The following is a 144179-nucleotide window of genomic DNA, read 5'->3' as shown; positions in this document are numbered from 1 at the left end:
GACCCAGCTTCAGGGATAGACCTGGCCTGGAGCATCTGACAGCCCATACCTCCGGCTGCCTGGATGTAATGGTGGTGGATGCTCCACTTCAGGGACTCTTTTTCCATCTTCTCCTTCTGTGTGAGCTGATTTTCTAGCACTGGATCAGCGAAAAGAAGGAAACAGTATGCCTCCCAATCTCCTGTATCTCCTTCCCGGGTCAAGAGGAGTCCTTGCAAAGCCTTCTGCTCTGGATGCCACCCAGTGCCCCACCCAAGTCTGACTCTAACCAGCAGGGTTTCCAGGTTTGCCCCGGTTCCAAAGTCTGAAAAGGGGGTCCATCGCCAGCCATTCAATAAACCCTGGAGGGCCTGCGGTTCCCAAGGGCTTGGTGGCTTGAGAGAGACGGCAGGAGAGAATGAAGAAAGCAGTGACCTAGGACTAGAAAACCTGGGTTCCAGAATTATCATCATGATACTGTACAACTTCAAGCAAATCACTTAACCTCTCTGTTTCCTCATCTGACAACTGGTGGGCTTATAGATGATTGCTACGATGCTTTGTAGCAATACACTTCTGAGACAACTCCTCAAAAAACAGTTGTGACACCAGCCCAAGCAGACTCTTGGCCTACAGCAGGGCAGAGAGACCAAGTGCCTGGAGATATCAGTAGATGTTGCCAATGACAACTACAACAATAACAGGAGACAGCCCTGCATGGGGACATCTGTTGTTTCTGCCTGACGCTCCCCCTTCTTCTAATAACAACACCACAGTTCTCCCTGGAGAAGAGGGCTCTCTTTGTGGAATTTTAATTTTGAGGGAAATTAAACTAGATGAAAAACGTTTGGAGTAGGTTTTCTTCAAAAGGATTCTGTACATGTTCCTGCTACTTTAGAACCCAAAGTTGCTGAGGCCTGGTTCTTCAACTTTTCCTTTCATTCCATGATCTACACCCTTTTCTGCCAATAAATTCTTTTTCTGCCCAAATTGGTTTCTGATCTTTGCAGCTGAAGACTCTATTGGTGACAGAAACCTACAATGTGCCAGGCACTGTCCTGAGACCTTCCCTATACCTGTCCTCTTCTAACCTCCACTATGACCTGTAATGTAAGCATTATTACCTCTACTTTTGCCAGTGAGGGTTCAGAGAGTTTAACTTGCTTGGCTAAGGTCACACAGCTTTGTGAGCAGCGGAGCTGGAATTCAAATCCAGAACTTGTTTTATTTTAAAAATGAAAGAGGGCTCCCCTGGTGGCGCAGTGGTTGAGAGTCCGCCTGCTAATGCAGGGGACACGGGTTCATGCCCTGGTCCGGGAAGATCCCACATGCCGCGGGGCGGCTGGGCCCGTGAGCCATGGCCACTGAGCCTGCGCGTCCGGAGCCTGTGCTCCACAACGGGAGAGGCCACAACAGTGAGAGGCCCGCGTACAGCAAAAAAAAAAAAGAAAGACTTTCTCTTCTGCTACCTTGTCTCAGAAAAGAGCAAGGCCATGAGCTTCTGGATGTCTAGGACTGAGCCCAAATCATTTCTAACTTTCAATACCTTTGCTCTCAAAAAAAAAGTGTAATGAATTAATGGCCCGGATGCCTTGCAAAGTTTTAAGTTTGAGCCACTCGAGGTCAAAGCTACCCCCATCCTGCCTCTGCCTCTGCACACGCTCAGCTGTTTCCCCACCAACACTCACTTCCTGGACGCTTCAGGCCTCCTGACCAGCACAGTTCACTCCCCACAACTCTCAGATACTTGGATCTGTAGCCTGTATGTGCGATGTCTGGGACCCCATTCAATGAGTGACATGGCCTGGTCTCTCATCCAGGAGGAAATGCCAGGGCCTCTGGAAGATGCAGGCAGGCAGAGGTTCTCACTCTGTTCCCCAGCACTTTTACCAGCATTTTCATTGAGACGCTCTTCTGGACAAGTGGTCTGGGCCCGACCTTCCACCTGTAGCTCTTCTGCTGCCTTTGCTATGCCCTGAAACACTCCCTGGGGAGAAAACACAAGCTGTGGATGCAGGGGGTGGTCCTCCCTATTGGGTCAGGAGTGAGAATGGGGTGGGTTGGAAATCACCTGTATGGCTTCCCCATGCATCTTCTGGATAAGCTGGGCATATCGCCCCTTCTTCTGTATTAACTCACTGTGAATTCCTTTTTCACAGATTTTCCCATCTTCTAACAAAATGGTCTGGTCACAAAACTCTAAATACTGAAGAGTCAGAAGAAATAAGGTCTTCAGTAAGCATACAAAAAAGCTATTCAACTTCACTATTCAACAGGAAAATATAAATTTAAATCATGACAAGGTATTTTATGCCACCAGTTTGGCAAAAACTTAAACACTGGACAACCCCGGGTGTTGGTAATGGCTGGGGTAAGTGGAACTCTTATAAAGTTTGGCGTGGGGGAAGGGCTGTAGACTGGTACATCTACTTTGAAAAACAATTTGACAATATCTAGTAAAGTTAAAGATTTTTGAAGAATTATGAACCAATAATTCTACTCCTAAAACACAACCCTAAAAAAAGCCCTCTCAAACACGTGCATAAAAGCACATGTAGAAGCACGTATGTTGAAGCATTTCTTGTAAACGTGAAAAATGGGAAACAACCTAAATGTCCATCCTGGAGAAATAAATTCTGGAATATTCAGATATTGGAATACAATGCAAGTGAGAATGAAATAAAATTCCATGTTTTCACATGGAAGTTCTTAAAAATATAAAGTTGAGTAGAAAAGCAAATTACCGAAGGACACAGAAAGGAAAATGTCAATTATGTAAAGTTTTTAAATATGCAAAAGGACACTTGCTCACATCTGGAGATTCATACGTATGTTGTAAAAGTGTGAAGACATACATGGGAACAATGAATAGCCGAGTGAGTGGGGCAGGAAGGAGGGAAGAGAGTGTAATTGAGGGCCATCAACGTCGGACTGTGTCATCTGGGTGGTAGATACATGGGCTTTCATTAGATTATTTTCTAACCTGTTTTTATGTCTTAAATATTTTATACCAAAAAAATAGTAAAGCCAGGGCTTCCCTGGTGGTGCAGTGGTTGAGAGTCTGCCTGCCGATGCAGGGGACACGGGTTCGAGCCCTGGTCTCGGAGGATCCCACATGCCGCGGAGCAACTAGGCCTGTGAGCCACAACTACTGAGCCTGAGCTCTAGAGGCTGTGCTCCGCAACAAGAGAGGCCGCAATAGTGAGAGGCCTGTGCACCGCGATGAAAAGTGGCCCCCCGCTCGCCGCAACTGGAGAAAGCGCTTGCACAGAAATGAAGACCCAACACAGCCAAAAATTAATTAATTAATTAATTAAAAAATAGTAAAGCCAAAATAGAAGACAAGGGAGAAATAATAATAGGGTCTTAAGGCCAAAACCAGGTATGAACATATCTAGGGAAAAGGACCCGTGAGAGGCAGCACCCAGCACAGCCACTGCGCTTGATGGAAGAATGTGAGACTTGGGGAATTCTTCTCTCAGGGAGTTTTTTCTTTTTTTCTGTAACTTCAAAAGCAGTGGCCACCCACACAATTTTGAAAATGAAGGAGACTTTAAAATTTGGTTTCAATTCCTACCAGCCTATCTTCTCCACGTGGAAAGCAGAGGAAATCAAGTTCTCCCTGACTTCGGGGTCTGTCTGAGATGAGGGGGTCGTTTCTGGGAGGCTGTTATTGATCACACTGAGACGGTAGGGGCTTGAGGAGCTACATTATCTGCCAATCACGGCCAGAGCCCTGGGAGGGTGGTCACCTGCTGCTGTTGGGTCACCAGGATGACGGTCTTCCCCCAGAGTGCCTTGTTAATGCACTCCTCAAAGATGTGCTTCCCCACTTGGGTGTCCACGGCCGACAGGGGATCGTCCAGCAGGTAAAGCTCATGGTCAGAGTAGACAGCTGGGGCCAGCCTGATCCTCTGCTTCTGCCCCCCCGAGAGGTTGAGGCCCCACTCCCTGATCTGTAGACAGGCAGCCAAAGGCACTGTGTCTAGAGTGTGACCCAGCCAGGTGTGCTCCCACCAGCCAGGTGGGCAGGTGGACAGACTGAGCCCCCTCGATGCACACTCCTGGACACCTAATGATTTGGCACCCCTGGCATTTAAAAAATATATTTCAAAATCTGCTTAGTAGGAGATGAAAAAACTGATTTTCAGTTAACTAAAATTTGTAATTCATAATTAGATACAATTTTTCTAAATCAGTCAGCTTCTCAGAAGGCGTATTAAACTTTTGACAATTTAGTTTGTAAAGTAAATCATTTATTCCCAAGAAACAGCACCTTCTTACATCTTATCCATGTTTTAAACCTCCGTTGACTGCAACCACCAGCTGGGAGGACCACTGGCCTGGGTTTGGGATATTGCCCAAGACTGTTTGCACCATAGCTGCGGTGGTGGGCAGGCTCTGCTGTGGCTGCCCTGGGAAGGGCCACCTTCCATGACACCCATCATGTCAGGAGTCGAGGGTGCAAACCAGAATCACTGGGCAGAATGCCTGGGGTCCCCTAGCAGACTGGCACCCCAGGCAGCTACCGGCTGGCGCATCCCTCAGCCAGGCTCTGAGGACGAGGCAGCCAAGGTCTAAGTCCTATCCCTGCTCTACCATGAACTCTGGAGACTCTGTAGAGAAGAAGCAGAGTTTAAAGAACAGCAGGGTGACCTGTTGTCACTGCTCCGCCTCCAGTTCACCATGTGACCATAGATAAGCTGCTTGACCTGGGCAAAGCTCAGTTTCCCTACTCACTCAGCAAAGACTGAATAAATGCCTACTGTGTTCCTCTAATGAGGGCATAACACCTACACTATGCCAGGCACAATTCAAAGCATGTGTGTATCAACTTACTTAAACCTCACATCATCCTAATGAGCTCAGTACTATTACTGATGCATTTTACAGACCAGACCTGGTTCTTCCTACTGAAAAGACGACCCTGAACAAGACAGTTGAGCTCTCTGCCCTCCACACGCCCATCCTTAAAGGAAGGATAATAAAAGAACTGACCTCCTAGGGTTATCTGAGGCTTAACTAAGACAATACATCAGAGTTGCTAGAATAGTACCTTGAATGCAGTAAGATAATCTATCTATTATTAGATAACAAAATCAAGACAACAATGTTGCTTTTATCTTACGTAAGTCTTATATGGAGTAAAGGTGGCTACAGATGTGCAAGATGGAGAGTTATCAGGACAACGCAGCAGTCAGAACTGACACTGCCGTGGTGGGGCCATGGTTGTCATTCCCGCTGTCAAAGGAAGTGCTGCCAGAGAGGAGCAGGGCAGTGGGTGGGGCAAAGGTGGACATCGGGAAGCTTCTTATCTTCACAGGGTCTCCTCTCTTGCTTCAGAAGGAGAAGTCGGAGGTCAGCTCCCACCCTTGTGGGGCAAGATAGCCTCTTTGTCAGCTCCCAAGGTCAGATGAGCCCCAACTTCCCTCCCTTGGTGTGGGAGGCTCTGAGGCTGCAGAGCCAGCTCGGGCTGCTTTGGGAAGGAAGAGCCGGGGTCCTTCCTCTACCTACCCAGAGAGGCAGGCTGGGGACCCCAGAACACCATGACAGGGGCTCTGTCACAACAGGGCTGGGGGACGCTCGCCTCCAGCTCACCTCCGTCATGTCTCCGAAGAGCAGAATTTCCAGGTTGTGGTTCAGGGAGCGGCAGTGCAGCACCTGGAGGTACCTGCGAAGGACAGGGAGCTAAAGAGACAAGTGGCCAGGCGCACACCCTCCAGCCTTCCCAAGTTTGGAAGGGAAGGGCTTGCATTCCATGCTGAGAAATTTGGCCTCGATCCTCCATTTAATGGTAAACCACAGGAGACTTTTTTCATTTCCTTCCTCCCTTCATTTCTTTTATTTTTTAACATCTTTATTGGAGTATAATTGCTTTACAATGGTGTGTTATTTTCTGCTTTATAACAGAGTGAATCAGTTATACATACACATATGTCCCCATATCTCTTCCCTCTTGCATCTCCCTCCCTCCCACCCTCCATATCCCACCCCTCTAGGTGGTCACAAAGCGCCGAGCTGATCTCCCTGTGCTATGCAGCTACTTCCCACTAGCTATCTATTTTACGTTTGGTAGTGTATATATGTCCATGCCACTCTCTCACTTTGTCACAGCTTACCCTTCCCCCTCCCCGTATCCTCAAGTCCATTCTCTAGTAGGTCTGTGTCTTTATTCCCATCTTACCCCTATGTTCTTCATGATCTTTTTTTTTCTTAGATTCCATATATATGTGTTAGCATACAGTATTTGTTTTTCTCTTTCTGACTTACTTCACTCTGTATGACAGACTCTAGGTCCATCCACCTCACTACAAATTACTCAATTTCGTTTCTTTTTATGGCTGAGTAATATTCCATTGTATATATGTGCCACATCTTCTTTATCCATTCATCCGATGATGGACACTTAGGTTGCTTCCATCTTCTGGCTATTGTAAATAGCGCTGCAATGAATATTTTGGTACATGACTCTTTTTGAATTATGGTTTTCTCAGGGTATATGCCCAGTAGTGGGATTGCTTGGTCGTATGGTAGCTCTATTTGTAGTTTTTTAAGGTCAAAGCAATCTTGAGAACCTTCACTTCTTTTAATCCAGCACGTGCGCTTGGTAAATATTTGAACAGAACAAAAGGAAGAAAAGGGGAAAAGCAAGTCTCCCTCACATCTTTGACCCTTAGTTGCTTTCCTCAGAATCAGTCACTAATAGAGTTTCCTATGCACATATTCAGAAATAATATACTGATATATGTACACGTGCAGCAGATGTATGTTTATACTGTTTTAATGACACTACAGTGTTCCATTATATGGATGCGCCATAAGTTGTTTAACCAGTGCCCTAATGCTGGACATTTGGGTTGTTTCTAATCTTTTGCTACCCTGAATAATTCGATGTGAACATTCTTGTACATGGGTCTTGGTGTTCATGGGGGACATCATCTATGCATTAAATATGTAGCTGTGGATTTTCTGAGTCAAAAGTTGGTGCATTTTTATTTTTATTTATTTATTTATTTTTTTGCGGTAAGCAGGCCTCTCACTGTTGTGGCCTCTCCCTTTGCGGAGCACAGGCTCCGGACGCGCAGGCTCAGCGGCCATGGCTCACGGGCCCAGCCGCTCCGCGGCATGTGGGATCTTCCCGGACCGGGGCACGAACCCATGTCCCCTGCATCGGCAGGCGGACTCTCAACCAATGTGCCACCAGGGAAGCCCCATTTTTATTTTTGACAGATATTTCAAAACTGCTCTATGAGTCATGTCAGTCTGAAAGCCGAGCAGCGACAAGATGAGAGCTGTCTTTTAGGACAACTGACCTGGTGGCGGTGCACAGAGAGGAACAGAGAGGGCGAAACTTAGAGACAGGGACCCAAAGGCAGGGGCAGTGGGCACAGTTTAAGCAGGAGGTCACAGCCCAGAACTGGCAGTGGAGATGGAGAAGAGAAGGGAAATACAAGAGCTTTTGAGGAGGTTGAGTCATCCAGGGTTGCTGACCAATTAGATGTGGAAGGTATCAGAGGTGGAGACGTCAGGCTCCTCGGGATGCACAGTTCAGTGATGCCATTAAGCCTATCTGGGAATTTGAGAAGAGAAGCAGGCGGGGTGGGGGCTGGGTTAGCAGGGTGCTCACAAGTCGGCATTGGACCTGATGTTGAGGCACCCACAGAACAACTGGCTGGAGATGACCGATTTATACGCCCACATATCTATGCCCCTCAGCACTGTTACAAGGGGCAGATTGCAAAATCAAGCAAACAGTCGAAGGAGGCCAGAGTCCAGCAGAGTTGGAAGCACGACTGCAGCAATCAGGGCACTTTTCCTGGATCCTCCACTGGCTAGACTTCACTCACGATTTCCAAGTGCATGTCTCAAGCAGGTCCACCCCAGGACCCTGGGAGGGAGAGGCCGCAAAGGGCAAGGAGGGGAGTGGGTGGGAGGCAGGCAGCCCACTGGGCTGTGAATCCAAACTCCTTCCCTCTATCACACATCACCCCATGTGTTTTCCCTTTTGACTTAGGGGTTAGGAATTAATTAACGCAGTTTTAAAGTAACATTTTTGGAAGGGGAGGGTTATTTTGAGCCAAAATAGCATAATAGTTAAGCCTGAAGTTTCTGAAAGCAACTGGGTTCAAATTCTGGCTCTGTCATATCCTAGCAGCTGAATGATTTTGGACAAATTATTTCACCTCTTGGGGCCTCACCTGACTTGCCTAGAAAATGGATATGGTAAGAATATTTCTTTCCCAACGAGAAGGGAACACAGGGATGCATATAAGTGAGCGCACAGCAAGAGTTAGCAGTTGCCAGGGGTCCCTCCGCAAACCAGCCACACACCCCGACGTCCCGCCCTACCCCTCGAGAAGCTTACCGGGCCTTGTCGTACTGCCTTCCTATGAGAATGCTTTCCCGAATGCTCCCCCGATGATCCAGGCCTGAGGGGGGACATAGGCCAGGCTTCCGTGTACCCTCACCGAGCCTTCCAGCAAGTGTGCCTGCGGTGGAGTGAGTCTAGCCTCAGGACCAGGGCAACCAGGGCACAGATCCCGCCTGGCTCAGCAGCCACAGTGCCCAGGGCCCCACTGTGCTCCGGGAGCCTGGGGGCTCTCCCACGTAAACGGGATCTTAACACGGTCCTGCCAGGCCCACTGGTGAGGCTGAGGGAAGGCCTGAGGACATGGGGCAGTATTTGGAGTGAAGCCAGACCTATTCCTGCTGTGGCTGAATCCAAGGTTTGCATTGAAGTCACCCCATACTTTCTTTCTCTTATTTCCCCAGCCCCAATCCCTAGCAAGGAGTGCCTCCCTGATGTTCACCGTGAGATGGAAAGTTCCAGGCCATCTCTGTCTATCCTTGGATATCACAGAATTATTACTAGTTTGTTAGGTGTGATAATGTCATCTTGGTTAGATGGGAAAATGCCCTTACTTTTTGGACATCATGATGAAGTATTTAGTGGGAAAAGTGTCATAATCTCTGTAATTTAAAATACTTCTACAAAGTATGTTTCTACATAGATGTGGCAAATATGCAAACGCTGTATCAACTCTTGAATCTCGGTGGTGGGCGTATGGGTCTTTACTGCAGTGTTCTTCCTGCTTTTCTGTATAATAAATTTAAAAGCACACATTAAAATAAATCAAGGCCATAACCCTCATGCCCAGGACCCCAGCAGAGGACCTCATCATCGTGTACTTCTTTCTCTTTATTATCCTGTGCTCGCTACTTCTGATTTGAAGACAGGCTTTAATTTAATAAGAACAAAACTTTAAAATGACATCTTTTTGTTTTCCTTTATTGGAAGGAAAGCGGTTGGTTCATTTGAAGAGGAAACTGATATGCCCCTGGCCATGTAGAAAGGCGGCCCTGAACAGAAGCTGCCAGGAAACATAGCTATGATGAGAAGCAGAACTCTGACATCAGCTAGACGGTGTCAGCCCCGGCTCCCCCTCTCACCTGCTGGCGATCTTGGGCAAGTCACCTCTCTCAACCTCATTTACACATATATAAACTGACCTTAATGTCCATGCCTTCCTCATGGGGTTGCTTTCGGTCAAAGGAAAACAATGGGAAGCTCTGAGCACAGAGCCTGGCATGCAAGTACTATTCAAACTATTTTTACTGTTAAAAAAAAAGTGGGGCTTCCCTGGTGGCGCAGTGGTTGAGAGTCCGCCTGCCGATGCAGGGGACACGGGTTCATGCCCCGGTCTGGGAAGATCCTACATGCCGCGGAGCGGCTGGGCCCGTGAGCCATGGCCGCTGAGCCTGCGCGTCCGGAGCCTGAGCTCCGCGACGGAAGAGGCCACAACAGTGAGAGGCCCGTGTACCGCCAAAAAAAAAAAAAAAAAAGTGGAGTCTTTCTTCTCCCCAGCTGCAAAGAAGTTGGGGAAAGGCCATCACATGTGGAGCCAAACAAATGACCCATCAGAATGATGTATAAGGAGAGAACTGCTGTTGACAACATGGCCACTTTCCTAGGAGGTGATGAGTTTGGCTATGGACATGCAGAAGGAGGAGGTGAGGGAGAAGCACAGTAAACGAAGGACACCAGCTAGTTTTCCCAACCACTGGGCGGGAGGGACGATGGGCAAAGTAGGGAGGGGGAGCGAGAGAAGCCCCAGGACGGGGTGAGACTGAGGCTGAATATGGAAGTGCTGGTGAGACCCCGGTGGGGTGGGAGCCATACACATATACCAGGGGTCGTGGCCGTTTTACGGTGCTGTTCACTAGGAGGTGTGCAATGCGACCTCAAGTGTTTTGGGGAAATGGGTTGGTTTTCTTGGAAACTGGGGTGGGCTGAGCCACATGCCTGCACAGCTGCAGACGAAGCAGCCCTCCAGAATGTCCAGGGGCAATGCAGTTAGACGGTTCAGATCTCAATGGCAGGGCACCCGGCAGGCATGTGAATTCTGCTGCTGGAGTGGGACTGAGCCGGTCCTATCCCATCCGCGGGCCTCCTCTCCTCATCCCCTCCCTCCCTCCTTCCCCTTCTCTCTCCCTCCACAGTTCACTCCCCATGCTGTCTCCCAAGGGACACGTGTCCCACTCCGAATCTGGCTTCGTGAGATGATTTTTGTTATCATATTAAATGTTGAGATGCCCTGTATCATCACCTTGGTAGCTGGTTGATTACAACACAGGGTGGGGAAAGCATGGAGAACAGATGAGGGTGGATCTCTAGGTGTCCTAAGAGGCAGTACCCCCAGCTGGAGGGTGAAAGGGAAGCACCGTTCATAACTCACCTCCCCCTCGGTGCATGCTCAACTGTTTTCAATTTATAAAAACTCTATTGGCTTAGACCCCCTTCGTGGAAGAAAGTGGTGGTGCGACTTACTGGGGGAACTGGAGCCTGGGAGCCCCTGGCCCTGCTGGGGGTGGACACGCATGGGCCGCAAGACACTTACCTCCCCCAGGATGGCTGACAACAGGCTGCTCTTGCCACTGCCTGTGTTGCCACAGACCCCTAGCATGGTCCCTTGCGAAGCCAAGGAGGACAGACCAGCATTGGGACAGGTGACCCACCCAGGGCGGGTCTATTGTCTGAACACAAAATGACAGACAGAAAACAAAATACCCACATGCACCCCCAAGGCCCCTCAGACAAACAAGGCTCAAGAGGAGCTCAGAGGCTGGTCTGTACAGGTGGGATGGGGTGACCTCAGAGGAAGGAAATTGCATGGGAATGGTGGAGAGGAATCATGGATAGATGGTCCTGTCAGGCAAGAAACCCAAATTCCAGATGTGCATCTGTTCTATTCTATGTTCCTGGGCAAGTCACTTAGACTTTCTGTGCCTCGGTTTCTTCATCTGTAAAATAGGGATAACGAAGCCAAACTCACCAAATTGAGCATACATTCATTCATTCATTCATCCATCCATCAAATAGTCATGTGCATTTCTTCTGTGTACCAAGTAATGAAGAAAAAACTCTCATTAAGCTTACAATGAGTGGGGAGAGACAACCCATGAAATAAATAAGAAAACAAATAAATAATTTCAGGTGGTGGTAAGTGATATAAGTAAAATGAAATTGGCTACCATGACAGACAGTTGGAGGTTAAAGCAATGTTAGATGAGCTGGCCAGGGAAGGCTTCTTAAAAGCACGTGTCATTGCAGCTGAGACCTGAATGACAAGAAGGAGAGAGATATAGGAAGATCTGGAGGTTTCACACCATGGGAACAGCAGGAACAAAGGTCCTGAGACAGGAACAAGGTTGGCTGCCAAAGAGTGGTGAGAGGGCTGGTGTGGAGGGAACGAATGGGAGATGAGCTTGGAGATGTGGGCAGATGCTCAGGGAGATCTGGACTCTATCCTAAGTGCAGTGGAAAGTCACTGAAGGGCTTAAGCAGGAGAGTGACTTGAATTGGTTTAAGCAGGAGATGTGGTGAGCTCCAAGGACAAAGAACAGATAAACTCAAAGGGCCAATATTGCCAGAGCAAAGAGTAATGGGACTCCTATCACTCTGTCACAATGGGACCATTGCAATGTCCCAGAGCCCTCCCAAGCAGCATGCCCTGTCCCTTTCCCATCCCATATAAGGAAAGACATTTGGCCAGTTTTTCTCCTGCTCAGCACACTGAAAGTATACATACTCTGACCAGTCAGCGGATGACTTGCAGGTTCCCTGGCTATAGAAAGAGACAAGCAACCCTTGCTCATTGTCGACTTTCCCTGGCTACCGGGAAGTCAGCCAGCTGTTCTTGCAGCAACCCTTCTCTTTAATAAACTCTATCTTCCTTACATTCTGCCTTGTGCCTGGAAGTTCTTTTCCAACCTGCGCTCGGACCACCACAGGAGAGTGACTTGAATTGGTTTGTTTTAGAAAGCTCTCTCTGTCCACTGTGTGTAATGGACTGTAAGAGGGCAAAAGTGAAAGCAGAGAGGCTGGGAAGGGGGCCCTTAGAGGGGCTGGGCATGGCATGCTGGTGGCTGGGGCTAGGGCAGTGGAGGGGGCTGTGGTGAGAGGAGGCTGGTCCGGGAGAGATGCTGAAGCAGAGCTGCCAGGCCTTGCTGACGGACTGGATTGGTGGGAGGAAAAGACAGGAATCAAGTTTGACTTCCAGGACCTCGACCACTGGAAAGATGTGATGCCACCTCCTGAGATGGGGAAGACATGGGGAATGGGTCGGAGAGGGTGAAAACCAAGAGTCCTTTTTCGGTCTTGTTTTGTTTGAAATGTTTGGTAGGCATTGAAGAGGAGATGGTAAATAGACAGTTGAGTCTGGAGCTCAGAGGAGACTTCAAGGCTAGAGATAATACCATAGAGATGGAACTTAGAGCCATGGGACTGCAGGAGATCACCAAGGGGGAAAGTATAGATATCTAATTGACATTAGATATTAATTGATAGTACTATTAATATTTATTACTCTTAGATGTCTATATTGATTACTATTAGATATTTATACCTGTTTTAGATATATCTATCTTAGATATATGTCTACATTCTGTATCTATATTATTATTAGACATCAATATCTATAATATTTTACCAGATATTAATAGATAATAGAGAAGATAAGAGATTTGGACAGAGCAGGGAAGCCAGTCCTTGCAAATATTAGTCAGAGAAGAAGCCAAGTAATGTCAGTTCACAGAATAACCAAATTGAAACACGTAGCACCGTGCTTGGCACACACTAGGAACTTAATAAATGTTAGTTTAGTTTCGTTCCCCTTATCCTTGTTCCCTCCAAAGACCAGCGCACACACAGCTTGCTGTTCTGTTTTTTGTTTCTTTGTTTGTTTTTGTTTTTTTAGATGACTTTGAAACATCCACTTACATCCAATTTAATGAAGAATTAAAGGATACGCTGTGTTAAAGACATATTTAAAAGACTAGCAGTGGAATAAGACAGATGAATCAAATTTTGTTATAGACTAAATAATTACAAGAGACTTTGAAACGTAGTGTAATTCATGTTTTCTTTCCAGTTTAAAAACTTCTATCCACTGCCTCTATCTTTGGTGTCACTGCCACCAATAAACACAGTATACAACTTAGAAACCTAATTACTATCTTCAACTAGGAAAATGTAAATTAACATTATTTCTTTAAAAGTAAGATATAAAGAATGTGGTCCAACTTAATTTTGTCTCATGGTCCCACGGTATTCTGAAATGTCATGCCAAAATGTAAAAGTTTAAAAGGGACCATCATCATTTGTCATGCTGTTACAAAACAAGTTTAGATGATCAACTGATTTACACTTAAGTTTGAAAGACTTCCTATTTGCCCTCCATGGAAATTTTCTTTTTTTCTCTCTCTCTCTCTCTCTTTTTTTCTCTCCATGGAAATTTTCTATTTTAAAGGGAGATCTCGGAGAGGGCAGTCTTTAGCCAAGGAAATGGTAGGGTGCCAGGTCAGTCTCCCAGCCTCAGGCCCCAAAAGTCTGGCAGCCAGCCCGCCTGCATGGCCCAGATGAGGCTACCTTTGACACCACCAGGTTTATCTTGTGCAACTCTGGGGCCCGGGTGTCCCCTTTGTCCTCTGGCCTGAGGGCACCCAGAGGTGGCTGAGCCCTGGTCATCCCCTCAGGAGTGTGTCCATTCTTCTCCAGCTCCAAGGCTCCATTGACGATCCCGGGGCAGGTCTTTCTCCACGACAAGGTGGCCTACCCCCAAACCACTGTTTTGCTGGGGTCTTTCGATGCCTTGACATATATGACAGGGCTCTCCTGGAGGAAAAATTTCTGTACAGAAGAAAGGAAAAGAAGGGAGGAGGAATTCAGTTCTCTAATCCAGTAGGAATATGTACCCATTTTACTGGCCTGCCCATTGGCCTGGTTTATGAACTTCTAATAAATCGTAAAAGTCTGAAGAACCACCATCAATTAGAAGAGGCTAGATTTGCTGGCGAAAATTCTACATCGAGGTTTTTCAGATCTCAGACTACCAGGCCACTCTTACATGTTTGTAATCTTCCCGCACTATGCGTATTTTCCATCAGCTAGTGGCATAAATTACATTAGTCTCATCTTAAGTGATAACGGCTGTTGAATCGCAATATTGATGGGCAGTTTTTCTCATTAAATTTCTTTTATAAGTATTAAAAGTAAAAAGGTCTGTCCATGCACCATTCTGTGAGAGATGCTATTTGGGGTCCTATATTTCAAAATGTGGCCGTTGGCAGATCACTTCTCTCTGCATCTCATCTCCCTGTCTGTAAAACACAAAAGTTGAACTGCATGAATTCTAGCACCAAAAAAAGGTGGGTGGGAAGTATGATCTCACTGATCAAATTATATTCACATGTCTCCACCTGGAGATATGCTCAGAAAGAGATCTAGAAAGACACAGACATTTTGGACAATTGGTTTTATCTGTAGGTAGTAAATGCTGAACAATTTTTATTCTCTGTATCTTTTTGCCTTGTCTGAATTTTTACAATGTATTACAATGTATTTTACAATGTATTTTACAATACAGCATCTTACAAAAACACAACCAAAAGGTATTTTCAAAAGAAAAATGATACTCAGCCATAAAAAAAGAATGAAATAATGCCATTTGCAGCAACATGGATGGACCTAGAGATTATCATACTAAGTGAAGTTAGTCAGACAGAGAAAGACAAATATCATATGATATCACTCATATGTGGAATCAAATTTAAAAAATGATGTAAATGAACTTATCTAGGAAGGAGAAACAGACTCACAGACGTTGAAAACAAACTTATGGTCACCAAAGGGGAAAGGTGGGCGGGGGAGGATAAATTAGGAGTTTGGGATTGGCAAATACATACTACTATATATAAAATAGATAACCATTAAGGACCTACTGTATAGCACAGGGAATTCTAATCAATATTCTGTAATAACCTATATAGGAAAATAATTTGAAAAAGAATGGATATATATATATAAATCACTTTGCTGTACACCTGAAACTAACACAACATTGTAAATCAACTATACTCTAACATAAAATACAATTTTAAAAAAGAAAAAAGAGGTGGTCTGTTTATTTTTTTAATTGGACCTCAGGTATATTGAACTGAATTAACAATAACATTTGAGTCAAGGCATAGAGTTATCAGTGGGAATTGCATGTCCCACTTTATTTCGTTTAGCTAGTTGGGCACTTACTTCTTTAGCTATTTTTACTAACATAATGAATATCTGTGAGCCCACCACTGAACCCAAGAGCCATGACTCTTACCGATCGTTGGGGTCCTTCCCCATCTTATCTGCCCACTTGGTGTGGACAAAGCCCTCCTCGCTTTCCAAGCCCTCCCCTTGTGTAACCACTGTCCCAGAATTTGTGGTTTTCATTCCCTTGTTTTAAAAAAACACAAAGATCATGCTGACTTAACGTGTCAGTGTGACAAGCAAACGTCTGGACATGAATCAACACTGATAATCTGGGTTATGGGGAACAAAAACAGGGTGTCCTTGACCCCCAAATAGTCTAAGCAAATTCTCAATCTATAACTTTATTGATGCCATTCAGTGATTTTTCACTTATTTTTTTTTTAATAACCAGTGCAAAGGAAAAGGTGATCTGGAGTGCCGGCCCAGGGGCCTTGTCTGGAGCCCCAGGGTGCAGCCTCAGCAGCAGCCAGCAGCCAGCTCACCTCCTACCTGCGGCCACCTGCAAGGAGGCGGCCGCCCTGAGGGCTCACAGCTTCCTTCTCCCTGCACCCTGCCCTCCAAGCTGGCTCCTCGGTACAGCCCAGGGGGGCACAGAGGAGAAAAAAGGCATCTGGGGCTTCCCTGGTGGTGCAGTGGTTAAGAATCCGCCTGCCAATGCTAGGGACACGGGTTCGAGCCCTGCTCCAGGAAGATTCCACATGCCGCGGAGCAACTAAGCTCGTGCACCACAACTACTGAGCCTGAGCTCTAGAGCCCGTGAGCCACAAATACTGAGCCCACGTGCCACAACTACCGAAACCTGCGCACCTATAGCCCGTGCTCCGCAACAAGGGAAACCACCGCAATGAGAGGCCCGCACACCGCAATGAAGAGTAGCCCCCGTTCGCCGCAACTAGAGAAAGCCTGCGCACAGCACAAAGACCCAACGCAGCCAAAAATAAATAAATAAATTTATTTTTAAAAAAAAAAAAGCCATCTGGCCTTAGAGATCACTCCTCCCCCTTCCAGCCTGGGGACCTCAGAGACAAATGCCTATGGGTCAGACAGAAAACTTAGGTGACTAAAACAGGAAGAGTTAAAGATGTCCTGAAGTGAGGGGACTTGTAGGGTCAGTACCCGTCCAGAGTGACAGTCCTACACAGCCCCGGCCCCCTGAGGCTTTGAGGAAGTGCAGCTCAGGGTCCAAGATCATTGCCCTGACCCCTCCCCTTCCTCTCTACTGTAAGTACACCTATCCCACCCTTCCCCACGCTCCAGCTGTCTCCCTGGTCATTCCTGCGGCCAACATGCCTACCTGCCCTTCTGAGCCCAGGCTGTAGCCTCCTCATCTGTGCCCACCCCTGCAGGTGGACACGGGCACAGAAGGAGAGGGTGGGAGAACTAGGGCACCAGTAGGGAGGCGGAGGCAGCAGGGGCCTGAGTGGCCACGGCGGAGAGGTTAGGGGAGCTCCTGAGGCTGTTGGCAAGTATAGGACTCTCCAGTGTTACTCAGACAAGCCAAGTTCATGCCAGCCTCAGGGCTTTTGCACATGCTGTTCCCTCTGCCTTGTCATCATCACTCAGCTCAAAAGTCGCCTTGGCAGACAGGTCTTCCCTGACCAGCCTATCCACTGTGGCCCCAGCCCTCCCCCCACACTCTGCTTTATCGGCATCACAGCCCTTCATGTGAGCTGATGTTATCTTCTTTGACTGTTAATTCACTTGTGCATTGCCTGTTTCTGATACCAGATTGTAACCCTCTGAGAGCAGGAACCCTACTGATTAGTCTCACTGTGGTGTTCTCAGTGCCTGGCAGGTGGTAGGTGTACACTAAATTTTTTTTTTTTTTTTGGCCACTTTGTGCAGCTTGTGGGATCTCAGTTCCCCGACCAGGGATTGAACCCAGGCCACTGCAGTGAAAGCCTGGAATCCTAACCAGTAGACCATCAGGGAACTCTCCCCTAATTTTTTTTTTTTTAAATAAATGAATGAGTGATGAATGATATAGATTAGGGACTGCACACATTTAAGTGAGATGACTACAAAATGCTTTTAGAAATCAGTTTAGATTAGAGTTTTTCAACTCCGATGCCTGTAGGAGCAAGACCAGAAGCGTAAAGAAGTGAAGGAAGCAATTGCTAAGAGGATGAATGAACTAAAAAAAAAATTTAAAAAACTTTAAAAAAATTTTTTTAAAAAATCATTAAAAAAAAGAGGATGAATGGTAAGACAGACCCAGGCCTGGCAGTGAGATAGGGGGTGGTGGAGGCTGTAGCAACCCCACCTGAGTGCCCTGACTAAACGCGGGGCAGCTATCTCCAGCTGCCGTGGCCACAGGAGAACACGGGTCCACTGTTGCCGAATCGCCTGATTATTCAAGAGAATCCAGAAATCCGAGTTTTTAACAGACAATTTCCAACTTTAAATGCCAGCAACAGATAAAATTTTTTAAAAGCAAAACCATCAGCATAACTCTACACACATCTAGACAGGGTCTGCAGGTCACGGGTCTGAGATGTGGTTTGGATCCACTGTCCTAAGATGTCCTTGGGGCCTGGGAGCCAGCCTGACTCCTCTGTCTTCCCAAGCCCACCCAGCCTGGGCACAGTAGGTCACTGAGTTAGAGGGTCCCTCTCCAGCCAGGCTGAATTCTGCCTTGGCCTGGGGTCACATTCAGGAGGTCTATCGTAGGGATTAAGGCAAATGAGCATGCGGAACAAAGGGCTGTGTGGCCAGGCCTCTGACAGCTCACCTTGAACCTCTCCGAGGCCGACCTGGACATTGCGAGGCCTTTGACTGTGAAGGGTAGTAAGACCACTGACAGCCGCAGCGGATTCAGGGTGGCCACGGTGGTGAAGGCCTGGAAGAGGTGGAGAGGAAGCAGTGAGTGTCGCAGCCCCGTCCTGCTCCCCCCACCCCCTGAGACCCCATCCCTGAGCCTCAAGCCACAGAGCCAGACCCTGCAGCTTCCAACAAGCAGGTCCTTCATGCAGCAGATGCCAAGCTGGTATTTCGGAGAGACTGGGAAAAGTGGGGGAAAGAGCAGTCATCTTAAAGTCGCTGAGTGAAGGCCTGGTCGCTCTTGTAGCTTAGCTACTGGGTAATTCTGTAACTCGGACAGGTCACCCTCACCACAAGCTCAGTGTCCCCATTGGCATAGTGCCCCAAATCCTAAAGGTGGTACAGGAATAGTTGGGAAGCCCTGAAAAATTACATGCGAGAGAGCTTTGTCTACTGGAGATGTAGCTTTGTACTCTTATTGTTGTTAAAATCATATCTATTCTTATTTGCCTTAGATGCTCTTTTCTAATATTTAAAATCTCCCCACGCAAAAAACAGAAACGTAGATCAATGGAACAGGATAGAAAGTCCAAAGATAAACCCACACACCTACGGTCAACTAATCTATAAAAAAGGAGGCAAGAATATACAATGGAGAAAAGACAGTCTTCAATAAGTGGTGCTGGGAAAATTGGACAGCTATACGTAATTAGAACACTCTAACACCATACACAAAAATAAACTCAAAATGGATTAAAGACCTAAATGTAAGGCCAGACACTATCGAACTCTTAGAGGAAAACTTAGGCAGAACACTCTTTGACATAAATCCCAGCATTATCTTTTTTGATCCACCTCCTACAGTAATGAAAATAAAAACAATAATAAACAAATGGGACCTAATTAAACTTAACAGCTTTTGCACATCAAAGGAGACCATAAACAAAATGAAAAGACAACCCACAGAATGGGAGAAAATATTTGCAAACGAATCAACTGACAAGGGATTAATCTCCAAAATATACAAACAGCTCATGCAGCTCAATATCAAAAAACCAGATAACCCAAACAAAAAATGGGCAGAAGATCTAAATAGACATTTCTCCAAAGAAGACATACAGATGGCCAAAAAGCACATGAAAAGATGCTCAGCATCACTAACTATTAGAGAAATGCAAATCAAAACTACAGTGAGGTATCACCAGTCAGAATGGCCGTCATCAAAAAATCTACAAACAATAAATGCTGGAGAGGGTGTGGAGAAAAGGTAACCCTCCTACACTGTTGGTAGGAATGTAAATTGGTACAACCATGATGGAGAACAGTATGGAGGCTCCTTAGAAAACTAAATATAGAATGATGATATGATCCAGCAATCCCACTCCTGGGCATATATCCAGAGAAAATCATAATTCGAAAAGATACATGCACCCCAGTGTTCATGGAAGCAACCTAAATGTCCATCGACAGATGAATGGATAAAGAGATATGGCACATATATACAATGGAATATTACTCAGCCATAAAAAAGAATGAAGTAATGCCATTTGCAGGAACATGGATATTATCATACTAAGTGAAGTAAGTCAGACAGAGAAAGACAAATATATGATATCACTTATATGTGGAATCTAATAAAAAAATGATACAAATGAACTTATTTACAAAGCAGAAAGAGACTCACCAATCTTGAAATCAAACTTATGGTCCCCAAAGGGGAAACAAGGGGGGAAATGACAAATTAGGAGATTGGGATTAACATATACACCCTGCTATGTATAAAACAGATAACTAACAAGGACCAACTGTATAGCACAGGGAACTCTACTCAATATTCTGTAATAATCTATATGGGAAAAGAACCTGAAAAAAATGGATATCTATATCTATACCTGAGTCACTTTGCTGTACACCAGAAACTAACACAACATTGTAAATCAACTACATTCCAGTAAAAATTTTAAAAGAAAAAGAAAAAAAAAATCTTCCTAAGCATCAAGCCTAATCCATGCCTCACCCTCTCAGGAGACCTCCTCTGACTACGGCAAACCACCTTCGGCTCTCAGGATCCCAGAATGTGACCTCCTGGAGGTACCCTAGGGACCTTCCAATTCATGCCGTTCATGGCCCATTTCCACCCACTTCTGGGTCCAGCTTAATCTCAGTTCCAATGGAGCAGGAACGCTTTGGTCTAGCCTGGCATGGTGTGAGTGCAGTGTGACCCTAAAGTTCCACTGAGTTCCCTTACACAGCCTGCCGTCCACCCACCAACTCGCCGGGGTGTTTCCCTGGTGTGTGCCGGGGCCTAGCAGAGGTGACTGCCGTCTGGAGTGCAGAGGAGCCCTTGGTGGCAGACTCTCAAATGCTCCCCCCCTTATTTCAGTTGTGGTCTCCTGGCCTCCCTGGCTGGCTTCCAACCTCTCTAAGAGCAGCACTCTGTCCTATTCTCAAAGAATTGGATTCCTAACCTTGAAAGGCAGCTGCTGCTTCCCAAGGCCAGGGTCAGACCACAAAAGAAAAGACAGAAGAAGCTAGACTTTTGTATTTAAAATGCATTTTCATTTCCCTATTTTGGGATCAGAGGAACTCCCCACTTTAGGATTTTCAATCTCAGCGTCGTCCGCATGTTAACCACAAATTTCACCTCCCCTGCACCCCCAGATGACTGTTTCCCCTGCCCCACAGCTGCTATGCAAGGGATATCAGTTCCTCAGATGGACTGAGAAGGAAGAAAGCTCGAGACCCTAAAAGTCTGGAAGATCAAGATCAATTTGTATTATCCATTTGCAAAATCTTCAGACCTTTCAGCGGCCTAGACTAGAAAAGGACACATGAGAAACCTCCCTGTCAATATGGGGGAGGAAACAAAGTACCCCAAACACTCACTACTGAAGCTGTGAGTTTCAGCCGTAAGCCTGTGTGGACGAGGAACGTCACTACTGAGGCCAGGGAGGAGGCTGTGAACAAGGTGATAGTGGTCAGGCTCAGGATAAACCCACACTTCTCCAAGAGCTCCATTTCCTTTCTTCTGAGATCTGGAATTCATCACAAGAACATTCTCCCAAGAGCATAGAGCAAGCCCTGGAACATGAAAGAAATCCCCAGAAGGTGAGAGGCTTGGCCTGCCATGACATTCCCAGGCTCTGAGCAGAAAGCCAGAGTTTCTGTACCTTTAATGATTTTTTAAAATTGTTTCTCCCAGGTGTACATTTATTTTTTTAAGATTTTTTTTTTAAGACTGTTTTTTGTTGTTTTTTTTTTTTGTGGTACGCGGGCCTCTCACTGTTGTGGCCTCTCCCGTTGCGGAGCACAGGCTCCTGACGCGCAGGCTCAGCGGCCATGGCTCACGGGCCCAGCCACTCCGCGGCATGTGGGATCCTCCCGGACTGGGGCACGAACCCGTGTCCCCTGCATCGGCAGGCAGACTCTCAACCACTGCACCACCAGGGAAGCCCAACACTAACAGTTTTTAAAGGCTCAGCCTGGGGTACATCCTGGGAACTGGGAGGACATCAGGTTAAGGTTAAAAGGACATCACTTCTTAGGGATTCAGGTTGGTAATTCCAAAAGACATTAATGAATCGATTCCTCAAAACTTTTGTGACTTGGAATGTCAGCTTTTATACACCGAACTAGGCAGTATATGTTGGGGAGGTAGCGAGTGGGCCAAAGAGTCTATAGCAAAAAAGAGAAAGGAGGAGGAGAAAAAGCCTCAGCTCCTGCCAAGAAATGCAGTTAGTAGTATTAGAAGTAGTAGAATGAATGGAATAGACTAGACTAGAATAGAAGACTATAAGCTGCTCTCTGGAATGTGGCTGTTAGTAGTAGTAGCAGTAGTATAGAAAAATATAACTTTTATTGGGCACAGTCTATGTGTGCAGATATTTATTGACATTGTCACACCAACCATATAAAGCAGGTATAATCATTCCAGCTTTACAGGTGGAGAAGCTGAGGCTCAGAGTGGCAAAGTAACTTGTCCAGGGTCACACAGCTAGTAACAGGAGAGCTGTGAACCTGGTGTGTCTGTCTCCACTCTCCCACCCTGCCTCAAGCCTTCCTGCCTGGAGAAGGCATGGCGAGCCCACCTGCCACATGCACATGTAGCCTCTTCTGGGTGCCTGGAGAGGTGACACCTGTGTCCATGGGCTTATTGTCTTATAGGCCATCAGCTTCTTCACCAGCGACATACACTGCCTGTTTGAAGGGGTGTACTATGGGCCCCTGGCCTTGCTCACCTGCTTACAGCTGATAGCCTGCAGCATCACCTCCTGCCTCACTCTTGGACCCACAGCGCTCATTGTCGTGCTTTGCTCTGTCCTGAGTTTACCACTGGAGGTAATGTCTTCCTTTGCCACCCATTTGATGTTGGACATTCCCTGGAACTCCTAGGGCTCTGGAATCCAGGGTACTTCTCAGTGGGAATGTTGACTCTTGTTGACTGCTCATTCCACTGCAGGTGAAATTCAGCTTCAATTCCTACCTCAAATGGTTCTCTGGCCACAGTGCTGGCCTCATAAATGGAGGTGAATCACTACGAGGTGAGGTCTACCTCGTAGGTTTCTGTGATGGTTATCTGCTTCACAGACTTTCCTCAGTAGCCATCCTCTGTGTAAGATTTTGGTTCCTTCTTTTCTACCCAGAATGTGCTGATATAATAAAACAGATAACATTTAACATTGCCACAGTATAATGGGGGAAAGGAAGCAAATTTGCTGCCCACGATTCAGCTGAAATAAAGTTGGGCAAAACAGGAAGTGACTCTTGGATTTGTGTGCTCTGAATTATTGAAATGGAGTGTTTTCCTCCCTCAGCTCAGGTATTCTGATCAAAAGGTGATTGTAGTCCTCCTGTACAGCACAGAGAACTATATATTCAATATCCTATGACAAACCATAATGGAAAAGAATATGAAAAAGAATATACATATATATCTATAACTGAGTCACTTTGCTGTGCAGAGAAATTAACACAGCATTGTAAGTCAACTGTACTTCAATAAAATTTTTTTGAAAAAAGGTGATTGTAATTGGTAGAGAGTTTAGGGCTCCCAGAGGCAGAGGAGTCGTATTTCTGTTTAGTTAGTCATGGCTTAGCTTGGGACCCAGAAGAGAACGCCTCCCACCCCCACCCCCACCCCAGGATGTGTGAGGCAGGTGCCCAAGGCATGATGGCGTGGAGAGGCTTCCATTGGAACCCTTCAGTAGAGACCCGGAACTGAGAGTCACAATGGGTTCAAACAGTGCAGGATTAGACCCAGGTATTCAGTCCACAACTGGAGTTTACCTTTGGAAGTACTCTTAGTTGCCACACTAATGCCAGGCCACACTTTCCTGCCCTTATAAAAGATGCTCTTGCTGCATCCCGACTGCAGATATTCCTGGCCAGAAAGGTTGTGAAGATACAGAATCGTGCATCTGAGGTCAGCGACCAGCACACCCGCGTGACCAGTGAAGTTCTCACATGCTTTAAGTTAATTAAAATGTACAGCTGGGGCTTCCCTAGTGGCGCAGTGGTTGAGAGTCCGCCTGCTGATGCAGGGGACACGGGTTTGTGCCCAGGTCCGGGAAGATCCCACATGCCGCGGAGCGGCTGGGCCCGTGAGCCATGGCCGCTGAGCCTGCGCGTCCGGAGCTTGTGCTCCGCAACGGGAGAGGCCACAACAGTGAGAGGACCGCGTACCGCAAAAAAAAAAACAAAACCTGTTAGTGTTGAGGGACATAACTTGGTAGACACTCTGGAGGGCAATTTAACAGTATCTTTTAAAATTAATGATTGCACAAACCCCATGACCTGCCAGTTTCATTTCTCTGTTGAGAAACATTCTCCTGTGCTGGAGGAAGCACATATACAAGGATGTTCATTGCAGCACTGCTTATCGCAGCAAACCCAGAAACACCCTAAATGTCCATTGTTGGGGAAAGGTTAAAGCGTCCAAGAAGTATTGGATAATATTGATGTAAAAATCTCACCCCAAAATCTATATTCTACATTTTCTATTGGTAAAACCAGGTTGCAGAACACTATGTAAAATGCAGTACCATTTATGGAAAAACACGCACACAAATACAATATGTTTTCTATGGGTAACTTGCATGTGTACCTAAATGTACTTTAAAAAGTTTGGAAGGTGATGGTAGTCACCTCCAGGCATAAGGGGGGTGATGAGGTGTAGGGGGTCATCTATACTATTTTATTTTTTTTCCAAGAAGAATGTATTCAGGTGTTTTCAAAATTAATTTTAATATAAAATTTATGGGAGGGCTTCCCTGGTGGCTTAGTGGTTGAGAGTCCGCCTGCCGATGCAGGGGATGCGGGTTCGTGCCCTAGTCTGGGAAGATCCCACATGCCGCGGAGCAGTTGGGCCTGTGAGCCATGGCCGCTGAGCCTGCGCGTCTGGAGCCTGTGCTCCGCAATGGGAGAGGCCACATTAGTGAGAGGCGCGCGTACCGCCAAAAAAAAAAAAACAAACAAACAAAAAAAAAATTTATGGGGGCAGCTCTCTAGAAATCCTCATATGAGCAACTACTTCCATCTCCAGTTCCAAATGGGTCATGTTGTTTTCTGCTTCTGTGAAGATGTTTGGGGAAATTGGGCCTCACATACAGTAGGGACCTAAACAGAAAAGGAGCCAGGGTTGTCCTCGGTGCAGAAAGTCTCCTCAGCGAGACAAGTGAGGGCACTGGTTCAGAGCCTGGAATTTGCAGCCAGGCTCTGCTGCTTACCAATCATGTGACTTGTACAAGTTTCATACCCTTTCCTGGCCTCAGTTTCCACCTCTGTGACAATGCGAACAATAAAGGAAACTACCGCATAAGAGGGTCGTCAGAGGACCAACTGAGCTAAGTAAAGCCCCTGGGACAATAGCTCAGAGGAAGTTAGCAGTTTCTGTGATGACTCTGCTGAGATGAACAGGGAGAAGGGCTGCTGTGAGTCCTTTAACTCCAGTCAAGTGCAGGAGGACAGGGCAGCCTCCTGCTTAAGCCCTAACAGAAATTAATGATACCATTTAACACATGAATCACCGGCCCCCTTCCACATACTTTACATGTAAATACTAACTCATTTTATCCTATGAGACAACAATTCTATAAGACTGGCCCTATTATTATCCCACAGCTCCAGAGCCGCTGAACAAGTTGCCTAAGATCACAGAACTAATAAAATGGTGAAGAATAACAATAATGATGATAACAATAAATATCTTACATTTGTAAGCATTTGAATTAGAAAAATCATCTACTTGGTGGCAATGGTTAATACAGCAGACATTATTTTGGACATTGTCCTGTGTAATTTGGATTCTGGGCTTTTCCAGGGATAGAGTAGTGAATCTGAAATGGTTCGTGTCTTTGAAGGGGGCTCATTTGAGTGGAACAGCCAGATTTGTGCTTGGTGGGGAGTGGGGGCAGAGGGTGGGATCTAGAGACACTATCATGAAGGAGAGGACGTCTCAGCTGGGCCTTGAAGGATGAACAGAACTTTAAAAGGGCAGGGGCAGTGATGTGAGCAAAGCTGCCAGGGGATGGACATGTCTGGTCTATCTAGGGACTGTAGGTTTAGCCCCACCAGGCTGGGAGGGTGGAAGCCAACCTAGGACTAGAGGAGGGGACACAGAAGGAGATGAGGCTGCAAAGTTGCTGATGCCAGATCACAAAGGAGTTTGGCTTGAGGGTAAAGAGCCAAAGCAGTCCTGAGTTTTCCAAAAATTAAAATGTGTGTTTCAATATAAAAGTAATCCATGCTCCTCAAGGAAATTGGTAAGCAGAAGAAAAATAGGGAAAGTAAAATTAAATATAGAAAATTCCAATATCCCCCCCATGAGTCTGGGCCACAGTTGGTCATATCTTTCTTCAATCTCTGCCATTGTTTGTCTGTGTTATGCTGTAAGGGAGCCCCAGACAATAACAATAACCAGGCCTGTAAGTATTCCTCCTCTGCAGATAAGAAAATTAATACTGAGAGGGTTTATCTCTGCTCGCTTTTCCCTAGATTTCCCTGAGCTACCAAGTCCTCCCATACCTTCTTCCCCAGGTTGTCTTGAGGGGATATGCTTTATGTTGTGCCTCTACTCAGGATTTGTGCCTTTTGGTTCACTGCTGTATCCCCAGGGCCTAGAACAGGGCCTGGCCCAGAGTAGGCCTCAGGAACTATTTGTTGAATGGATGGATAAATCCTCTCTAAGGTTCTGAATACAACTGGCATCCCCCTGGGTTGTTGTTGAACTGCTCTTACGACCCCAGAGGCAATTGTTGATGGTTATCAACATTCACCCTGGGAATGATTTCCTTTCTCTTTCTTCCTTCTCTCCTAACTCCCTCTTCTCCCTCCCTTGGCCTCCAGGAAAGTGATGTCTCCAGGAGAAGGAGGAAATTACCAACTCACCTCCACATGCAGCCTCATCACTTACCTCTCCCATGGTGATGTGTGTTAAAGACTTCAATTGTATCAGCTTCTCAAAGGCAAAGGGGAAGACAGCTGTACGAAACCTGTTGCCAGTGTGCTGGTTGACGACCCAGCATAAGCACATGCTCAGAGACTTCAGACACTCGGTGAGAAAAAGGGGAAAGCAAAGCCCTACTCCATAGGGAATGTTCCCCAACCATTCTTCAGTATATTCCAGGATCTTTGGTATAACCAGCATCTGAAAGGAAAAAGGAGTTTGGATCATTCAGACTTCCCAAGCCTGCTTTCAGGCAACACCAACCCAATATGCACCATGTGTGAGGTCCTCAAGTCAAGGGAGGGGGCTTATTGAACGGTCACAACTAACTCAGTCCTAATCCTGCACTCCAGAAGGTTGCAGTCCAGTCAGAGGAGGCTTAGGAGTTCAACTGACCCAGATCAGAATCCCAGCTCCACCACCTCATAGCTGGTCCTAAAACCAAGCAGGATCCTGTGGGACTCCTGGACACAGAAGCCTTTCTGTGTCCCCCGTTTCTTGTTTGTAGGAAATAGGCTTCAGCCTCCATGACCTTCCCTGAGTTCCAAAGGGCGAGTTCAAACAGTTGCTAATCAGGGAAGGGAGGGGATGTGGAGACAAGGGAGGAACAGCCAAGAAACAATAGTGCAGCCTTGGGGCAGGGTCCTTGTTCTGCCTCAAGGGATACACACAACAATATCTTTGAGCTCTTCTGCAGAACTAAAACCCCCAATAAATGGAAGATGTTAACTACTTGATGAAGCATTCTTCATTCCAGAGAGAAGGTCACAGTTTGACAACCTTGAGAACCACAGGAGCTCATCAGGATACCACCTGAGGCCAGATTAAAGGAATGCAGGCCCTGCACATACCCTGATCCTTGTCAGCAACCTCGCCCTTGAAACATTGCTATAAAACTCCTCACCAAATCCCCCCCAAAAGGGACACCTAGTTTTGAGGGCATTAGCCCACTGTGTCCCCCTTTGCCTGGCAAAGCAATAAAGCTCTTCTTTTCTACTTCTCCCAAAATTCTGTCTCTGAGATTCAATTTGGCACTGGTGCACGGAGGCAGTTTCAGCATCAGTCCCGACAGGAAACAGAGGACAAAAACAAATGGGGTAATTCAGGAGTTAATAACAAGACTATTTACAAAGGTGTGGGCAGAACTGAGGAAATTCAACAGGGATGGAGAAGCACCCTGGCGCTAGCAACAGCAGGGAACTAAGGAGAGGAGACAGGGTGAGGTTACTGAAACCCAAAAGGAGAAGGTCATACAGAAAGGCCCCCTCATTTTCGGATCTGGTCACCAACGTCCAGTGACAGGAAGGGAGGCAGTCAGAGCAATAAATATCTTGCCCTCACTTTCTCCTTCCCTCCAGCCTCCCGTTAGAATCTCCCACTGGTCCAATCCAACCAGAAGCCAGAAGCAGGGGGACCCCATTGATGTGATCCATAAAGGTGCAGAGGGTGGTGCAGAGAAAGGTGGAGAGTGGATCTGGAAGGACAAATGGAGAATATGCAGCACACTAACTGTCACCCAAGTCACTTATCTCTGTGTCAGCTGTTGCTTCCTCCTAACTTACCTCCATCCTTCCCTGAGCTGATAACAGCGCCTCAGTTTTCTTCTGGGGAGACTCTCGCCTGCCCCAATGCACGCAGTCTAGGCTAGATTGTCAATCAAAATGCTCCACTGCTGGCCAACAGGTGAGCACGTGACCCCAGCTGGGACAGCCAGACTGACTGTCTGCAGTGAGAATCTTGGGCTGAGGAGCTGATAGGAAATAGTGAGCCCATTCATCCCAACCATGGTACATGGAGGAGACCTACATGCCCAGAGCTGCGCAGCCATTTCTCAAAGCAGCTCGTGTATACTGAGCTGGGCTGAGTTCTAAGTGTTTTATATGCTTAACTCATTTAATGTCATCCTATGAGGCAGGTAATTTTGGGCTCTCCATTTCACATGTGAGGGTTTCTATGAGGACTACGGCTGAGAGTGTCATGGGGTTCACGAGGAAACCAAGGCACAGAGGAGGTAAACAAATTGCCCAAAGTCACCCAGAAATTAAGTGGCAGAACTAAGGTTAGAACCCAAGCAGTGGCTGCAGAATTCACACTTCTAACTACTACTAGCTCCACTGTCCCCAGAAAGTCTTCATTTTCTGAGCAGCAGCTGAGAGACAAAGGCATCCCCAATTCTTGGCATGGATTTCAACATGCTAACCTCCAAGGCCTGGAGTCCCGAAACCTCCCCAAGCCTGCCACTTACTGGCCCCAGAACACTCGCGGCAGAGAAGCAGCAGTCCTGGAATCGCAGCATCACTCGAAGCATTGAAGCTTTGTCAATTCCATGCCTTGAGACCTCTTCTTCCCAAAGGAGACGAAGCCTTGAAAAGAGGAAAATTGAGGCAAATGAAATCTCTTTGTATGTGTCACCCAATTGTCCTAGTTCTTGCTAGTCTAGGGTCTTGGTCACAGAAATAATCAAACATAACACAAATAGAGAGAACAGTATAGGGTATCTCCCCAGATATGCATTCCCCAGCTTTAAGAATTATCAACATTTGACATTTTTATTTCATTTCTCCTCCCCTCCACTGTTTTCTTTTTTTGCTAGAATATTTTAAGCAAATCCAAGAGATATCATTTTCATCTATAAATGCTTCAGTGTGTATCTCTTCCAGATAAAGCCTTAAAAAACCTCATAGTAACCATAATAACAATAGTTATGAATTAATAACTATTCATTATTAGTAACTATTAATTAATAGTTATATATTAATAACATAGTAAGAATAATTCCTTAATGGCATTTAATCCAACTTTCTCTAATTATTTCAAAAATATGTTCTTACAGTTGGTTTGCCTAAATCAAGATCCAAATAGGGTCCACTCATCGCAGTTAAAAGACAAATCTGATAGGCCTCTTGCATCTCACTTTAATCTGTAACAGTTACCCTTCCTCTGCATTTTCTGCCATTTACTTGTCAAAGAAACTGAGTTATTTATCCTGTAGAGTTTTCCACATTCTGGATTTGACTGATTGCATCCCTGTGGGTCTGTCTAACATAAATTTCTATTCCCTGTATTTCCTATTAAACTGCTAGTTAGATCTAGAGGCTTAATAAAATTCAGAATTCAAGTCAGCTGGCAAAAATACTTAACAGGTGATGTAGTGTATGTCCTTTTGCATCACATCAGAAGACGTACAACGTCTGCTGTCCCACTTTTAGTTATGTTAAGCTTGATCAGTGAGTTAAGGTGTGTCAGCCTGATTCATTCATTGCCCAGTTCCCCATCACTGATGATCGTTGCCTACATCCACTTCCAACAACACTGGCAAAATGGTGATTTGTCTAATTCTGTCATTCCTTTTCTATTTAGTAGCTCAAATTTCTTCTGTAAAAAGTAACTTTCCCTCATCAACTATTTTGTTACCCTGAAATACAGTAGGTTGAGGAAACCGCCTAAGGCTTTGAATAATGTCACTCTTCCATTTTATACGCAAATTAAGATTCATAAAACCCAGAACTCTGACCTCCAAAAAGTGCCCTCATTTATTTCAAAGTCCCCAAAAGGGTGCCCCAGTGTTGGATCATCCAACCAAAAGTGTATCCTTATTTTGACATCCCAAGCTAATGATGCCTGGGAGGTTTTTGCTACACCCGCCAAACAGAAACACCAAAAACATTTCATTTGGGTTTCAAAACATTTCATTTTTTTCCAGAAAAGCATCAAAGAACTTACCGTGAAAAAAATTAAAATTATGTTGACTTTCTTACACTTCTTTTTTATTTTGAATTATATTTGAGGCAGGAACAGGGGACTGGACAATAGTCATTGTGATATTCAAGGCTTCCAGCGTCTTAATCTGGCCCTTGGATGCCTCCCATGCATCTGCACTGCAATCTGTCAGCTGCAGGCACTGTGCTGGCATCGGCCCTTGGACTTCCTGGCTCCTGCGCCCCTATGTCCGGTTCCACTGTCTGGAAAGCGGTCACCACTGCCCATGATGAGAACATCAAGGACTACGCCAAGGGACTCCAGATGCTCCCGGAAGGTGCTACTCCTTAGACTGCGAGAGCACGGTGGACAGAACAGCCTCCCTTTTTCGGCCACCCTTTGCTGCCAGGGCCTGGTAGCAGCACTGTTTTCGCATGTTCTCAAACAGCTCTGTCAGCATCTGGGTCTCATTCTCTGCCCAGAATCTCACCAAGTCTCTCATGGCAAGCAGTTCTAGCCCTTTCTACTCTTTACCCTCCAGCCATGCCTACTCGTGCCTAGCCTAAAACCAGAAGGGAACCAATACCATGAAAATCTTTCTGTCCTACTTTCTCTCACCTGCAATCAAAACTCCAGGCCTCTTCTTTCTTCCTGAGTAATGAAAACTACACCATCCCATGTCCACCTATGTGGACCAGATAACTTGAACAGCCTGGGCCCTAGCTCAACAAAGCAAAAATGTCCCCCCGGACACCTGTCTGTGTTGGAGGCTTCTATTGCTTGTAGATGATATTACTCAGGGCAGACCGTGGAGCCACATCTCCTCATTCCAGCCCTAACCCCACACATAACACAATCCGCAGAGACAACAAGCTCTAGAGTTGTTTCTATTGATACTTTGACTAAACAAATCCAAGTTTTCCGTAGCCTGCCCACAGCTCTCCTAGCAACTCTATCAATTTCTGGCCATGATTATTAGACTTAGATTCAAGAGACTTGGTTTCAAATTTCACCTCCTCCATTCATTAGCTATGTGATTCAGGGAACATCATTTCATTTCTCTTCATCCTGGTTCTTCACTTGCAAGTTGGGGAAAATAACATCTGCCCTGTTTATTTCATAACCCTATTGTGATGGTCAAAGAAGACAATGGATGGGGAAATGCTCTGTAATTGTAGAACAATAAAAATGTGAAGAATTATGAGGGTCCTAAGGATGGAGGTGATGGTGGTGCTAATGGTGATGCTGCCGAGAGCGGTGGCAGTAATGATGGTGACAGTTTGTCAGCATGTCCTTATAGAATCCAAAGCCCTTTTGAAGGATTAGGGAAGACACACCCCAGAACACCACCTGTTAAATGGAGAACATATAGAAAGAAACCCCTCTAAAGGTGTGAATGCATGGATAATTACCTTTCCAAAGAAACATCCAAAAAATGGAGCGATTGCAAAAGTGTTGGCAGTCAGGCCTTGTGAGTTATAGAATTCAAAAGGCAGCATCAGTGAACAGGAAGTGAAGGGAAGTAAATCAGGAGAGCTTGGGCTTCCCTGGTGGCGCAGTGGTTGAGAGTCCGCCTGCCAATGCAGGGGACGTGGGTTCGTGCCCCGGTCTGGGAAGATCCCACATGCCGCGGAGCAGCTGGGCCTGTGAGCCATGGCCACTGAGCCTGCGCGTCGGGAGCCTGTGCTCCGCAACGGGAGAGGCCACAACAGTGAGAGGCCCGCGTACTGCAAAAAAAAAAAAAAAAAAAAAATCAGGAGATCTTGTCCTCACAATGGTTAGGGAAGAACAAGCAAGCTAACAGTTAACTGATTGCCTGTTATGCATCTGGCATTTTCCTACGTGCTTTACACTGAATCTATTACCTTTTGATTCTTACAACAATCCTATGAAGGACCATGAGATTAATTTTTTATAATTTACTATTTTATATATAAAAACACAGGACCCTGAGAGGGTAAGTAACTCATCTGACATCATAGCTGGTAAAAGGTGAGATTCTGACCAGTATCTGACATTATCCAAAAGGTGCTCCCCGGAAACTTTTCTTTTTTTTTTCCCGAGTAAGTCTGAGAAGCAATGGGTCAAAGTTTAACCAGTTTCTGTATTCTCAGTGTCTTCACTACACTGATTTTCTTTATAAATCTCTGAGACCTGGAGACAGCATGCAACAGTTCACAAGCTCCCTGACCACTGAATGCTCTTTTCAGGGAGGCTCTGAGGGGCCCACCATTTCCTGGAACACATTTGGAAAATGCCATCTACACCTGGGGTATCTCATAAGCAGCTAGAGGTAGTAACATGAGTACAGGACGTTTCAAATCACTCATTTTTCCCCCATATGATCTTCCTATCACCTTGTAAGGTGGGTGGTACAGGAAATTTAATCCCACAACTAGTTAGTGGTGGCTAAGAACCTGGGCCACTCACCAAAATTTAATCATCAGTGACACAGATAAATGCTTGATCCACAAAAAAAAGGCAAAAGGGACAAGAAGCAGTAATTTCTAACTTCTCAGAGTCCTGGGCCCCCAGGCAAACCTGATAAAAGATGTGAATTCTTGTTCCAAAAAAAGAGCTCTAGCCCATACATATAAAATATGTAAATTATTTCTTAACTCCAGATTAAGAACCTCCAGACTAGAGTGCGGCCTCATGCTACAAAGGAAGAACTGATATATTTTGGCTGTCTGGGGATGGACCACCCCTAAACACACACATTTAAGCAACTCTGGTCACCATCCACCAAGACATGTCTTTAACCAACCCCACTGGCTTGCCCAACGTGACTTTACCTTTGGGCATTTTGAGCTGAGGCCATGTACTGTCATCATGTACTGACAGCTGGTGTTCTCATCTAAGCGTTTCCGTAAACCTTGGATCATGACTGGGCTGAGCCATGACAGCGTTAGGTAAGAGAACAGGCCAGCATCATCCAGGGGCTTGGGCGCAGGAAACCTAGCAGAGAAGTCACAGGCAATGGTCTGGTCACACTAGGATGTAGGCGCCAGAGGTAGACAATTAAGTCAAGGGCAAGATTTGGAAGGGATGAGTGGTAACTATGTAAAAACCACAGTGTGGTCATTTGGATATACAAAAAAGGATTTTTTTTCATGACTATTACTTGTGATAGTTAAAAACTAGAAACAACAAAACACCCATCGATAGAGGAATGATTTAAAAAGAAAGAAAACCAGTATGGTACATCTTGTACCGTAGCGTAGAAAACAATGCAGAAGGGCCTAAAAATAGAGATGATCTACATGTAGAACATGGAAAGAGCTCTAAGAATATTAAGCAAGAAAAAAAAGCCACTTGCAGATGAAGAAATTTATTTAGTATGTTTTTACTTATATAAAAAAGGAAAAAATAAGGGAAGGCAGACAAAACAATATATATATATCTATTTTACATACAATATATGTCAAATTGTATGACAATTTAAATCAAATCATTAATAGTGTTTGAAGTAGGGATTAGAATTGGCAAAGAAACAGGAAAAGAGATTCTCATTGTTTTAAGTTTTCTGTTTTACTTATATAACTTCCACAAAAACAATAAAAATGAAGAAAAGTAAATAAGAATGATAAGGTCATAATCTCTGGGAATGATTCACAAATACAGAAATAATGATTGGATTAGGGTGTTGAGATCGTGCGCAATTTCTACTTTTTTTTTTTTTTTTTTTGGCTGCACCTTATGGCATGTGGGATCTAGTTCCCTGAGCAGGGATCCAACCCAAACCCCCTGCATTGGAAGTGTGGAGTCTTAACCGCTGGACCACCAGCGAAGTGCCAATTTCTACTTCTTTTTTCAAAATTGCCTTTAATGCTAAATAATTTAATATGAAGAAAATTCAATATTTTAAAAAACATTTGGGGAGAAAGACATGAAGCCAAAAATGCGAAACTCGTGGGATGTTCTTTGTTTTTGGCTATGGCCTCTTTTCTCCATGTTCTGGCCTTTTACACCCTCCCAGCCCGTCAGTAGCCATGGTTGTACATTCTGGGCAATGCTGGCCATGCCTTTGCCAGAGATGCTGGAGAGAGAAGGACTGATGGGAAGATGAGACATTGCAGCAGATGTATGGGGCCATCTGTGATCACAAGAATAGGGCCAGAACTGATGAGCTGGCGCCGATATTCCAAAGGCCCAGCAGAAACACTGTCACTCCAAGATAAGGCTGCCCAGGTAAACTCAAGCACCAAGGTTCTTCGTGCTGGTGGAGATAAGATGCATTCGGTGGGTAACAACCTAGGTCGTATTGATAGAAGCTCAGATTTAAAAAATAGGAATACCAGTGCAGTTTGTTTGACAGCTAAAATGTGGGAGGGAAGAGGGATCTGTAAATATGAAACAGGCTCCTGGTGATGAAATGCTGAGGAATCAGACTAGAAGTGTCATGGTCCTGTCAATATATGATGCATAAATGAACGTGTGCATGAATCTGTGGGGGGCCCTGAAACCATGGGTGTATAAATCAGAAAGTCATTTGGTGATGGTTACTTTAAACTATGGTTTGTTAGAGAAGGCTCCATGAATTTCTTAAACTCAAGTTTAAGGGTAACATCATAGGGCATGTTACCCTTAAACGGCCCTTTCAATGGCTGCCCATTTCTCTCAGAATGAAGACGAATGTACTTAATGTGGCCTGTGGGGTACACATGGTCCCCCAGCGCCTGCCCTCTTCCTGCAGCTCCATCTCGTGCCACACCCACTATCACACAGGACTCTCTAGAGACACTGGCCTCCTTCTCAATTCCTGGACACATACATCACTGTGTTCCTTCCACCGCAAGGCTGGGCCTTTGCACATGCTGTTCCCTCTGCCCAGGTCATCCTTCCCTCACTCTTGCCTAGTAAATTCTTGTTCATCCTCCAGGTCTCAGCTTCAGTATCACTTGGAACCCATCACATTGTCGCTGTTCCCTTGTCCCTCATGCCCCATATTTCTTCACAGCACCTTCCTCAAGCAGCTGTAATCACGTGTTTATCTTCGAGCCTATGAGCTTACTGTCATTCTTCCCAACATGAGGTTGGTGACGGGCAAGGATCCTGTCTGTCTCGCTCACTGTTATCACCCCACCGTCTGGCACAGTGCCTGGCATGTGTAGGTGCTCAAGGAATCCTTGTTGACTGAATGAATGAATGAAGGTGCTGGCTGTGCTTCCCTGATGTGCCTCAGGCTTCACAGGAGGTGTTTGGCTGTGGTGCGTGACAGGACGGTGTTGGGACATGATTATGTAGCCTTTGGGAGGGGTCCAGGTGTGAGGCTCTGAGGATCACTGCCCTGGAGGGTACCAACCCTCAGTCCCCCTTCAGGACTCACTTTGGCTTCGGACGGAAGGGAATCATGGTTCTCCAGGCAGCATCGTACTTCCCCATCTCTGGTGCCTCAGGCTCCCTCACCTGCTGGCTCCAGGGGCTGTCTTCAAGAGAGAAAGTTTTCTTGGGAAAGAAACAACAAAAGGCCATCAGTTTCAGACTTCACAAATACTGTCCTGAGGGAGTGAGGGACCAGCCACCCAAGGAGGGTGGATCTTTCCACATCCAGCCTTCTAGAGAACGGCTGCCAGAGTCAGATAGAGAAAGACAAATACTGTATGATCTCACTTATATGTAAAATAAAAAAACATCTACCCAACCAACAGCGAAACAAAAAGCCTGAATGCTGGGTGCCAGAGCTGGGGGGTGGGGCGGGGAGGATAGGCAAAATGGGTGAAGGTGGTCAAAAGTACAAACATCCAGTTATAAGTCATGGGGATGTGATGCACAGCGTGGTGACTATAGTTAATAACACTGCATTGCACATTCGAAAGCTGCTAAGAGAGTAGATCTTAAAATTCCTCACAAGAAAAAAAATATTTGAACTATGTGTGGTGATGGATACTGTGGTGACCCTTTCATAATATATACAAACAGCAAATCATTACGTTGTACCTCTGAAATTAATATGATGTTTTATGCCAATTATATCTCAATAAAAATAAATAAAAGAAAGGTTGCCAGGCAGGGAATGAGCAATGGGCTGAGAGTCAGAACAACCAGGTCCCAGCTCTGGTTCTGCTCCACGTCAGCTGGGTGACTCTGAGGGGGTGTCACTCCACCTCCTGGGCTTTTATCTGTCGATAAACACTCTAGACAAGAAGAAAGGGTGCTATTTTTAGTCATCCACAGAATGCAAGACCAAGTCACCCTCTGAGGGTAAACTACTAAAAAGTAATCAAGAAGTAAAAAAGTTAATCTGAAGACATTACATGTTACCCTTTTGACAAAGTGGGAAACAACTAAAATGAAAAAGATATATCATTTCTAGGACTTCATATAGAATAAATAACACTCTCTTGAAAGCACAGCAAGGGATCTATGGGAAGAGATTCAGAATAGTGGTTACTTCAGGCAGGGAGAGTTGGGAAATGGGATGGGTGGAAGACCAGTAGCTGGATGTGATTGTTAGGGTAGGAGCTGGTGAGTTGGTGATGAGTTTATTGGTACTTATTATATTATTATAGGTAAATACATAGATAAATAGGTGTGTGATAGAGAGACAGACAGAGATAGAGAGGGATAGTGGCAGACAGATGTATGAGCCATGAATGTGTATCATGACCAAAGATTATGATTCATCTAATTGTGGAAGCCAGCGTTCCATTAAAAAAAAATCAAAGTTGAATAAATATAGGACAAAATTCTTTGACCTAGTTTATGACCATTGAGAATATCCTGTCAACTCAGTTTCCTGGTGTTTTGATGCAAAGGAGATCTACTTACATAGCTTAAGTCCTGAAACCATGTCATCATCTATATCCAAGCCGAGATTCACAAGGTCACCAGAAGACCTGGCGACCCAGTATATCTTCCTTCTGGTCATTTTCAGATGTCCTGCCAATTCTTTGTTTCCCAGAATCAGAGAATCTGAAAAGGCAACAGGTAGGAGCAGATTAGATAGAGCCCTAAGCAGCCAGGAGAGGGGGGCTATCACCCAGCAGCGAGTATACTGGGGGCTGTTGTCACAGCACCTGCTCTTCCTTCAGCTGGGAATGGGCTTGGGTCCCTCTCTTTAAACATCTACTTGGGTCTCAGCCCAAGATCACCTAGGGAAACCTCAAACCACCCATTCCCAACCCACATCCTTGGGCCAGGTCAATCTTCTTAATATATTCAAGGCCTGCTCCTAAAACCATGCTTCTTCTTTTATCCCAGTTTGTAATTGTCCATTTAGGTGAATCACTGATTTTTTAGAGTTCATTTCCTGCACTAAACAGAGATCCTCACGAGGGCAGAGACATGTCCACTTTGCTCACTATTAAATCTCTGGGGCCTAGGGATCTCCTAGGAGGAGAGCATGCGCTCAATAAATAAGTGGTGAATGGATGAATAAATAAATGAAAGAAATGTGATTTTGCCATTCTCTGACTTGGTTTTCACAGACTCAAGGGAGTGGATCTGGGCACAATTTAGGAATTTTAAATAACTAAAAAATATATTAATTTGCTTTTCATTTTGCCTTTGTGAATATCTGATTCACTCCCAGAACATCCATGTGCCTGGGGCAGGAGCGGGGTGGTAATTAGCAATATTTCTGAAGGAATAGAAAGAGAAAGAAAATGTACAACAGGGCTGGCATCATGGGGTATGATGGGTGTCTCACAGGGCCCCGTACTCAGAAGGGCTCCAGGCTTGGTTTAATGCTCTGTCCGTCACCATCATGAAATTCTTCATAATTTGAACAAGGAGTCCCACAATTTCATTTTGTACTGGGTCCTGCAAATTATGTAGTCAGTCCTGGTGTTCAGATACAGCTTTTGACATTCAAGTATTGGATTCTGCTTCAAGTAAACAGACCTAAAGACTAGCCTATTCTCTTGGAAGAAGATTCTCTAAATTCCTTTATTCCATTCCTTCCCATCTCACTTCCTTTTAGCAAATCACACCCAAATCTGGTGAACTCAGTTTCCGGAATTCTCCTATAGAGCCTACAAGATAGACTCCTGGGCTTCCCTGGTGGCGCAGTGGTTGAGAGTCCGCCTCCCGATGCAGGGGACACGGGTTCATGCCCCGGTCTGGGAAGATCCCACATGCCGCGGAGCGGCTGGGCCTGTGAGCCATGGCCGCTGAGCCTGCGCGTCCGGAGCCTGTGCTCCGCAACGGGAGAGGCCACAACAGTGAAAGGCCTGCGTACCGCAAAAAAAAAAAAAAAAAAAAAAGATAGACTCCCCAGCCATGGCACCAGGCCATAAGGTATACAGTTGGCCCTCTGTACCCACACGTTCCGCTATCAGGATTCAACAAACTGACGATAGATAACATTCGGAAAAAACAACCCCCAAAAACCAGAATGTTCCAAAAAGGTAAACTTCAACTGGCACAGGAAACTATTTACATAGCATTACATTTACAGCTATTTACATAGTATTTACATTTTATTAGGTATTATAAGTAATCTAGAGATGACTTAAAGTATATGGAAGGATGTTCTTAGATTATATGCAAATACTACACCATTTTATATAAGGGACTAGAGCATCCTTGGATCTTTGTATACACAGCGGGCCTGGAACCAATTCCCCCTCTGAACTGAGGGGCAACTGTACAACTGTGATGGTAGCAGTGGACCTTTCAGGGGTGATGGAAAATTAAAAAGAAAAGGAGGGATGTCAGGGAAGAGAGGCTGTCACATATTTCTTGTTTAAGACTGTGGGAAGAGTCCAGTTTCTGGCTGCTATGAACCAGCCTAGGACACAGACACATTAAAGCGAAATTGGCATGATTCAATGGAAGGAGGCCCTGGGGTAGGACCATGGTGTACTGGTGTGCAGTTTATTCACTACACAAAAGTTCTCAGTGGAGGTAATGGGGAGGGGGAGGGGAGGCAGCAAATTCTAGATTGCTAGTCATGCACCCTGGCAAGGGGCTGTGTCCTCGGTCTCAGTAGTGTGCTGGTAAACGTGTGTATCGGTAACTAACCTGTGGTTCCAATTGGTGTAGTTCCAACATAATTGTTACTTGACATTTTGGTTTGTGTTAATGAGTCTCTTTGCTGAAGAGTTTTCAAATACTGAAAGAATATTTTCTCGTTTTTTGTGCTCTTCACAATGTAATGGCTACAAGCACCACACACTTGTTAATCTGCATTATTAACACTTCCTGAATTTATTTCTTAAGTCTAGACAATCAATAAAATAATAAAACAAGCGCAGATTTGTAGCCTTTGCTGATTTTTGTGGTGTAAATATTCCCATCCTGGATGATTTCAAGCTACCAACATGTTGGGAAGAGAGGCGCATCACGAAATCACTGTATGGTTATCTCCAGGATACAAGTGCGGTAGATGTAAATAACCTCAAAAGTATGAATAGTAAAATGTAGTGAAATAATTAGGAAATGACAGATTTTTGAGTATTACCTTTGCCTTTGATATTATTAATTGTAAGTCTATATAATTTAATTTTAATGTTTGTGTTTAACAACTGGGTTCTCAAAATTCCTGAAAATTTGACAGTTTGTTCTTATGAACTAGCATCTTAAAATGGTAAGCCTAAACATTTATGTTCTGCTAATTAACCAGCAAGTAGGGGCTCATGAGGAAGACCTGATTCTTAGAGAACAAATACAGAAATTAGATTTTTTCTCACCTTTCAGTTATAGTATGATTTGCCAACTGGTTTATTTATACACACCTGCAAAGAGATACAATGAGAGTTTTAAAGACATGAGTCCTTGTAGAAATACAGAAGTCATCCAGGAAACTAGCAACAGGGAAAAGTAAAGCAAATGAAAATGAAGGGAATGCAAATGTGTGTATTGGATATGCTTGCAGAACACAAATTGCTCATCTCAACATAACTGGAACTCAGCCACATATTGGCTTGAGCTGCCTTCCATGTCTATGAGGCCCACTTCCGCTTCCTTGAATGGCCGGGGGAATTCCCTCCAGAGTTTTCTTTGGCATCCTAGAAAAGTTCCCTGGCCTCCCACCTTCCTCTCAAGAAGATAGAGCTGATGTTTCTTCATTCTAATTAGGGGCAAGCTCATCACTGTGGTCAGGCCGGGGGCCAGGACAGGACTGGGAGTAAATCAGAGAGGAAACAGATGCTTCCAGCCCTGTGCTCCCTGATCCCCAGGGGACCAAAGTCGTGATTAGTTTAGACACGGGCCATTGGCATATGGGGAAACAGCCTGTGTACAGGAGGGGGGCCCTTGGAGAGAGGTAACTTTTTTGGAGGAGCTGATTTATTTCCTCATTGTTCTTACCACTTTCCCAGCAGGGTCTAGTGTCCAAGGCCAGAAGGGGCACCAGAGGGTAGGGGAGGTGCCCATGGCGAGGGGCAGAGGGCCGGAGAGCCAGGCCTGAAGAAGCTGAGATGATTAGACGGATCCCTTGCCTTCCCTGGGTAGCTGGGTAGCTATCCAGGGGCTGGTTCTCAGAGCTCCTGGAGCCCCTCGCTGGCCGTGGCCGTCTTGTTGACTGCTGAATCCCTACAGCCCAGAGCCTGGTCTTCTCTGTTCCAGAAACTGGGAAGCTCCTTCCCATCTTGGTCTTTGTCTGAGTCCTAACCTCTGCTGAGAACACTGTCCTCCGAACTCCCTGCAGAGCCTGGCCTTTCTTGTCATGGAGGTTTCAGCTCAAACACCACTTCTGCAGGGTCACCTTCCCAGACCTCCCTCCCTCATCTTGTCCTCCTGTCTCTAGCACCTTCTACAGATTTTCCTATTAGATTTCCTTTACTTATCACTTCCTGAAATTGTCATTTCTTTGGGGGCTTACTTATTTTCTGCCTACCTCACTAGACTGTAAGCCCTTTGACACCAGGGGCCTTGTCTGTCTGTTTCGCTGATGCATCCGTGAATCTAGATTACTGCCTAGCACATAGCAGATGCAGAATAAGTATTTGGTGGATCAATGAAGGAAGTAGATGTAGGGCTGGTTAAAGTAGGAACCAGGAGAGCCACACGGTTGCTTAAGAGCTCACACTTAGATTCTTGATGCTTTCCCAAGTGGGCTGGCACCCCATCACAGAGATAGACTGATGGGATAGAAAGAAGGTGATCATAAAGCAAGCAACTTAAACGTGGACCCGGTCCCATACCACACCTTCTACGGTGCAGAAGGAATTCGTATTTAAAAATAAATCCAGCTATTATTATGTGACTAGACACTCACATTGCTTGTTGTTGTTGGGGAGAGTGTATGTTAAAAGCATTAAACATGATCAAAAAATATACCACAAGGTTTATAAGATGGTTTTTGAAGTTCTTCAAAAAATGGGGCCTTTCCCCCTTGTCCTTGGGGAGGTCTTGGTGAAAAGGTAAGCTCTTGGGGAGCTGGGCCATGCATTTTTTAATCTTATATTTTTTACCCCTAGAGTCTATCAGGGGGTGAGGTACTCAGCCCCATCCAGAGAGGTGATCCAGAGCTTGCTGATTGGATCTAGGATCTCCTGCTACCAGCCCAACTGCTCTCTAGGCCCTAGCGGCTAGGGCCCTGGTCTAGGGAACATCCTTGATGACTGTTTCTCCTTCACTCGTCATGTCCAATCCATCAGCGTGCTCTGTTGAAGCTACATTCAAACATGGCTTGAATCCACTGCTTCTAGTCTGAGCCTCATCACCTCTTGCCTGGACAATCTCAGCCACCTCCTAACTGGCCTCCCCGTGTCTGACCTTAAAACCTTGCATTCCATTCTCCACACAGCAGCCAATATGACCTTTTGAAAACATAAGCCTGAAAAATTATTCCACAACCTGAAACTGCCTATGGCTTGCATAGGGTTTAGAGTAAGACCCAAACTCCTTAGCAGACTCCCTACCCCAACTCTTCACTCCTTATAAGGTCCTCTATAGCCTCCCCTCCCTCTTCTCTCCTGCTTCCCTCAGCAGGCCCCACCTCAGCAAATTCCAGGAGCAGTCTCCTCAAACATCCTAAATTCATTCCAGCCACAAAGTCTTTGCAATCATTGCTGCTTCTGCCCGAAATAGCACCCGCCTTGGCACCCACCCCACGGCCTCTGCATGGCTGCAGTACGGGGCTCAGCTCTTCAGTGAGGTCTGCTCTGACCATGTAAAGGGCGTATCGCCATCTAAAAGGATTTTCCTTGCTTATTTTCTGCTTCTCCCCCTAGAATGTTAGCTCCATGAAAGCAGGAACCTTGTCTGCTGTGTTCACTGATGTATCCCCAGCACCTAAAGTAATATCCAGTACATAGTAGGCGTACAAAAAATGGTTGTTTAGAGAATGAATAAAAGGTGGGATCACGTCAGAGAAAGAGCTTTAGGCCAGAGACTCCGAGTTCCTGAATTTCTGTCTCCAGCACAGCAGCTAGGACACCTGCCTTCTCCTTTCCCTTACCTGCTGCACTGTATCAGACTCAGCTGTCTATGGGTCTGTCCCTCTGGCCAAGAGGTGCTTGAGGGTAGGACCTTGCCTTCTGTTCCGCTCTCTACCCTCCACAATCACACCAGGGCCTTGCACTCAGCAGGCCCTCAACAAATGCATGTTGTCTTGACTAGACTTTCAATTCCCTCCTGGATTCTGACAGCATTGCTGGACTTCATATTTGGGGAAAAAATTCCATCTGCAAACTACAGCCAAACCCAAGTCAAATTCCAATGTGAAGGAGCTCCCAAGGGCCAAATCTGAAAAAATTCAAGCAATGATATACATGATAATATTGCATGATAGCCCATAAAAAACTGAATACCCACAAGTCCATACTAACATAAAAAGTAAATTATTCAATTATTGGGAAGCGAGATGGGGCAGCTTTTTCTTACAGATTTCAATTAATAAATGTAGACTTAACTCCCTACACATACTTACTACTTATAATGAGAAAAATAGTACCTTAAAGTGGAGAAACCTAGCAGATACTATTATACCTTCACCAAGGAATCACTGTCAAAATCATCATTGGTAAGACATTTCACCATCATGTATCACTAAGGCACATCACTTCTGTGGTCTTCCTGACAAAAAATGTATAATGTTGATCTTGAGAGAACATCAGATAAACCCAAATTGAGGGACATTCTACAAATTAAGGGATCAATACGTTTTAAAAGTTGCAAAGCTTTGAAGAAAGAAAGAAAAGAAAGATTGAGGAGACAGCACAACTAAATGAAAAGTGGGATCGTGGACCAGAAAAAAGGACATTTGTGAGAAAACGCAAAATTTGTGGAAGTCTAAAGATTAGATAACAGGAGTGTTAGTTGCCTGGTTTTTAATAGTTGAAGGATGATTGTGTAAGATGATTACAGGGGAAGCTGGGTGACAGGTACGTGAAAACTCCCTACTATATTTTTGTACATCTAAAATCAATTCGAATAGAAAGGTGCAAACATTTCAAGTGGACACAATTTACATGGGATCATCCTTGGGCATACAGCTCTGCTCTGTGGGAGCCTCTGCAGAAAGCGGAGTAGCGGGGCCGGGAGGCAGGGGTCGCCCCGGCGGGTGGAGTGCGCATCTCTTCGCGTGTGTACGGCGCGGGGCGGCGGCCGAGCCCGGGGGCCGGCGGGAGCGCAGAGCCGGAAGCGGCGGCGCGCAGGGGTGTGAGGGTTGGTAGTTGCCGTGTAGGCCGCGCGAAGCTGGCTGTCGGGCTCCCGGGGGGGCTCCCGGGGACTCTCCCGGCGCGGAGGGCCGTCGCCATGTCATCCCTGAGCCCCATCCAGATCCCCAGCCGCCTCCCGCTTCTGCTCACGCACGAGGGCGTGCTGCTGCCGGGCTCCACCATGCGCACCAGCGTGGACTCGGCCCGCAACCTGCAGCTGGTGCGGAGCCGCCTGCTCAAGGGCACGTCGCTGCAGAGCACCATCCTGGGCGTCATCCCCAACACTCCCGACCCGGCCAGCGACGCGCAGGACCTGCCGCCGCTGCACAGGTAGGCTGGGCGGCTCAGCGGCAGCGGCGGCGGCGCGGCCTCCTCCCGAGACCCGGCCCGGCCTCGGGGCGTGGGGCTCGGGGGGCCCCGTGGCGGTGTTCCGCCTCTTCAGACGACTCACGCGCCAGACGGGGGTGACAGAGGAATGCCTCGTGACCGTTAAATGAGATGACTCACGGAGTCGTGAAAGCTGCACGATTAGCTGCTCAGCATCTGATGGGAATTTCCTTTCCCGCCCCCCGGGTCTTCAGACTCCTAGGCCGGTGCTCTTAACCTTCCAGGCCCCCCTCTTTCTTTTCCTTTCTCTCTTGCCTTCCCCCATTCCTGTCTTCCTTCTTTAATTTCTTTCCCACCTCTTTTGTCCTCTTAACGGAGATACTTTGCTGCTTCACGTTTTCTCTTTTCCCGTCCCATCCTAAATTGCACCATTTCCTTATTAATTTGGGGGTGCCTGTCTAACACACTCCCTGCCTCCCCCGCCCCCTGCCTTCTCTCTTCCCCTCACTGCTTCTGTTTTCCTTCCTAAAGGGCCTTCCCTGTTCACATTGTCCCTTTTCTCCCTTTCTAGAACTTTCCTATCTTCTCATGTCTTCTCATATCGTAACGTTTCTTAGGCCCCAAGCTTACCACTGGATTCCCCTACACCGTGGCCCTAGTTGTGTGACTTTGGGTGACAGATTGAACCTGTGCTTATTTCTCTCTTCACCTGTAATTTGGAAACTAGCAGCATCCGTCTTTTACGTGTGTTATGAAGATGAAGTGAAATCACATGTGTGGTCTGTTTTGCGCCAGGCTGGATAAATGGTTGCACTGACCAGTACTGTAGCCACTAGCTACAGAGCACTTGACATGTGGCTTGTTCAAATTGAGATGGTAGTATTAGAGTGACCAGTTGTCCCGGTTTGCCAGGGACTGTCCTGGTTTCAGCCCTGAAAGTCCTATATCCCAGGAAAACCCTTAGTTCCAGACAAACCAGGGTGGTTGGTCACCCTAAATGTGCTATAAGTGTACACTACACACTAGATTTTGAAAATTTAGTATGAAAAATGTGTTGTTGATAAATTTTATATAGATTAAATGTTGGAATTAAGTAAAATATTAGCATTTCACTTGTCTTATTTTCTAATGTGGCTACTAAAATTACATATGTGGTTCACGTTATATTTCTACCAGACAGCACTGATACGCAGCATGCTCTCAACAAATGCCATTATCTTCAAGCCTCCCAAGCCCCTGCCTCCTTTCCTTAACTCTTCTTGAGGTATTTTCAACTTAGAGCTCCTCCCTCGTTCACCTACAGTTATCCTTTTTTAAAATAAGGTGTAGCCTGACTCTCAATGGTTTTGGGGAGAGTTAGGAATGTCTTATTTTTGTCCAAAATCTTGTGATTATATACTCTCCTTTTAAAGGAGAGTCCATAGCTTTGTTAAAATTCTCAGAGGAGATTTGGTTCTCCTCCCCTCCTCTTACAGAACAAAACAAAACCAAAAAAACCATAGCAGTCCATTGTTGGTCCACATTGCAAAAGCCTCGCTTTTCTCAAGCATGGAAAACATTTTGGTTTCCATCTGATATACTTTGCTTCTTGCTTGAGTGGAATTGGGTACTTTTAGAGTTTCAGTAAACTGTGACAAATTGTGTTGGATTTTGGTTTCCCTACATATGACCCCACTCCTTTAGCCTTTGTTTATTTCTCCCCTAATTTTTTGCTTTCTGTGCCCAGGTACTTAGTTGCCTGTTGAGGCAAGAGTGCTCAAGATAAGCTGTTTTGTTTTAGTTCTGCTGATTACCCATGGGTACACTGTGAATTTCGAAAGTAGATTAGTCATGTTTCAGGTTTGAGTGACTATTTGTTGGTATGATTCTGGCAAGATTTTGGAGGGTTTTTAATTTCTTTTATGTAAATTCCTCCAAAACAACTAAATTCTTCTGCTTGGAAGTAATCACTAATATCAGATGATGGGTAATCTGGTCCTTGCTGTTCATATTGCTGCCTTTGTTTTAAATGAATAGCAGTGTTAAAATTTAATCATTTAAGTTAGAAAACATACATAGAAAATTCTTCATAGAACTTCAGCATTATGAGGACCCAGCAGACCATCTCGTTATCCTAGAAATATTATTTGCTACTTGAAAAGTCTGTAGAAAGTTTGCATTGCATTCCTTAGTATTAGGTTCCAATGTCTTTTTTCTCTAATATCACCTTTAAATGCTCTTACTTTAAAAAGTTAAAAGAGCTTTTTTTAAAGTAACCATTTTATTTTATTTTGGCCCACACCCCCTTGCAGTGGAAGCGGGGAGTCTTAACCACTGGACCACCAGGGAAGTCCCTAAAAGAGCTTTAATAGTACAAGTACTGCGTTGTCTATAATGTTATTTCTGTTGCGATACGCAAATCTGTCCTTTCCCAGTTACCTGCTTTTCCAGGTGGTAGTAGGACATCAGAGGGACGGTGAGGGCTCTCTTTCTGTCCCTAGTTTCCTTTAGACCATCCAGGTGACAATGCCTCAGTCTTCAGGGAGCAGCAGAAGTAATTTGTTCCCCTGGGTTCCTTGTCATACAAAGTGGCAGGGCCAGGTGTTGACTTACCTGAACCAATTCCTTTACCGTTTTGAACAGCACAGTCCCTATCTGCACGTCAGTGTGCAGGCATGTCGCCTAACACAGGAGGAGCTTTGGATAATATCCCCACAGTCTAGAGTTTGGTTCCCATGCCACCTCAGACCACCCTGCTTCACTGAACTGTCTTTTTAGTGGCTCCTCAGTGACCCATTGTTTTCTTAGTGCAAATGGATAATTAGCATTCCTTATGCCTGTCCTTTCATGCATTTCAAGATTGCCCTGCAGTCTTCTCCCAGCCTTCCATTCTTCAGGGCACCTGCCTTCATTTCCTCATAGTGCTGAATGCTCAGTCCCTCTTCATTTTCTGTGTACTTCATCTCTAGGACCCCAAATTAGTTTCATTGGCATTTGTCTGACAAAAAATGAATGATTTATATAGAGCAGATACACAGTTTCATAATTTGCCAAGCCTCTCTCCATGTGTTACTGTTATTTGTATCTATTAGCACTCTTCAGCATTCAAGAAATCTGATAACACTAAGATTTTAAAATTTAGTCTTTTATATTAGCAAGTATGTAATGAATAGCTCTACTTAGATGTTCCTAAGTCTGCATTTACTCTTTTTTTTTTTTTTTTTGGTGGTATGTGGGCCTCTCACTGTTGTGGCCTCTCCCGTTGTGGAGGACGCGCAGGCTCAGCGGCCATGGCTCCGGGGCCCAGCCACTCCGCGGCATGTGGGATCTTCCCGGACTAGGGCACGAATCCGTGTCCCCTGCATCGGGAGGCGGACTCTCAACCACTGCGCCACCAGGGAAGCCCTGCATTTACTCTTTTTAAGGAAGGTCTGTCTGCAAGTTGCGTTTCTTAAATTCAGAAATGAACTTTCAAGAAAGGAGTGAAAATCAAAAACCCTGTAGTCACAGAAGCCTCATCTCTGGTAGAATTTGGGACTATCCTAATAGACTCTTTCCTTGTTTCTAAATCTTTATTAACAGTGATGATACATTTTGCTCAAAATCATCAGATATTCAGGAAGATAAGTTGGGTGACACCAAGTCAAAACCAAAAAGATGTTTCAGTGGTCCTTTCCCAGAAGTGTGTAACTTTTGCTTCCAGAGCTTTGGTGGAAATACTTCTCTTCCTTAAGTGTTGTTAAGATGTAAACATTAGATATTAAATAATAGCTGTGCCTTGCAGTATCTCAGCTATTTAGAAGCTATGTTAATAGTGTTTATTTTTATACTTCTTGTAAGTACAAATTCATATTGTCCATTGTGGTGGGAAAAGAGTATAATTTGTCATAAAACCTAATTCAGCTCCCCTATTGCTATTTAATATCCTTGTAATCATGGATAACTAACCTGTTTACCCTTTTTGAATCTGAATTACTCATTTTTAATAAAGTGCTACCTTCCTCACAGAGGTGAACGGTGGTGTGTGATGAAATAATACCTATGAAAGCCTTCTGTAAACTGCAGTGCAATAACCCTGTATGTTAATGGTTTTACCATTGCCCACATAGGTAGTTTTAAGTGTAGATTTCACAAATGGAGGTTGGGGGAAGGAGTGGGAAGACCCCATATTCTTTCTTTTAATATGGGCAGAACTGAAGTAGCATTATTTGGAAAAAAGATTTGGAAGATTAAGGATTCCAAGAAAAATGGAGGGCTTTAAAGTAAAGAAAAAACGAAAGAAAAGAAAAAAGCAAGTGGTTGGCAAATAGACCACAGCTATCCTCATCTTGGAAAACTGCTTTTTGCAGTAGTGCTGCTTTTAGATTTTCCCACCACTGTAGTTTGATGGTTCTCAAAAACTTATATTATCTAAGTCAGTTTCCAAATTATACAAATCTTATCCATTGTTGTCAGACTTTGGGTTAAAATAATATTTTACAACTCTGAGAGTAGTTCTCAGGAATTTCAGAAATTCTTTGTACTGTAAAATACCACAGTAATTAAGGTGTAGATTTACAGAGCTACAACCTAAATGGAAAAAACACTACACATTTGGGTACGAATAAATGCGGATCTGTTGCAAAATCAAATTGTTGCTTTTGGTCATGCCTAATAAAGTGCATAGTAATAGAAGAACTAGGATATTTTGAAAGATGACTGAGTTGATATAAAGCCTCTGTATCATATGGATCATAGTTAGAAGGAAAGTATTAGATTAATTGAATATTTTGTTTACCTATTTTTATATGTAAAACCTAGAGCCCAACATGCAATGCAACTTGTCTAAAATAACATTAAACGTCGTCTTTCTTTCCAGAGCTTTTACCCCAAATGTCTTTCACTAGGTAGTTTGTTTCTAGCCATCTAATTATTTCACACATCATTGTTTTTTCCTTTAAAAAGGGTACATTCTTTTTATGTACCCTTTTATTTTTTTAGGTATGTTGTCAACTATAAGTGATTTAAAGCAAGAAATAATTAACATATTTAAAACCTTTATATATATATATGTGTGTGTGTGTGTATATATATATATATATATATTTTTTTTTTTTCCGGTACGCGGCCCTCTCACTGTTGTGGCCTCTCCCGTTGCAGAGCACAGGCTCCGGACGTGCAGGCTCAGCAGCCATGGCTCACGGGCCCAGCCGCTCTGCGGCATGTGGGATCTTCCTGGACCGGGGCACAAACCCGTGTCCCCTGCATCGGCAGGCGGACTCTCAACTACTGCGCCACCAGGGAAGCCCTATATATATTTTTTTTATTAGGAGGAAAAGCATAGTATAAATCCAACTTAATCTCTTTCCAGTTTGGAACATCTTCCTTTCACAGTTAGGAAAACTATTTTATTTGCTTTGTTAGAAAACTCACTTTTAGTCTTACCTTTAATCAGTGACATACCCCAAATAATTAAATTTGTTTCCTAATCTGGAAGTTTGGATTTGTCTCATCTCTCTCTGGTTTCTCCTTGGCTTCTGGTTTGTAAACCCCTTAGACCAGGAACCTGGTTTCTTGTCTGTTAATGTTTCTTGTATATAGAACTGTAAACTCTTCCTGCATTGTGTAAGCATTGGTGGTTGTCATCTGCAGTGAATTATAGTCTTCGTTGGTCTCTAATCAGTTTAGGTATGGCTAACTCTTTCAGGCAGTCGGAGTTGGTTTTAAGGGAATGGGAGATAGAACCTACTGTTTGATTAGTGACTGAAGAAAAGCAGCCACGACACAAATAACTCAATAGATGATTGCCAGATCATTTCAGGTTTTTAAAGTACATGATGTTTTTTCTCTCCACCAAATTATCTTCCTAATTTTTTGGTTTAAGTTCTTGTTTAAATCGAGTTTTATCCACGTGATATGCCTGGAAGGGTGTTCAGGAAATTATATGCATGGCTCAGAATAAACTGAGTGGTGGTGGGAAGCTGAAGGTACAGACAATCTACAGAATGAATCATTTACGAGGAACTAATCAAGAATTAACTGCATCTAGAAGTGAGCAAGCTCACTAAAATATGCACATACTGTCTGTATATCATATCAGTATGTTTGAGACGGGTAAGTGTAGTATTCCAATGTCACCATGGTCCCAGGGTGTTGAGAGCTCTGGTCACTTTGATTTTAGTTTCTTTCTGAAATTACAAGCTTTCCTGTGCCTGAGGGGAGAAACTATAATGGTAGTTTGGGATCTGGAAGTGTCCTCTGAACATTGATCTTTCTGTTTCGTATCACTTCAGCTTAGTTTGGATGAAGCTTTCTTTCTGTGAATTAGTTTATATGTGACTTGGTCAGAATTGCGTGATATGGAGCTAAGACTTAAAGTATAACATTTTTCAGCTCGTGTTAGGTGAGGTGATTACCACTTAAACAGAACTAGGTTGACGTCTTCCTGAGATGTAGGTCTGTGACTAACTCTCCTCAGTCCATGAAAGTGTGGCCTCTGATATTTAGCCCCAGATTGAGAAATTCAAAATTCAAGGACATACGTGTTAATTCCCAGATCTGATGGCAGTTTTATAGATTGATTATGTAAAAAACCTGGCTTGGTGTTAGTAGCAAAACTGGTATCGGAAGGAGATTTCTTAGATTGGTTTACATCACGCTGTTTAAATCTGTCTAAAATGCTCATATATATTCTGGTGTAAGATTGCCTCATTCCCAGCGGGCAAAATTAATTCCTGTATAAATCTCAGCTGCATTTACTCATGTTTTTGTGCTTAAATAATCCAGATGTTTAGGAATTTCTACCTAATTTTTGAATGGCTAATTAGAATGAGATGGCCCCATATCAGATGGTAGGGACTTGTACTGGATGCTAAGTTAAATAGAGAAATAATTCATTTGCACTTGGGACGTTCTTTGGTTTTTAATGAATTTCTCAGAAAAGGCAACCCTTTTGAGGTTTCTTTTTTTTTTTTTTAACATCTTTATTGAAGTATAATTGCTTTACAACGTTGTGTTAGTTTCTGCTGTACAACAAAGTGAATCAGCTATATGTATACACATATCCCTATATCCCCTCCCTCTTGTGTCTCCCTCCCACCCTCCCTATCCCACCCCTCTAGGTGGTCACAAAGCACCGAGCTGATCTCCCTGTGCTGTGCCGCTGCTTCCCACTAGCTATCTATTTTACATTTGGTAGTGTATATATGTCGTTTTCACTCTCTCACTTCATCCCAGCTTACCCTTCCCCCTCCCTGTGTCCTCAAGTCTATTCTCTACGTCTGCGTCTTTATTCTTGAGGTAAGTTTCTCTTCTACCATATTGAGCATTTGTAATACTGATGTTCTGTGTTTTTCAGGATTGGGACAGCTGCACTGGCGGTCCAGGTTGTGGGCAGTAACTGGCCCAAGCCCCATTATACTTTGCTGATTACGGGCCTGTGCCGCTTCCAGATCGTACAGGTCATAAAAGAGAAGCCATATCCTGTTGCCAAAGTGGAACAGCTGGACTGGCTGGAGGAGTTTCCCAACACCTGTAAGACTAGGGAGGAGCTAGGAGAACTATCGGAACAGTTTTACAAATATGCAGTACAAGTGAGTTGCTTTTAGTTTTTCCTTAAAACCCTCTTCGGTTTCTTTGTTGCCCTAAGATGTGATGAATTTGTTGAGTGGTGAAGTTTTCGGGCAGTATATGTTTAAATGATTTCTCAGTATATTATAGTACATTGATTTCAAACTGCTTTTGTCTGGGATTGTACCTAAATCATTCTAGGACATACTAGCCAACCCTTCCTAAACTTTTTCCAAAGAGTATTTCTAGAGTTTTCCTTATAATTTCCAGTGTCTCCAAACCAGGTAGTTATTAAACCTAAATAATCTTAAACATTAAAATACTGTACAGAAGCTATTTGTCACTAGACTATCTAGGCATCAAATTATATGTTATGTTGGTTCAGAAGTCAGGATCACACTGTGAGTGGTATGGAAGATTAAGCCCATGGTTTCAAGTATGGCTGAAACCTTGATCCTCTAGAATTCTGGGAGGGAAGCACACATTAGGCGTGCATAGGCAGGTGTTCATAGCCTATGGTATTTGTACCTGATGTGGCATTTGAAGCTACACATTGCTAGTGTGGTGAACAACAATAGAAAAATAGAAAATTTGGCACTACAGCTGCTGTGGGGGCTGAAAGAGACTTCAGTTTGAGAACCAGAGTAAGTGAATGTGCTGTTCAGGAGTGAAGAAAATAGAGGGGAAAATAGAATTTGTCTTCCTTTTCCTGAGTAATCCTCCCTGAGTCTCCGTTCTTATGTTGGACATAGCTTTATAGCTTCTTTCTCTTGTTCTTTACTTCTCTCCACTATCAATCAACAACAAAAATTTAAATATGTAAAGATTCTGTAATGACATTAAAGGGATTTTTAGAGAGAAACATCACCACTATTTACTGCCATCATGCATCCAATTTTATTTTTGCTTGTCTTCGTGTCTTGGTTCCTATTCAGTCTTATGTTTTGTTTTCTTATCTATACCTAACTTTTGTATTAAGTACTTTTATGAATTCCATTGAGTTGGGATATCATAATTTTATCATTTCTCTTCTTAGACATCAGGATTGTTTCCAGCTAATGCTTTTCTTCCATCCCCTCTACATCTTCTACAGCCCTCAGCAGTAGACTTCTTCAGGAGCTTTCGGTTTCCTTCTAGCTGCTTCTCTTTGTCACCCACCTATTCATTAATCCTTTCTAAAGAAGCTTTGGGTATGCCTCTCCCCTGAGTAGAAGACTTTAACGGCTCTAGGGTAAAGTTCACATTTCTTGGTATAACGTTAAGGCCCTTCGCAACTCTAGTTACTTCCATTTATACCCAGAGTTCTAGCCACACTGTATGTCAGAGAGCTTCACATCTTGTTATTTCATGTCTCTGTGATTTTACCTTCTGTTCTGTCTGCTAAGAGTGCTTCTCCTCTGAATTTTCAGACCTGACTTATGCTTTCCCAACTCCTATAGGCTGTTAGTGCTCCTTTGCATGCGTATCCACAATCGCTTAAACATCCCTTTTAATATAATGCTTATCACGCTGTATTGAAATTTGTCTTGTAGGTCTCTTTTCCCTACCAAACTTGAATTCATCCCTGCTTTAACCATGTTACACTGAGCCCTTTATTGTGTCTGACAGATAGTTTGTACTCAATAAGTACTTGGAGAATGAAGTACTGTTTTAACAGTACTTGAAGTACTGTTTTATTTTCTTAGAATGACTTTAGGAGAAAGAGTTTTCCAATTTTATTATCTACTTCTCCCACCTGGACAGCGTCATCATAATTATGCTTTAATTCTTTTGACTCTAGGCAGGTAACAGATAGGTTCCAAAGTTACAGTGCTTTTAGAGAGGTTTGCTTATTTCTGGCATATGAAATCTCATTAGAGTGACTGTATGAGGATTTGGTACATCATCTGTGTTAGTCAGTGTGGTGTTAAGTTAGTTTTGCTGTGTTAAGTACTCCAGAATCTCAGTCACATAGCGTGACAAAGGTGCATTTCTCACTCACACTTCATGCCCCAAACCAGCGAGTGTGGTGATCTAGCAATTAGAGTCACCTCGGGACCCCAGTGGGTTGGAGATTCATTTCAAAACGTGCTTCCGTTATTGCTGAGGAAGGAAAAGGAAATGTGGCAGAGCTCTCAGTGGCTTTTGATGCTTCTGCCCAGAAGGAACTGTCACTTCCCCTCATGTTTCATGGTTCAAGGCAGGACCCATAGCCATGTACATCTGTATTCAAAGGTGAGATAGAGCAGCCCTACCATGAGGTGAAAAGGAAAGGGAAACTTTGTCAGTAGCCCCAGTGACTATCACAGTTACTGAAAGGTTGCCTTGAGCTTAATCTGTCTTAACTCCAGGCTATACCCTGGAAGTTGTTTTTTAAAAAATCATTCAGTCAGTGCTCAGATTCTAGTTAATCCAGTGTTCTTCTGAAAAACAGTATTTCAGCTACCGATTGGTTAATATAATAGCATCAACCATGTTAAATTTCCAGAATTTGACAATTACACTGATTGTGTAAGAGAATGCCTTGGTTCTTAAGAACAAGGGTCATGATGTCTGTGATTTACTGTAAAACATTCAGCAGTAATAGTGTGTGTGTGTGTGTGTGTGTGTGTGTGTATAGAGTTGGGGAGAGAGAAAGCAGATGTAACAAAATGTTAACAATTGGTGAATTTAGGGGAAGGATATTAGGGGAAGGAGTTTCTTGTACTATTGCAATTTTTCTATAAATTTTAATTTTTTTCCAAAGTAAAATAAAATCACAAATTTACAAAGCCTTTTATAAACATTAGTATTATCCACTTTTTTTTTTTTTTTTTTTTTTTTTTTTGCGGTATGCGGGCCTCTCACTGTTGTGGCCTCTCCCGTTGCGGAGCACAGGCTCTGGACGCACAGGTTCAGCGGCCATGGCTCACGGGCCCAGCCGTTCCGCGGCATGTGGGATCTTTCCGGACCGGGGCACGAACCCGTGTCCCCGGCATTGGCAGGCGGACTCTTAACCACTGCGCCATCAGGGAAGCCCTTATCCACTTTCTGAACCATTTTTGCTTTTCATTCTGATTGACATTTTAAAAGTACTTCTCTTTTCCTCTGAGTCCTGTAAAAATGCCTGAACTCTAATAATCAGTGATTTTTCAGAAACAAAGACTTTCCCTGAGGCCAAAACATTAAACCTCTATGACAATTTGATTTTTTAAATTCACAAATAATGCCATATTTCATTAAAAAGACTTTTTTTTCCCTTGTAGTTGGTTGAAATGTTGGATATGTCTGTCCCCGCAGTTGCTAAATTGAGACGTCTTTTAGATAGTCTTCCGAGGGAAGCTTTACCAGACATTCTGACATCAATTATCCGAACAAGCAACAAAGAGAAGCTCCAGGTAACAGTGTTCCACTCTGGAATGCCACGTTGCTTTGTCACTTCCTATTGAGATCTAGATAGTAAGTTTTGACTTTCAGGTAAGATACTGGAGACTCAAGTAGTTAAGATGCTTTTACGAGGCTTAAGTTGACTTTTACAGTGATTGCTTTACATTTTTGTATACTTAGGCAGTTCTTGTATTTGCATTATCAGTACTGGTAGTCTGTCAATTTGTGGAAAAAGTTAAAGCTAGAATAATAAAAAAGCTAAATATTTAATTTAACTTAAATATATAAATATGCTTTGTCTCACTACTTTTTTTTTTTTTTACGGTACGCGGGCCTCTCACTGTTGCGGCCTCTCCCGTTGCGGAGTACAGGCTCCAGACGCGCAGGCTCAGCGGCCATGGCTCACGGGCCTAGCCGCTCCGCGGCATGTGGGATCCTCCCAGACTGGGGCACAAACCCGTGTCCCCTGCATCGGCAGGCGGACTCTCAACCACTATGCCACCAGGGAAGCCCATGTCTCACTACTTTTAAAAGTGTGGAGCTGTGACCTTTCCCTTGTGTATAGGCCTGCTTTTTTAGAATTCTTCAGGTTTCTTACGTTAACCACCCCTATGATGCGATATTTATGATTTTTTATGATTTTCAGGTTTTTTTATTTAAAGTGAAATGAGTTTCTAAGATACTTGAAAAATAATCCAAGTGCGGACTCTTAGATTTGAATGTCTTTCCTGCAAACTATAAAAGTTTTCTTGCACATTTATTTTTGTAGTACTTTTAAGCAGTCTGCTTTATTGAATCTTCGTAGAACATTAAAGTTAGTTTTCATTGAAACAACCCTCCTTATTTATTAAATAAATCCCCAGTTTATTTAATACTTCAGTCTAACAATTATACTAGCAAGTGCAACTAATGCAGACAGGCTGGGTTTAAACACAAGAATTCGGTTCAGCTGGTAGGAGCAGAGAAGGCAGGAGCTCTAGAGAGTGACCTAGCTGTAGGCTTAGCAAGGGTATTTTACTGAAGGACCAGAGAGTATTAGTCACTCAGACAAATTGTTAGTGGAGGTTGGTTAAAAGTGCTCCTAGTCTCTTGTGTATGTAAAAATTTAATATTTTGAACCTAAAGTTTGTATAGACCTAATATGTAGACTGGGCTTTAAGAGAATAATTCCCAGAAAGAGTTGACATAAAATGTGTTTTGTTCTTGCTCTTGGAACAATACATAAGGCTTCATCTTTAAATGGAAACTCAAGGTATTTTTATTCTTGTGTTTTTTTTTTTTTTTTTTTTTTTTGCGGTACGCGGGCCTCTCACTGCTGTGGCCTCTCCCGTTGAGGAGCACAGGCTCCGGACGCGCAGGCTCAGCGGCCATGGCTCATGGGCCCAGCCGCTCCGCAGCATGTGGGGTCTTCCCGGACCAGGGCACGAACCTGTTTCCCCTGCATTGGCAGGTGGACTCTCAACCACTGTGCCACCAGGGAAGCCCTATTCTTGTTTTTTTTAGGATTCTGATATTTGTGTCAGATTACCTTGCTGATAATTTGGTTGTGTTAACCATAGTGTAGCTGTGAATATTGATAGAATTGTCTTTTCTACTCAATTTAAGTCATGAGTCTTGACTGCCTTGTTTTTGGAGCATGTGTTTCTGAGAGAGAGATGCTATACATTTCCTCAGATTTTAGATGCTGTGAGTCTGGAGGAACGGTTCAAGATGACCATACCACTGCTTGTCAGACAAATCGAAGGCCTGAAATTACTTCAGAAAACCAGAAAACACAAGCAAGATGATGATAAGCGGGTAAATGCTTCTTTTAATCCATTTCTTCAGGTTCCTAGTTGTTTTTGTGTGATGTGAGATTCAGGGTTTTTTTTTTTTTTTTTTGAAGAAAAAACATGGGGGAATAAATAAAGGAACAAGAAGAAACAAGTTCATTGTCTCTTACACTCAAGTTACTGATACAATTTTGAATTTTAGTTTGTTTCCCCCTGCTACTTCTCCTTGTCTGGACCTTTTTTTTTTTCCCTTTTAAGCATGTAGACATTTTCTCATTTTTTGTTTTTGTTTTGGTAATCATTGAAAGGGATAGTTTACTAAGCCATTTTTCTTTCTGCCAAACATTGTGTGATGTTTTCAGTATTTTAAAAATTGGCAAATAACCACGATGAGTGTCTTTGAGTATGACTTTTTTTCATTGTATACAGTATTAAGAACATACCACAGAATTGTTTCCTAAAAGGACTGTGTCAGTGTGTTGTGCCATAATTTGGCTTTCTTAAAAATTTAATTGTTTTTACTTTTTAAAGTTTTTTGGCTGACTTTTTTTTTTTAACTTATAAAAGTTTTTTGTTTTAACTTGTAAAAGTTTCAATTTTCATATATAAACTGTTAGTCTTTTCCCTTCTTCTAAGCTTAGAGTCCTCTATCCTCCCGGGATTTGATAATATCCACTTTCCTTTTAGTTTTCCTTTTGTTGATTTTTAAAAAGTATTTAACTTTTTAACCTATATGTATTTTATTTTGCCCTGTTAATAAGGTAACGATAGCAGTTATATTTTTTCCCTTTTTATTTGACCTAACACCATTATCAAATAATCCTTCACTTCTCTATTGATTTGTGTATTTGTATGGAAGATGCGATCTGTCTGAAGACTACTTTGAGCTGTTGGTTTTACTGTTGTTATGTGTGGGCAGAGTTAGGATCAGGAAAACATATTTGATGTGGACAAGAGTGATGATGGTTCTAAGAAAGCTGTTGGAGAACCAGAAGGCTGTTGGAGATTCAGTGGAAGGTTGAGAATAATGTTACAGATTTGATGGTCATCAGCACAGAAGCGTTCCTCCATTGAAGAGAAGACATTGTGGAGACAGAAGAGCAGACGGGAAGGATTCCTCCCTGGTGGGACTAAAGAAGGAGCAGGAAAGTAGGCTGAGAATGAGAGAGATGGGAGTAGCTCATCTGGTGGTTGGTGTTCTAGAATACCATGCCATTGAAAGCAAACACCAGAAATCTGCTTGAGATCAGATCAACTCAGTTATTTATTTTGTGCAAAAGGACAAGCCAGTGTACACTCTGCATTGGGAGACAGAAAACTTACAGCTTGCTAGCAACTAATATTACCATTGCTTAAAAAGAAAGTTGCTCCAGAAAATTATCAAACAAGCAACTGTTACTTGAAAATGTAGGAATCAGAGGACAATTTTTGGAGTTTGCCTAAAACTGTCTCCTTGCCTATTCCCCGAAGAGTTCAAAGTTCTCTTTTAGCGGCTGGGGAAAAATTGCATAAAACAGTACTTTTGTCTCAGCAATGAAATAATTGATGTGCTTTTATAAAATCTCACTTAAATATTTTATTTTTAGCTTTTCATACTTTAAAATATTTTATTAATTTTGTTTGCTAATGACTTAATGCGAGAATAAAAGTATGTATTTAATATTTCTGTTTTTATAAAATAACTTTTTTTTTTACTGTTTTATGTTTTTAACTTTATATATTTGAATGTATTAAATAGGTAATTTCATAGGTTAAAAAATAAATTCCGAGACATTTAAATTCAATACCATTGCTTCTCGGCCTTTTGGCTAAGATCAAGTGTAAATTCAATACCAGTATACCATTTTGCTCCAGTAATGGCTAGAGTTGATTCATGATATTAATGAGTTGAGAATTTCAAAAGAGCAGGTAGTTTTAAAATATGATAGAGAGTCATGGAGAAAGAGAACTTAAATAAGACCATTTGACTTGGCAAAGGAGACTGTTGTTGGATTTCAAAGAACGATTTCAGCACAATGGAGACAAAAACCAAAGTACAAAGTACAAATTACTAAGTAATTGGTAGGAAGGGGGAAGTGGTGGTTAAAGCCTCTTGTTGGAAAAGCAGAATATCACAAGGGAATTAAATAATGTATAACTGGAAGGGACCGGAGGTAAGATAAAATATTTTGAAAGGAGGAGGACTTTTCTGTCTGTTGACGACAAACAGAATAGAAGCAATGGTGGAAAGATTAAAGATGTTAGAGAGAAACTTTGTAGTGTAGGGGGCAAAATGGAATTTATTCAGTTGCCAAATGGTTAAGTGGTCATAAGTTTATCAAGAAAATAGTGGCTGCAGTAGTAGCTCAAGAAAAGACAATTCTTAGATGTTTTAATTATTTCTAGTAGCCAGTTCCTTGCTTTTTTTTTTTTTTTGTCTCATGCTGGTAGTGTTAGCATATATGGAAGAATCATGTCCACCTTATCTTGGTCTGCTTTTTAAATCCTGCTCCCTCCATATGTGCATGTGCGTCCTACTTTTTCTGAACTTTAGTTCCTAAAGATTTAGACTCTAGCCATAAAAATGTATATGTCTAGCTGGATACTTCGTTTCCAATTTATTTTGACATGTGGTTTTACTTCTCTACTTTATGCTTTAGGTTATAGCAATACGCCCTATCAGGAGGATTACACACATCCCAGGTACTTTAGAAGATGAGGATGAGGATGAAGACAATGATGACATTGTCATGCTAGAGAAAAAAATACGAACATCCAGTATGCCAGACCAGGCCCACAAAGTCTGCGTCAAAGAGATAAAAAGGTAAATTGTAGAAGCTGTTCGTTCACTAGTATTTTCATTTTGCTTATTAACGTTAAAAATTGTTGCTCATGGAAATGAATCTGCCAATTTGCATTACAAAGCTGAGTCATTTGTTTCATATTCTTTGATCTTTCTCCTTTTCTTAAGTTTAGTATAGTCATGGACCACTCTATTCATCTTACCTTTCCGTTGTCAACTGTTATATTTCTTATCTTTATGGCTTTCCTAATTCTCAGGTTATAGCTGTGATCTGTGGAGTGCTTTTTCCTCTTCATTCTTCCACCAGAATCTGATTCTCAAAATGTTCTTAATACTCCTGAATCAACACCACTTTCACTAGTCTTTTCCTCAAATGCTGAGTATAAATGATACAACTCTTCCACCTACTGTATGCTATCAAACATGACCACTATTGCAACTGCCTTTTCATAGTCTTTTTTTTAAATAAATCTTTATTGGAGTATAATTGCTTCACGATACTGTGTTAGTTTCTGTTGTACAACAAAGTGAATCAGCCATATGCATACACAAGTCCCCCCATCCCCTCCCTCTTGAGCCCCCCTCCCATCCTCCCTATCCCACCCCTCTAGGTCATCACAAAGCACCGAGCTGATCTCCCTGTGCTGTGATGCTGCTTCCCACCAGCCAACTATTTTACGTTCGGTAGTGTATATATGTCGATGCTACTCTCACTTCACCCCAGGTTCCCTCTCCCACCCTGTGTCCTCAGGTCCATTCTCTATGTCTACCTCTTTATTCCTGCCCTGCAACTAGGCTCATCAGTACCATTTTTTTAGATTTCATATATATGCGTTAGCATAAGGTATTTGTTTTTCTCTTTCTCACTTACTTCACTCCGTATGATAGACACTAGGTCCATCCACCTCAGTACAAATAACTCAATTTTATTGTTTCATTTTATGGCTGAGTAATATTCCATTGTATATATGTGCCACATCTTCTTTATCCATTCATCTGTCGATGGACATTTAGGTTGGTTCCATGTCCTAGCTATTGTAGATAGTGCTGCAGTGAATATTGTGGTACATGTGTCTTTTTGAGTTATGGTTTTCTCAGGGTATATGCCCAGTAGTGGGATTGCTGGGTCATATGGTAGTTCTATTTTTAGTTTTTTAAGGAACCTCCATACTGTTTTCCATAGTGGTTGTATCAGTTTACACTCCCACCAACAGTGCAGAAGGGTTCCCTTTTCACCACACCCTTTCCAGCATTTATTGTTTCTAGATTTTTTGATGATGGCCATTCTGGCTGGTGTGAGGTGACACCTCATTGTAGTTTTGATTTGCATTTCTCTAATAATTAGTGATGTTGAGCATCTTTTCATGTGCCTCTTGGCCATCTGTGTCTTCTTTGGTAAAATGTCTATTTAGGTCTTCTGCCCATTTTTTAACTGGATTGTTTGTTTTTTTGATATTGAGCTCCATGAGCTGTTTGTAGATTTTGGAGATTAATCCTTTGTCTGTTCATTTGGAAATATTTTCTCCCATTCTGAGGGTTGTCTTTTTGTCTTGTTTATGGTTTCCTTTGCTGTGCAAAAGCTTTTAAGTTTATGTCCCATTTGTTTATTTCTGTTTTTATTTCTGTTACTCTAGGAGGTGAGTCAAAAAAGATCTTGCTGTGGTTTATGTCGAAGAGTGTTTTTCCTGTTTTCCTGTAAGAGTTTTATAGTGTCTGGTCTTACATTTAAGTCTTTAATCCATTTGGAGTATATTTTTGTGTATGGTGTTAGGTAGTATTCCTTTTCACAGTCTTAAGACCATATTTTGGGCTTCCCTGGTGGCGCAGTGGTTAAGAATACGCCTGCCAATGCAGGGGACACAGGTCCGAGCCCTGGTCTGGGAAGATCCCACATGCCGCGGAGCAACTAAGCCCGTGCGCCACAACTACTGAGCCTGTGCTCTAGAGCCTGCGAGCCACAACTGCTGAAGCCCGTGCGCCTAGAGCCTGTGCTCCGCAACAAGAGAAGCCACCACAGTGAGAAGCGCACACACCGCACCATAACAAAGAGTAGCCCCGGCTCACCACAACTAGAGAAAGCCCACGCGCAGCAATGAAGGCCCAATGCAGCCAAAAACAAAGACCATATTTTGCTTAGAAATAATGTTTATTCAGTTACTATTTTCTTCCTTAGATTATAAACTCTAGAGGGTAGGGACTGTCACTTTCTCTTTGTACAAGATAAAGTACAGGGGAACCTTGATGACAGGATAGGGTACATGGATTGATTACATTTTCTGGATAATCTCAGGGTTAAATAGAAAACCCATTTTTCCTTTCCATACTTGTAACGTTGTAACTATATTGCATTTTCTTTTATGAGTGAATTGTAATCAACCTAACTGATTGCTCGGTAACTGAAGGTTTGACTTCTGAGGTTCACAGTTAAGAATATAAATGTTGTTGAGGCATATTTTATATCGACTCTGATATTAGTTAATAAATGCGGAACATCTGTTGTGTGCAGAACACCTTATTACGCACTGCATATATTTTGGAAGTTGCATTTTTTTATTAAATATCTGGTGAGCTGACTTCATCTCTGATACAAAACAATATGTAATTATTGTATTATGCATGATTAGGCACTTAAGTAAATCATGGGTAAGTGTGACTTAGACCCTCCCTGTGAGATACTGATAAGGCCATATTTCAAGGATAGAATCACATATAGTGTTCCCCACCAGTTTGCAAGTATCTGTTTAAAACAAAATAATCATTTTATTAACTAGATTTTTAAAACTTTTTTCAGATTTGTTTAGCCAAAAATGCATGATATATCTGGCCATGAAAGGGAGATATACTTGGGTTTTCTGTTTTACAGAATTTTTCTATGTTCTTGAACAGATTTGCTATGTATTCTTTCCACACAGGCTCAAAAAAATGCCTCAGTCGATGCCAGAATATGCTCTGACTAGAAATTATTTAGAACTTATGGTGGAACTTCCCTGGAACAAAAGTACAACTGGTGAGCAAACAAAGTAACACCTTTTTTTGCGGTCTGATTGTCACTCAGGAAGCTCAAGCAAATTCTGTTGAAATACTCCCCATTGACTTCCTGTTATAGTAGTTCATGATGTAAACTATTTAGAGACCAAACTTTTGTCATGTAGGTTTTAGGATGAAAAGGAAAAGAAGGTGCTTCATGGAAGTACCTTTCGCCTAATTTTGGAGAAAGTAAGATTTTCTGTAATTGGTGAAATATGTGTTTCTCAATACCAATAGTCAGACAATAAACTTTTATATTTATGTGCTCTTTGTCAGGAACATAGGAAAACAAAACAGTTTTGAGGTAGTTGGCAGTAAGTGCCAACTCAGTACTAGAGACAGTACATCTTTTATGTTTTCTAAAGGAAATAATTACATATAAAGGCAGGATAACAGTGGAACAGTTTTACCATTTGGAAGTTTGTTTTTCTCCCACTAGAACTTATTTAAAGAGTTTAAATTCTTTTCATCTCTCTATCCTTCAGTAGAATTTTTCTACCTATCAGGAGCATTTTATACCAGTTTTCTTATGTATTTGTTATGTATTTTCTCTTGGGGTAAGAAATATACTCAATCGTCTTTCAGAATCTTCAGAATCATTTTATTTGAATTTATGTCTGTTATTGGACACTCTTTTGTCAAGTTTACATACAAGGTTTGTTGAGTTCAGCAGGGGGTTGATTGCCTGAACTACTTTTGGCATAAGTATAGCTGTATGGTTGACTTTTGAAAATTGAACAGATATATTATCCTGGCTAATAAAACTCTTACATTTAAAACAATGCTAGAAATTTTGAAGCATTAGCCCTAAAACGCACGTTTATGCCCCACATGAGGTATGATATACATACTAGATTTCAGGATGTTGAATTTTTAATATTAAAAAATACTTTTCTAAAAAAAAAATACTTTTCGGTTAATCTACAGAGGACCATGCTGTCTGGTATTGAGCATTCAAAAAAATTATTTTTGTCTCAAAGAGGGCCCAGAATGAAGCATATTTGTGTTAAGTTAACTATGCTGGGGCAGTGTTAAGGTTAAAACAACCCTATATTAATTAGTTTTTTTTTTGATAGGCTCACTTAACACATTAATGTGTGTGGCTAAAATTTTATATATAAATGGAATGATATAGTATGTGCCCCCCCCTTTTATTGGTTCCGTCACTCAGCATAATTATTTTAAAGCTCATCCATGTTACTGCATATATCAGTAGTTGATTTATCCATTTACCTGTTGTTGGACATGTAGGTTTTTGGCAACTGTATATACAGCTGCTGTGGACTATGTCGGTAAATTTATTTCTTAATTTATTTCATGTTTACATTCATGACAGAATATTGCCCTCTAGTTGACGGTGTTTTACCAGAAAAACTGAAGCTGAATTTCTTAGTTTCATTCTTAATTCAAAATTTTCTAGAAATGCCATAGTAAGATAAATGCAGGGGAGCATGCATTCCCATTGAATTAGCCCCTAGTTGTCACTTGGTCAGTTTGAGTTCTGATGTCTGTCTGGATCTAGCTGGGCTGTTAGGAAATACATTTTGGTTCAGATCGTCTTCAGTTAACTCCTCACTCTCCATTGCCTACTTTTAAGTGAAGTGGTCCTATTCTGTGAGATTTGGAGAGGGTCCTGCTCCCTGTTAGTTTAGACCCGGGAAAGAAAGTTACATTTAAACTTTACATGTTTGGGCTTCCCTGGTGGCGCAGTGGTTGAGAGTCCGCCTGCCGATGCAGGGGACACGGGTTTGTGCCCCGGTCCGGGAAGATCCCACGTGCCGCGGAGCGGCTGGGCCCGTGAGCCATGGCCGCTGAGCCTGCGCGTCCGGAGCCTGTGCTCCACAACGGGAGAGGGCCACAACAGTGAGAGGCCTACTACAGCAAAAAAAAAAAAAAAGTAAGCTTTACATGTTTAACTGCTCTGATTTCATTTCATCTGTGTGAAATGAAACATCTTCCATTTTGGTGTGTGTTTGATAGGTATTTTTTTGTGTCATTGATGGAGTGGTGGTAATTTCCAAACCCTGTTATTTTCTCTGTTGACAGTAGGGCTAGCGCACAATGTGAAGCAGCACATCTAGGTAACTTGGTAACACCAGGGGTCTTGTTTTGAAATTTTGGTGTTCTTTTGGTAATGTTTTTCTGTGCTTCAGGATTTATTTTAACTAATGACTTAAGAGAAATGCAGGGTGTATATAGTATAATGGCCTGAGAATATTAAAATTGCAGGTTTTATTATTTGCTATTAGTAGCCTAGTAAATTGCTCTTGGCTTCCTCCCCTTCCCACTTGTCCTATTTGTAAAGTGAAATTAATTAGTAGCTAGGAATTTTTGTCAGGTTCATACAATGTAATTGTGGAGAGTTGAGGGCAAAATGTTTATTTGAATGCAGAGTGCTAGCTCCCATTCTTCACTGAAATAGCCAAGAAAATATGAAAACAAGGCAAAGCTTTTTTTTTTTTTTCCTTTACAGCTCAGAGAGTTTCTGCTGGATGTGGTCAGCATTAGAGACACATAGCACTCATGTACCCATCACGAAAACACTTCTCATTGTTCATCATTTCAGTGGAGAACTGAAGATGGGTAAATTGTGGTACAGAAGTAGTCATGTTGAGCTTCTAAACCAGTACTATATAGACTTAGGTCTAAATAGTTATGAGTAAGATCATAAAACTGTGAAAATGTCTTTCATAATTCTTGTAAAGGGAAGCTTACCTAAGTAGAGATTATCAAAAGCAGAAAGGAAAGCAGAGAGGAACGAGTTGGAGGAAATAAGTTTGTTGATTTTCCATCTTGAATGGAGGGAGCCAGTAGATGCCATTTCAATCTTCTAATTGTAAATAGGAAAATATATGTTCATGTAAGTTTTAAATTTTTTATGTTTAATCACAGGTATTATTCATAATAGGAAACACACATTCTGAATCATTAAAAATAATATTCAGAAAAGATACATCCTGTATAGAAAAGATATACAACAGTACGTAACATGGAAATTATCTTTCCTTAAAAGTTTGAAAGAACTTTTAAAATTGTCTTTACGTGGCATATTAGAAGAAATTCCTTCACTATTTTCATTTTTTCCTAAAGTACATAGAAGTCTATTCTTAGTTTACTAAATGTTAATTAGGAATGGATGTTGCGTACAACAAGTGCCTTTTTAGGTACAAAATGACATTTTGATGGAAGGTGTTTCTCCTTGGACATGATGATATAATAAATATGTTGATAACTGAATATTGAACCATCTTTGCATAACTAAAATAAATCCCACTGGGACTTAGTAGATTACTCTTTGAATAGATTTGATTTACAAGCATTTTAATATTTAGAGCTGTGCAAAATGGAATTGGTCTGAAGTGTTTTTGTTTGTTTGTTTGTTTACTATGGTAGGTTTTAGTGTTAGCATCATGAAACAGGAAACTTTCCACATTTCATTTATTCATATATTCATTGGTTGGCTTCTGAAGCCAGGAAAGGGAAAGAAATTTTATTCTTCCCTTTCCAAATCACTCAGCCAGGACTCTGACTAAAATGAATAGTACTATAATTAAATTACATACATTACAGCTTACCTGGGTTTTTGTAGACTAGCTTGGGAACCAAACTACCATTTAAGGCATTTTTTTTTTTCTTGTAGGAAAAATGTATAACGGGTTCCAAATAACTGATTGAAAGAGTGGACTTGTGTGTGTTTTTCTCTCTTCCATTTTCTTCTTCACTGTCAGTATTGTGGCTGTGGATTATCCTCTAGCTGCCACCCAGCTGATGAATTCCTTTTGGCTTCCATGACCTAGTGTTTAATCTGTGATTATTTCAGAGCCTGAAGCACATCAGTAAACCTAATGAAAGCTTGGCTCTAGAAACAGGGCCTAATTCATACATTTCTGGTGAGACTTTAATGGATAGAACTTAGGCAGTTTTTTATGTCTTAATTTTTTTTTTGACTTAATTTTCTTTTTGACCCAGCTCTTCTGTTTTAGAAGATTAGCTGAAGGAAATAATTACAGATATATGTGGAGATTTAGTTACAGGGATGCACAGTGAAGCATGCTTTATAACTGTAAAGATTTGTGGATAACCTAAATGCTCAGCAATAGGGAATTAGTTAAATGAGTGTGGATAATTAAGTAATGGAATAATATGTACCCACTAAACTGTTACTGAACAATACATTTGACACTGAAAGATGTCTGTAATAAGTGAAAAAACATTTTACAAAACTTGAAGACCCATATAATCTTAGTTTGAAAAATAGGTATGTAAGCGTGTGTGCACGCATACACACACACACTCACCCCCTCACACACAGAATCTGGAATAATTCGTACTGAAGTGAAGGTAGTGATTTTCTCTAGGGGAGAAATGAAATTATGGGTGACTATTTCCTTCTCCTTTTATTAGTGTCATAGGGTTTTCTGGAATGAGCATATATAACTAATTGTAATAAGAAAAAAACACTTAAAAAAAAAGAACAAATGCCAGCACAAATAGAATATGTAGAAATTATGTCTCCATAGAAATGTGTATCTAGAAAATCATTCCAAATGAAATGAGTATTAACTCCTTGAGTTTTTAATTATGTAGTGTCTACTATTTCTGTAAGTACTATATCTTTTTAAGCAAGAAAACCAAGTCCGGGTCTCCCTGAGGACTCATTTAGAAGAAACCAAGCCTGTTCTTGTCACATCTTTTTTCAAAAAACTATTTTGACTCTTACCAGCCTGGAAAGGAGTTCTCCCATTGAAAAATTCCACATGCTCAGATTGTTTCTGTTGGGTTGCTTGACAGACCGTCTGGACATTCGAGCAGCTCGGATTCTTCTGGATAATGACCATTATGCCATGGAAAAATTGAAGAAAAGAGTGCTGGAATACTTGGCTGTCAGACAGCTAAAAAACAACCTGAAGGGCCCCATTCTGTGCTTTGTCGGCCCTCCTGGCGTTGGTAAAACAAGCGTGGGAAGATCAGTGGCCAAGACTCTGGGCCGAGAGTTCCACAGGATCGCACTTGGAGGCGTGTGTGATCAGTCTGACATTCGAGGACATAGGTAGAATACTTCTCGGTTTAATCTCTGATTTCCTTCCTTTTCATTTGTCTAGAGCCACCCCCCCCTCCCCAGCACCACCAAAAGCCAAGGCATAATGTATATCTTTTTCTTAAAGGCCTCTTTGTGTTACCTTGAATGGAAAGGACATTTATGGTACTTACCTGCTAGTCTAAAGCCTCTACCGTCAGGGTATACCCAAACTAACCTTGATGTCTGTGTGACGGTGGATGTGGGGGTGGGGTGGCGTCTGTGCCTCAGCTTTCCTGGAATCTCATTTGAATGCAATTATAAATTAGTTATAATTAAATATTATATTTTTATATTTATTTTGGCCCAATAGCATTTCATAAATAATGACCCATAACTTTTAGAGTTTAAGGAATAAGTGCAATAGCAGGCAAGTAGGAGGAGGTAAGAAATCTTTGATAACAAATTTATTATGTTTGCATTTTAAACTTTCTTTCAAGGAGGCTGGGTTGCAGTGAGTATGAATAATAAGGAGAAAAGATAATAAAGGCTTTGCATTTTTGATACCCTTTCTATAAAAATACATTAAACTGTAAGAACTGTGTCTCTGATTAATCTGACATTATTAGAATGAGATTTGCATGTTATGTTCGTTGTTTTGTTCTCGGTGGCTCATATCGGAAGATGCTTTGGGAAAGCATGAACCTCTGTTTCGTAGTTGCAAGTTGTGAGAAAACATACCTATAGCTTATGTGTTAAGGAACATTTAAAAATGTAGAACATTTAAAAATGTAGAAATTATGAACTGATTAAAAGAATATGATGTTGTATACCTGAGACTAATATAATGTAATATGTCAATTATATCTCAGTTAAAACAATTTTTTTGAAAGAAGGCATGTAACTTTGAGTAGAAAGTAATTAAACTGAAGATAAAACTTCTAACCTCAAGATCATAAACTCAATCTTAAAGTTGTAAAATCATTGCAGGTTATAAGTGGGGGCTTTGGCAGGCAGGCCAGTGCAAGCAGTGAACAACTGCCAGTGGCCAAGGGTAATTTAAATGCATATTTACAGTTTGGTGAATATGGATTAAACTTGGATTGTGGGGAAAAGAAAAGAATACGATGCTTTTATAACATCTTATTTTCCATTTGCCTTATTCGTGGAGTCCTTAGGCAGGGATGGGAAACTATTTCAGAAACTTTTTCATGAAAAATGGTTCTTTTTATTCTCTTTTATTTGCTTATTTACAATTCTTACGCATTGAAGAAAAAGCATTCCAAGATTTTAGTAAATAAGCAATGAGGACTGCAAATTAGGTCAGGGAATTGATTTGGGTCAGTTTTTCTGGCAATTTCAAATCATGTTTTTGTTGCCTAGACTTTCTTATTCTCACATGTGCCACTAGAGGCTGTAGTTTGCTTTTGTAAAGAAATTGGCATCGTGGACCCATCCTGGAGAAGCTAGATCTAGGACCTAAATCTTCTGATTTATGCTACAGAGCTTTAGGGAGGTGTTCTGCATGCAAGAGACTTGATTCCTGCACTCAGAGTTGTCTTAGTTTATTTCTTCCTTTTATTATCTGTGGCACAGTATTGTGTGATATTTGATGGAATTTAGAGAGTGAGTTTGTGGAGTTACTGTCATGTGAAATTAATGTCATGGGCACATGACATGTAGGTATTTGTCCTTATTTCTTCCTACATTGGTATTGATTATTCAGTAAGGCTTGGAGAGTGCTTAGTGCCCAGCACACCCTAAGCATTCAATAAAAATTAGCTTTCATTATTATTTTAATTCTCAATTCTCAGGAGGACAAGTTTAGATTTATAAGCTTCAATATGACTTTTTATAAAATTCAATCTGATTCTTAAATTGTACCTAAAATATCCTGTTTTGGGCATTATTATTTAATTTATGTGGCAGAATTGTGGAAAATTTTTTTTATGATGCCTGCTGGTAGGCAGTATGTAATGTCATAATCCCCACCACTTCTTAATGAGCATTGTTGGGTTTAAACAGATCTCTGTTTTCAATCTTTACTGAAACTGATAGACCTAAAATTTGTTCTCTTTTTTTCAAGTGAGTATCCTTTCCTGTGTGTGACTATTGTTAAGAGGATTGAACCTAAAGAAAATGAGAATTTATTTTCTTTATGAGTCTTTTGTGAAAGGAGCTTGTGTATTTGCCTAAAATATGTGTAAATATAAGCTTTTTAGAAATGTGTGGGGCTTCCCTGGTGGCGAAGTGGTTGAGAGTCCGCCTGCCGATGCAGGGGACACGGGTTCAGGCCCCGGTCCAGGAAGATCCCACATGACACGGAGCAACTAGGCCCGTGAGCCATGGCCGCTGAGCCTGCGCGTCCGGAGCCTGTGCTCTGCAACGGGAGAGGCCACAACAGTGAGGGGCCCGCGTACTGCAAAAAAAAAAAAAAAAAAGAAATGTGTGGTGCGAATTGAGGTTATGATTGTTGCCAAATAAAAGGTTTGTGGGTTTGTCTATGACTCATTCTACTAAGCCTGATTTTTGATACACCTTGCTGGTAAGCATGTATTCACTAGCCATCCCTGTACCAGATGTTTCACTAAACACTAGAGCCATCTGCCCTTGTGCTACTGGGGACTTATTACCCAGCTACCCACTAAATTATCAAAGCCTGGTGAAAATTTCTGTTTGAAAACCTGTTTGGAAGCAGGTGGAGCGTGGGGTGTGGTGGTAAGGGGAGGGGGTTGAGAGCAGAGTATGCGCTTGTGTCAGAGTTGCGGGTTGGAGGAGGTGATAGGAGGGGAGAGAACGGCAGAGGATTATAGCACAGCCACGGGGTGGAGTGTGTGGGCATTTGGGAACACCCAGGTCTTGGCATTTAAGTACCGGTCACATGCCCACAAGTAGAGTTCATGCAGAGTTTTGTTTTTCCCCAGCTTGTGAGTAGGCACCACTGTTCTGCAGCCTTAAAATAGCCAAGGAAAAACAGAGCTGCGTTCTGTTATCTTCCTTGCTTATTCTCGATTCTGTCACTCACTTTCCCCATTTTCCCATGCATGGAGCTCCAGCCTTTTGGTAGAAGTACCTGTTTATGTGGAGGAAGGTGCTAATAAGTTAGGAATTTATTTTTAAAACAACCTAAGATATGTCTTTTAGAGTTAAAACGATAATGAGGTGAAAGATGGGGAAGAAAAAAAAAGACTTGGTTTACTTTTAAATCTTAAACTGGGAAAATATAGTGATCTGACTAAATATTGGCCCATTGTTTTGGTTCATATTATTTTGAGTGGATTAGAGGAAGAATAGTCATGTTTATGCTCCATAATAACTAATGCATTTTTTTCAATTTAACGTTTCTCATTATCTCCATTGGGATTTTTCTGTCTACTTTTATAAGCCATAGAATCTCTCTTCCCATCTATCAGTTTTTATGACTTACATTTTTATATTTAAATATTATATTTAAATAATTTAAATCAGTTCATAGACATTAAGTATAAAGTGACTTCTTTTAGGATGAAGTTTTTTGAAATCATGTTTCTATAACGATCTTTTTTCATTAGCTGTTCCTCAGTGAAATATACTACTGTTGCGATATTTCTCAAGTTATTGTTGAGAGTAACTGGGAGTCACTGACCAGCTGTTTGTTCAGATGATAAAGTTCTATCATTGTAAGGAATTCTTGGCTCAATTCTTAAACAAGATGAGAAGAAAAATGAACTTTTCTTTCCACATTGATAAATTTTCATATGTAACCTGAAATAATGATGTTTTAAATAAATTTGCTGTTTCATTATTAGGGAAAAATACCTGAAGCAGCAAGCCTTTAAAATATTTTTAGCATGGTATGCCAGACATGTTACGGTTTGCTCACTAGCCTCCTTTATAACCTATATTTGTATGCAGCTCTTCTTTTTTTTTTTTTTTGCGGTACGCGGGCCTCTCACTGCTGTAACCTCTCCCGTTGCGGAGCACAGGCTCCGGACGCGCAGGCTCAGCTGCCATGGCTCATGGGCCCAGCCGCTCCGCGGCATGTGGGATCTTCCCGGACCAGGGCACGAACCTGCGTGCCCTGCATCGGCAGGCGGACTCTCAACCACTGCGCCACCAGGGAAGCCCTGCAGCTCTTCTTTGCCTCCGAAAAACTTTCAGGTTATCTTGAGGCCCCAGCCCAAGGCTTCCTCCATTAAGATAAGTGCAGTCAGTGATGATCCTATTCTCCTCTGAACTGACTACGTACTGTCTATTGTGCTCTTCAGTGATCAAATAATACAGGCCTCTGGCATTTCTAATATATTCCTATAGAGGTAAAACATAGATATATTAAAAGTAGGAGCTCTGTAGGGTAGGCGTTTTCACATGTCTTATACTCCTCTGTATCAGTCTGTGCTGCCAATCACAGTGCCAAACGTGGTAAGTGCTCTCTAAGTGCTGCGTGAGTTCAAGTAGGATTAAAACGTGTTGGAAGTCATGCAGTCCTTTAGATGAGCACATCCATGCAAATGATTTAGGAATGACTGCTGTAAGAACAATTTGATTTGTTTAGACATGCTATATTAAAGACTATTTTTAGTTCCTTAAAGACTTTTTCTTTTTTAAAAAGAAATCATTAGGATCTCTTTTAGGTTTATTACTTTTGCCAACTTGAGAGGTATATATGTACACCCTTGGTAGAAAATTAGAAAAATAAAAGGAAAAAAATTCTCATGTTTTTCTACCATACAAAGGTAATCACCTTTAACATTTTATTTCCTGCCCAACTTTTCATTGGGCAGCTTTTGCCATTTTTTTTAAAGCAACAGAATTATCCTACCCTTTCCACTTAGCATTGTAACATAAACTTTTTATATTACAAATTGTTTGTAAATATCACTTTAATAGTTTGTGTTATAGCCCATAAGAGCTCCTTAATTGGATAGGCATGAAAAAATTGATGGTAAATGCCTGCTTTTCTCCCTCTCTACATGCTGGAAAAGAGGTGAGTAAAACACCCCTTATTCCTGACATTTATCCTGATATCCTTGGCAGGATATCAGGTGACAGAATGACCAGCTTCTTGGATTACATTAGATTTGAATATACCTAGGGATGATGCAGAGTAGTAAAATAGTTGGTTACCATAGAGCTGTAAATAGATGATATTGTAATTTTGTGTAGTTGTTTTTTGAAGTATAGCACAGACTACTTTTTGGAAAATTAAAAATGCTGATCTTGTAAATTAAAATTTTGAACTGTATAGACACTTTTGTTTTTGTGTATCTTATACACTAGTTGAATTGTCCTGATAAACCTGTGAACTGCCTGTAATAATTATACTTATGAATCCATATGTTATTTAGTTCACTTGTGTACTTTAAGAAAAACTCCTAGGTAATTACGTATTCAGGCTGAATAATAAGTAATTAAAATGATACATTCTTTGCAGACTTTCCTATATTGTGCTACATTGCTTTCTAGATGTTGTATCACAAGGAAGAACATAGAAAAGACAGTATTTTGCCCTCAAAAAAGTTATAGTTTGTAAAAGAATACTAGTTTCATTTATTTCCTACTTAATGTAGTTTCTCAGTAGGATATTTTGGTATGCTAATTTGTTCTTTTAAATGTTTGTGTTTGTTGAGTGATGTTGAAAGAGAACATTTTCATTTGTGTGTTGCTACATTTTTCACCGTCGGATTCATATTCCAAAGATTTATTCAAAGTTTATTCTGTAACTTCAGTTAGTGAATTGCCTGTTACGCATACTTTGTGGCAAAAGACAAGCACATTATAGATATTTTCAGTAGCTTACAGGCTCTGATAATAGTTGTCTTGGTTTGACATCTAGACTAGTGGTACACATTTGAGGATGTCACCTGTGATTAAGGAACTCTGGAGGCATTGAGCACACTTGTTGCTGTTGTAACTGAGCAAAGGGCTCGTTTGCTCACAGCACAGAAAGCTGAGCTCTGACAGTGGGTTTGTAGCAAAGGAAGGGTTTATTGCAGGGCGCCAAGCAAACGCATGGGAGACAAACCCCAGATCCAATTCCAGTTGATCTTTGACTGAGGGTTTTTTTAAAAGGCAAAGAACAAAAAGGCTGGGGTTAATTATCATCTTGTGACATTTCCTAATCATAGTTTCAGGAGTCAGGATGTCTCTGGTTTACAATTCTCTGGCCAGGTAGTCCCTGGCTCATCTTGCCCTGGAGAAATAACCTGAGTTTGTATGTTAATGATAAGATCTATAACAGTGATTTCAGTACATTAACAATGTTATTGACAACAGCAATTTCAGTCATCCGACTCTGGTTGACCAGTGTTGGCAGGATTGAGGTCAGAGGGGATAAGAAAAGGAGTAAAGTTTTGGATAGAGAGATTAATCATAAACTCGGTAAGAGAACTTGGTTTGGGGGGCTTGGTTTCACTATGAAAAGACATTTATAAGAGTTGCTTCTGGAACTTACCTGGTGGCGCAGTAGTTAAGAATCTGTCTGCCAATGCAGGGGACATGGGTTCGAGCCCTGGTCTGGGAAGATACCACATGCATAGCAGAGCAACTAAGCCCGTGCGCCACAACTACTGAGCTACTGAAGCCCGCGCGCCTAGGGCCCATCCTCCGCAAAATGAGAAGCCCACGCACCGCAATGCCGGGCGCACAGCAACAAAGATCCAACGCAGCCAAAAAAAAAAAAAATTAATTGAAAAAAAAAGAGTTGCTTCCATGAGACAGAGATTGAAATGGGATCCAAATTTAGGTGTATTGATTTCTGCTTTTGTATTTTTTCTAGGAAATTAGAAGTTGACTTTAAGTAGCTATTACTAATAACAATTATAATTAACATCTTTTGAAAGCTTACCATGTGCCACGTACTGTGCTTTGTGCTTTACCTATTATGTTCTCTCGTGATCTCATATAATCCATCAGGTTGGCACTGTTACTATCCCCATTTTAGCAGATGAGGAAACTGAGGCTTGGGTCATGTTATTTATGCAAAGCAGTACTCAGAGACTTATATGACCTTAACAATGGTGATAGAAAGATACTTTGGGTGCTATCATTGTTGATCTGTTGTCCTTAAACAAATAGGAGAAACAAACTTTTGTTTGGGGAACAATCTTACAACTCTATATGTAGCATCTAATCTGTATTTAGACCTACTTTCTGTCCTCAGAATGCTCACTGACTCTTTAGTGGAGGCAATATGCTTGGTACCCATGGATAAAACCTAGGTTGTAAGTATGAATCAGGCAAATTGTAGGGCCAGTAAATGTTGCAGACATTACAGTATTGGAAAGATCACTTTGTGAGGGGTGGTCAGGAAAAGTTTGGTAGAATTTCTGGGATTTACCTAGGTGGGGAGAGTATTAAGGGCAGGAAGGCACCATATTAACAAAGATAAAAAAGCGTAAGGGCTATTAATAGGACCTTTATTGTGGATGAAGCAAGAGCATAAGGGCAGCAAGTTAGGAAAGCTGGTGGGGACTGGATTGTGAAGAGCCTTGAATTCCAGACAAAGGAATTTGGACCTTATTCTCTAGGTTCTGGGAAGCAGTAGAAAGTTTAGGAGGAGTTGTTTTGTATACTGTGACTAGTACCTAGATTTCCGCTTCTTCTTTAGAAAGGGCAGCTGCCTAGAATATTATTTTCTCTCCATGACTTTAGGTCTAGAATTGCAAGTACCTGTTTTTGAAATCTGCCTATCAAAAGCAGTAAGGGAAAATAAATTAATGCCCTTTCTTTTAAGGAATGACCCTTAAAGGCTTTGAGGTTTTTTTGTTTTGTTTTTAATTTCCCTTCCCTACTTATTCACAGAAGGCTGACAAATCTGTAAGTTCTCTAGAGAGAGAATTTCAGAGAATTTATTAATCGTGAGTCTTGTCGTTCCTATATCCTGTTCTGAAATCTTGAAGTGTGCTAACTCCTTATTATAAGTTGACAGTATTTACTGTATCTGGTTCCAGGGCCTTGATCACTCCCCAAGATGAAAGGCATTCCCACGATATTTTTAAGGCTTTCTTGTCTTTTCAAAGGTCACTGTTTACTCTGTCCTACTTTATACCAGTCATGTGGCAGAACTGCTCCGTGAGCTGGCTTTGTGCAGATCATGAGATACGGCCGCTGTTCCACTTGCCCTTGGTTTGTTTCTTGCAGGCATTCACCCTTTTATGCCTGCTCACAAACAGCATTTGATTTGCTCATGGCTTAGGCAGCAAGGTTGTAACTAAAATTAGTAAACTGCTGCTTAAAATAAAGTTTTGCTGGCTTTGTAGAAAAGGCACTTTTTTCAGTTTGACAAGCATATTTTTATTTCATGTCACGTTGTGCATTTGTCAATTATGTAGATGATTCTTGTTGAGATATGTTAAAGCAGCCTCTAACATTTGAATGCATGACCTAATGTCTGGCTGAGCTTGGTTATGCCAATCAGTGTATATAGGGTGAACACAGTTTTATTCAAAAGGCCAGAATTAATGGAATTTTGATATAAATACTGTTGGCCCCAGGTCCTCTTACTACAGCGAATAACAAATTATTCCTTCTGAATATAAAAAAGTTGGAATTTTTCTTTCTTTTTTGGGGGAGAGGCCTACATTTTGAGTGGTCCTTTGAACCAATTCTGATTTCCTTTATGAAGATGGTGATGATGTTTTAGCCAGTTCTGAGTCAGCCATTTCAGTTTGTAAGAAGGTAGTTATGTTGGGGTTTGGTAAGTGCCAGGGAGGTGCCCAGAAAAACTAAGAAAAATGTGGGAATTAAATTCATAGGACTCTTTGGAAGTTTTAGAATCTCAAAGAGTAAGAATCATAACTATGTGATTTAAGGATAATTTTTTTCAGTTTCACTAAGTGGCAAAAATTAGATACAGTGTTTCTAATATCATGGGTAATTTACAGCCAGAATTCAATAGAAAATAAGATAAGAATTGAATCTCGTAACTCTTTGATGTATCACAGGGCTTTTAAAATTTACAGTATCTCTTTGCTATATTCCTGTGATAACTAAATGACTGTTTCCCAGTCCAGAGTTTCGATTTCTAAGTGATACTGCTCTGCCATCTCCCTGTTGCTAATCTACTATTCGCCTTCCGCAGACGCACCTATGTTGGCAGCATGCCTGGCCGGATAATCAATGGCTTGAAGACTGTTGGGGTGAACAATCCAGTGTTCCTGTTAGATGAGGTGGACAAACTAGGAAAAAGTCTACAGGGTGATCCTGCAGCAGCTCTGCTTGAGGTAAGATTTAGGAAATTCCCTGTCTGTAATCACACTGGAAGAGTATGGGTGGGTGAGAGTAGATAGTCATATTTAGGGAACATATACATTGATGTGGGTTTAACCATGGGAAAAACACTTTGATACAAACCTGAAGCCATTTGATATTTAAATTAAAATGTCATAGAGATTTTCTTTTTTCTTTTTCTAATAATTCCCCTCATTTCTTTCTTTGTTTTTATCAAGTAGTTTAAGAAAAATTTTATGCATATTTATTGTTTAGAGACCAGTTGTTCTATAAGATTGTTACAAAAAACAGCAAGCACGTCTCCTCCCTGGGGTGCCTTATTTCCTCTTCTGCACTTTGATCCTCTGACTTTTAGTTGATTAGTCCATTTTCTAGAGATCATGGCTGTACTGCTTTCTTGATTTTAGAGTTTTTGGCATTATAGATTCCTATCTATAGGAGATGATTTTGCTTGCTTGCTTCCTTCTACCCCTACTATATCATTTTTATATCCCCAATCTCCCAATATAAATTTTATCCTGATTTTGTTAAGTCATTGTTGAGTATTTATACTATTATAGTTATATAAGTGCTTTTCACAGCTGAGCCATGTGGTGAGCTATGATCACTTTGCTTTTTCTGTCCTTTTTGTTTTTCTGTGTTTTTAAACATGTTTTTAGAGTTAATAATCATCTTGTTTCTTTTGTTCACTTTCACCAACTGTCTAATTTTCATTGGGAGACTTCCAGACCCTTTGTGTTTTATTGGTTTTGTCTTCTCTAAGCCTCTAATCTGAACTGGTTGTTCCCACACTAGGCACAGAGCTGTGGTCTGAGGATCTCCCTTCACCTCCCCCCACATTGGGTTTCCTGTTTTCCGTATTCCGCGTCTTCCTCTTTCTTGGTTTATTCTCTCATTTTCCTGGTATTAGTCTCCCAGTAGCTTCCTGAGAAAGCTTGCATGTAAACGTTCTTCAACTTTGCATATCTGAAAATGTCTTTATGTTTCTCTCATACTTGATTGGTAGCTTGACTGGGTATAGAATTCCAGGTGAAAATAATTTTCCTGCAAAATTTTAAAGACATTTCTCCATTGTTTTCCAGCTTTCAGTGTTGCTATTGATGAGACTAAGTCTTTTGTGACTTGTTTTACTCTCTGAAAACTTTTCAGATCTCCTGTTTATCCCAGTGTTCTGAAAATTTACAATAATCTGCCCTGGCATGGGTCTTTTTACATTTTTGCTGATGCTTTGAAGGTTCTTTGTATTGGAAAATCCTCTCCTTTTATTTCTGTAAAATTTTCTTGAATCCTTTTGTTGATGATTTCTTCACCATTTTTGGGGAACTCCTATTAATTTGATGTTAGATCTTTAATTTTCTTATCTCTCCTATTACTCATCTTTTTAATTTTTTGTTCTACTTTCTGTGAAGAGTTCCTCAGCTTTATCTTTTAATCCTTCTATGAGTTTGTCATTTCAAAGAACCCCTTTTTTTAACTTCTCTGCATGTTCTTTTTATACTACCTTGCTCTTGTTACATAGTTGTAAAATGTTCTTTTGTCTCTGGGAGAAAAATACTAATAGATTAAAAAAAATTCTTTTTCCTTTCTTTGCTCCAAAGCTGCATTTATCTATTCGTTATATATTTTTTCTGGCCTCTGTCTTTTATATTAGAGTCTTTCATTAGATGTCTGGCAGTTTTTGTGTGTTCATATTTAATAGTGAGGCATGAAAAAGCTGATTGGAAGCTATGAACATATGAGAGGGGGCTTATTGATTACAATTTTCACAGTAGGGTTATCTGACTAATACATTTCATTGAGGAACCTTCTGTGTCAATAACTTTAGGTCTTTCTGTTGAGGCTGGTCAGATTTCTCAGAGAAGACTCTTTAAAAGTCTCTTGGCTTGAGAATGAAGGCCTGGCTGCCAACATTCTAGGAACCAAGCATTCAGCATCCTGGATGTATGCATTCACCTGAACTGTTGTTTTCAGTATAGTATGTACTCTACTCAGCTGTGCCCAGTGTCACCTGCACAGGGAACCACTGCTTTATGTTCTTAAGAAAATCCCAGTACTTTGCTGGGATAGGGGAAGGGATCTGGTGTGCCTGACTGCTTCATGAATTTACTTTAACCAGTCCTCCTTATTTTGCCACCTCTGCCCCCACTCTTTACCCTGGTTTAAGTAAAATATTATTAATATTCAAATTGATTTGTAAAACCGAGGGAAAACTTGCTTTGTAAAAGGTTTTTTCTTGTTTATTTCCTTGCTTTGAGTTCCCTCTGGCTTCCTGTTTTTCTGTTTTTGTAATCTTCTTAGAACAGGATGGACTGGGACATGTGTCTTATGAACAGGGAGACCATACTCTGTTTTGCATGGACAGTCCCAGTTTATGCCTAATTATTAATTGCACTCTCTTTTAGTCTTAGAAGTGGGTCCTCTTCGGACAATAAAAAGTAGTTACCCTACTTTAAAAGCCCCAGGGCTTGGAGATAAGAGTTTGATTTGGTTTGGTTTTGCTTGTTTTTATTTGAAGACAGTTCTCTTCTGGCTCAGTAACTGGTTTACTAATCAGTACTCTGAATGATAAAATAGTGAACATTATTTAAGATTTTAGTGGTTTCTTAGTTGTTAACTTTGGACATGCAGTTTAGTTTAATTGGGGCACTTTTCAGATAATCTGACAGATTCTCCCGTTAGACACTTACTGTTACCCTGTTGAAAAGAACTGAAGAATAATTTCCTGATAGTTAGATTTCCCAACAGACTATATGTAGGAGTCCTGAAACAAGTCCACCAAAGACAGCTTCACAAGTAGTAGGAGAAGATGATTAAGCCCCCTGTATGTTTGTTTGACTGTATATTTCAAATGTTCACCTAGTGCTTTGTGGTGATTCAGTAATATTTGTTGAATTAAATTGATCTTTGGTAACAAGCAGCTGATATATTGATATTTTCTTACCTGCCGTAGAACTTGGTATTCACTCTTCTGGCAATTTCCAAACTAAAAGTACAAAAGCCTCAAATGATACCTCAAAGTAAATGCCACCCTGGGCCACATGCTTATCTCTGATGTTTAGTGACGAATGGCATCAGTTCCTTATAGACTGTGGTATCTGTGAAGCAAGACGTAGATTTGGAAGAACCGAGTGTCTTGGTCCCTGACCTCCTCCTTCTCCCTGCCTGCCCAAATCCTGGGTAAAAACCTCTCATACCTCACAGGTTATTGAAGCAAATAAGAATATATATAAAAGCACTCTGTAAACTGTAAATCACTCTACAGATAATATTTTAATTTAATATCCACTGACATTTCTTTTGTGTTTGTTTTGAAAGCCACTTCAAATTTTCCAATACCAGTAGATCCCCCTGAATGAAAAAAATGAATAAATTCAATTACTCAACACCTTGTATTTAAAGTAGAATGTTACTGAGAGTCTGGAATATTCAAGAGCATGTGTTTTTTATCTTTCCATATAGAAAACCTACTTTTTCAAAATTGACGTTTAGACATTATTTATAAAATTTACTCATACAAGATTATTTTTATTTTACAGCTAACTTGTATTAAGAGAATATGTACTGGATATGAAGAACATAATAGTAGATATAGAGTGGTTACTCTGAATAAATTAGAAAATAAACTTGTTCTGCCTGTAGATTCTTCTTGCCTTCATGTTACTCATGAAGAATATGCTGATTTCCTTGAGCTTCCATGGAATTGTTGCTTATATAAAACAGAATGTATTTCCAGCATACTGTTGTCAGCATAGAAATATTTACTTAAAATTTAGATACCTCTTTTTTTGGGGGCAGGGGGGGGCGGTTCGCAGGCCTCTCACTGCTGTGGCCTCTCCCGTTGCGGAACACAGGCTCTGGACGCACAGGTTCTGGACACGCAGGGTCAGCGGCCATGGCTCACAGGCCTAGCCGCTCTGCGGCACGTGGGATCTTCCCGGACCGGGGCACGAACCCGTGTCCCCTGCATCGGCAGGCGGACTGTCAACGACTGCGCCACGAGGGAAGCCCCTAGATACCTCTTTTGAAAATTTATTGGAAGAATATAAAACTAGATGTAACTACTTGATAAACAAATGTTGGTAGTAGAATTCAGGCAAGTCTGTTGTTGAATAGTGTTAAAATATTAGATGCAAGGAAAGTCCTTTTATGTAATTATTAGACTCAAAATTATGGAAGTTTTATCAGCTAGATTATTATCATATTTATAATTAATTCAAGATTCAGACTGTTCGTTAAATATAAGTGCATTTCTGAAATACACTTTTGTGTGAATGGGCAAATAAAATACATGGATACTACACCAAATTTTCTATATAGGCAATAATATTACAGTTCTAATATTAGAACTGAGCCACCAGGGAAGTCCAAACTTCTTTATTTAAAACTGAAGTTGTTGGGGACTTCCCTGGTGGCTCACTGGTTGGGAATCCACCTGCCAATGCAGGGGACACGGGTTCGAGCCCTGGTTCAGGAAGATCCCACATGGCGCGGAGCAGCTAAGCCCGTGTGCCACAACTACTGAGCCTGCACTCTAGAGATTGCGAGCCACAACTGCTGAGCCCATGCACCACAACTACTGAAGCCTGCGTGCCTAGAGCCTGTGCTCCGCAACAAGAGAAGCCACCGCGATGAGAAGCCCGCGCACTGCAACAAAGAGTAGCCCCCGCTCGTGGCAATTACAGAAAGCACACATGCAGCAACAATGACCCAATGCAGCCATAAATAAATAAAATTTATTAAAAAACGAAAAAAAACAACTGAAGTTCTTAATTAGAATTAGATCCAGTTGAGTCCTTCAAGATGGTGGAGGAGTAAGGTGTGGAGTTCACCTTCCTCCCCACAAATACATCAGAAGTACATCTACATGTGGAACAACTCCTACAGAACACTTACTGAGCACTGGCAGAAGACCTCAGACCTCCCAAAAGGCAAGAAACTCCCCACGTACCTGGGTAGGGCAAAAGAAAAAAGAATAAACAGAGACAAAAGAATAGGGACAGGACCTACACCTCTGGGAGGGAGCTGTGAAGGAGGAAAAGTTTCCACACACTAGGAAGCCTCTTCACTGGTGGAGATGGGGGGTGGAGGCAGGGAAGCTTCGGAACCACGGAGGAGAGCGCAGCAACAGGGGTGCAGAGGGCAAAGCGGAGAGATTCCCACACAGAGGATCGGTACCAACCAGCACTAACCAGCCCAAGAGGCTTGTCTGCTCACCTGCCGGGGTGGGCCGAGGCTGGGAGCTGAGGCTCGGGCTTTGGAGGTCAGATACCAGGGAGAGGACTGGGGTTGGCTGTGTGAACACAGCCTGAAGGGGTCTAGTGCGCCACAGCTAGCCAGGAGGGAGTCCGGGAAAAAGTCTGGAACTGTCTAAGAGGCAAGAGGACATTGTTTCAGGGTGCGTGAGGAGAGGGGATTCAGAGCACCACCTAAATGAGCTCCAGAGACGGGCACGAGCCGCGGCTATCAGCGCAGACACCAGAGACGGGCATGAGACGCTAAGGCTGCTGCTGCGGCCACCAAGAAGCCCGTGTGAAAACACAGGTCACTTGTGGCCCACCACTGTCAGGGTCCCGTGATCCAGGGACAACGTCCCAGGGCAAACACACAGCACGCCTCAGGCTGTTGCAACATTGCACTGGCCTCGCCCCGCATTCCCTCCCCCTCCCTCCCCCTGCCTGAATGAACCAGAACCCACGAATCAGCTGCTACTTTAACCCCGTCCTCTCTGAGCGAAAAACAGACACCCTCAGGCGACCTACATGCAGAGGCGGGGCCAAATCCAAAGCTGAACCCCAGGAGCTGTGCGAACAAAGAAGAGAAAGGGAAATCTCTCCCAGCAGCCTCAGGAGCAGCGGATTAAATCTCCACAATCAACTTGATGTACCCAGCATTTGTGGAATACCTGAATAGACAACAAATCATCCCAAAATTGAGGCGGTGGACTGTGGAGCAACTGTAGACTTGGGGTTTGCTTTCTGCATCTAATTTGTTTTTGGTCTCATGTTTATCTTAGCTTAGTATTTAGAGTTTAGTATCATTGGTAGATTTGTTTATTGATTTGGTTGCTCTCTTCTTTTTTTCTAATATATCGATATATATATATTTTTTCCCTTTTCTCTTTTTGTGGGTGTGTATGCTTCTTTGTGTGATTTTGTCTGTATAGCTTTGCTTTTACCATTTGTCCTAGGGTTCTGTCTTTTTTTTTATTAGTATAGTTGGTGGCTTTGTTTTTGGGTTGGGTTTGGTTGCTCTCTTCTTTCTTTTTTTTAATTACTTTTTAATTTTAATAATTTATTTTAAAAACTTTATTTTCTTTCTTTCTTCCTTCCTTCCTTCCTTCCTTACTTCCTTCCTTTCTTACTTTCTTTCCTTTTCTTTTCTTTCCTTTTCTTTTCTTTCCTTTTCTTTTCTTTCCTTTTCTTTTCTTTTCTTTTCTTTTCTTTTCCTTTCTTTTCTTTTCTTTTCTTTTCTTTTCTTTTCTTTTCTTTTCTTTCTTTCTCCCTTTCTTCTGAGCCGTGTGGCTGACAGGGTCTTCATGCTCTGGCCGGGTGTCAGGCCTGTGCTTCTGAGGTGGGAGAGCTGAGTTCAGGACATTGGTCCACCAGAGACCTCCCGGCTCCATGTAATATAAAACAGTGAAAGCTCTCCCAGAGATCTCCATCTCAATGCTAAGACCCAGCTCCACTCAACGACCAGCAAGCTCCAGTGCTGGACACCCTATGCCAAACAACTAGCAAGACAGGAACACAACCCCACCCATTAGCAGAGAGGCTGCCTAAAATCATAATAAGTCCACAGACACCCCAAAACACACCACCTGACGTGGACCTGCCCACCAGAAAGACACAGCCTCATCCACAAGAACACAGACAACAGTCCCCTCCACCAGGAAGCCTACACAACCCACTGAACCAACCTTAGCCACTGGGGGAACAACAGGAACGATGAACCTGCAAACTGCGAAAAGAAGACCCCAAACATAGTAAGTTAAGCAAAATGAGAAGACAGAAAAACACACAGATGAAGGAGCAAGGTAAAAACCCACCAGACCAAACAAACTAGAGCAAAAAATAGAACTAGAACTAAAAATTTCACAATTTGTATGGAAACACAAAAGACCCCAAATAGCCAAAGCAATCTTGGGAAAGAAAAACGGAGCTGGAGGAATCAAGCTCCCAGACTTCAGACTATACTACAAAGCTACAGTAATCAAGACAGTATGGTACTGGCACAGAAACAGAAATATAGATCAATGGAACAGAATAGAAAACCCAGAGATAAACCCACGCACATATGGTCACCTATGTTTGATAAAGGAGGCAAGAATATACAATGGAGAAAAGACAGCCTCTTCAATAAGTGGTGCTGGGAAAACTGGACAGCTACATGTAAAAGAACAAAAGAAATTAGAACACTCCCTAACACCATACACAAAAATAATCTCAAAATGGATTAAAGACCTAAATGTAAGGTCAGACACTATAAAACTCTTAGAGGAAAACATAGGCAGAACACTCTGTTTTTGACTCACCTCCTAGAGAAATGGAATTTAAAAAAAAAAATAAATGGGACCTAATGAAACTTAAAAGCTTTTGCACAGCAAAGGAAAACATAAACAAGATGAAAAGACAACCCTCAGAATGGGAGAAAATATTTGCAAATGAAGCAACTGACAAAGGATTAATCTCCAAAATTTACAAGCAGTTCATGCAGCTCAATATCAAAAAAACAAGCAACCCAACCCCAAAATGAGCAGAAGACCTAAATAGACATTTCTCCAAAGAAGATACACAGATTGCTAACAAACACATGAAAGAATGCTCAATATCACTAATCATTAGAGAAATGCAAACCAAAACTACGAGGTATTATCTCACACCGGTCAGAATGGCCATCATCAAAAAATCTACAACAATAAATGCCGGAAAGGGTGTGGAGAAAAGGGAACCCTCTTGTACTGTTGGTCGGAGAGTAAATTGATACAGCCACTATGGAAAACAGTATGGAGGTTTCTTAAAAAACTAAAAATAGAACTACCATATGACCCAGCAGTCCCACTCCTGGGCATATACCCTGAGAAAACCATAATTCAAAAAGAGTCACGTACCACAATGTTCATTGCAGCTCTATTTACAATAGCCAGGACATGGAAGCAACCTAAGTGTCCATCGACAGATAAATGGGTAAAGAACCTGTGGCACTTATATGGGAATGTTACTCAGCCATAAAATGAAACGAAATTGAGTTATTTGTAGTGAGGTGGATGGACCTAGAGTCTGTCATGCAGAGTGAAGTAAGTCAGAAAAACAAATACCTTATGCTAACACATATATATGGAATCTAAAAGAAAAAGAGAAAAAGTTCTGAAGAACCTAGGGGCAGGACAGAAATAAAGACGCAGATGTAGAGAATGGACTTGAGGACATGGGGAGGGGGTGAGAGAGTGGCATGGACATATATACACTACCAAATGTAATAGATAGCTAGTGGGAAGCAGCTGCATAGCACAGGGAGATCAGCTCGGTGCTTTGTGACCACTTAAAGGGGTGGGATAGTGAGGGTGGGGGGGAGATGCAAGAGGGAGGAGATATGGGGATATATGTATAGCTGATTCACTTTGTTATAAAGCAGAAACTAACACATCATTGTAAAGCAATTGTACTCCAATAAAAATGTTTAAAAAAAAAACTAGATCCAATTAGTAATTAAATCAAGTAGTATATTTACTACTTAGATACCACAGACATATTATCTTGTAAGATGTACAACTATCGTCAAAGAATGTCAAAGAGACTTAGGAAAATCCAGCTCTAAACTTTTATAAATGAAAAACTTGAAGTCCAGGATATGATATTAATTTTTCATCTCATCACATGCTATGTTTACAATTTAAATTCTGAAACTCTAGCAGAGTAAAAAATGCCTTAAATACTGATGTTATGAGAGAAGAGTAGGTGAAGACCCATACCCATTTTTCTGCTTTCTTTTTCTCTCTGCCGTCTCTAATTAGGGGAAAGACTGCAATGAAAGATGAACTAAGCTAAATTAGGGAAGCTTAAGACTTGTTAATCGTTACTTTTCAATGCTAGCAACCATTTTTACCAGTGCCCAAGGCATAGTTGCAGATTACACAAAAATATCTTAATGTCTTTGTTAGCCTTTTTCTTTTCTTTTTATACCCACTTCCATTTTCTGTCTTTCCTGTATTACCCACCCACCGTACCCCCCACATATACATGCACCAGCTGCCACCAGACTATCCACTGCCCTCCAGCCGTTAGCTATATTCTGAACCAAAATTATTATTTCTCATTTCCATCCTATTTAAAATTCCTGGTATTAGACTTTGGTGGTGATTGGATTGCATGATTAAATTTACATGAAAACTAATCTTGAATGAGTTGGGATAATTATTGGTATGAATTTGTGACTGGATAGTCTCCAAGCGTTTCTTTTCCTCTGCTGCCAATCTCAGGGATGCTATATCAGGGAATCAGCAGACCAACGTGTGGCCCAAGTCCTGGCTCTTGTCATCTTTCTCTACAAGGACCCCCCCCCCCCACTGGATTCACTAGTAAAAAAGGAAAATAAAAAAAAAGAAACTTGAGAGAAGTAGACAGTAAATGGTAAATTGAGAAAAAATAAGTTGAGAAATAGAAATTTGACTAATGAATTGAGAAATAATGCATTGGGTTTAGTGTCTACATCCCAGGTTTCCAGGAGCAAGCACTTTTCAAAATATCCTGTCCATTTAGGGAAATATTTTACCAGTATTTAGCAAGTTATGTATTCCTATTTTTTACACAAGGAATAGACAGTATTTAAAAATTATATAGGAATCTCCTTTATATTAATGATTCTGTTTTGCCAGAAATAAATGAAAACATTTGAATGTTCTACAAAATGTATGCTTAGCCTTGGGCAGTTTAATTCACAAATGGAGATGGGCTTTCAGATTGAGATGTCAGCTGATTGCCACTCATTAAACCGAAGCAGCTCACCCTTTTAACAAATTGTTATTTAAAGATATTTTATTGATTAATTTTTTTACAGCTCTAGGGTGTGGTATAATTGACATATAGTAAAGTGAGTATATTTAAAATGCACAATTTGATAAACTGACATATGTATAAATTATGAAGCCATACAAATAATCAAGACAGTGAACATAGTGATTCCACTTCTGAAATGAAAAATTCATAGAGAGAATCAGCAGTCGTCTTGAACTCATAGAAGAAAGAACCAGTGAATTTGAAGATAGATTGATAGAGATTATACAATCTGAAGAACAGATTTAAAAAATGAATAAAATGAACAGAGCATTGGGGAAATGTGGGATACTGTGAAGCACACCAGTATGTGCAGAAGAGGACAGGAGAGGGAGATGGGAGCAGAAAAAATTTTCAAAGAAATAATGGTTGAAAACTTCCCAAATTTGATGAAAAACATAAATCTACACAACCAGGAAGCTCAATGAATTTCATGTACGATAAACACAAATCTGTAGATACATAATGTAGTAAAAATGCTGAAAGACAAAAACCTTTGGAAGCAACAAGAGATGGTGTATCCATTCATATTTTGATGGATGTTTAGATTTTTCAAGTTTTGGCTGTTACAAATAAAGCTGCTATGAATACACATGTATTAATACAAGTCTTTGTATGGACATATAGTTTTATTTCTTTTTGATAAATAAATACCTAGGAGTGGAATGGCTTGGGCAAAGTGGTAGGTATAGATTTAACTTTTTAAGGAACTGTCAGATTGTTTTCCAAAATGGTTATGCTGTTTTCCATTTCTACTAGTAGTGTGTAAGAGTCCCAGTTGCTCCACATCATTGCCAATAATTGATATGTGGTAAGTTTTTGTAATTTTAGTCATTCTGGTGGGTGTGTTGTATCATCTCATTGTGGTTTTAGTTTGCATTTCCCTAATAATTAATGACTTGTTGAGCATCTCTGCATGTGATTATTGGCCATCCTTTGTGTCTTTTGGTGAAATTCCAATTTTACTTTTCGCTTTTAATTGAGTTGTCTTTTCATTGTTGAGTTGTAAGAATTCCTTATGTGTTCTACGTAGATTTCCTTTGTCAGGTACATATTTTTCAGATATTTTCTTCAAATATTTTATTGACAGTGTTTGTTGAAGAGCAAAAGTTTTTGTTTTTTTATAAAGTCCAATTTAAAAAGTTTTGTTAATGGTTTCTTTTGAGTTGTAATTAAGAAATCTTTACTAAACCAAGGTCACATGGATTTTCTCCTATGTTTTCTTCTACAAGTTTCATAGTTTTAGCTCTAACATTTGAGTCTATGATTCATGCTGAGTGAATTTTTGTATATGATGCATAGTAAGGGATCAAGGTTCCTTTTCTTTTTGCATATAGATATTTAATTGTTCCAATACTATTTGTCAAAAAAAGTATCTTTTCTCCATTGAATTGCCATAGACATCTTTGTCAAATGTGGGTTTTATATTTCTGAGTTCCCTATACTGTTCCATTAATTTATGTTTATGCCAATACCACACTGAGTTGATCACGTTGCTTGATAATAGGTCTTGAAATCATTTAGTGTTAGTTGTCCAGCTTTGCTTTTCTTGTCTAAAAATTTTTCAGCTATTCTAGGTTCTTCGCATTTCCATATAAATTTTAGAATCTGTTTGTCAATTGCTCCAAAGCAGCCTGCTGGGATTCTGCTGGGATTTTAATTGGCATTTCATTTGAACCTGTAGATCATTTGGGGAGAATTGTCATCTTAAAAATATTGTTTCTTCTCAAAAATATTGTTTCTTCTCATCTGTGAACAGATATATCTCTGGGGTTTTTTTAGGTCTTCCTAACTTTCTCAGCAATGTTTTTTCACTCTCAGCATACAGATCTTGCACTCTGTCAAATTTATCCCAAACTATTTCCTATTTCTTGATGCTATTTTTTATTTCAATTTTTGATAATTGCTAATATAAAGAAAGAGTACAATTTGTATTTTGTATATTAACCTCGTATCCTACAACTTTGCTAGTAAACTCATTAATTTTAATCACCTTGTCTCTCTACCTTTTTTGTTTGTTTGGCCCCTGTGTTTTATGTTAGGGCTTTCCTCCAATCTTTGGTGATTCTTCGATGTCTCTTTATGTATATATCAGGTGTGACATTAAGATTATTGAACATTTTGTGTGCACGTGTGAGGCTTGATACCTGGTGGGCTTCATCAGATAGTGATAAGTTGGGGGTGGGGTTCCCCAAATTTCAGGATCTGTAAATCTTATCTCTTAGACCAGTTGCTATTTTCAAAGAAGGGTCCTGTGGTATCATCTGGTAGAGGGTGTCGGGCAGTCTGTATTGTAAACCTACTATTCTAAGCTGCCTGTAGTTAAAATTTTGACTTCCACTTTCACTGTTTTTGTATTATAATAATTATATTATAATTTTGATGTTTATTATGTATTTAAGTATATAACTTAAATAATTTCTAATGTACTGTCTACCACTTATGTATTGTCTAAGTATGTAATTTAAATAATTTCTTAATTTTGGAGTTTAGTGAGGAACATTTTTATACATATTTCATAGATTCTAGGAAACATAGTTTGTGTGTGTGTGTGTGTATACATATATATCTGAATACAGCAATATTTTAACAAGAGTATATATGTGTGTTATGAGATTGCTATTCTCTAGGTTTATAACTTTATTTTTTCTGCATGTTGTGATATACAGAAGTGCATTAAACTTGCCATGACAGTTTTTTTTCTGTCAGTTTCACTTTATAATTTCTAATTTTTTAATTACATTTTAATAGTATTTATTTCTTATGTCATCATTGTGTCCATTTCCTGCTATCTAGTACAGCCATTTTCTTTGTTCCATTCTTACCTTGGTTTCTCCTTAGGCTGGTAATACTTTTGCAGTTCATCCTTCCTTTTTATTAGTGTATACCAGGTACAGCTTTTTTTGAATTTTTAACCTTCTTGTTTCATTATGTTTTATTACTATTTCATATAATCAATTTTTAGATTACTTTTGACTCTGCCTGGAAGTCTGGATGTTCAATAGGCTTTTCAAATATTGTACTAACTGGTATGTTGGGACTTTTGACATCTGTGGTTTGGTTGTTTTCTGTCCCCTTTTTAAAAAAGAGACCTAGTATTTTTCCTTTGAATTATATCATTAACTGTATGGACAGTTTGTTAGATCAGAAGGCATGTATTCTGTTTTTTTAATACTACTTGTGATACCTTTCAGTTACAAATCACACATCTCTGTTTCTCTTAAGTATCAACACCATAAATGAAATATATTGTCCCTCCCTTGTATAAAATGAAATAATTAATACACAGTAATCTGTCCCTTCCTCATCTCACTACCTAGTTACTTTAGAGGATTTAATTTTTTTACATTATGAATCTTTATCAGAAACTATTTTTAACTTTTATATTCTTTCTTTTTTTTAAATTAATAGCTTTCTTTAAAAAAAGCAGTTTTAGGTTTACAGTACAATTTGAGTGGAAAGTACAAAGAGTCCCATATAACCTCTCACCCTCCCTCCCCCAGTTTCCCCTTAAAATTGATGAGTCAGTATTAATACATTATTTTAACTTAAGTCCATACTTTACATCGGGTTCACTTTGTGTTGTACATTGTATGGGTTTTGATGACTCTGTAAATGATATGTATCCACCATTACAGTATCAGAGAGTATAGTTTCATAGCCCTAAAAATCCCATGTGCCCCACTTACTCATTCCTCCCTCCCTCTCGCCAAGTCCCTGGCGATCACTGATCTGTCTCCATATTTTTTTCTGTTCCAGGAATGTCATATAGTTGGAATTACACAGTATATAGCCTTTTTAGGTTGGCTTCTTTCACTTAGTAGTATTCATTTAAGATTCTTCCATGTCTTTTTCTGGCTTGATAGTTCATTTCTTTTTATCACTGAATAACATTCTACTGTATGGATGTACAACAGTTTGTTTATCCTTTTATTGAAGGACATCTTAGTTATTTCTAGGTTTTGACAATTATGAATAAAGCTTCTGTAAACATTTGTGTGCAGGTTTTTGTGTGGACGTAAGTTTTCGGCTCACTTGAGTAAATACTAGGGAGTGCAATTGCTGGGGTCATAAGGTAAAAGCATGTTTAGTTTTGTGAAAAACTGTCAAACTGTCTTCCAAGTTGTCTGTACCATTTTGCATTCCCACCAGCAATGAATGAGAGTTCTTGTTTCTCCACATCCTCACCACCATTTGGTGTTGTCAGTGTTTTGGATTTTGGCCATTTTAATAAGTGTGTAGAGTGTTTTGTTTTTGTATTCTTTTTTGTAAACATATTTCCCACCTTTATTTTTTAAATAAATTTATTGACATATAATTCACAAACTGTAAGATTCACCCCTTTAAATGCGCAATTCTCTGGTTTTCAGTATATTGACAAGTTGTACAGCCATGAACATTATCTAATTTTGGAACATTGTCTTTGCCCATGTACCATTAGCAGCCACTCTCCATACCCCACCACCACCAGAAGCCCCTGGAAACCACTCATCTTTCTGTCTCAGCGGATTTGCCTGTTTTGGATATTTCATATAAATAGGATCATACAATATGTGGCCTCTTGAGACTAGCTTGTTTCACTTATCATAATGTTTTCATGATTCCTCCATGTTGTGTGCATCAGAACTTCATTCCTTTTCATGGCTAAATAGTATTCTCTTATATGAATATATATATACCGTATTTTGTTTATCATTGAGCGGTTGATGGGTGTTTGGATGGTTCCCACCTTTTGGTTAATTCTGAATAATGTTGCTGTAATCATGCATGTACAAGTTTCTGTGTAAACATAGGTTTTCAGTTCTCAGTGTATGACTAGGAGTAGAATTGCTGGATCATATGAAAATTCTGTATTTAACATTTTGAGAAACTTACAAACTATTTTCCAAAGTGGCTACACTATTTTACTATCTCACTAACAGTATATGAGGGTTCCAGTTTCTCTGCATCCTCATCAACACTTGTTGTTGTCTGTCTTTTTTATTTTAGCCATCCATTTGATTTAGTATGTGTGAAGTGATAGCTCATTGTGGTTTGATTTTCATTTCCCTAATTGCTAATAATATTGAGCATCGTTTCATGTGTATATTGGCTATTTGTATATCTTCTTTATAGAAATATCTATTTAAATGATTTGCACATTTTTAATTGGGTATTTGTCTTTTTCTTGTTGAGTTCCTTATATATTCTGGATATAAATCCCTTGTGAGATACATCATTTGCAAATGTTTTCACCAGTTTTGTGGGCTTTCTTTTCACTTTTTTGATGGTGTTCTTTGAGGCACAAAATGGTTTTAATTTTGATAAAGTCTAATTTATATGTATTTTTCTTTTGTTATTTTGGTTTTAATTGTCATATCTAAGAAGTCATTGCCTAATCCAAGGTCATGAGGATTACTCCTACATTTTCTTATAAGAGTTTTACAGTTTTAGTTCTTATATTTAGATCTATAATCCATTTTGAATTAATGTCTGTATGTGGTGTGAGATGTCAGGATCCGCCTCATTCTTTCGCTTGTGGATATCCAGTTGTCACAAGCACCATTTGTTGACTTCTTTTTCCATGTAATGTTGCCCTTGTGGAAAATCAGTTGACTATAAGTGTAAGGGTTTATTTCTGGACTTCCATCTCTACCATTGATCCATATTTCTATCCTTATGCCAGTACCACACAATCTTGATTACTGTAATTTTGTAAAAATTATTGAAATTGGGAAGTGTGAATCCTCCTGATTTGTTCTTCTTTTGCAAGATTGCCTAGCCCTTCTGGGTCCTTTTTACTTCCATACAAGTTTTAAGATCAGCTTGTCACTTTCTACAAAAAAGCTAAATAGAATTTTGATAGGGATTCTGTTGAATCTGTAGATCACTTTGGGGGATATTGCCATATTAATAATATTAATTCTTTGAATCCATGAACGGGGAGTCCTTCTGTTATTTAGATCTTCTTTAATTTCTTTCAACTTGGTTTTTGAGTATATGTCTTGCAATTCTTTTGTTAAATGTAAGTGTTTTATTCTTTTTGATACTATTGAAGAAAATAAATTGAATTATTTTCTTCAATTCTTTTTCAAATTGTTCATTGCTTATGTAAAGAAATACAAATTGATTTTTGTATATCAGTCTTGTATTCTGCAACCTTTCAGAACTTGTTTATTAGTTCTAATGGTTTTTTTAGTAGATTCCTTAGAGTTTTCCCATGTACAAGATCATGTCATATGCAAATAGAGATACTTTTACTTTTTTCCAGTCTGGATGGCTTCCCCCCAACCCCCAATTGCCCTGGCTAGAACCTCCAGTACAATGATGGATAGGAATGGCAAGATCTATTCAGATTTTCTATTACTTTTTGACAGATTACTTTCAATAGTTTATATCTTTCTAGAAATTTTCCCATTTCATTTAGATTATCAAATTTGTTGGCATACAAGTTTGTTTATAGTATACTCTTATTTCTTTTTTATTTCTGTAAGGTTGATAGTAATGTGACCTGTGTCATTCCTGATTTAGTAAGTTGAATGTCCTTGTTTTCCTTACTCAGTATGGCTAAATGTTTGTCAATTTTATTGAACTATTCAAAGAACCAACTTTTCTTTTGTTGATTTTTCTCAATTGTTTTTCTTCTCACAGTTTCATTTATTTAAGGATTATTCTCTAATCCTTCCTTTTGCTTGCTTTGTATTCAGTTTGTTCTTTTTCTACTTTCTAAAGATGGAAGGTTAGTTTATTGATTTGGAATTTTCTTTAGTATATGCATTTACAGCTATCAATATCTTTATATGCACTACTTTAGCTGCATCTCATAAGTTTTAGTAACTTATATTTTTGTTTTCATTCATCTCGGAATGGTTTCCAATTTCCCTTGTGATTTCTTTTTGATTTCCCTTGTAATTTAGGGGTTAATTTCATATTTTTGTGAATTTCCAAATTTTTAAAAATTATTCATTTCTAATTTTATTGCATGGTGGTCAAAGATTATACCTTGTATGATTTCAGGCTTTTGAAATATAGATATTTGTTTAATGGCTTGCTTATGGTCTACCCTGGAGAATGTTTGCATGTGCACTCGTGAAGAATATGTATACTGCTGCTGCTGTTGGATGGATTGCTCTCTAGGTGTTTGTTATGTCTAATTGGTTGATAGTACTATTCAGGTCTTCTGTGTCCTTGCTGATCTTTTCCCAGTTTTACCTGTTATTGAACATATAGATATATTTATTTATAATATATAGATTATCTCTATCCATGTATATCTATAGATATGATAGATATCTAGATATACTCATGTAAAGAGATTTGTTGTAAGGAATTAACTCATGTAGTTATGGAGGCTGGGAAGTCCAGAATCTATAGTGTGGGCCAGCAGGCTTGAGACCCAAGGAGAGCTGATAGTGTAGACGAAGTTTGAAGGCAGTTTGCTGGAGAATTTCCTCTTGCTCAAGGAGGCCAGTTTTTTTGTTCTCTTCAGACCTTCAGCTGTTTGGATGAAGCCCACCCACATTATGGAGGCAAACTTACCCAAGGTTCACTGATGTAAATATTAATTTCATCCAAAACACTCTCCAAGTTGACACATGAAATTAATCATTGCAAATAGTATGTAAAAACTTAGTTTCAACAAGCCCTCCTTCCCTCAGCCCTCTTTTGTACCATTTTTCTCATAGAAAATACATCTCTATACACTGTAAGCTTATCAACACAGTAGTATATAGTTGATTCTCATTATTTGCAGTAGTTATGTTCTATAAAGTTACAGCAAACACTGAAGTAGCAAATACTGAATTATTGCTCCTTGAAGAAATACAGGGTTAGCTTCCTGCAAGCCAGTTTGTCATCAATCAGTACATAACCTTGTTTTATTTGTGTTTCTGTTTAAAGTTGCCTTATTTATATATTTAATATATATTGTTGATTCATTAACATTAAACTCATGACCATAACCCTATAACTCACGCCTGAATGAAGCTATCTAACACACGTGTTTTCTCCGTAAGGCACATCACGGCCTTCTTGCTCACAGGAACAGTAGACAGCACTTCAGCACTGCCTTTGGGGCTTTTTAAAGAGCAGAATAACTAACAAAAAACACAAAAATGAAAACCTGGAACTAAATAGACTGCAAGGAGGATCCTTGCTTAGAATATGAGAATTAAAATAAGAAGGCAGAGCATCATGTTTGACCTCAGCTGGAAATATGCACCTTGGGTGATGTGCTATACCATGTCTGCAAACGACTGCAGAAGCACTACAAGTATTAATTTTGGAGTTACAAATAAATTCTAGCAAGTAGGTGAATTTGCAAATATAAAATCCATGAATAATGAGGATCAGCAGTAATTATCGTTTAATGAAGTTTTTTGAATCAGATAAGAGAACATAAAAATCACAAACAAAAATGCATTATATTGTCTTTTTAAAAAATTTTATTGGGGTACAGTTGATTTACAATGTTGTGTTTCAGGTGTGCAGCATAGTGATTCAATTATACATGTATATGTATTCATTCTTTTTCAGATTCTTTTCCCATATAAGTTATTGCAGAATATAGAATATAGTTCCCTGTGCTATACAGTAGGTCCTTGTTGGTTATCTATTTTATATATAGTAGTGTATGTATGTTAATCCCAAGCTCCTAATTTATCCCTTCCCCCTTCCCATATACTGTTTTTTATATTTACTGATGTAATTACTTTTATTAGTGTTCTTTTTGTGTGTGTTTGGATACAGTTTAGTGACCTTTCACTTCAGCTTTTAATATGTCTTATAGTGTGGTCTGCTAGCTACAAATTGTTTCAGTGTTTTTTTTTTTTTTAAAATCTGGGAATATCTTAATTTCTCCTTCATCTTTGAAAGATAGCTTTGTTGGATATACAGTTCTTGGTTGAGTCTTTTTTTCTTTCAGTATGTCCTCTTACTGCTTTCCATCCTCATGGTTTCTAATGCAAAGTCAGTTCTTAATCTTATGGAGGGTCCCTTGCACTTAATGAAAACAGTATTTTCTCTTGTTGCTTTTAAGATTCTTTGTCTTTGTCTTTTGACAGTTTGACTATGATGAGTGTAGGTATGAATCTCTGAGTTTACTTAGGGTTTGTTGAGCTTATTAGATGTGTCAATTAATGTTTTCTAATGTCCAGTAGGTCCCTGTGGCACTGTTCATTTCTTTGCTTTTTTCTTTCTGTTCCTCAGATTGATTAATCTCAATTGACCTATCTTCAAGTTCATTGATTCTTTCTTCTGCCAGCTAAAATTGCTAGTTAGCCCATCTAGTGAATTTTTCATTTAAGTTACTATATTTTTCAATCCTAAAATTTCTATTTGCTTTTTTTATGATTCCTGTCTCTTTATTGATATTTTCTATCTGTTAGAACATTGTTTTCATAGTTTCTTGTAGTTCTTCAGATGTGGTTTCCTTTAGTTTTATTTTTTAATTGTAGTAAAATACACTTAACATAAAATTTGTCCTCTTAACCAATTTTAAGTGTACAGTTCAGTGGTGTTAGGTATATTCACTTTTTTTTTTTTTTTTTGCGTTACGCGGGCCTCTCACTGCTGTGGCCTCTCCCATTGCGGAGCACAGGCTCTGGAAGCGCAGGCTCAGCGACCATGGCTCACGGACCTAGCCTAGCCGCTCCATGGCATGTGGGATCCTCCCGGACCAGGGCACGAACCCGTGTCCCCTGCATTGGCAGGCAGACTCTCAACCACTGCGCCATCAGGGAAGCCCTATTCACATTTTTATGTAACCAATCTCTAGAACTTTTCTGTCTTACAAAACTCTATACTCATGAAACAGCAACTCTCCATTTCTTCCTTCCTCAGTGCCTGGCAACTATCATTTTCCTTTCTGTTTTTATAAGTTTGACTAATCTATTCATCTAATATAAGTGGAATCATACAGTACTTGTCTTTTTGTAACTGGTTTATTTCACTTCGCATAATATCTTCAAAGTTCATCCGTGTTGTGGCATTAGTTTTTTTGAACATATATATAATAGCTGGTTTTAAATCTTTGTCTAAGAAGTTTGACATCTGGGCTTCTTCAGGGACAATTTCTGTTCACTATTTTTTTTTTCTTTTACTGATTTTAGGCCATAGTTTTTTTTTGTTTTGGTTTTTGGTTTTTTTTTGCGGTACGCGGGCCTCTCACCGTTGTGGCCTCTCCCGTTGCGGGGCACAGGCTCCAGACGCGCAGGCCCAGCGGCCATGGCGCACGGGCCCAGCCGCTCCGCGGCATGTGGGATCCTTCCAGACCAGGGCACGAACCCGTGTCCCCTGCATCGGCAGGCGGACTCCCAACCACTGTGCCACCAGGGAAGCCCCTAGGCCATAGTTTTGTATTTCTTCATGTGTCTCATAATTTCTTTGTTGAAACCGAACATATATAATGTTATAATTTTTAAATATATAATTAGATTTCCCCCTCCCTCAAGGATTTGTTGGTTTGTTGTTGTTGTTGTTATTTGGTTTGTTTCAGTGTTTTTCCTGGTCTCTTTCTGTAAAGTCTGTATTCCTTGTCATGGGTGGCCACTGAAGTTGCTGCTTGTTTAGTGGTCAGCTAATGGTAGGACAGAGATTTCCTTAAGTGCCTGAATCAATAGGTCTCCCACTCTTTTCCAAGGGGCTCTGTGCTTCACTTTTGGGCAGAGTTTATAACTCTACCTTAGCCTTTGCTTCCTGCTTTTATACAGCTTCAGTGTCTGCCAGAGGTGAACTTTGAAGCCTTTCTCAGATTTTTCCTGATCATACTTAGAGTCCTATACATATATATAACCTAGATTCCTAGGAATATTTCAGAGCTTTTCAAAAGCCTCTATGAATATCTCATCACCCAGATTTTTTTCTTTAAGTTTTTTGATCAGCCTCTTGTTAGTCCCAACTGGTAGCGGTGCCTCAGGCAGCTGCAGTGTTAAACAATTGCTATCGGTTGTTTTTGACAAATGCCCTGAGTGTAGGGCTGTTCACACAGAGTGTTCTCTGAGTCAGGTCAAATAAAGATAAATCCTGAGAATTGAGCCTTTCCAAGGAACTTTCAGACAGGTGGGTGACATTCTCTGGGGATGTGGCTTCTGGGGAGCTCTAATCTTATTCTGCCCCTTATAGGGGTTGCTAGGCAACTGGTTTTCACAGCTATTGTGGTTGTGAGGCTATTAGTTTTCAAGGCTACCATGAACTTGGGAGAAGAGGAGGGAGTAAAGCAAGTTAATAGACCATAAAGCTTGTTATATTTACTGAGATTCAGTTGTTTTTCTTGAATAAGAAAACGTTGCGGTGCATGGGCTTCTTATTGAGGTGGTTTCTTTTGTTGCGGGGCACAGTCTGAATAAACAGCTTGTTGCAAGTTAATTTCTAGAATACTGAAAAAGTTGATTTTGATAACATTTGCCAGTTCTCATTGCTTTTATGGAGGAGCAGATTTTCAGACTTCCTTAGTCCCTCGTTCTAAAAGTGCATACTCATACATTTAGTTTGAATTCTGGGCTTAAATGATTTCATTGCTTCTGTTCCTTTTATTTTGATATATTTGTTGTTCAGATGGAATATATCTTCAGGTTACTTTTTTTTAAGGATTTGTTTATAGGTTATGTTTTGAGGCCCTTTATATTTGCTAATGTCTCTTTGTTGTCTGCACCAGTAATCCCCATATGTTTTGTTCACATATTCCATCAGTTAAAATTTTTGAAAATATCTCTCTCTATGATATAAATACATATATAATAAGGGTGTATTAGAATGCTAAGGCTGCCATAACAAAAATACCACAGACTGGGTGGCTTAAAAAAACAAACAAATTTATTTTCTCACTGTTCTGAAAGCTAGAAGTCCAAGATCAAGTTGTTGGCAGGTTTGATTTCTCCTGAGGTCTCCTCCTTGGCTTGCAGATGGCTGCCTTCTCAGTGTGTCCTCGCATGACCTTTTCTCTGTGCTTATGCATCCCTGGTCTCTCTCTTTCTTCTTATAAGGACACCAGTCATATTGGACAAGGGCCCCACCTTTATGGCCTCTTTTAACCTTGATTACCTCCTTAAAGGCCCTATTTCCAAATATAGTCACATTGAGGGGACATAGTTCAATCCATAACAAAGGATAAATATGTAATATAAACATAACATAAATGTACCATTGTACTAATGTTAGATATTTATATGTACAACACACACAGAATAAATTTTTTAAAGTAAAGTAATTATTTTTAGTGAAAACAATGTATTCTAATTAGATAATTGTTTTTACTTTATAATGTGGCTATCAAAGCTTATTCCAGAAGTAAAAGTGTCAACTCTTATCATTTTCTTGTTGTTCACATCTTTAATGATACTTTGCAGGAATTTTTTTAAACACTTCATCCATCCATTTATATTCTGTAAAAACAGTTAATCAGGCACACATGGACTGCAGTTGTGCTATAATTACATTTAAAGCAGATGAGTGAGGGCCCCACATCAGCCTGGTATGTTATAGGATTTCTACTCTTCTCTATGAATATCTCATGTGTATAACATGTATTCCAAGTAAGGGCATTACTTCATTTTGTATATTAAATATTTTAAAAACCAATTTCTTTCTAGTATTTATAGATACATAAAGATGAATATATGTACTCATATTTTCTACTTGCACTTTGGTGGGTTATTCTAAACATTCCACTTTGGTGACCACTGATCTAAACACAAAATACAGATGTAGTCACAATTGGGTAGTTGGTTCACAGATGTTCACTTTGTTATCCTTTGTAACTTATGTGTTGTGGCATGTATTCTGTGTAATAAAATATTTTTAAAGCATTTTAAAGTAGTCATAAGTTTGCTTGAAAATTCTGTAGCTGTTATCCTAACATTCTGTCATTTATTATTGCACACGAGGAGTCTAAGTCTTTTCAATCTGTAGTGTTGAGTCTTCTAGAATATTTTCTTGGTTATTTCTTTAATTATATCTGATTTTACACTTGCTGAGACCTCTTCTTTAGTTATATCAATTATCTGTGAATTACATATCTTTATTTTTTCCATATATTTCCCCTACATAGCTTTACTGCCTTTTTCTGCTATGCTCTGGACATTTTTCTCAACTTTGTCATCATCACTGATTTAATTTCTATAGTATTTGTATGTGGCTTCCAGAGTTGATTTTAGTTACTTTATTTTACTTTATTTATTTATTTTTACTTTTTGTTGTGGAAAATATCAACCATAACAAAAGTTGATAAAATAGGATAATGAACCATAAAACTTATAACCTACCTTTAACAATTACCATCTCATGACCAATCTTATTTCATCTATTCCTACCCATTCTCCCTCATCCCACTCCTATTTATTTTGAATCAAATTCCAGACATCATATCTTTTCATAAATATTTTAGCATCTATCCCTAAAAGATATAGACTTTTAAAAAGTATCACCGTACTATCATACTTAAAGATGACAGTTGCCACGTCATGTGTAATAAGTGGAGTATATTCCTGGATTGCCTACAAACATCTGTAGTTCTTCTTTTGCCAGAAACTTACTGAAGAAAAATTCTAAGCGTACACCTCTTCCCAGAGTTTATCCCACCTCTGACTTCACGTCCCTAAGAATAAAATGTCATATCACAGCTGTTTCCATTCCTAGTCATACTCCGTAGGTAGGAATTATAGTTTCGGGTTTATGTAGAAATACCTTTTAATCAGGAGAAGAGAAAAAACAGCTCTGGTCATTCTTGGAATCTGCTCTTTTATGTGGGTGAGTTGGAAGGCCATGGAAGCCCTGACTCTGAAGTTTGGGGGAAAAGTGGAGGTTTGATGGCCAGAAGGTTCTGACTGTAATTCTTGTCCCTCCATGAACTCACCAGTTTACCTTAAGGTTTCATCTGAGTAGTGGTTCCTAGAAATGCTTTTTATCTGGCAGACTAATGATTAGTATTTCTGATGTTGTTTAAACTCTACATATCTTTTTGTATTTTCCTAAACAAAAGATGGAGGTAGGCAAATTGAGCATCACTGATTTTCTATCCTCATAACCTAGGTATCCTGTAATACACTTTAAAAGACCTCAGTCATAACTCAGGAACCTTGCTTTATTAATTTTTCTACTTTTTAAAACCTCAGTGTCTTTTTTTTATGAATTCATTTATTTTTTATTTATTTACTTTTGGCTGCGTTGGGTCTTTGTTGCTGTGCACAAGCTTTCTCTAGCTGTGGCGAGCGGGGTCTACTCTTCGTTGCGGTGCGTGGGCTTCTTATTGAGGTGGCTTCTTTTGTTGCGGGCACAGTCTCTAGGTGCACAGGCTTCAGTAGTTGTGGCATGCAGGCTCAGTAGTTGTGGCTCACGGGCTCTAGAGCGCACACTTGGTAGTTGTGGCCCCTGGGCTTAGTTGCTCCACGGCCTGTGGGATCTTCCTGGACCAGGGCTTGAACCTGTGTCCCCTGCATTGGCAGGCAGATTCTTAAGTACTGCACCACCAGGGATGTCCCAAAACCTCAGTGTCTTAAAATTTTAAGGGAAAAAAAAAATTACTTCACTTGAACAGTAACATATCCAACATGTATGTATTAAATTTAATTATAGCCATTAAATGATAGATTTTTATTTAACTAGACAGTGGGTTTAACTAAGATTGCCATACATAGATAAACAGTTTTCAGGTAGTTGGTAGACAGTAATATTACACTTAACCAGTTTATGCTGAACATGATTAGAATTGTCTTCGATGACTTGAAAGTAACATTTTTATAACATTAAACATTATTAAGTCTTGTGAAAATATGAATAGTAGAACTTTCTAGGAATTGTATTCTAGATACACACTGAGTTACCAATAACGATGAATGTTTAACAAAAGTTAAACATTCAAGAGTTTTCAAGAGTAAAGGGCTTCGAATTAACTTGTGGATATATTTAAAAACAAGTAAAACTTTAGAAAGGGAATCAGAAGCAAGGAAAAGATAGTTATATAATAAAATTGTGAGTGGTAAGTATTTTAGTCATTTTGCTTCCTTCTTGCCTGTGCATGTCAACCCTATTTATATCTATACTAACCTAGTCTAAGTGAAAGTGGTAATATATTGAAGGTTAGAACATGTGGAAGCCACTCATTGCCTTCTTTTAAGTCCAGTGTAGGCCTCTTCACTGCGAGTGCCTATGACTTGGAGCATTTGAACAGTAATCTAAGAAGATATATTCTCCTTAACATACAATTGTTCAACGTTTTAAGAACCTAATTGGTAAATTATCTCATTTATCCAACTAAAATATTTTTAAGAGATAGTAATATTTTGCTCATTATAAACAGAAAGGTTTTACTTTTTTAAAAACTGTTAGGGGAATTTCCTGGCGGTCCAGTGGTTAGGACTCCGCGCTTTCACTTCAGGGGGCGTGGGTTTGATCCCTGGTCAGGAAACTTAAGATCCCACATGCCGTGATGCAACCAAAAGAAAAAAAAAACCTGTTAAAGACTTTCTGATAATGTTTGAGGAGGAATATACTAATTATTATTTTACCAGTTACCTAAGAATTTCAAGATGCTGTACAGATTTACTTAATATTCCCATAGCAGGTAAGAGAGGGTGTGTTACCAAGAGGGAAACTTGTTCTGCAGGATTGATAACTTATTTATGGCCACACAGTGAGTCATTAGTAGATTTGAGAACAGCTTGAATGGCTAATTTTTGCTTCTTTGTGCTTACATATGTTCAAAAAATTTTAGTTTTAGTGTTTAGTTTTTAGTGTTAGCCCCATATTTCCCAAACTAACTGTATTGAGCAGAAATATCATGTTTTAATTTATACAGCTTTCTTTTGGAACTACTGAATCTGTTTAAATGTTTATTGTTCTCCCACAGGTGTTGGATCCTGAACAAAACCATAACTTCACAGATCATTATCTAAATGTGGCCTTTGACCTTTCCCAAGTTCTTTTTATAGCTACTGCCAACACCACTGCTACTATTCCACCTGCTTTGTTGGACAGAATGGAGATCATTCAGGTGCCAGGTACTTGATTTGTAAACAAAATCATTATTTTGTTAAATAATGATTGTTAAATAATGATTTTGATCAATAAAAAGCTATTTCTTGCTTTTCTGAGCATCACTCTTTAAAACTGGTCAAGCTGTGAAGTTTTGAATAAAAAGTTGATTTGCCAGTGTATGATCTTCAAAAGTTCTGAATCTGGCATATAAACCATCTTTTATATATTGTAGATTCAAAGTCTACAAAATTTTGTTTGTTTTAACCATGACAGACAAGAGTGTATGTACATTGTATACAGCATAATACTTTCGGTTTTAACTTAGCATAAAAGAATGATCATTTTTATGCAAAACAAGATATTCTTCTTTGAAGCAATTTCTAAAATTACAGATAAAAATAATTTCTTTTTTTTAAAGTCAGTGTCTAAAACACAAAAATAGGTCTTTACATACCCAGTGTAGCTTCCTGTCTATCAGATTTTGAAGTTTTTACCATCTCTTGGAAAGTAATCATTTATTCTTGTTAAGAAATACGTCCTAAAACTTTCTCTTTATTACAGCTGGCCTCATTTTTATATAAAAGTACAGGGTGCTTTTAAATTCTTCTTCTTTATAGTTGAATCTGCCAAGTAGTTATGTACTTTTTTTTTTTTTTTTAAACCATGTCTTCTCCTTCACTGGAGTGTGTAAAAAAAAGTCCTTTAGTTACTAACACTAAATAAATCCCAGTGTTTTCACCTTATTTAAATTGCTCAGAATTATTTTTCCCTAGAAGAGATCAAATGTCAGTGGGTATCTTTTAAAATAAAAATAGAGTATAATCTAAATATATATTTCATATTAAACTGAAATATATTTCCACCCTCCAGTAAATGATAATTGGATTTCTTAGTTATTTGTGAACCATGCAGGTCTCTGTATTTAATTTTAAAATATGGTGGAGAATTTTAAACTTGCTTTGTGCCTATTTATAACACTAAAATAAGTAATGAGATCCAGTTGCCTGGAAACTCCAAATCAAAATCCATAAGATTTACTAACATGAAGTGAAATAATCAGGGCAGCTGCTGCAGAGGTGGACATATGATGCCACCTTCTTCTGCAGTTTTGGTTATCCTGTCTTCTAGCATTTCTGATGTTTTTAATTTCCTTTTTCTACTCAAAAGATGCCTTGTCAATTCATCTTTTTAATTTTTGCTTGTTAAATGGAAAGGGGCAATTATTGTGGGGGACATTTGTTTTAAAGACAAAGTAAATTTATACTCGTTGAGGCTTTTAAGTAGCTAAGACCACGAAGTCTTTTAAATATATAAATTATATGTATAATTCCAACATGTAAGGAATAAAACTTTTATAGGGAAGTCTTAGTTTCTGTTTTGTTTGTTGCTAAAGTTTATAGTCGGAGTTCAGGAAATAGCTCCTTTGCAGCTCTTCCCTTGAAGTCTTAATTGAGGTCTCTGTTGTTGCTGCTGTCAGTTTTTTCAATTATGTGTCAAATTATGCTAAAGAAAAGGGATGTATTATTTTCCTATTAAATAATAAGAGCTCACATTTGAGTTAAGGAGGTAATTATCTCTAAGTTAATGAAACTGAGATTTTTTTCTCTTCTTTGAGAGATATATCATTAATCAGAAGACTTTTCAAACACTGTGCTTACTTAGTGCTTATTTTGTTTGTGAAAAAGTTGGAAATTTTAACAATTATTGATTGGAGATTAAATTTCTTTATTCTGATTATAATCTTAGTTGAAGTCATACTTAAATTCATTCTAAATCCAAGATCCATTGCATCTGTGTTGGATTTATTAATGAAGCATGGCACTGTGGAAGCAATGTGAATAATCACAAAGCAAAATCGCTTCTTTTCCAGGGTATACACAAGAGGAAAAGATAGAGATTGCCCACAGGCACTTGATCCCAAAGCAACTGGAACAGCATGGGCTGACTCCTCAGCAGATTCAGATCCCTCAGGTTACTACTCTCGACATCATCACCAGGTTAGTCAGCCGTCCTGAGGCTTCAATAATGTTCAAATCTGAAAACGAGATTCCTATTTCACTGGCAACTCACAGCATCCATTTTTCTCTCTCCAGCAGATTCCCAGCAAGCATTTCCATAACTATTGATTTACACAGGGCTCTGTATTAGGCAGAAATTCACAGGGAAGGCATTTAGAGTATCTTCATAGATAACTAAGGACTTCAGTTGAGCCAGAATTTCAACTTTTCCACTGTTGCAGTATAAGGGATTAATTTGATAAATTTAACAACCAAAAACATGGAAAATATTGAGACACCTTTTATGTCCCAGGATCTTGAAACTTGAATTCTCCTGAGAGTGAGATGGTACTTTCAGACATCAGTTTTAAGTTATTCAGATTTTCTTTTCTTCTCTTTGAGAGATTTTAAAAATATCCTTAGTGTTTTCATCTTCAGAATTAACACCAGAACAACAGAGAAGGTATTTTCCTGAGTTAGCTACCAAGTGGTTAAGCCCATGGCAAGCAGCACATAAATTATCTGAGTTGAGTATTGCTGAGTCTGATTTATAGATTGCATGTTTGAATGGAAAATATATCCTGTTGAGAACTTCTATCTACAATAGCCTCTCACAGTTTTCCTGGCTCAGTATTGCAGGTCTGTTGCATCATCTGGCAAATTGTGTCAGGCTGCCAGAACTCCTCATGCAGCCCGTTCCCAGTAACCACTGTTTTTTCAAAAGAAGTGAAGTCTCCCTCTGTTTTGAACTTTGACTTAGAGTTTGGCCAGTCAGGCTGCTTTTTGATCTAAGCCAGCCTTCTTAAGGAAGTCTATTTGGAAGTCTGTTTAAATTTACTTATGAAACAAGTAAGACTCAATCTGACCTAGGAGTTCCTTTTCTTAACTTGTGATTTATTGTGTGGATAATGCCAGGAGAAATAAAGTAGGTGATTTCTGCACCAGAGTCTTCCAAAAATATCATTATTCCAGATAATACCTCTCATGTCTTTGGGTAACTTTCAACAAGTCACTTAACCTTTTTGATAGCTTCCCCATCTGTAAAATATGAGTGATAGAGAAAAATATCCATTCATAGCTTATCTGGAGCTAAATACTAATGACTTAAAGAATAATCACTATTTGTATTTCCCAGTTGTTGCCTGGAGAATTATTTCTTTTTTATATACTTGTTAGCTCAAAACATCAGCTATTAAAAGCTGTGAACATTAGGAAATTTCTCTGAGCAGTTTTAATTTTTATAAAAACAGCACAGGTATTTGCTACTCCAGGCAAGTTTTGGGTATATAGTGAGTTACCCAACTTAGGACATAGATTTTCATCTTTCATGTGTTTTTCATCTTTTCCTGTGTCGTAGTCATGGACCCATAGTGTTTGGGAGGAGGGGAGGAAGTCTTAGAAGTCATCTAGTCCTCCTTACCTCCCAGGGTAACTAGACTGCTTGAATTACAGTGCTTACTGCAAACCACTCCTTGGTGAGTAAATATAATTGTTATAAAAGAGTTTTTATATTCACCTCCCTATAGTTTTCTCATTCTGCCCTATATGTACACCTAGAATCTAATTCCTCCCTTGTACAGCCTTTCTGGTATTAAAAAAAAATGCTGTCAGGTCCACATCCCATAAATGTTCTCTTCTTCAGGCTAAATATCCCTATTCTCTTTTTTTTTTTAATTTTTTTTACATCTTTATTGGGGTATAATTGCTTTACAATGGTGTGTTAGTTTCTGCTTTATAACAAAGTGAATCAGTTATACATATACATATGTTCCCATATCTCTTCCCTCTTGTGTCTCCCTCCCTCCCACCCTCCCTATCCCACCCCTCCAGGCGGTCACAAAGCACTGAGCTGATCTCCTGTCCTATTCTCTTTACCATTCCTCTTGACCCACTTTCAAGACTTTTCACCTTCCTGATTAGTCTTCCTCTGAAAGATTTCTGTGATGTCAATGTCTCTTTTAAAATAAACACCCAGAGCAGAACTCAGTGTTTCAGACATAGCCTAAATAGTTCACGGTGTTAAGAAGACCACTGATTTTCTTATTCTGACTGTATTATTTTATGACTGTCTCAAGATTCTTAGGTTTTTTTTGGTTGGTTTTGGTTTTTTTTTTTTTTTTTTTTTTTTTGCGGTACGCAGGCCTCTCACTGTTGTGGCCTCTCCCGCTGCGGAGCACAGGCTCTGGACGCACAGGCTCAGCGGCCATGGCTCACGGGCCCAGCCGCTCCGCGGCATGTGGGATCTTCCCGGACCGGGGCACGAACCCACGTCCCCTGCATCGGCAGGCGGACTCCCAACCACTGCGCCACCAGGGAAGCCCGAGATTCTTAGCTTTTTTAGGTTATCCTCTTGCCTGTTGCACATATAGTTACCCAACACCTTTAGTTCTTTGAATTTCTGCTGCACTTGGTCTATCTCATTCCATCTTTATAGGGTTGAATTTTTTAAAGCCCAGATGTAGACGTTTATAATTATGTATATTTTAATATACATTTTAGTTTCAGCTACCATTGCAGCAAATTGATTTTTTTTTATCTTGATTATCATCCAGTACGTTAGTTTTATGTCCTCTGAAAATTAGTGTCTTCATGATCATCTAGTCATGGTTAGGAAACATTAACCAATTCTTATTTGACACTGGTGATTCTTCCTTTTTTGGTTTAAAATTACTAAACCAAACCAGCAGTTGTGTCTACGTTCCTCCAGTCGCTGTTAATATTATACTGTCTGCATTAGTTCCTAGCCCATGATTGTTCCAAACCTAAAAAAAGTTTTTTGTTGTTGTTGTTGACGTCCTTATTATTTTTGGCAAGCTCCAGTTCATTCTGAACTTCCTGGTACCATTTCTGCATGTTCAGACCATCCCTCTGTAAGCATCTTCAGGACCTTCTCTTTCATCTTTTGTCCAAACCCTTTCATCTGAGCTCATCAAATAGTTGTCTAGGAAGCTACATTGGGTTTTTGTTTTTGTTTTTACATGTTGGTTTGTTTATTTTTAACGTGCCTCCCTATTTTCTTTCTTAGTGAAATTACATGCATTTGTATAATATGGACTTTATTCCTTTATCTTCCTATTCCTTTGATTGAAATTAGTTTTTTACTTTAGAGTGTTTAGCCAAGAATTTTATTTGTCTTTTCTCAGAACTTAAAAAATCTGCTTCCCCAGAGTCTTGAATATATGTCTGACTGCCTAATCAAATCCAGTTTTTCAGATAAAACTGCATTCTCTAGCTGATGCTGTCCATTCAAACTCATCCAGAGCTGGGTGGCCAAAAATGATTGTACTGTATAAAGGATGATGAAGTGGCTTATGGAATTTGAGTCTAACGTGTATGTTTTTTAAGACAGCTCTGCTTAACTACATTTAGAACCTTTTCCACTATATCACAATGCTTGCATCATTAGCATATTTCTTTCTTTAGAAGTCTCTACAATGAAAAGACACTAAATAGAGGTAATTAGCACAGTTCCAGGTAAAGACTAGATTTCTGTCTCCAATTATTTTTGCTTTAGTTTGGAAAAAAAATTATTTTTCTGATTCTTTCAGCAATGTTTCATGTATAATAAATTTATCAGAGTTTTCTTAAATCGACAGATTTTAAGAAAGCACTTACACATATCATCAAGGAGTAAATCATGTTTTATGTGCTGCTAAATTTACTTTGGCACTATAAATTGAAGAACCAATAATTCACTTTTAAGTATAACGTAATGGTCCAAGATATTCTATATAAAAGGAAAAGTTGTAGCTGGAAATACTCTGAATATTTAAGAAATAAGAATACAGAGGAATTTTTAAAGGTGAGGCAGTTAGTACTCAAGAAACTGTAATAAACTTTTAAACGTACACTTCCTTTAGGGTAGTTGTTAATCACATGACTTCTATTTTTACAGGTGGTGTTTAGCCAAAAATAAAATATTTTTCTTTGATGACAGGTACACCAGAGAGGCAGGGGTTCGCTCTCTGGACAGGAAGCTGGGGGCCATTTGCCGAGCTGTTGCTGTGAAGGTGGCAGAGGGACAGCACAGAGAGGCCAGGTTGGACCGTCCTGATGTGGCTGAGGGAGAAGGTCTGTGACTTTGATCTGGTGCCTACAGGCTTGGTGGCTAGGGGTAAATGGCAAAAAAAGTTGGATGTGGAGGGATAGTATGGGGTGGTCCTTGGAGCAATGGCACATGTTTCTCCACTGGTAAGTGCATCCAGTGAGTAAGTAAAACTTAATGGTTGATGTATTTTATCAAGAGGATTCTTTTCTACAAATAATACAGAGTTTTAGCAGGAATAATACTTAGTATTAATGCTTTAGGGATATTTTTTCTCCGGCTTTGTAATGATGGTACACTTTATGTTTGGGTTCTGGCGTTCTCATTTTTCCTTCTGATCCAGATTGTTAAGTCATTCAATATTTATAGCATAGAAAGTTGCTACAACAGTAAAAAGAAAAAAGAAAAGAGAAAAAAAAAAATCCAAGCTGTCCAAGTACTGCAAGGGCAGATCTTTGTTCTCTGGAATAGCTTCATGTGTAATATTTTTCTCACACATTTTCTTTGATAGATACACATTTAAGATGTAATTTAAACTATTTTTTCTTTGAAAAAGAATTGTGGAGGTGGTGACAAGGAAAAAAAGGGAAGGAGTCTATTCCTCGAGTTAATGACATTGTGGACATTTCCTTCGGTGCCCAGTTAAAATGTCTTAACTTCTTGCCCCAGGCCATGCTGCTGCGTAGTTGCCAAAATTTGCTTTCACACACATGACTTGAGTAGTAGAGAATCTCTTTACTCTTTCATAGTAAAGAGACTTATTAGATGTTCTACCATTTCCGTAGGTCTTTCTAGAAAGGACTTTGATGAATATGGCTGAAGAACCAAATCACAAACCATATAGTTTGTGGTAAGCTCAGTAGAACAGATGCAGTTAAACATCTTCCCTGCTTCTCCTTCTATTGCTAAGCGCAGTACATTCAACCACAGTATCATCCAAAGAGTAGACTTTCCCAAATCCTCCTCTTCCTCACATGTGTTGCACTCCTGCTCGCACTGTGCCTAGAACCTCACTGGTTCATTTCTCCAGAGAGTGAACCTCCCACCTTCTGTTGAATTGGGTAGGGGGGGGGCCCTTGTTATGTGGAGTAGGAGAGGGATCTTAAACCCATAATTATTTCTTACAGAGACTGAAAAAACTTGTTGTCTTTAGTCCCACTTCTCACCCATCTTTTCAGGAGTACCTCAAATTCCTGAGCCTTTGTGGATAACCACCGCACCCCCACCCTCACAGACATTAAAGTTTCCACATTTTCTAGCCTGCTAAGTGTTTATTACTTCTTGCCCATCTACTTGCACTTATCCAAAATGTTGTCAGCATCTCTTTTCTTCTTTCTTACTCTTTTTGTTCTTGTGGGTTTATTCTTTTTGTTTGTTTGTTTCTTGTCATTTTAATAGGATTTGGAGAGGAAGTTTAAAGATAAACACATGTTCAGACCACCATTTTCAGAAATCTGAATTTTTAAAAAGTACCCTAGGTGAGTGATAGCCTATTAAAAATTGTGTCACTCGGTGTAGCTGACAGTGACAGTGTAGAACTAATGTTTTTTTAATCTTTTTTCCCTTTCTAAATATAAGGGCTAGATCCTCATGAGTTTCCCCTTTTTATTCTTAGAACCCTCCCTTCGTGCTGTGGCCTCTGGCACCCGAGCCTGTGTCCTTTTGTTCTTGTCTGTGATATAATAGAAAGGCAGAGAGTGAAATGAGTTTATCTGGTTAACACATTTTGAAAATTGTGTTTAGGATTTAGACAGTTTATTTTGGAATTTATAATAACACAGAGGGATTTGATGTTAAGAGAAGCGTTCCATAGTTATACAGTGCTTATATACATCCATTAGCATATTTCTAATAATGTCTGTGACCACATTAGCTATTTAAAGGTAACCCAGAAATACTCAAGAACTTGTTCAGCTTGTGAACCGTGTGAGAACATCCAGTGTTTCATGGTAACATTTATGTGTGTTTTTTTTTTTTTTTTAATTCATGATTGACAGAACAAATCGTAAAAGATAACATAGTTAAGCAGACTTGGGTGGTTAAGCTATTACCTAGGACACCCATATGAATAAATAATTAGGACAAGTACTTGTCTCTTGAGAGGATGATTTTGATTGTAGTTCTTATTAGAGATACATGGACTCCAAGCTGGGTCTTACGTTGTAAGATACCCTGGAGTATGTAGGTGACTCTCTTCCAGATTTTAGTAAAATATTTATAAGGTATCCTGAATTGATGTTTATGACCGCAACCAAGCCAAAAGAAAAATTTCTACAAAAAAAAAGTCTCTATTGGGTTCTCATGCCACAAAGTTCAAATGCAGCTAGCTTAGTAACTGAAAGTTGCTCATTAAGAAATGAATTACATAAAATTAGAGTCTAAAATAGAAGTTGTTTTAGAAATTTCAAGTAGTGCAGTGAGGGAGCTATTTTTAATGTTAAAAGTATTGCTGGACCTAGAGTTGCTGCCAGGAAGAAAAGTAATTTCAGGCCACAAGCTTTAAAGACAGGCAGAAACCTCAGCATATCGAACAAACTTTCTGGAGCAGGCCCAGAAATACTGGTCTGTGAACAGTTGTCTTTGTGTTTGTGGGGTCTTAACTGTCAGAACAAATAACAGAGTTTAGAAGGCGGGTGAAATTTCCAATTGATTTGTGTTAGAGGAGGAATATTTATGGTTTCGGTCACTTCCCTATAAAGTATGGGAATTATTTCATAAAAGCAGCACTGCCTATGTTTTTCTGTATGTTATTAGTGTGTTCTGAATTACCCTTTTCCTTTCTGGGATATTAGGTTGAAAGATAAAAGTTTGCGGCTAAAGTTTTATTCTGCTTTTGCCTGCCTTTAGCCAAGGACACACATGTTCCATGTATTCAGTTTTGCAGATTTGGGTGTTTCTCTCTAAAGCGTTAGGCATATGTCCATTTGTTCAGTCACTCATGTACCATATATGTCCAGTTAATATCTAGTGAGATTTTTTCATCAAAAATTATCCTCAGCAAAGAAAGATTCACTTTATAACCAATCTTTATAAAGTTTCTCAGAATATGGAGCACTCTCAATTATTTTTGAAAAATACGGTATTCATTGGAGAAGCTACATTAAACTTAATGTACCTCAAGATGTTAGTTTCTTAACTGTCGTCATCGAAGTCACCTGAAAAATTGCTTAGGAAAAAAAGAGACAAAATTAACAGGTTTAGCAGTTATTCATGAAGTGTGTTAGATGTTATTATGAATAAGCTTTTTAAATGTCACTTAAAGCAATATGTATGTGGTTATGTTATGGAGATCTTAGATAAACACTTAAAGGAAAAATGAATTAAACTAGCTGACTTATGGTAAGTGGGGGTGGGTACTTTGGATGAAATTTCCAGTGGCAGCATCAAACACGGTTTCAAGAATGACTGCATCTCATTTAGTCTTGATACCTGGTAGTGTAAATCCTCCAGGTTTGTTTTTCTCCAGGATTGCCTTGGCTATTGTAGGTCCGTCAAATATCTGTGTTAATTTTAGAATCAGCTTGTCAATCTCTATCTCTATAATCTTGGTAGAGATTACAAGGTGTTATAAATAAATAACACCTTCTGATATTTTGATTGTGATTGCGTTGAATCTGTAAATTAGTTTGGGGAGAATTGACAATTTGATATTATCAAGTCTTCAAGTTCATGACTAGCTTCATTTATTTGTCTTAATAAATGTTTTTAAGTGTTTTAATAGTTTTCAGTGGTGAGCTTTTGCATATTTTTCTTTAGATATTGAATATATTCCTAGTTAATTGATCCTTGTATGTGTGTGTTATGTGTGTGTATCATTATAAATAGTATTTTTAATTTTCTAGTTTTTTTGGTTGCTAGTATATGGGAATACTACATTGACTTGTATCCAGCAAACTTGCCAAATTGACTTATTAATTCTTACTGTAGACTCTTCTGGATTTTCTACACATACCATCAGTTATCACAAATGCAAATAATGTCAGTTTTTACTTTTTCCTTTCTGATCATTATACCTTTTATTTCGGTTCTTTCCTAATGAACTAGCAGGGACCTCCAGGAAGATGTTGAATAGAAATAGTGACGACAGACAAAGGAGGTAGAAAAAATGCCTATGAAGAATTACCAGTCTCTATAGCCTTTGTTTCGTACCTTTGGGTGACTTGATTGACTATTATAAAATCTTAGTTGAGTAGGATTCTCAGCAGCTGTCTGGTTTGACCCTGATTTGATTCATAAGTCCCTTCACAGAATTCCCCAATAAACACTAAGCCTTGCCTGTTTGACTCTGTTAACAGACACATCTTTATAAACTTAGCTGTCTACTTCCCAGGCCATAAGAAAACAGAAGCTATAGATTGGAAAAAGGGCTAAGTGGTTGGGTGGTATGAATCACAAGCATTAGGATTTGATGTCAGTGAAAACATGCCTATCCTCTCATGATAGATGCCCTGGGCCCCCACTGGCCACAAAACATTGGGCTGGTTAGACCACAAATCTAACTCTAGGAGTTTCTCTAGTTCAGTCTGGGTCCCAGTTTGACTGAATTGCATTTCGACATGTATTGTTTCTCTGATATGTTTGCCTTATGTAGGACAGTGAAATCAACCTAATATAGTGGAAACAGGCAGGTATAATATCCTTAATTTTTGGTGTATCCTTTCCAGACTTCACAGTTAAAAATGCATCAAAATAAAATATTCAAAGTTTACAGCACTATTCTCCTCCTTCATTAGCTTAATTTTCCTGGGTCACCACACTCTTGGCTGTCAGCAAGAGTATGCTGGCTGGAGGAGAGGTATCCTGCCTGCCACTTTAGCAAGTCTGCTCATTGCTGGAGTGGGGCGGGGGGGTGGGGTGGGTGGGGGGGGCAGATGCTGAGAGGAGAGCCGCATTCTGATGGGCCTTCCTCACTTTACATTCCACTCATTTGCTAGGGTAGCTTTTTCCTTAGCCTTTCTTGGGTCCTTTTCTCCGGAGGAATCATCTTGTGTCGGGCTGCATTTAGGGCTCTTTGTTGTGGCTTCCTGCCATTGACTTCTCAGACCCTCAGCATGCTTTACGATGGTTATTTTAAGCATGAATCCTTTGTAACCAAAACAGGAAGCTGTTCCTGCAGGAGAAACAAGTGGTTTTGATCCTTTCAGCTCTTTTATTTTTTCCTACTAGTCATCGCCAAATCTGAAGCATATCCATTCTCTTGTCTAATGTCATGAATTTCTTATATTAATGGAAAATACTATATATAATGTTTTCAGGAAGTAACCTCTGAGCTTTGTGTAACTTTTTGCTAAATTCTTTTGTCTTTGACTTCTTGGTGCAGTCTTCTAACTGTTGCAGGATCTTCCCTTTATCTATTGGATTTTACATTATTCAATGCTGTGTAACAGATTACCCCAAAACTTAGTAAATCAGTTAGCAAGCGTTTATCATCTCACTGTGTCTGTGGGTCAGGGATCCAGGAGCAGTTTAGCTGGGTAGTTGTGAGGTTCTGGTCAAGCTGTCAGCCAACTGGAGGTTCAGCTCAGGGCGGATCTGCCTCCAGGCTCACTGATATGGCTGTTAGCTGAAAAGGTTCCGAGACCCACCCAATTCCACTGTGTATGTGGAGGCTTCCCCACCAGCAAGCAATTCTGGGATGCCAGCTGGGTGTCTAAGAATTCAACTCAATTCTGACACTTACCTACCTAGAGACAGCATCCGATTCCACAGGCAAAGGACTCAGTCTCACAAGACTGCCCTCCACTAGAGGCAGGTCATACACCAGGGTCATTCCCTGTACTTCGGACTGACTGGCTCAAATTGGAGTTTCCCACGACCCCCTCCTTGGGCTTAATTTGCTAGAACGTGTCACCAAACTCAGGAGATGCCCCCTTTTACCCACTAGATTACCAATTTATTATAAAAGGATATTAAAGGATACGAATCAGCTTCATAGGGTGAGGTTCGGAACAAAGGAGACCACATCGTCGTGGAGCCTGGGGCCTGGCACCCTGGCACAGGGAAACTCTCCAAAAATGGACCAAAAAGCTGTCCTTTGGGGGTTTTATGGAGGCTTTGTTACTTAGTCATGATTCACTAGATTGTTGGCCAGTGGCGACTGATTCAACCTCAGACCCTTCCCCCCTCCCCAGATACCAGTGGGTGGGACAGAAAGTTTCAACCCTCTAATCTCCTGGCAACCAGCACCCATCCTAGGTGCCCCTAAAAGTCACCTCATTCACATAACAAAAGACAGCTTTATCACTGTCAACACTTAGGATATTCTAAAGGCTTTGGGAACTGTGAGCCTGGATGATGGGCAGATACAGATGAGAAACACTTCTTAAAATCACAATATCTCATAGCAACCTAGGTTCCTTGCTGACTGTTGGCCAGATGTTGAGGTTCTCTCCACTTAGGCCTCTTCCTAGGCTCAGGACACGGCTGTTGGCTTCCCCAGAGAGTGTGCTGTGCAAAAGGGAGAAACAGAGAGCCCAAGACAGAAGCTGCAGGCTTTTATAATCCTCACTTCTGCCACATTCCGTTCGTCATACAGACCAACCCTGTGAGAGATGGCACTCCATGGGAGCAGGGATCATTGGGGACCATCTTGAAGGCTGGCTCTCACAGATTTTTTTTTTTTACTTATTTTAAAGAAGGTTATTATACATTTCGTTTCTATTAATACAACCCCCATTCCTGAAGATTGAAATAGTTTGTTTAGAGTTTTAAAGAAGACCTGTGGTTTGGGTTGTTAACAGAGAGTGGAAATTTCTGTGCTGCAGGAACAGTTAAGAATAGTTGTATAACTCTGTTGGCTGGACCTTCAGGGGAGAAAAGCTTAATAAGACCCCCAAGCAAATGAATGATTCTTCAGTAACAATGGAAGCAACCTTTACTTGTCAGCTTTTAATGTGGATTTTGTTGATATTGTTCTTGTTTTGTTTTGTTTGAGGACATAAAAACTTTGTTAGCTGTTTTTAATAAAGTGAGGATAATTGAGTCGTTTCTTATTACTTGGCTCCAGTTACATACAAAAATCCTCAAACATTTTAACCCAAATCCCATATCTTCCTTTCTGGCTAGAGTTAGAACAAAAAAGAGAGAGTAATTTGTATGTTTGCCTCTGAACCCAGAAACCACAGACCAGATGCTTGGGCTGTTTATTTTAAATTGTTATAATAATACTCAGAAGTCAGATTTTTAGTTTCTGAAGATACGCCTACGTCTGATGTTAAGAGGTCTTTGAATACAGTGTGACGAGCCACAGTTTTAGTGTTGTTATGGGGGCCGAATTTAAATTGGCCTACATTTTCCTAATCTTTAAGCAGCAACTTTGAGAATTTCTGCACATCCTTACAGAATTTACTGATTTAAAAGGCTTGTAGCAGTTCAGTAGTCATCACAATCTAAGACGCTTTATTATCAGAAGGATTTTTCTAAGCCAGCATTTAAGTTTGTGCTGTTGAGTATCCATCCATCAAACTTAAGCTGAGTTCTTATTAAAGACCCAGGTTGCACAGATAGGGCTAACAAGTTTTGATTCATTTTGCATTTTTAGTATTTAAAGTCTTGCTTCATCTGTTCATGCTTATCTTTTCTTTGATTGTATTAGTGACTCGGGACAAATAAAATTTTCTAATAGTCAAAGGAACAACTAAGGTTAACTGTTAAGGAATATGGACTTCAGAGAGAGTTTTAGTACCAGGGCACCTACCTGGCTTGCTGATTCTAAAGCTTTGGGGGTTTGTAGGGTTCTGTTACAGCTAATTGGATTTTGCAAACCAAGATCTAATTAAATTTAGCTTAAGACTTTCTATGCTAAATCCTTTGCATTTGTAGGGATATTAGGCAGCATGTTGTGTCCATACATCTAAAATCAAGTGGTGTTCAAGTTTGAGATGAAAGTGTTATATTGGTATCTACTGCCGGTATCATGAAGATATTCTGTTCTTACATTTATGCTGATTTACTGTTTGTTCCCTCTTCAATACTGGCCTGGTTTAAGAGATTTGTTTGCCTATGTAGACTGGAAGGAAGCTGTAATAAAGGAAAAATCCTACTTACGTAAGATAGGAGACAAACGTTTGTTATTTAAACTCTATTTGGAAACAGGAAAATCAAATATTGTCTAAAAACTAAAAAGTCATTGTTCCATTTAATGAATCATATAGGAAGATACAGTGGCCTTTGGGTGTCATTGACATATATTATCAAAACCAGCCTTAAGTTACAAGATGATAAAACAATACTTTTAAAAAATACTACAAAAAAAACAACAACACTACAGATGGTGTCTGCATCTTAACTGCTAATCCAAGTAATTCTCCAAGACTATTTTCTGAATCTCTAACACAGGAAATGAGATTTAGTAATGCAAAAAAAACCCGTGGGAGACGGTACAAGCTCTCTTGTCTGGTATAAAGTTAGGGTCCTATGTCTTGGACCTTTGTATAATACTAATTTATTCAGTAAGTGAGTCAGCTAACAGTCACTGAATACTTATGGTATGCCGGGTTCTAGATTGGATTCTGGGAAGGAGATGAAAGAGAACTTCTAACAAGTATGTAGTCCATGGGGGGAGATAGATATATAAACAAATAATTTTTAGATGTGGGATAAATGATGGTTTTTAAAGTGCTGTAGAGGCATTGACTTGATCATTGAAAGCTTCATTTTATTTGTTATAAATATTGTAGCTTTTAAAAGTTGCTTTTAGTAAATCGAGATAAAATGGTCATTTATTTACATCTCAGAATTGATTTGAATAGGTAAATAGATGGAAAAACAAATGTTTTCCAGATACCTTTTTTGATGTTCTTTATTTTTATGAATAGATAACTATTACTAAAATTGAGAAATGGTTCACAATCCTAATGTCCATCTGTATCTCAACAGTTATTATATAGAAATGTTTAGTAGGTAAAACTTGAAAGAAAATGTATTTGGTAATGTTAAGGTTGTATTATCGTCCCCAAAATATTAAAGAAAATATTGGCAGAAAGGACTTAAAATATTTTATTGCTAGCATGAAGGTTTTTCTGGGCATTTGATCCACAGATTTCCCCATTACAACTAGTTCATTTAAAAAAAAAAGAAAGAAAGAAAGAAAGAAAAACAGATTGAAAATATGCAGGCACAAATCCTTTGGCAGCCAGGGTCAGTAACTTGAATCTCAGTTGCGTGTAGCACACTTCCTCTGGCTGGGAAGATGGTTTTTTGGAAAAGATTAACCTGAAACTGACAGACAAATTATATAGTTGAAAATATTCAGGTTTCTCTGATTTGTTTTTAGATATTTTGTTTTCCCCTTTCTGCCTTCCTGAGAGAAGGCTCTCAAATGCTTTTTATCTATAGTCAATTTAGCTTTGAGCCACATACTTCTATTATCTTGTAAGAAATAACAAAGCCACTTATAATCTCAGCATCTCATCTAAATTTGTAAAGTAGACTTGGTTTTTTTTTTAAAAAAAAGTAGTTTTATAACTGCAGCCATACAAATCTCTCTTCATGCCTAAATGGGGTCTGGATCCATGTTTCCATACCCGTGTATGCTGAGGAATTGAGATGTAAACAGTATTCCCATTCATTGGTTCATACACGACCTCTCTGCCAACTACCTGTTAATATACCTAGTAATACACGTCCTACGCCCTGCACACAAATATAGTTCAACCAATCTGTAAGTTTCATTTTGCTGCTTCTTCAAGATGCAGGAGCCCAGTGTGATTGGATTCAACCTGCAAGAAAAAATTTTAATCATTCGGTAATAATTTTGTCACATACTTAATTTTCATTTATTAAAAATCTTTATATTTACTTGGCAAAGCCAGTATTAAAGACCTGATAGTTTCTTGGCAAATCAAAGTAATGATTAAGTGTTTTGGTGATTTGTCATTTGTCCATAGATGTTATTAAGATTTAAGAATGCAAGGGCTTCCCTGGTGGCACAGTGGTTGAGAGTCCGCCTGCCGATGCAGGGGACACGGGTTCGTGCCCCGGTCCGGGAAGATCCCACATGCCGCGGAGCGGCTGGGTCCGTGAGCCATGGCCACTGAGCCTGTGCGTCCGGAGCCTGTGCTCCGCAGCGGGAGAGGCCACAACAGTGAGAGGCACGCGTACCGCAAAAAAAAAAAAAAAAAAAAAAAAGTTTTGGGTATAGATAGCGGTGAAGGTTACAACAACATTGTGAATGTATTTAATGCCACGGAATTGTACAATTCAAACGGCTAAAATGATCAATATTATATGTATTTACCATAATAAAAAGAGTTACCAAAAAAAAGAGGTTAAGGAAATTTCCCCAAATCATACAAGCTTGTAAGAAATGGACCACAAACCCAGGCCATCTGACTCCAAGGCCTCTTGGAAATAAGGAGCATCAGTTGTACCTCACCTGGATATTTCTGAGGATCTACCCAAAATCAGGAATACTGAAAATGGGAAGTTTCATGCTTTTGTATCTAAAGCAATTTGGATATCTGTCTGAGGCCCTAAAGCTTTTTAATCTAAACATTTCAGCTACTCTTAGTGGTTAAGAGTTGGCTACTGGGAGAATTTGTCACTTTTTAGAAAGTGTTTTTGTTCAGTATTAAAGGATAATAATTTTTAATGGCAAAATCATCACTACTATACAGGTATAAAATGAACATGTGTTAAAGATTTTAATGAACTCATTAATTAATGAGAGAACCAGTAAGATCTGGTTCCACGGAGAATTCAGAAAGCAGACATCTATATAGGCAATGAGGAATGCTGAAATTAATTTGCAAAACCAGCTTCTTGGGAAAGGGAGAGGACAAAATTCATTTTCATTTCTATGGACAAGAATCACTTGTATTACTATTAGTTTCCTACAGCTTACAGGAAAATAGCTGAAAGGCACTGAGACACAGACAGCCTGGAAGGGCAATACCCAGTAATCTATGTTTTGCTCATTTCCAAGTCTTGCACAGTTTTTTCTGACAGCAGTCATAGAAGGGAATCCGTGTATGTAATGCCAGATGTGTTGATTATTTTCAGTCAGGAAAAAAATAATCTAATCCCTAAATTTACCACCTGGCTGCCTTGTCAAGGAACTTCTGAGCTACAGGCAGCTTTTCTAGACTGGACTTTAGGTGGGGCAAAATGTCCCCTTAGCCAGATGTCCAGAACCCTGAGACTGTCTGTAATTTGCTGTGGACATCAGGCGATTCACTTCACATTCCTGGGTCTCAAGTTTCCTTGAGTATTGAAATAATGAAAGGTTGGACCAGATTTCTTACTTTCTGCCTAGCTCTTATATTTTTATATATCATGGTTCCATCCTATTCTTGAATTTCTGATGCTACCTGAATTCTGCTAAAGCCTCAGAATGAGATCTGAGACGTTCTCAGGGACATTGTATTAGTATGAGAGGAGCAGGTAGTATTTATATTTGTTCCTTTGGAGAATTAACCCCCTGTTTCTGGGCCCTGTTATTCGATTGCTGGCTGCAGTTAACAGTATTGTACACCCTATCCTCTCCTCCAAACCTACCCCGAAGGAGTTAAAAAAGAAACTGTTATTCGTGAAGATGTACACGTCTTTAATAATCTAGAAGAAGGGGTTCCTTTTATGGCAGTACCACGAAATGTAGCTTTTGAGCTCATGAGAGTGGTCTAGAGAGTGTAGCATATGTTTCAAGTCAAGTAGAATATAGAGAATAATAAGTGATACCTAAAAAGTTCTGTCCTGAGTAAAGATGATAATAGATAACCTGGGGCTGTTCGTGGTTGGGGAGATTTTTGTTTCTGCCACATTCTGCGGAATGGTTGTTTGGTGTCAGTACCCTGTTCCTGGCCTCTGCTACTTTCCCTTGGTTGGATCACCTGCCCAAAGACACCATTTGCTGCAAGATTTGTTCAAAAGGTAAGAAATGTTTTTTTTAAACAAGAAAGCTACTGGAGTTTCCTGAGGTATTACACCCCTCTGTTCTTCCTCCTGTCCTCCCTTCTTAGGATCTTCCTTTCTCCCGGCTTCCCACAGTGATTCTTTGGCTCTTGGGCCTGCTTTCATGTAAATCATGTTCTTCTGACAGAGGAAAAGTGGCTGGAAAAGATCACGTGATCATGTCCTCGTGACAGCTGCTTTGGGAAAGCCAGACCCTTCCTCTGAGGAGTTTGTAGCTATAGAATATCCTTTTGTCATAGCTTTTGTCATGGCAACATCAGCTATAGAGCCTGGTTTGGCCCTTGGGGAGTACCCCCCGAGTTTCATCCCTGCTTTGCCAAGGTCCACATTTGTCATGCTGGCAGAGCGAGTGCCTTGCAGGTTCTGCCTCTGGTGCTATTTGCTTATCTGCTACCTTCATGCCGTTAAGATCCTTGGCTATGCCCTGACCACCCTGGCTGTGTCCTGAATTAGACTCAGAATGGGCTGATAATACCATTGAGAAACATGGGGCAGAGTCTTGAGTCTTGGTATCTTTTTCTTTTTCTTAAATATATTTAATTTATGTGATTCCCAGCAGTTGTGTGTTTGTGGTCAAAGCCCTGTCTGTGGAGCCCTGGGTGGGATTGGGGTGCAGAGGGCATTTTGTTTTCTTCTAGTGAAAGGGGCTATGGAGTAAGACATGTGAGTCTTAGAAGTCTGTGTTAAATACTACTCTAACTACATAATTCATTTCCTCCTTTATGCATAGTAAGGCTTTCAGCATTATCAAATTCTCCCAGCAACTCTGAGGGTTACTATAATTATTACGATTTTACTGATTGGAAAACCAGATACAAAGAGGTAAAGTAACTTTTTTCAAGGCCAATCAGGAAGCCAGAGCCAGGATTGGAGACTATTATCTATTGACTATCTCATCGTGTAATCTTAACCTCATAAACTCAGGGAATAGCTTGTGTTAAAATTTTAGACTATATCATTTCATTCATTCTCATATACATTTATATCATATTAGTAAAAATCATGGCACATGAAATTTTATACTCCCCCCCTTTCCTTCGTTTGATCTTGTTTCAAAAGGATTTTCTCGCATCACTTAAAAAACACTTAGGAAACAGCTTTAGTGACTGTGTAGTATTTTATTAGATGTGTGGCTGTACCACAGTTTACATAATCATGTTCCTAATGTTGCGTATTTACAATGGATCTAATTTTTGCTGTTACAGATAGTGCTTCAGTGAGTGTATTTGTGGTCTAAACATTTGTCTAAACTTTTGGTTATGCCCTCAAGGATAGGTTCCTTCAAAATATTGGATTGGCCAAAAAGTTCATTTGGTATTTTCTGTAAGATGCTTCTAGTAGCGCTGAGTTGTCTTTAACTTCATTCAAAGCAATTTTGTTAGACTGTATTGTGACAACTGTCATATCAGCGTGCATTTTTAAAAAAAGCTTATCAAAACTGGTGAATTTTTGTGTAGCCACTTTAATATTGAAAATGGAAGAAGAAAAGCAACAGTGTTGGCACATTATGCTTTATTATTTCAAGATAGGTAAAAACACAACTGAAATGCAAAAAAAGATTTGTGCAGTGTATGGAGAAGGTGCTGTGACTGATCAAACATATCAAAAGAGGTTTGTGAAGTTTCGTGCTGGAGATTTCTCACTGGATGATGCTCCATGGTTGGGCAGACCAGGTGAAGTTGATAGTGATGAAATCAAGACATTAATTGAGAGCAGTCGATGTTATACCACATGGGAGGTAGCCAGTATACTCAAAATATCCAAATCAAGTGTTGAAAATCATTTGCACCAGCTTGGTTATGTTAATTGCTTTGATGTTTGGGTTCCATGTAAGTTAAGCGGAAAAAAACCTTCTCGACCGTATTTCCTCATGCGATTCTCTACTAAAACGTAATGAAAAGTTCCATTTTTAAAACAAATTGTGATGGGTGATGAAAAGTGGATACTGTACAATAATGTGGAACGGAAGAGATCGTGGGGCAAATGAAATGAGCCACCACCAACCACACCAAGACTGGTCTTCAAAGAAGGTGATGCTGTGTGTATGGTGGGATTGGAAGGGAGTCCTCTATTATGAGCTCCTTCCAGAAAACCAAACGATTAATTCCAACAAGTACTGCTCCCAGTTAGACCAACTGAAAGCAGCACTTGAAGAAAAGTGTCTGGAATTAGTCAACAGAAAATGCATAATCTTCCATCAGGATAACGCAAGACCACATGTTTCTTTCATGACCAGGCAAAAACTGTTACTGCTTGGCTGGGAAGTTCTGATTCATCCACCATATTCACCAGACATAACACCTTCGGATTTCCATTTATTTCAGTCTGTACAAAATCCTCGTAATGGAAGAAACTTCAGTTCCCTGGAAGACTGTAAAAGGCACCTGGAACATTTCTTTGCTCAAAAAGATAAAATGTCTTGGGAAGATGGAATTATGATGTTGCCTGAAAAATGGCAGAAGGTAGTGGAACAAAACGGTGAATACGTCATTTAATAAAATTCTTGGTGAAAATGAAAAATGTGTCTTTTATTTTTACTTAAAAGCCGAAGGAACTTTTTGGCCAACCCAATAGAATCACTGGGTGTGAGATTATGACTAGGAGGCTTTCAGTATATTGACAAATGGCTTTCCAGAAAGATTGAATCAATTTATATTTTCATAAGCAATAGTATTTGAGAAGATCTCTCCACTCTCTTTTCCATTGAACTTTGTCATTTCTTAAAACTTCTTTACTGGTTACTTTAATTTTGTAACCAGAAAATGTATCTTGTTTTTATAATTTAAACTTCTTTGCTTCTTAGTGAAATAATCATTTTTTCATGTGACTATTACCCATTTGTTAAGAACCACTGTTTTAGCCCAAGATAAGGGCATAGAAGAAGAATGTTAACTGTACAGTTCCAACAGGAAGGATTTGTGGGACAGGGTCCATGTCCTATAGGGAGGTTGAACTTTTTTAAATTGTTTTTGTTTGCCTTGCCTTAAAAAGTGCACCTGGCGTGAATGTTATGATCTGGGGCAAGGCCCGTAATGAGGCCCAGAGATTCTGCCACTATCTTCTCTTGGTGCCAATCCCTTCTGACTACGGAGAACGTGGCACTAGAGCTGAGTACTGAAAGCTTGTGCGAGGCCTCAGGGTTCAGCTCTAACCTGGGCCTCATTCCTTGAATGGCATGTTGGCGAGATGATGTTTAATGAGGAATCAGAGCGTGTATTCTCTGAAAATCCAGCATTCTCTTGCTCTCGCTTTGTGTTACCCAAGGTGCAGTGGATGGTTCTTAAAATCCAGTGCCAGCCTGTCTTTCCTGATTAGCTGGCACCATTTTCTTGACATGAGCTTTAGTTCGCTAGGCTTGTGCTCCACGATGGAACATTTTGAAGCACAGATTAGTTCTAAGTTTATTGCAGTTTTCATCACCCAGCTGCTGTGCCTAGAGCCTGGAGTGAATGGCCATCTTTTGCATTGTAAGGTCTAGATGCTTTAGAAGTAGCTCTCCACACCCCCAGCCCCTCAGTACTCAGAGCACTGAATTCACTCCTCCACTTGGAAAGGGATGGGATATCCCAAAGCAGTGGTTACATAATTGTGGATTGGCTCTCACCCATCCAGCTTTACTTCCTCCTGTGATAGTGAATTCCAGGCTGGCAACAGTAATTAGATCTCAGAAAAGCCCGTCACAAAACACAACAGGCTAAAGAAAGTCACAGCCTCTTCTATGCATTGGCTAGAGTTTCAGAGCCCTTCATTTTTAGTGTACGGTAACCGTAGACAGTAGTGCGCTTTTTCTCTGTGCATTAATTTTAATTAAGCAATGACACTTTATGTTCCGCTCTGAGATCTATGTGTAGCTAAACTGATGGTTTAAGTGCCTCCCCACCGTTGGTCACTGACGTTGCTGCAAACAGAGCAGCAGACAGAAGATCTCCTACACGCGACTGAGTAACCCAGGAATTGCTCAGTTTAGTGAAACAGATAAGTAAGTGCTGTAAGAAGTTGCAAAGATCAGGGAAGACTTCCTAGAATCTGGTTGAGCCAAACTTTGAAAGATCAAGTGACATTACAGAGGTATGACTATGAGATTATGTATAACTCAAGACCCAGTGTGTGTATTACACTTTGCAGTCTGCAAAGGGTTTTCTCTTTAATTCTCACAAGAATCCTGCAGAGATAGGTAGTGAGAGGTTTGTTTTGCATAAAGTCAAATAGCCAGCAAGTGGCAAAAAGTCTGAACTGTTGTCTGTTTTCACTTGTGATTCAGTCTTGAAGAGGAGCCCTGTAAGGCCCAGCAAGAGAGTAGGCCAAGAGAGCCCTTTCCCTGAAGGTCACAGCAAGGCCGTGAGACACGGGGATCATTTGGGGACACCCCAGGATGTGTCCAGTTATCGTTGGAATCTAAAATTAAGGTCTAATATGATTTAACATATTCAGTAATCACTTTGGAAAAGAAAGGAGTTAGTGAAAAGCAATTCCTTTAACTTCATGGTATCAGAATAGAAGAATCATAGCAAAGCTAGAATAAATACAGATGGATATACAATGTTTAGGTGACTTTGTAATTATTATGTGTTGTATATTAATATATACAGTAATCATTTCCAGAAGGAAGGGTGTATGTAAAGAAAGCAATAAAAGAAAAATATTTTAAAGCACTTTGTGAGGTAGTACAAGAACTAGAAGAATTATGGTAAAACGAAAAGAAAAGCAGGGAATGAAGATGAATAGAGCCAGATATTTCCTACATTTATTTATTTATTTTGCGGTACGCGGGCCTCTCACTGTTGTGGCCTCTCCCATTGCGGAGCACAGGCTCTGGACGCGCAGGCTCAGCGGCCATGGCTCACGGGCCCAGGCGCTCCGCGGCATGTGGGATCTTCCCAGACCGGGGCATGAACCCGCGTCCCCTGCATCGGCAGGCGGACTCTCAACCACTGAGCCATCAGGGAAGCCCTTTCCTACATTTTTAAACCTCTGCTTATTTTAGGTTTCTGGCTATAGACTGAAGTAACATTTTTCTTTACTCAGATTGGAATTACAAAGACCAGTAGAAACGGTGGTCCTAGGGCAGTTGGTTCCTGCTCCCTGGTTGTCTGATCTCAACCAGAATGAGTCAGTCCTTCGACAAGATGTCAGCAGCCAGGGCTCTTAGGCAGGTAAAGAAAATAGTCCATTATTATAGGGATTTCAAGCCAGGCTTCATATTATCTTACCCTGGTGATGACAATTATATTCGTTTTTATTGGAAAATAATAACCTTGGAGTTGAGCTATATGTTTACACAAGAGGCATTGCTTCTAGGGGTTCTGTCATTTCCAAGTTCATGTTGGCTGTCAGGAAATGGGACACCTGATGCAACTCCTCTGAGGAGGGAATTGAACAGTTTGAGTTGTGTTGATTTCACAGAGAATTGTACAAGGTAATCTATTGCATCTGACACTTGAGTATCTGGCCTCTAAAGGCCATCAGTTGAACAGTGCCAGGCATTGCTCTTGGCTTAATATAATGGTTGAAAAGAAGACAGGCAAGGTTGCTGCCCTCCTGGGGCTTACACTTTAATGGGGGAAGATGGAGGACAAACAAGTGAAAGTAAATGAACAGGGCAATGCATTGTGTCACCCCTCGGGGGCTCTTGAAAGACTAATTCTTCTGTTGCGTACCACAGGTACACAAGGTGAATTTTTGTGCCTTAATAAAGGTATAAAGGTGACTGAACGGTTGGAAGTCCACTGAGCTTCTGTTTGATATTTACTGCTAATGAATTTTCATACCTGCAAATCTCTGAGAATTCTTAAATAAAATTTTCTCTCTTAGGTTACAGAGAACACATTGTAGAAGATACAAAACCCGAATCTATCAGTGACACTACCGACTTGGCCCTACCACCTGAAATGCCAATTTTGATTGACTTCCACGCTCTGAAAGATATCCTTGGGCCCCCGATGTATGAAATGGAGGTGATCATTCTCGTTCCTTTGTTGATACCCACCGGTTTACTCTGTTGGTTGCCTAATAGATTGGGGGAGAAGTAGATTTGGGTATTTGGGGAGGCTGAATTTTGTCTTAAGATTGGAAACTTGTGTTCTCTATGGTATTAAATTTGGGTGCTTAATGTGATAATGTGGCTTTTGCAGAGCACCAGAGACCCTGGCCATATCCTCTTTTGGAAACCCAGTCTGATCTTGTTCTTTGCATCCAGTTTCATTTTAAGAACAGTGTGTCTGACTTTCCTCCTTAGAAACTATATATTCCTATTGTATGTGCTTTAATTAAGTATTTCTTTGTGCTATCAAAGACTTGGAGGAGGGAGGGAAACAACCCAGTACAGAATACCTGAAGACATGAGCCTGGCTTTAGCTTCATGCTGCTCTAGTGCAGACCAGACGGCATCTTTCAGGATTTGTTCTTTCATTGTTATTACTAGTGCCTTTCGAGTTAAACCGACATGCAAGCCCAGCCCTATTTCCATCTCTCTCCCGTAATTCTCCCTCATAGCGGAACGCGGAGCCATAAAGGCCTTGGGAGCAGGACCGAGTCAAGGGAGCTGGATAGAAATAGGTGTTGGTCTATTCTTACCAACTATAGTACTCTGTTTTGGAATGGGAGATATAAATTATAGGGTTGTTAGAAAATAGAGGATTTTTAAAGTCCTGGGAATGTTGAGATCACCAAGGGAAGCTGTGACTGCTGAGGTATTGTGATATATTTTATAGGATGCTTATATGAGCTTTCCTGGGGCATTTACTAAAAAGAGTATGTATTTTACTACTGAACTTATCAGCATCTTTCTTCAGAAGCTTTACTATCACCTTGTCTGTGTAAAGGAAAAAAGGTTTTTAGAAGATAATATGGTGAATTATGCAGAAGATAATCTCTCCATCCAGCATTTGAAATCACTACCAGTAAACATGATTTTCCTCAAGTCTTAAAACTGAGAAGAAGAGAAGTAGCCCCCAAACCCATCTTGTTTATTTTCCTAAACTCTGAGCTAGTCATTTAATTCTGCAAAGCTCTCAGCTACAAGAATAGAACGCGTTTACTGTTGGCAGTAAACCTGGTCCTGAACGATAGAATCAGAAACATTATTTTGGTTATTTGAATTCTTAAGATACTGTGGATGGATTTAAATTTTGAAGTGTTGAAAGAAGTGGAGCAAAACTTGTTTTGGTTGAGAACGCGGGCCAAAGCTGCTTTCCTGTTCCGAGTGAACCCAGTGATTCTGTGAGTGACAGTAGAAACAGGTTCTGCTCCTGCATGTCCGGCGGGCTCTTTTCTCTTGGCTTTCCAGAACAGTACATGCCAGCCATTCTTTGGGAATTTACACCAGGGCAGTTGATAAAAACAAAAGATGGATGCGTGTTTCTGTTGCATAGACCCTTCTCTCCTGGCCATGACTGCTCCTGTTAGGTTTGGAAGCATTGCTGACATTCTTGGAGCTTTGGCAGAGAAAGAGCCCAAGGACAGAAAAGAGAAATTTTATAAACACTGCCTAATAGCTCTGTTTGATATCACTGCAAAAACTATTTTATTTTCTTTGTAGCATCTGAGCTATTACATATGAACACTTTGACCAGTATGAATCCAGTAGCCATTTTCCCTTCTATAAATAGCATCTTAGAATAGAAGGTCTGGTATCTGGGAGTTTGGAACATTTTGTTCATATTTTCCACAGTTGAGAGAATTTACCCTGGAGCCAGGGGTTTCTTTCTCTACCTTTAGTGGTCTAATGACCATCAGCCCCAAATTATGTAACCACAGCTTTTTGCATCCATGAAATTAAGATTTATGGAACATTTCTTTGTTGTCCACAAGGTCCATCACTGTGCTAGGGGTCGTCCATTTTACACACAGGGAAAGAGCTTAAGGAAATTAAATGAATCATGCAAATTCACATAAGTTGCAATTAGTGAGGCCAATCTTTAAACTCAGATCAGCCAACTCAAGTCCGGTATTCTTTCCACTCTCCTATAATACCCTGCAGCCAAGCTAATTCCTGCCCTTTCCTGCTGAAAGAGAATTGCTTGAAGTACAGCAGTTTAACAAAAAGGCATACCTGCTCTACCTCAGATTTTCATTTCATTCTTACCAACTATAGTACTCTGTTTTGGAATGGGAGATATAAATTATAGAGTTGTTAGAAAACAGAGGATTTTTAAAGTCCTGGGAATGTTGAGATCACCAAAGGAAAAGGATACGGAGTAAAGAGCAGGGAGCCTAGGAGCAGGCCCTGAACAGTTAGGGTCACGTAGGGGAAGAGGAGCCCTCAAAACAGACAGAGAGAAACTAAGAAGAAACAGGCAGTCAGGTAAGAGCAAAACAAGGATGTTGTGCCGCCATGAAAACAAAGGCAAAGACTGTCTCAAGAAGGGGGAACATGCAGATGTGTTTGCTGTCTGTGTACCGGATTCTACAGCATGGAGGTTGTAGGTGACCTTGACAGAGTGGGTTCACAAGGAGTGATGGGAGTGTGTCGAAGAGGGAGTGGAAGGTGGGGAAGTAGAAGTAGTTTGTAGGCAGCTCTTTCAGAAGCTTGGCTGTGAATGACTACAGAGAAGTGAGGTGGCTAGAAGGGAGGATGGAGGTCAAAGGGAGAGTGGTTACAAATGGCAGCCTGTTTGCTGGTCAGAATAGTGCAGTAGAGATAGTCAGACTGAGGTTGCTGGAGAGAGAGGTGGTACCACAGGAGCAGAGTCTTTGGGGTAGTGCGGCGCGGTGGGGTCCCTGGTGTGAAGGAAGAGCTGGTCTGTGATGAGGGTCCCCTGTGGCGGGTGTGATGGAGAAAGGGGGCTGAGAGTGTTGAGTAATTACACGGAAAAGATGATAACGCTGGAACAGGAGTATTCGTGCACAAGGAGAGCAGTAAAGCTGGGACAGAGCTGGTGTATAATGTGAAGGAGGTAGAGTTGATGGTCTTGAGTACAAGTGAGCTAGAAGGATGAAAAAGTGGCGGTCAGGGAAGGGGGTGGTTAAATTCAGATTTCAAAGGTCGTATGGCTTCTGTTGGCAATAAGGACCGGGAAAAGGGTGGCTGGGTGAGGGTGAGAAGCGTGGTTTTGGAGTTAAGGGTGTGCTTAGAGACAGAGAAGCCAGCTTGCACGGGTCTCAGGTACTCCCTGAAGAAACCCAGGGTGATGGCGGGACTCAGGGTGGTCAGGAAGGAGAGAGTGGGTTTGACTATAGAAGGCAGTGAGCAGAGAATGAAGATGGGAAGCCGGCTGCCATAAGCAAGGGTTAGGAGGAAGAGGCACGCCACTCAGCGTGATGAACCCCGCCTCCTCGGCCGTGCTGGCGTCATCCGATGCGTGGGGGGATTATATATAGGTTTTAGATAGTTTTTAGAATTTGGTGAGTTAATGTATATAAGGCACCCACCATAGTGCCCGGTACATGCTAAGAAAACAAATACTGGTTCCTGCAACCACCATACACCCTTAAAACAAATAGACCTATGCCCAGTCACAAAAGTAAAAGTCCCTCTTATTTTTATTATAACCCTAATTTTATATTTGCTTTAATAACCTATACCACCCCTTCCTGTGCTTTATTTTCATTGAAGATGAGTCTGCAAAAATACATTAGTACCAAAAATGTTACTGACCTAGCAAACTAACAGGAAGAAAGATAAGAAGGCACACTTTTACTGGTGTTATATCCGTTTAGAATTCTCTCAACAGGTTGAAAAATGAGTTCCTGAAACTTTGTCTAGATTTCATATTTAGGAATAGTATCATAAGTCACCTTTTCACATACAATAAAGTTTCCTAAAGAAGCAAGATCAGTTAAACACCCACTTTTAAAAAATAACAGATCTCCCTGCATTATGAGAGAGAGAGTGGGAGAGGGTGGGGTAGGTGCCGGTGTCTGGGGCAGCCGAGACTTCATTCTCCCTGACTGCTTCTCAGAACACCTCCTCAGAGGCAGGCCCGGGTCCCGGCATGGAGGGCTTAGGAAGGACGCAGCTATTGAGTCTCATTTGATCTGGTCAGTTATGAGATTGCCATTAATAATGGTAAACTTGGTTGCAGTTACTTTTACTGATTACATGAACCTCTTTGGGGGGAGATGAGAATCTTATAATTTTCATTTTCATCCTAGTGAAGCCAGGAGAAGCCTCCACATTATGAGATACATATATACACACACATATATTATCTGCATATTAGATATATATACATAATTAGATATATAAATATAATACAATCCTGCAGTTGACACCCCCCCCAAAAAAACCCAACATATAGAGTTCCTGTATATCTCTGGGGGTAACAATCAATCTCATAGACTACAAATGTGGTGACACAATCAGAAAAACACATAAACTCTAGTCTTTCCAGGATAAATTTGATTTTCAGCCTCAGAAAACCAGTCATCCAAGCCACGAGCGTCTGTTTTGTCGTCTGCTAATCCTGAGAATGTGTCATCTGAGTATTCCTGACTCTATTCATAGTTTGTATGAAAGCCTCAGTGGTGGACAAAAAGTTCTTATGCGAAGGTCACTGCCCTTAGAAAAAATAGTAATAAAGGGAAGAAGAGACTAGACATGCAGGTTTTAAAAAACGTCCTGAATAGAATGCATCCACCGGTGAATTCCAGGAGATTCCATCAGTGTGCTTGCCTTGCAGACAGATAAAAGCAGGTGCTAGAAATGAGCAAAGTGTATAAACACTAACGAAATGCCCAAAGAGTCATGGGAGTAAATTCCTTCTTCCTCCCTCTCCATTCAGACCTGCTGTGCCCCACGCCCCTGTTAGGACAGCAGCGATGCTGCACTCAGCCTGGCCCACCACCGGCCAGTTGTACCAAGGAAAGGCCTTACTGGAAGGGCCTGCAAGCAGCTGGCTCTCAGCGGCGCCGGTGCTGCGCCAGACCGGGGCCGTGTCGCACAGCTTCCAGAGGTGACGGTGGCTGACCCCGGCACTCCTCCAAAGCAAACAAGTTCACAACTGGAAAAATCAAATATTCCTACAGAGACTTTAAAGAAGCTGGCAGATGGAGAGCCGCCGTGGTGACAACCCTGGCGGGAGCATAAAAAATGCTGTGCAAGCTATAGAAAACAAACCAACGTGTGGTGTAAGCGTTACTGAGGCACGAACCTGCACACATACCGCAGCCATCTGACAGCTCAGGTTTTGCGAGGCACTGTGCCTGCCCCTGGCGAGAAGGCCCACAATATTATTCCTGTCTTGAGTCCTTGGCACCTGCTGGCCTCTCTGCTGCGAAAAGGCTTCCTGGCCTTTTTCTGCCCAGCAGATTTTAAGACCGCTCAGTCTCTCCTGTGACACCTGTCCCAACTCCGCAGACATGGACCCTTGCCTCTGCAGGGCTCTCTGTAGATACAGGCACTGGCTAGATGGTCTTGTTGCACTCCCCGTGCTGGGGGGTAAGCGGCCCCTTATCTGATGCGGTTAGGTAGGTAGTCTGTCACCGCTCTGAGGTTTTCACTTGACATCCCTGTGATCCATGATGGGGCCAGGCTCCCGGTGCCAGTAAAGCACCATTGGATGAAGGTAAAACTCTTAGTCCCTCTGATGGCTGCAGCAGTAAACAACAAGGTATTAAAACTGTAAGTGTTCATCTAGGTTTGGAAGGGTCACAGAGAGTGTACGTATTTACTATTTCAGTCAAATATCACTAAATATCACTATTTTAAGTTAATCGAGAGGAAAGAACAGTGTGAAATTGGCAATGATTAGATGCTCAAATGCTCCTTAAACACTGCTATCATTGAAGTGTTCAGAATGCAGTCATACTTTATAAGACATATCCTGTTATTAATTAGGTTTTTCATTAAATATTTTAAACACTTCCTCAGTCTACATATTTACATGATTGATAGAATTATTACAGAAGAAAATGACCATTTCTTTGAACAAGATTTAGTTAACAGATAAAGGAAACTTGAAGCACCAGTTTCAAGGGAAATTGAATGACAGAAGTGAACTTGAGAAACTCCTGCTCCACTTTGACATTTAGAGGGAAAAACGTTCTAAGCATCAAGCCTAGGCCTGTCTTGGCTAATACAATTGATGATTCCACAAACCAGTAATGGAATTAGAAACTGGTAGAAAAGTACCAGTAGATACACATAGTTTTGAAATTATTGTATTGAATCACTTGTTAGGGAAGTCTATAAAATACAAATTGTTCTGTATAAAGGGTTTAAGATGGCTGGGAAACTGCATGCGGGAGGAAGAAAGAGCATATATCTTATCTTTTAAATTCATATTTACTTGCACTCATTATTTCCGAGGGAAAAATACATAGAAACTGGATGCTTGGTTGTTAAGAGAATTGTTACAATTTCAGAACACATGACTTTGAAGAATATGACTCCAAGTCTAAGAATTACAGATTCGTTACTTCTTAGATAACTGCTATTAGCCTCATCACGAGACTCTAGGTTTGATAGTAACTCCTGCCCTCAGTTCTCCCACCCGTGTATGTTGTTGTTGAGTTACACAGATTTGTCACTGGTCCCATCTTCAGGTTAATATTTCAGTACTTACCGTCAAGTTAGAATAAAGTGGTTACGAGCCTGGATGGTTTTGGTTTGGTCACGTGTACTTATCTACCCCCTGTCCTTTCAATGAACAGTGGACCAGTTACTTTTACCCAGAGCTCTGGCAGATGGAGAGTGTTGGAAACTGGCTTGGTTTCTTGAAGCAGTGTGGTAATCAACATGAATCCTACTTCTGATTCTTTGGGGACATGTTTGGTATTATTCTGACAAAATGAGTTTTGAGGACTTAGCTGTTAAAAGGGATTGTTCTCATTATAGCTAATGAAGTTGTGCTATATGTCTTTTTCTGTTAAATTAGCACAGGATTCAGTATATTGAGGATAATTCTTTAGGACTGGTTCAGTCAGTCCTAGAAAAGAGCCATGCAGTAAAAACAGGAACCCCTGACAAGTTCCCACCCAAAGTAGATGTCGTTCAGGTATAGAGAATTGATTTTATATTAGCAAGAACAAGCCTTGTGAACACTTTTATAAATAGTGTTTCTGTGTTTTCCTTAAATAGTACTGATCTTTTGCATATTGATCTTTTGCGTCTTTTTCCTCAAATAGATACAAAACAGGGCAGTTGCAAAGCTGAGGGAAGGTGAAATCCGTGGTGCACAGTGTCAGCTCAGCCAGTGATGCAACCTGGCCTTCCCAGTCTCTAACATCATTAAATATAAAATAAAAAATTTAAATATAAAACCAACTTTAAAAATAGGCTTTTATGTTTACTACTAAAAATAAGTGCCCAGTAGCTTCAATGGACGTCACACATCCATTTAAAATCAGGATTTTCAGCATCTAAGCCCCTTGGAAAAGTAAGCATCAGCCACCCAGCCCTTTAACCAGAAACTCAGGCTACAGACTCTACTGCTCTGTAGTGAGAAAGTTAACCTCTCGGTGGAAAAATCTCATGATTGCATTAGTGCTGGGTTGACATATTGTGCCCAGTTCCTCTAACATGGATAACTTCTATTACGATAAGAAATTTGGAGGCTCAGAATGTGCGATAAAAGTTAACATAACTGTTTTTCAACTGTTCCTTTTGCTATGTTTTCATAACTTGGATGTGTTAACCTATTTGGCTTGTAATCACCAGTGAGTGACACAATCAGTTTAATATGGAAGTGAGGCAGCACAGCGGGCCTCCGAGCACACAGAAAGGATCCAGGACATAGTGAAGTAGCATTTTACAGTGTCTCTGCGGCAATAAAGATGAGTGGCAGGGAAGTAAGATCCAGGGGTTTTAATATATACCTTGGCCTCTGGAGCTAACACTTCTCAAAAGTACGTTGAAAAGAGCGTTTCTACTTCCAGAAGCAAATTCATGATTGCCTAAAATGAAGTTCGGTGCTGTAGTGTTTTTAAATATGCAGCCTAAGAAAAGCATTGAGATAGATAAAACGATTGCATTTGTTCCTGAAAATTAGGGCATGTGTAACTAGGTGTGGTGCTTAAGTATCAAAAGTCACTCACACATACTTTAAGGTAAAATTGTTTCTGATAAATGCCAAAGTCTGTCTTGGCAAAAAAGCCCTATGTGACTCCAAGTCATGTGCAGTAGTAAGTACTTTGAGGTGCAGCTTAAGCTTAAGCCCTCTGAGGAAGAGCCAGCGCTTGTGATTAGGTCAGCCTGAAAAGAATTCGGCTCTTGTTGGCCTTACCGATCATTTTCCTTCTTTCTCTCAAGGTGTCTGAGCGACTGAGTCAACCAGGAGTGGCGATCGGTTTGGCTTGGACTCCCTTAGGTGGGGAAATCATGTTCGTGGAGGCGAGTCGGATGGATGGCGAAGGCCAGTTAACTCTGACCGGCCAGCTGGGGGACGTCATGAAGGAGTCTGCCCACCTGGCTATCAGCTGGCTCCGCAGCAACGCCAAGAAATACCATCTGACCAATGGTGAGCGACCCACCCCAGGGAGTAGGGGCGGGGGGTGCAGCTGCAGGCAAAGGAGAGCCTTGGGATCCTGACCCAGGAGGCATCCCACAGTTCAGAGACAGATCCAGTTACCCCTTAAAGCACAGACCTTTGCTTTTGAATTCCCGTGGAAATTCTAGTTCCCAGTTGAGGACTGTTTGACTGGAACCTGAGCTGGAAACTGACTCCAAGGGTTTGTTTTGTTTTTCCTGCTACTTGGAATAGAATGAAGCTGTTCTTCCAGACCCCCACTTTACTTATACTGCCCGTTAATATTTTGAAGGATCTGTTTACCCGAAACATTCATTTTTATCTGTTTGATTTTCTTTTTTCGGAGAAAAAACAGGTTTAATTTTTCTACATCAAAATCCTTTTTTCCTTTTTTAAAGCTTCTGGAAGTTTTGATCTTCTTGAGAACACAGACATCCATCTGCACTTCCCAGCTGGAGCTGTCACAAAAGATGGACCATCTGCTGGAGTTACCATAGCAACCTGTCTCGCCTCACTTTTTAGTGGGCGGCTGGTGTGTTCAGATGTAGCCATGACTGGTGAAATCACACTGCGAGGTCTTGTTCTTCCAGTATGTATGAAGAAACCTATTTATATGGTTTTTTAATTTTTTAATTTAAAATTTTTATTAATAGTATTTTAAAATCTAAATTAATAGTGGTTTGCCTTCTTCCTATGAATAGCTTAGTTTTAAACATATTAAATTTTTATATCTGTAATTCAGATTTTTAAATTTTGATCAAATAAAGGAAAAACTGACAATTTTCCCCATGTTTTCCCTTCTACTAAAAAAGAAGACTTGCTTACAGAAAAAAATATCAGTCTGGTCACCAGAAATATCAGCTGTTCAGGTGAAGATTTGAGGCTTTATTCTAGTTAATGAATTGTTAAATATATGGCATGTGTGTAAAATAGGATGGTAGCTATTTTTAAACTTTAAGCCCAATTCTCACCTTTCTGTGAGACCTCCTATCCGCCTATAGATAACTTAGATTACTGTAATTGATAGATTGATTAAAAAAATATATAGAAAAGAAGTAGTATAAAATGGAAATTGTAGTAAAGACTAACGATGCCTAATTGCTAAATTTTGAAAAAGTTCTGTACATATGAGGCTTTAGGGCTCCAGCCTATATCATAACTACTTATAAAAACACTGAAAAATGCATAGAACTTGAGAGATCATTTAGAGGTTTAAGTCATTAGTTAGCAGTACCAGACTACAATAAAGTTTTGGTGGGTTCAATAGCAAAATGAGAAAAAAAGGAATGTTCTTTATTATGAGAATGCCTTTATTTTATGAGGTAATGGTGAAAGTAGGTCATAGAATCACCAATTAGGATCACAAAAAATGCTCTCAGTTCCCTGATTTTTTAAATTTAATTCAACCAGAAAGTCATATTCTAAACCTTATTTACTATGATATAACTGTATATCTATACTCAATAGGAATGTCGATCTCTTTTCTTTACCTTACCCCAGAACTACTGCATTTCTAGTGACAGTAGTGGTTGATACTAGCTGTACTGCTAAAAGGAAATGAGCAAGTGCTTTACTGACCATAAACTCTTTAGTTTCCTAGTTCAAAATGGTAAGCTAAGCAAGGAATAAAGGGAATAAATTATAACAGTCAAAAATGAGGGGGGAAGGACTTCCCCTGTGGCGCAGTGGTTAGGAATCCGCCTGCCAACGCACGGGGACACGGGTTTGAGTCCTGGTCTGGGAAGATCCCACATGCCGCAGAGCAACTAAGCCTGTGCACCACAACTACTGAGCCTGTGCTCTAGAGCCCGCGAGCCACAACTACTGAGCCTGCGTGCCACAACTACTGAAGCCCGCACACCTACAGCCCGTGCTCCACAACAAGAGAAGCCACTGCAATGAGAAGCCTGCACACCGCAACGAAGAGCAGCCCCCGCTCGCTGCAACTAGACAAAGCCCGCGCACAGCAACGAAGACCCAACGCAGCCAAAAATAAATGAAAAATATTTTTTAAAAAAATGAGGGGGGACACACCATTGTAAAGCAATTACACTCCAATAAAGATGTTAAAAAAAAAATGAGTGGGGAGCCATCAGCTGATAGTTCAGCCAACTTCTAGAAGATAGAAGTGTCCCCAGCTGATGTAACAGAATTGGAGGTAGAGACAGTCTTCCCAGCAGGAAAAGCACTGGCTCAGAGCCAGAAGGTTCAGACCATTAGAAAAGGAAGGGGGTGGGAAATGAAAACCAGGGGATTCGTTGAAATCTCCATAGAACAAATGGTTCTTCCACTAGGTCCCCTGCACTCAGTGCAAATTGCACGCAGGAAAAGGCTTCCCTACCCCCAGCAGAGGCGAAGCCACAGCAGCTCTGAGTAAGCCTTCAGTTTTAAACTATTATGGGAGACATGGAGAAAAGCAGCATTTAAGAGAAAGACCTGCTAAGTCTGGAGAAAACATAATTCAAGAACAGAGGATAAGACAAAGCTCTTGAATTTAAAAGAACGGTTTTAGGAATTGGTCGACGAACTATTCAGAAAAAAATAATAGAAAAAACAGTCTGACAAATCCAACATCTAACTAAACAGAGAAAATGGAAGAGAACAAATTGTCAAGGAAATAATGGAGCATTTCCTAGAATTTAAGGCTATGTTCAGATTGAAAGGGCCTGTACCAACTAGGAAAAAGGATTGCATCCTCATGACTTTTCAGATCACGGAGGAAAAAGCTTTCTCATCCGTGACCCTAGATACACAGCACCTTCAAGACTGAGGGAAAATGGGTTTAAATCGTCTTGTGTACACAGCCTTACCGTCAACCAAATGTGAATGCAAGATAGACATTTCCATACGTGCAGGGAATCCGTTTATCTCACACTCTTTCTGAAGAAGTTACATTGAAAGTGTAGTTCAGCAGCATAAAGGAAAAGCCTGGCAAGAGAGTGACAGTGTGGTAGGATGGCCGCTGTGCAGAAAGGCCTAGAGCCCAGCCAGTCTGGTGCCACAGGTGGGAGCAGGCTTCTGAGGGCTGTCTCCAGGGGTCACGTGTTCCGGGTGGTGTGACTGAGACTTGTGTCTGTTATCTATTACTCATACACACCACCCCAAAACGGCAGTTATTATTCTTAGTTTCTGTGGGGCAGGAACTCAAGAGAGGCTTAGCTGGGCTCTTGTGGCCCAGGGTCTCTCATCATGTAGTCATATACCAGCCTGGATGCAGTCAGTCATCTGAAGGCTGACTGGGGCGGGGCATCTGCTTCTGTTGTGGTTCACTCACGTGACTGCAGATTGGTCCTGGTTGGCCGGACTGCTGGGGTGACCTCAGACACCTGGGCTACCTGAGCTACCTGCAGGGCAAGAGATCCAAGAGAGATCCAGGCAGAAGCTCTTATTTTTTGTGACTTAACCTTGAAAGTCACACAGCATCACTTCCACCGCACTCTTACAAGTAAATCGCTAAGCCTGGCACACATTCAAGGGAGGGGAATTAGACTCCACCTTCTGAAGGGACCATTTCAGACATATTTTAAAACCACCACAAGAGCCTAGATGTTTTCTTCATCACACGGCACAGAGGTCATTGCTTTAAACCTGTACAGAAGAAAATAATCCTGGCATGCAACTAAGCTCTGTAGGAATGGTATTTATGGTCAAAATAATGTAATGCTTTTTCAGAATCAGCCTATAAACAAGATTGTTGTGAGTACAGAAAGGAATATAAATGTTAACCTTGACAATATAAAAGAGAATCACGGACAGAAGAGGTGCTCATACCTGTCAAAAATTTAGAATCTTCCATTAAAAGGATTTAATATAATACTAATTGAAATGTAAAGAATTTACTGTTAACCTTTTTAGTGGCTTTCCTAGCTCATGCTCTAGCAAAATGGAAGATGATTTGGATGTTTTAAAATAGCGTGAAAGAAAGGTGGGTCAGGGTTTCTTCCACAGCCTGAGGATGATCATAAACCTTAATAACGTTCCTCTCTCCTTACAGGTAGGTGGAATTAAAGACAAAGTGCTGGCAGCACACAGAGCGGGACTGAAGCGTGTCATTATTCCTCAGAGGAATGAGAAAGACCTTGAAGAAATCCCAGGCAATGTCCGGCAGGATTTGACTTTTGTCACAGCAACCTGCCTGGATGAAGTTCTTAACGCAGCTTTTGATGGTGGCTTTACTGTCAGCACCAGACCTGGCCTCTTAAATAGCAAACTGTAAGCCCACATCTCAGCTTCTTAGAATTTTAAGTTATAAAGTGCCGAGAGGTACTGACAGGATGATTTTATTCACACCAGCAGGGGTAAGCAAAATGTCCCTAATTTGCGAGTCTAATCTCAGCAGTAACAAACCTGACTCAAGTGGTGGCTAGTGTTTATTACAGAAATGTTAATTTAATAAACTGATTAAATCGGAATTGAATTCTTGTCTTGAATGGGCTCATTACTGTCCCTGGAAAGTTATGGAACAGTGGTTCTCCTGTGGTTCCAAACAGAAGCATCTGTATTACCTGAGAACTTATTAGACATGTAAATTCTCAAAACCCACCAGCAGACCTTTTGAATCAGACTCTGGGGGTGGGACCCAATCTGCTTTACTAAGCCACCCAGATGATTCTGATGTGTAGTCAAGGTCAGGAACCATTGGTATAGACCATTACCTTAGCAGATTCACCTGTAGATTTTATTGGCCCCTGAAAGCAATCAGAAGGGGAACTGGGCAAAGGTGAAAATAATAGCCAACTATTAGTCTTTACGGAAAATATTCAAGTGAAGCAAACTCTGTGATGAGGTCTACACATCCTACCCTTCCTTTGCTGAGGGAAGCAGCAGAGTGGCATGTGTTGGCCTACATGACAGAAACATACTGGCCCTGAATGCCTGTCATCTTAGAAAAAAGTCCAGTCCCCAGAGGGAGGCAGCCATCCATCCTGGGATGGTCCCTACACTTGGTATCCTGATTCCTGCCACCTCCCCTTGTGTTGCTTGTTTGCCTGTGCCAATCCCCAGTTCTGGTAGCCTTTCTCCATGCCTCTCTTCTCCTGTGACTCAGTCCAGGATATGGATAACTATGAAGTTAGGCTCTTCTACTTACTAGCATTTGAACTTTCTGTATCTTAGTTTTCCTTACCTTTAAAGTGCAAATAATTGTACTCATCAGTGTTACTGTGAAGATACAGTTAGAATGCAACATAAAATAACACGGAACAATTTCTAATCATTATTCCAGCCAGTAATGGACTTCAGAATCTTATATTACAAAATATAACAACAGATATGTAAAGATACTTCGGAATTTCTTGGATAAGAATGAGATATACAAATTACCCTAATACTGTGCTCAGACCTGGCGGTAAAAATCTGAATGTGTTCTGGGAGGACAAGTGCAGACCTAGGGCCGTGGCCAGTGGGAGAGAGCAAGCACCGTGAGCTTGGAAAACATTTCATTGACTATCTTATCACTACTGTGATTTTATCATTTCTGCACGATTGTCTTACAAGGCAGAAGAAACTATGATGTTAATTTGTTTTCAGCAACCAGAGGGAGTTAATCCATACCCACCTTGCTCTGCCGTGTCCCACCCAGCAGTGGCAACATAGCACACATTTGAAGAGTGGGAGTTATCTGTATTCTTCCTCAAGAGTCCTGAGTATGCAGTTTTGTACTGGTCTGTGAACAGTAGTAGGGCATCTTCTGGGCCCTCTGGCTTTGAGCATGCCTTTCCTTACTAAAGGAGCTGACTGAGAAAACCCATACATATATGAAATTAGCAGTATGACCTTCATTTCTCTAGCATTGTTTTTGGTTTTTTTAAGTTTGTGGCAAAATAATTTACCATTTTAACTTAGAAGTGTGTAATTCAGGGTCGTTAATTACACTAATGTACCACCATCACCACTAGCTATATCCAAAACCTTTTCATCATCTTAAACCGAAACTCTGTATCCAATAAAAAGTAACTCCCCATTCCTCCATCCCCCAGACCCTGGTAGCCACTATTTTACCTTGTCTCTATGAATTTGCCTATTCTAAGTACCTTATGTAAGTGGAATATCTGCCCTTCTGTGTCTGGCATGTTTCACTTAGCATGTCACCATTTATCCATGTTGCAGCATGTATCAGAATTTCCTTTCTTTAAGACTGAGTAATATTCCACTGCTGCACATGCCACATTTTATTCATTTATCTGTTGTTTCTACCTCTAGGCTGTTGTGCTGTGAACATGAGCGTACAACTATCTCTTTGAGTCTGTTTTTCATTCTTTTGGAAATACACTTGAGGAACCACCCATGTTTCCCACCACACAGCTACACCATTTGACATTCCCACCAGCAATACACAAAGGTTCCAATTTCTCCACATTCTTGCCAACACTTATTTTCATTATTGATAATGGCCATCCTAAAAAGGCCATTAAAGAAGCAACTCATTGTTTTGACTTACATTTCCCTGATGACTAATGGTTGAGTATCTTTTTCTAGCACTGTTTGTAAAAGTGTTTCCCAAAGACCCCTCATCTATCAGTCAGCTAGGTTTTTTGGAACTGCTAACTAACTTAAAATTCCAATTCAGCAGGCCTATAGGTGAGGGCTTGGGAATCTGTGTATTTAACCAGTGCTCTCCACACTTTTAATGTGGGCTTTTAAAACTCTTCAAGTATTAAAACTATGAAAAGCTTTAAGTGCCTTGGTAATCAAGAAATTTTACACTGCTTGAGGCACACGTTTACTTAGCTCTGCCCCTTCAGTGGTTTTCACTTGGCTCTGCCCCTTCTGTTTGAACCTTACTGTAAACCATGTCAGAGATTTACTGCTGTTAATCACCTGTATACAGTGGAAGACGCCATCGGAGTTGAGTGACCCTACTTAACATCAGCCTACAAATCTTGGACCATTGTTAAGGTCTCCTGACTAAATGAGTGGATTTAAAGTGTACTAAACATACCTGAATTTTTCTAAATAAGGGGAGGTAAAATTTATGTGCTGAGTGAAACACACAAAATTTCCTTCTCTGCTTTTCTTCCCGGGACATCAGTCAAGATTTGCATTCTGGTCATAGCACAGATCCTCTTCATAAGAAGAGCGGGGTTGCAAATTCATTTCCATTTCCAGTGCCATCTGAGTTGCAGAGGCTGCTTGAAATGCAGAGGTTTCTGATTCCCATCATCTGAACACAGTGACTAGTCATGTCTACCAAGAGGAGCTCCCAGCACTCGGTGACTGGTCCACATTTAAACCTTACCAAAGTCTACCATGTTGTGAGGTAACCAGCTGCTGAGGGCAGAGTGGGCTGACTTTGCATTTTCCTTTTATTGACCACTGAAATGAGAAAAACCTTCCTATAATTAAGGGGACTTGACACTAAGCCACAAAGAATGTTAATTTTGCCAATTCTTCCAAATCCAAAGTTTATTTTGTCTGGGACTATTTATTAGATGTAAACATCAAGAACTTTTGTTTTTTTAATTAAGTGTAACATGTTCAAGCTCACATTATTTTGGCCAAAATGCGCTGTATTTGAGTGCCCATCTTCATGAAAACTTTATCCAGCAGCTTAAAAAGTCAAGACTACAAAAGTACAGTCATTATCCAATTTGATGATTTATGATCCAATGCTATGCTTTTTTGTTTTAATAACATTTAGTGGATACTGCAATGAAAATTAGTTACTAAAAGAATTTTTAAAGCACCAGAATAGGAAGGAAATACTAAAAGGATCTGAAGGGAAACGATAGGCAAGTACACTGAATGGCTATTGAAATGTCTTTAAACAGCTGTATCAAGTTTCTTTTTTTAATGTAGGAAAAGCTTTATTTGCTATGAAAATTCACTTATTTGGAACATATTAGGTATGGTAGGTACTATCAATGAGCTAAAGAATGTATTTAACATTCTTGGACCTCATAAAAAATCTTTCATATTAAAAATTTTTTAATTAAGTTCAGCTCTAACATATTGTCAGTACATTTCTAGGCAATAGGAACTAAAACCCTTTAGGCTAAATCCTAATCTTGACGTTGACACTGCACGCTTGTCAAAATGTGACTTTATTATAAAACCAAGTATTCCTTCAAACCATTGTTTCTACTTTTCAGAATTTAGAAAGGCCTAAGAAAAATAAATTATTTTCAAAGAAAATTCTTAAGGCTGTATAAAGTTAAGGAAAATGGTTCGGCAAGCAATGAGGCTATAGTGCCAGGCATAAGGATAAGCACTTTACAGCACACTTAGCCATCCTCATTCCCTTATGAGGTAGACACAACTACACCCTTTACAGAGAAGGAACTTCGAGCAAAGTTAAGTCAAAGTTAGTAGGTAAAGGGTCAGAATTCAAACCCAGGCAGTTAGAACCTACAGCCCACACTTTACATTTTAGGAGATGCTTGAATTTGGTGGATGATGCTGTTTTTAGGAAAATGTGAGTTTCTTTTGGTAAATGACTCAACTTGCTTAAGATCATAGGCAGTAAGCCACCAAATCATCCTTTATGTTTGGAATATGCACAATAGGTAGGTGGGGAAGGGAATGACTTAAGGTTCTAGCAGTGCATTCAATCTATAGATTTTCAAAACGTTCCATCTGTACCTTTCTTATTTAACTTACATAAATGACTACAGTACTAGCTGGTAGGTCATACACTCAATTCACCCTATGTGTTCTAATCTTACTCTAGTCTAATGCACCAGTCACAGACTGGCCTGGCCCCCAGGTATGTTTAAGTCTGATGCAGTGTTTTGCTTTTCAGTTTGGGTTACTTACCAATTTTTCCACTCAGGAACCTGAGTGAAATAAAATTCCAT

At 40.6% G+C, this 144179-nt stretch overlaps 1 protein-coding gene across 2 annotated transcripts; it reads left to right on the top strand.

The window, feature by feature from the left end:
* The first annotated feature begins 44004 nt into the window (after positions 1–44004).
* On the top strand, positions 44005–139796 carry LONP2 (lon peptidase 2, peroxisomal). 2 transcript variants are annotated; one of them, XM_004264874.4, is made up of 15 exons: positions 44006–44353; positions 51666–51900; positions 55102–55233; positions 56897–57019; positions 59634–59797; positions 62689–62783; positions 67595–67853; positions 76882–77023; positions 102900–103050; positions 104898–105024; positions 108962–109095; positions 126791–126933; positions 135168–135375; positions 135783–135973; positions 139379–139796. In XM_004264874.4, the coding sequence occupies exons 1-15, from the start codon at positions 44121–44123 to the stop codon at positions 139598–139600; spliced, it is 2559 nt and encodes an 852-aa protein (XP_004264922.1). In that variant the 5' UTR covers positions 44006–44120; the 3' UTR covers positions 139601–139796. The 2 variants fall into 2 exon arrangements, with proteins under 2 accessions (XP_033274776.1, XP_004264922.1); XM_033418885.2 differs by lacking the exons at positions 62689–62783; positions 67595–67853 and having other exon boundaries at positions 44005–44353.
* The last annotated feature ends 4383 nt before the right edge of the window (positions 139797–144179 follow it).

The sequence above is a fragment of the Orcinus orca genome, chromosome 20, assembly GCF_937001465.1.
Source record: "Orcinus orca chromosome 20, mOrcOrc1.1, whole genome shotgun sequence".
Taxonomy (NCBI): domain Eukaryota; kingdom Metazoa; phylum Chordata; class Mammalia; order Artiodactyla; family Delphinidae; genus Orcinus; species Orcinus orca.
Note: the sequence above shows the minus strand (reverse complement) of the source record. Positions and strands in the feature narration are given on the sequence as shown.

Bases quoted from the DNA above. Each gene is read 5' to 3' on its own strand.
- LONP2 (XM_004264874.4), top strand. From the start codon at position 44,121: ATGTCATCCCTGAGCCCCATCCAGATCCCCAGCCGCCTCCCGCTTCTG. The intron at 126,934-135,167 runs GTGATCATTCTC...CTTTCTCTCAAG, and splicing joins CCCCGATGTATGAAATGGAG to GTGTCTGAGCGACTGAGTCA. The intron at 135,376-135,782 runs GTGAGCGACCCA...CCTTTTTTAAAG, and splicing joins GAAATACCATCTGACCAATG to CTTCTGGAAGTTTTGATCTT.